The sequence below is a fragment of the Pseudoliparis swirei genome, chromosome 6 (genome assembly GCF_029220125.1).
Source record: "Pseudoliparis swirei isolate HS2019 ecotype Mariana Trench chromosome 6, NWPU_hadal_v1, whole genome shotgun sequence".
NCBI lineage: Eukaryota > Metazoa > Chordata > Actinopteri > Perciformes > Liparidae > Pseudoliparis > Pseudoliparis swirei.
The window spans coordinates 4,573,153-4,695,048 of NC_079393.1; the positions used below are offsets into that span (position 1 = coordinate 4,573,153).

General features: G+C 45.7%; 4 protein-coding genes and 2 non-coding genes across 6 annotated transcripts in view; all 6 read right to left on the reverse strand.

The window, feature by feature from the left end:
• Window positions 1–41,834, reverse strand: part of LOC130195993 (pleckstrin homology domain-containing family A member 7-like) — a 111,300-nt gene extending 69,466 nt beyond the window's left edge. The window contains exons 1-3 of the mRNA XM_056417871.1: window positions 41,733–41,834; window positions 41,514–41,590; window positions 41,254–41,311 (exon numbers count right to left, since the gene is read on the reverse strand). Of these exons, the coding sequence (XP_056273846.1) occupies window positions 41,254–41,311; window positions 41,514–41,590; window positions 41,733–41,815 (218 nt within the window). The 5' untranslated portion in view covers window positions 41,816–41,834. The remainder of the gene's footprint in view (window positions 1–41,253; window positions 41,312–41,513; window positions 41,591–41,732) is intronic.
• Window positions 41,835–60,394: 18,560 nt separating this feature from the next.
• On the reverse strand, window positions 60,395–64,285 carry ppp1r15b (protein phosphatase 1, regulatory subunit 15B). Its single transcript, XM_056417124.1, has 3 exons — window positions 63,546–64,285; window positions 61,645–62,852; window positions 60,395–61,242 (listed from the first exon to the last, which is right to left on the reverse strand). The coding sequence occupies exons 1-3, from the start codon at window positions 63,694–63,696 to the stop codon at window positions 61,033–61,035; spliced, it is 1,569 nt and encodes a 522-aa protein (XP_056273099.1). The 5' UTR covers window positions 63,697–64,285; the 3' UTR covers window positions 60,395–61,032.
• A 96-nt stretch (window positions 64,286–64,381) lies between these two features.
• On the reverse strand, window positions 64,382–68,242 carry rps13 (ribosomal protein S13). The gene is made up of 6 exons (XM_056417125.1): window positions 68,183–68,242; window positions 67,628–67,676; window positions 67,446–67,524; window positions 65,299–65,468; window positions 64,970–65,070; window positions 64,382–64,462 (listed from the first exon to the last, which is right to left on the reverse strand). The coding sequence occupies exons 1-6, from the start codon at window positions 68,203–68,205 to the stop codon at window positions 64,429–64,431; spliced, it is 456 nt and encodes a 151-aa protein (XP_056273100.1). The 5' UTR covers window positions 68,206–68,242; the 3' UTR covers window positions 64,382–64,428.
• Window positions 64,705–64,834, reverse strand: LOC130196027 (small nucleolar RNA SNORA19). The gene has a single exon (XR_008832176.1). It is a non-coding gene; the product is annotated as a small nucleolar RNA SNORA19 (small nucleolar RNA).
• On the reverse strand, window positions 66,195–66,324 carry LOC130196028 (small nucleolar RNA SNORA19). Its single transcript, XR_008832177.1, has one exon. It is a non-coding gene; the product is annotated as a small nucleolar RNA SNORA19 (small nucleolar RNA).
• A 2,397-nt stretch (window positions 68,243–70,639) lies between the features above and the next one.
• pik3c2a (phosphatidylinositol-4-phosphate 3-kinase, catalytic subunit type 2 alpha) lies at window positions 70,640–121,593 on the reverse strand. The gene is given in 33 exon segments (XM_056416166.1): window positions 70,640–72,539; window positions 73,014–73,105; window positions 73,108–73,138; window positions 73,536–73,642; window positions 73,733–73,814; window positions 73,894–74,011; window positions 75,661–75,785; window positions 75,865–76,072; window positions 76,950–77,059; window positions 77,899–78,055; window positions 78,403–78,572; window positions 81,687–81,823; window positions 82,182–82,311; window positions 82,582–82,674; window positions 82,835–82,939; window positions 83,052–83,232; window positions 84,134–84,228; window positions 84,382–84,475; window positions 85,432–85,623; window positions 88,096–88,238; window positions 88,646–88,763; window positions 89,524–89,691; window positions 90,569–90,691; window positions 93,228–93,468; window positions 93,633–93,660; window positions 94,156–94,302; window positions 94,804–94,867; window positions 95,326–95,405; window positions 95,551–95,662; window positions 97,017–97,137; window positions 98,115–98,155; window positions 105,649–105,746; window positions 119,351–121,593. Coding segments are annotated over 33 exon segments (4,965 nt in total). The 5' UTR covers window positions 120,422–121,593; the 3' UTR covers window positions 70,640–72,356.
• Between the last annotated feature and the right edge of the window lie 303 nt (window positions 121,594–121,896).

A 121,896-nucleotide genomic window follows, 5' to 3' on the forward strand; every position in this document is an offset into this window, starting at 1 on the left:
CTCTGAAGACGTGCGCCCTGAGTATTTATAGAGCGCAGCCGCTGGGCCGTGACTGCGGCCCCGTGACCTTCAGTGACCTCCCGTCTGCTCCCGGTCAGACTCTCGGTCCTCACGACCAACTCTTTGTTTTCCTTTGTCTTTTTCTTCCCACCCTAAGTCGTTTTTTAACATTTCTTTATTATCTTTATCCATTTATTTTCGACGCCGTCTTCGCTCAAGCAGCAGGATCCGGGATTCTCCAGCTCGATCGTGGCTGTATTTTGGGGAGGGCGTAATAGAGACGTCCGTCTCGGCCAATCGGAGGCGGCCGACGGAGCGGCGTCCGTCTCCTGTTGCTGCCGCGAGGCAAACCGACGACCACCGGCCCTCGAGAGACTGCTCCGGGACATTTTGTTGCTATGGCAACAACGAGATGGCTTTAAATAAGCCCCTTTCCCCCTCCTCCACACACTTTTGTCCATTGGGATAAATAGAGTGTGTACGTGTGCGTGTGTGTGTGTGTGTGTGTGTGTGTGACAGCCATGGGACTCTGCATTGAGACGGACAGCCTGGCTATCCATGCTAATGGAAGACAAGGCACCGCATTCACATTCAGAACACTTCACGGTGTCCTGACGGGCCCCCGGCTCAGAGAGGGTGTGAGGGTGTGTGTGTTTGTGTGTGTGTGTGTGTCGAAATCAAAGCTCGGCAAGAAAGGAAGAAAGCAAATAATCCAAAAGATATTACGAGCATTACGACCATATTGATGGACATGTTTTTCATTAGAATTAATAGATTGAGATTCCAGCAACTTCTCCCTGTAATTAGTATGAAATCCCATAATTCTTCCGCTGCAGGTTGGTCCCTCTGAGGCGCCATTATGGCAGCGAAAACTACCGAAAATGTGAAATCATAAAGAAATGCTGAAGCGGTGCAGGTGGGCGTGGCAGAGGCTCATCAGCAGAGTGGAAACACCTGAGCTCGTTAGCATCACTGGCAACACCTGGCAGGCCCTCTGGTCTCAGTGGGTGTGTCTCCCTCTCCGTCCTGAGACACACCCGTTTGTTAAAGATTAGGGTTTCTCCCAACATTATGTATATATAATATATACATATATATGTGTATATATTATATTATATATATATACACATATATATATGTGTATATAGAAAAGATTATATTATATGTATATACACATATATAATATATATATATATATTATATATATATATATATAAATATATATATAAATACATATATAAATATAAATATATATATACATATATATATAAATATATAAATATATGTATATATATATATATATATATATAAGCAAAGACAGCACAGCGCTAAGGAGAAATGCAAAAAGGTCAAACAGCTAAAGCTGCAATGGCAAAAGTCCTAGAGAGAGAAAACTGCACAGTCACAAAGAGACACACACACACACACACACACACACAGGCGCTTCCCCTCCAGGCCTTCTGATGAGCATCATATTGATCCAGCCTCGAAATGACACCCAAATTGCTCCCTGATGCGACGCCTGCGGGACCCTGTGATTTATTTAATTTATTATTACGACCGAATCCAACCGCGTTTTAATTATGGTGACACACCGTGACTAATCCGGCTGTTCAAAAGTGTCGAGAAACGCTTCTCTCTCGAGCACAAAGTAATCAAATACACACCTCGGGGCCCCGTGAACGTAATGAGGGCGTTTAGCTCCCGACTCACTGGGGACGAGTTGTAAACAGTCGGTGTAGCACAACCCCGACACGAGAGTGTGAAGGCGGGGGGGAGACAGACAGATGGCTGAAAGATGGACCCTCTGAGTCCAAGTGGATGTTTGAAGGCATCCACCTCTTAAAAATCGAAATCCGTTTGCCAAAATGTGGAGACGTTCCCTGCAGGGCGTCTCTGAGGCCGCCGCCGTGTCAGGTGGATGAACACCTGTCGGGCTCCCCGCTAAAGCAAAGCATCCATTTCCACCCCGAGCCTCCGAGGCGAAGCCCACTGCGCTCGAAGAGTCCTCGAATAATCTCGTGAGAGGAGAGAGAGGAAGACCGAGAAGGAAGCAGCACAATTGGAAATAAAATAATATTAAAAAATATATAAAAACATCACTTCTAGAGGCCGATTCCAACGATTTAGCAACATTTTAAAAAACTATTAAACAGAATCTCCAAAAAGGTAATTTCTGAACTTCATCAGTTATATTTGCATGAACATTCATCACTTCACTCCACTTCAAAGACGCTGACGGACATTTCGGGGAAATGCCGATCTGCAGCTGCAAACAGGGGCTAGAAGAATAATATATTTGAATTTCAAGCTGCACGAAGTTCTTCTCGTTTAAATCGAGCGGACCTCAAGGCCTCCGAGTATATTCTGAGGTGCAACTGCAGCTGAATTATAAAATAAGTGTGGACCTCTGCGGCCAAACTCAGGTCCACAATGGCCGCCTCGCTGCCTCATTAGGAAGCAGGAATCCAGTCTGCCCACTGGCGGCGAGGAGAGCCGGTGCCCACGCTGCCCGCCGGTCCGCCGAGACGCGGCGCCAGACACAGAGTCTGATTCTTGTGTGGAGTTGCCGGAGTGGGAGGTGGAATACATGTAAATGTGTTCGGGTCGTACCATTCGTCCGACGGAAGGGGTTTTTCAACGCAGTTCCTGCAGACATGACGGTGTTATTACTGAGGGAGGGGTTGGTAACGCGTAGATATGCCCAGAACCTTCCCAAAAGTCATCCTCAAACATGCATTATTCAATATGTTTCATGTGAACTGTGACTCCGATGCGGTGAGACACGAGGCGTCACGGCTGATGAACCCCAGATGTGCCGCCTGCCCGGTTCGGGTCCAACATTAACTTGTTTTATCGTTTGTGTTCCTTAATAGCGCCGATTATGCAACAAGACGGACTCATTTGACATTACAAACATATTTATTTGAACCAAAATGCCTTAACCCAGTACTTTTGTAGCTTAAAGTTAAGCTAAATACTGACAGACAACCTAAAAACGCATACTTTATTTTTAAAATCACTTCTTAAAACCCATTTTTATAGAACAGCTTTTAAGTGATCTCGTCCTTTTATGCAGAACTTTGGTTCCCCTAATTTAGTTTGTCTGTTTTTGTTTTTAATTTTTAATTTTTATATATATATATATATTATATAATAATAATATATATTTTATATATATATATATTATATAATACTATTCTATTTGTTTTGCCTTTACTCTCTGTAGAGCACTTTGTAAACTTTGTTTTTAAAGGTGCTATATAAATAAAGTTATTATTATTATTATTATTACTTTTATTTTGAAAAGACACTCTTCTGCATGTAACCAGCGTAGAATGATACGCCAATAAATAATACTGATAACTCTAAACCTGAGGCCGGAGATATCTGGAGCGTGACGGTCGCAGGGGCCACACTTCTTTTTGGCCGAGTCTAAAAAAAATCCCCCCAAAATGTAACTCTTCCCCCCCGAAGGCAGGAGGCGGGGCTACTCTGAAAAGGTTTGTTTCCCATAACAATGGGCATAAACGACGCTGTACATTCGTCTGTATGCATCTATCTGTCTTTGGGTTTTGATGGGAACCATATGGTGTGTCACCTGTATCTGGGCTGTTGTTGTTGTTGTTCATGGACGGCGCCGCCTCTTCATACACGTACAGTGGAGGCTTTGATTACACAAACAAAGCCGTCTCAGAGCAGGCCGAGCCCACACAGGCCGAGCCAGAAGAAGAAGAAGAAGAAGAAGAAGAAGAAGAAGAAGAAGAAGAAACAACACGTTATCATCCTAATATAAATAATTAGTCTTATTTAGATCCTAATGACGTATAGAAATAGGATGAAAGACAACAAAGAAGCCGTCGTTCCCCCAGAATAAACAACTGGATCCAGGTTGGAGCAACGAGCTTCAAACCTGATTGAGAGAAACAAACTTCAGATCCGATGCAGGAGGCTGAGTGGACGAGATGCGTCACATGACCTTATTCTACACGAGGAGAGAGAAGAGGAAACGTCCGATGGCAACTCTACTGGAACCAGCATCCAGAAGCCTCTCTACTCGTGTCTCTACTCGTGTCTCCACTCGTGTCTCCACTCGTGTCTCTACCCGTGTCTCTACTCGTGTCTCTACTCGTGTCTCTACCCGTGTCTCTACTCGTGTCTCTACTCGTGTCTCTACCCGTGTCTCTACTCGTGTCTCTACCCGTGTCTCTACTCGTGTCTCCACTCGTGTCTCCACTCGTGTCTCTACCCGTGTCTCTACCCGTGTCTCTACTCGTGTCTCTACTCGTGTCTCTACTCGTGTCTCTACCCGTGTCTCTACTCGTGTCTCTACCCGTGTCTCTACTCGTGTCTCCACTCGTGTCTCCACTCGTGTCTCCACTCGTGTCTCTACCCGTGTCTCCACTCGTGTCTCCACCCGTGTCTCTACCCGTGTCTCTACTCGTGTCTCCACTCGTGTCTCCACTCGTGTCTCCACCCGTGTCTCCACTCGTGTCTCCACTCGTGTCTCTACCCGTGTCTCTACCCGTGTCTCTACTCGTGTCTCTACTCGTGTCTCTACCCGTGTCTCTACTCGTGTCTCTACTCGTGTCTCTACTTGTCTCTACCCGTGTCTCTACCCGTGTCTCTACCCGTGTCTCTACTCGTGTCTCTACTCGTGTCTCTACTCGTGTCTCTACTTGTCTCTACCCGTGTCTCTACTTGTGTCTCTACTCGTGTCTCTACTCGTGTCTACTCGTGTCTCTAACCGTGTCTCTACTCGTGTCTCTACCCGTGTCTCTACTCGTGTCTCTACCCGTGTCTCTACTCGTGTCTCTCCCCGTGTCTCTACTCGTGTCTCTACCCGTGTCTCTACTCGTGTCTCTACCCGTGTCTCTACTCGTGTCTCTACCCGTGTCTCTACTCGTGTCTCTCCCCGTGTCTCTACTCGTGTCTCTACTCGTGTCTCTACCCGTGTCTCTACTCGTGTCTCTACCCGTGTCTCTACTCGTGTCTCTACTCGTGTCTCTCCCCGTGTCTCTACTCGTGTCTCTACTGGTGTCTCTCCCCGTGTCTCTACTCGTGTCTCTACCCGTGTCTCTACCCGTGTCTCTACTCGTGTCTCTCCCCGTGTCTCTACCCGTGTCTCTACTCGTGTCTCTCCCCGTGTCTCTACTCGTGTCTCTACCCGTGTCTCTACTCGTGTCTCTACTCGTGTCTCTACCCGTGTCTCTACTCGTGTCTCTCCCCGTGTCTCTACCCGTGTCTCTACTCGTGTCTCTCCCCGTGTCTCTACCCGTGTCTCTACCCGTGTCTCTACTCGTGTCTCTACCCGTGTCTCTACTCGTGTCTCTACCCGTGTCTCTACCCGTGTCTCTACTCGTGTCTCTACCCGTGTCTCTACTCGTGTCTCTCCCCGTGTCTCTACCCGTGTCTCTACTCGTGTCTCTACCCGTGTCTCTACTCGTGTCTCTCCCCGTGTCTCTACCCGTGTCTCTACTCGTGTCTCTACCCATGCCTCTACTCGTGTCTCTACTCGGCCCACGCGGTGGCTCTCGACACGCGCTTACTTACATGAAGGCAAAATATTGACTAAGATCCGGAGACGTGAGAAGTAAACAGTGTTCAACACAACACGGTCCTGATGGACGGCTGTTGCCCCTGACAACACAAGTGGCTCTGATTCTCTCCTCCCTTCAGAGATACAGAAACACTCCCCCCCCCCCCCCCCCCGACAAGTGATCAACATCTCGCCTCCTCTCCGCGAGAGGCCCAAAACACACACACACACACACCCTCTCTGAGCCGGGGGCCCGTAAACTAAAGTCAACATCTGATGATATTCTGCTCGTTAGGGATAATTACTTCCTTTCATTATATGTCTGTCTGTCTGTCTGTCTCTGTGTGTGTGTGTGTGTGTGTGTGTCTCTCTCTCTCTCGTCCCAGGAGGAGGCTCCTCATCAGGAGCCGACTCGGCACATTTCCTGAGCCGTTCTCAGCTTTGACGTTGCAGATTTCTGGTTAATTTTAGCATCCGAGATCCGTTCCATCCTTCTTTTCTTTTCTTTCCTCGGGTGCTGGAACCCTGCAGAGCGATTTCTCCGTTTTCCGCGTCCCCAAAATAACCGGCGCTCCGACCCTCGATTGTCTCATTTCCAGTTGACCACGAGAAGCTGTTGGAACACGCAGCTCTGAGCTGTGTGTGTTCAGCTGTTAAGAAGACGCCATATTTCAAGATCGGAAACACAAGAATATCTTCATAAAAAACCTCTCGTCTCCATCGCCTTCTGGGACAAAGACAACGTGGACATATGTTCGTATCCTCTCGCTCGCGGCTCGTCTCCGGGGAGAGGAGCGTTTCCCTCCCGCGTGTCGATTAACTTTTAATATACAGTCACATTAAAACCTCTCAAGCTGTTACGCTGTACAGTCATCACGCTCACACGCTCCTCAGGCTCACTTCCCTTCCACGGTTACGTTTGAACATTATAAATGTCGCCGTCGCTCTTTTTACACACACAAATGCGTTCATCACCTTCACTGATGGCGGCGGCGTCACACACACACACACACACACGCACTTTTAGGCATCTGCATATTTGAGGAAGGGAGAGGATCGATAGAGGGCTGCAGGGAGGAATCCTAAAGCCTGAGAGAGCCCTGAAGGTCAAAGGGTCATTAGTGAGACGCCGGGAATGAGGTTAACGTTGGTAACTATACTTCAGTAAATACCACTTGTTGTTGTTGTTGTTGTTGGAGTACGGCTGTGCCTATGGACAGTATGTTTAGGTGTGTGTGTGTGTGTGTGTGTGTGTGTGTGTGTGTGTGTGTGTGTGTGTGTGTGTGTGTGTGTGTGTGTGTGTGTGGGGTTGAGGAAAAGGCTTTCATACAATCTGCTTTTTTCACCCCCTGCTGGGCCTCCTGCCCAGATCTATTTACATCCCTGAGCTGTTGTAAGACTGACAGCCACACACACACACACACACACACACACACACACACACACACACACACACACACACACACACACACACACACACACACACACACACACAACCACACACACACACACACACACACACACACACACACACACACACACACACACACACACACACACACACACACACACACAACCACACACACACACACACACACAACACACACACACACACACACACACACACACACACACACACACAACCACACACACACACACACACACACACACACACACACACACACACACACACACACACACACACACACACACACACACACACACACACACACACACACACACACACACACACACACACACACAACACACACACACACACACACACACACACACACACACACAACCACACACACACACACACACACACACACACACACACACACACACACACACACACACACAGCCACACACACACACACACACACACACACACACACACACACACACACACACACAACACACACACACACACACACACACACACACACACACACACACACCACACACACACACACACACACACACACACACACACACACACACACACCACACACACACACACACACAACACACACAACCACACACACACACACAACCACACACACACAACCACACACACACACACACAACACACACACACACACACACACACACACACACACACACACAACCACACACACACACACACAACCACACACACACACACATACAGGCACATACAGGCACACAGGCAGTACAGTATATACAAAGTAAAACTCTCACTTGTAGGTTAAGCGCACACAGTTACACACATGCACACACACACACACTCACACACTCACTGGTGTCTGGCCAAATCTGTCAATTGTTCTAAATTATTAATTCTTGCCCTTTGCCCATCAACGCCTTTTATCAACAGGTCAAACAGTAGATACACCCACTCAGAAAACATGACACTCAGTGACCAGCACACACACACACACACACACACACACACACACGCATAATTAACACTCTGGCTTTCACGCTCACCTCAGGCCGAGCGGCGCTGCTTTACGGCGGATTAGAGGGACCAAAACCACGGAGTCCGGCTCCTCGGGGACTTCCTGAAACCCTCCTGGACCTCGTCATCGAAATGCAAACGCGTCGGATTAAGAGTGACATGGGGGGGGCGGAGCCAGGCAGGGTCAACGCCGCGTGCCTGTTGACATGGCGATCATTAACCGGAGCGGCCTCGCCACAAGGATCTCTGAACCTTCGCAGGAGTCCAGGGGACTTCTTTATCGTCTTTCTCTCTATTGTTACGCGTTATTTAGCTTCTTTTGGGGAATACGCGAGCCTCCGTTACGACGGTTCATTAATAAAAAAACGTCTGGAACACTTTATTACTTCATCGGAGTGACAAAAGGCGAAATTGAAGCCTCATCACTTCCTCCTCGGAGGGAAAGAAACAGCATGTCTCAGCTGTCGGTCCCTTTGCACTTCGACTGTGAACACGAAGGCATCCCCACTTTGTTCTCGTCTGTGAGACGTCGGCGTTAACTTCAATATTTTTATACTCGGCAAAGTCCATCTCGTGTGCGGGAGAACAGAGAATCCCCCGCGGGATGGACTGCAGATCCAGAAAGAGGATTTCGAATGATGAGAAGATGGGAACGGAGAATATGCACCGACAGAGAAGAAGATTGTGTTGTTCCTGTGTTTTAATTAGTGTAATGATTCCTTCTGTACACATAGCGTCTATTGTTCTTGGGAGTTTTTCCTGATCCCATGTGAGGTCAAAGGTCAGGGATGTCTATGTGTACAGATTGTAAAGCACTCTGAAACACATTTCTAATTTGTGAAAATGGGCTATACACATAAACTGAATAGAATTGAATAAGTAACCCCCTCAGAGTCCCTCCTCTCGGCCTCCTGCAGCCACCAGGTCTGTTTCTCCTGCTTCCTAAGCACAACCACACGTTGCGCAATGTCCGATGTGACTGGAGTGCCTGAGGTAACAGGTGGAGTATTCATGGTGTGAGTCACAGTACTTCACCGTCAGAGAGCGGAGTGGGAGAGCAGAGCAATGGCTGCTTTGTTTTTTGGAGCTTGGGGCTTTTTCCTGGATTCCTATTCCCTGATTTTCTCCCTCTCTCTCTCTTTGCTCTCTCTCTCTCTCTTTGCCATGAGCCGGCTGACCCTGCCCACTGGTCCGAGGTATGAGTCACTCATTAGCTACCCCCCCCCCCCCCCAGACCACCCCGACACCGCTCAAGCCTCCTGCTGCCGGTGCACCAACACTAGAAATAAACGTTTTTAAAACCTCAAGGTTTTTAGTTTTTTTGGTGACGTTCAGTTCCACCGAATGCTGACCACGACATCATCATGACCTGAAGCCACAGTGTGAAAGGATTTAAGTTGAGATAAATGGAAAAAAACCAGACACCTCCCAGACCGGACAACACAGTGGTAAGTGACCTGTCAATCACCTTGAAGCCCCGCCCCCGAAAGCATAATCCGCTTTATGGTATATTCTACTCTAAATGGAGCATAGTTTACGAAATGAACATCGTCATGAGATTGAGACATAAACTCATGTTGACAATGTTTACTGAGGGAATAAATCAAGTCTTATAGACTTCTATACAATCAGCCGTCTATTTGCAGCCAGGCGTCCCCCTGCTGGCCATTAGAGAGAAGGCAGGTTTAAGGCACTTCCACACTAAAGTACACTTTGCATATATAATGTGTAGCATGTTGTACATTTGTGTTAAACGTGTCCGCGAGATGCTCAACCACACATAAATATCGTGTCATGGTGAATCGGTATTGGGGGGGCTCCGGCAGCCTTTAGAGGTTAGAGACTATTACAGCGTCAGACAGAAAACAGAGGTGAAGGCAGGGGGTCTGTTCTGCCCCCCGGGGAATGAGGATTGATGGTGCTCATTTAAGAGTGGGTCACATGGTGATAAATGTAATGATGTCACGACTGAAGCGAGGTGTGTGTGTGTGGGGGGGGGGTTAACCAGAGACCTAATGGAAGAAGACCGGCGAAATGTTATGCAATCTGTTTCAATCCAGTGTTTTTAAGAGAGCGGACACGAGCTGGTCCCCGATAGATAATCAGCTCAACATCCACTACTTTCTCCCACGATTGTAAGACTGCCTATTCATGAACTTCTATTCGTGTGCAAAGGCAAAACCAGTTTTGTGGTTCCGGTAAAGCTAAAACAATCATTCCTGACAAACCGGTTTGCTCACAGCATTCCGCTTTGAGAGAAAGACTTTAAACGCCTCGGCTTATCTTACAATGAACGCTTTCAAAATCAGACTCACTGAATCAACAGCTGTCGCAGAATGGAAATAACCATTTTCTGGAGAAAGAAGAAAAAACAGTGGGCCAAGCATTGAGCCCTGAGGGACGCCGCAGAATAAACCCATTCGAATCTAAACGGGTAAATATACAGAATTTCCCCCCCCCGGTGCAAAAAATAAATAAAAACGCAATGAAAAGAAGTTGGGTTCGAGGCGCGGGGGGGGGGGTTGTGATAGCGTACCTGCAGGGCGCGTGGTAGAAGGGGTACCCATGGTGAGGTATGTGATTGCAGTGTCCAGATTGATTCCACATGGTGCTTCTCTCAGTCCAACAGGATGACAGTTTGAAAGCGCCGCCTCCGTTCTATTTCTAGTGCAGAGGAACCAGACTTGCTGGCAGAGTCACATTAATCAGCGTCTCGTCTCCCGCCTCTCGAGTGGCTCCATGGGGAGGGGGAACGAGAGGAGATGAGGTGGGGAAACGAGCCGAGGGGCGCTGTGCTCGTCCACGGGAGGGAAGAGGAGATGATGTCAGGTGAGTCAGGTCTGGTGTGGTTTACACACACCTGGAATTGGAAGTTTGCCTTCGCCGCAAACTGCTCAGCGGAGCCTCAGACGACTGCCCCAGGTGCAGTCTGACGTCACGGGGCTGCTCCTGTCATCCGGCCCGGAGCCAGTCATTTCCTCCCAGGTGCGGTCAGGTAGAGCAGGTGTCTTCGGGGTTAACCGCGTCGAGCTGTTAAATCATTGCGTGAGATCATCTCAATTTGCACTTCCAGGGTTTTTGTGCTACCCCCTCCCCCCCCCCCACCCCCGACTTCTCAGACGCCGATCTGTATCCGCCGGCGTCCGGTGGACGATATAGATTTCAGAGACCCCCGTTCCTCCAGCCGTCCCCGACGCCGCGCTGCGTCTGTTTATGTTGTTTCACACGCGCGGCACCATCCTCTCCCAAAGTTCACCGGCGGCACAAATCCATCCAGCAGGTTGAACGTCCACACACACCGCGGCGTCCCTCCGAGGCTGCCGGCTCTCCGGCTCACACGAGCGCTTATCTCCCCAATCACTGGCTCCCCGCCGGCTCTCCACCCTTTTCACGAAACAACGACGCCGAATGACTGAGCACACTCGCAGAGAGAGAGAGAGAGAGCAGGAGAGAGAGGGGGGGGGGGGAGTTTTCAGAGAGAGAGAAGTGAATGGATCAGTAGTGAGAAGGCAGGAAAGCGAGGAAGAGGTAAACAGAGCGGAGCTGCATTCCTTTTCCCGCCTCGTGCTCATCTGGCAGGATACACACCGCTGGGAGGACGAGAGAGAGAGAGAGACAGTGTGTGTGTGAGAGAGAGAGAGAGGGGAGGGAGGTAAAGAGACAATGTGAGGCAAGAGGAAGAGACCGTGACGTGTTTACATGCACACAGTAAATGTGACTCCGGTGTAATTGAGGAGCTGCAGAGCCGCTCCGTCACCTGGTGGAGCCTCGGCGGAGGACGGAAACGACGTGGGACGCTTCTGTCTAATGACCTCAGGATAGGATTATTAAAACTTGCGCCGATATTTTACCTGAGTTTCTGTTCTGATCGTGTTTTTGTTTATTTTCCAACGTCTTACTTTGAAAATCTTTTTTTGTTTGTAAATGTCAAAAATAAAAATCTGTAATATGTTTCTATAAATGTCAGTTGGAGCCGTCCAAGAACTGAAAAATGAAGAAATGTCAAATGATAGGTAAATAAAACGATGAATCATTCGATGCCAGCTTTGAGGTTCTTTGCCTAACTTAAAAAATAACAAAAACTAGAAGTTTGATCTGATGAAATTCAATAATAAAGTTGCAATGAATGAATATAAGTGCTAAGTAAATCTGCCAATCATTGGTTCCACTTAATGAATGAACTGATTTGTCTATAAAAATGTCCAAAATTGGTGAATTGATCGACTTCTCAGTCGGAGATGCAGACACATTTATTTTCCCGTCGTTAAATACATTTGTACCTTTCACAATAAAAGCTCAAACCCACTCAGAGCATTACACTGAAAGTACCTCTTAGCTCTGCATTAACCTGCCTCAGACAGGCGCTGCAGGTGTTCCCGGCGTCTGAGCGACGCCTTTTCAAACCTTTCATTTACCTGGTGAGAATAGTTTTGACGCAAAATAGTATTTTGTGAGTGAACGTGGCCAAGACCAGAGAGATGGTGGTGGACTTCAGGAGGAAGGCGACAGCTCCTACACCTCTGAGTGTCCTGGGAGTGGACGTGGACATGGTGGAGGAGTACAAGTACCTGGGCGTCTCCATCGACAGCCGACTGAACTGGAAGGCCAACATCAACGCTGTGTACAAGAAGGGGATGAGTCGACTCTTTTTCCTGAGGAAGCTTCGATCCTTCAACGTGTGCAGCAAGATGCTGGAGTTATTCTACCAGTCGGTTGTCGCCAGTGTGCTGCACTTTGCCATTGTCTGCTGGGGAGCAGCATCGAGCCGGTGACACCAGCCGTCTTAACAAACTGGTTAGGAAGGCTGGCTCCATCATCGGCTGCCAGCTGGAGCACCTGGAACAGGTGGTGGAGAGGAGGACGTTGAAGAAACTGGTGTCCATATTGGACAACCCGGACCACCCTCTCCACCACCTCCTACAGGGACAGAGGAGTACTTTCTCCAGACGTCTCCTCACGCTCCGCTGCCACAAGGAGAGATACAGGAGAACATTCCTGCCGACGGCTATGAGGCTCTACAACAGTTCACCTCTTGCCAGATCACCCTAACCCTTCTTATATTTGTGTTTTTTATTTTTATTTTTTATTCTTGTGTGTTGCTGCTACTGGCTCGACAAATTTCCCCTTGGGGATTAATAAAGTATATATCTATCTATCTATCTATCTATCTATTTGTTTCCCTCCGGTGGTTAAAGGCCTCACAATTCAGAGTGTTTGCAAGCGTCTCATTATGGAGGCCGTGTGAACACGGGGCCGTCTGGAAGACTTTAAGACTGAACTCAGGCGAGAGAAAAGAAGGAATAAAGAGAAAGGTGGAGAGAGAGAGAGAGAGAGAGAGAGAGAGAGAGCGCCGGTGACACGAGAAGCCAGAGCAGACCCTGCTGCAAGGACGACAACGACAACGCCGACACTTCGTCCAAAGTCCAGGCGTGTGATCCGAGATAACAAAAGAGAGAGAGAGAGCGAGAGAGCGAGAGAGAGGAGGTGTAACTCTCGTGGAGTACATTTGTTTTCACTCGGGCGATACTGTAGAACTTGTTATCAGATGATAACCGGAGAGGAGAACAACGAGCGCCCGGCGGGCTTCATGCACGTTACGGCGCTCTGGCGTCCCTCGAGCCTCGTGACGGACAGAGCTCATGAGGAGGAGGAGGAGGAGGAGGATGATGATGATGATGATAGAAGAATACACGTAGGTTTTTCTAACTTTCTTCAACAACCGTTTCACAGCTCACTGAAAATATGTTTTGACCAGCTTATTGACAACTAATTGTTTTACTTCTTTTGTCTCTCGCTGACGATTTTGCTGCTTTTCTTTGTCGCATAAGACGATAAACATTATCAGAGGCTCTTGGAAATGTCAATTTTTTTATATATATATATCTTTATGATAATGATTCTGAACAAATGTGGTTGCTTCTTAAAGGTCATAACATACACTTTGACACTCGGCTTGCTTTTGCATTATACATCATAACCTGATGGACATTTTATTTTGAAACAAAAGGTTTGATACGATCTAGTCGTTGATGAGCCATGTCTTGTGATTACTTTAGGAATCAAAATGTTTTATTAATTGTTTGTAATATATTTGCTTTGCTGCTCGGAGCTTAATTCTCTCCACAATATCCATTTGAAATGTTCCCCTCTATCGATCAGCCGCGGATCAATATCTTGTAAACAAGCTGAGTGATTATGTTGAATGTCAATAAAAAACAGCTTTCCATTTAGTTTTAGTTTGATTGATTCTCATTATTATCTAAATATCTTCCTCTCTGCCAGTGTTCAGGATTAAGTAAACAACAAATAAAGATTTAAATGATTGTCAAAATTCATTTTAAAAAGCTGTTATCTCCGTTATTCAGCTCCCGGTTGGTCCACAGACCCGTCGGCCAATAGAAAGTCTTTGTGCGCATTTTCCTGATCGCATATTTTTTTCCTGAATCCGAGGGAGTCCCTAATAATCCATCAGTCACACGTCTCACACAGACTCTCCACGTGTCCTCTGGACCTGAGGGAGCGTCAGAGGCGGTGGTGAGAGAGGACGGGAGCAGGAAGAGGGAAGGAAGAAAGGCAGAGGAGCAGAGGAGGAGGAGAGGAGGATGAGGAGGAGAGAGGCATAAAAAACAAGAGCCTGCCATCTCCCGCTGTTTGTTTTTCTTGTGAAATTTAATTCCCAGACAATCTAATCAGGGAGAAGCACAGGGGACCCTGAGCCTCCTTTGCTCCTCCTTTTGCTCCATCCCTTTGCTCCTCCCTTGCCTGTGTCTTTACTCCTCATTTGAGGACGCAGGTGGATAGGCTCCACCTTTGCTCGCCTGTCCACCCCCGCACACACACACACACAGTCACACACACACACACACACACACTCTTCTGCACAGCCTCACTGACACGGATAGTAAAAAAAAAGTACATATGAAAGGATTTTTATGAACACATCCATGCATGTGCACACACACACACACACATAGTGACACACACAGCCACACACACACAGCCACACACACACAGCCACACACACACAGCCACTGTTGTCTTGCAGCTGACGGCTGTATTGAATCCTCTGTCAGTGGGTGAGATGCAGGCTGTGATTCGGCCTGCGGTTTGGCTTATCAGGCGGTTACAGCCTGAGCCTCTCATCGCTGCTCGCTTTTAAATGCACACACACACGCTCGCACACGCACACGCACACAACTTCCTAACACACCTCCGTCTGCTGTCAAGGTCACATCTGAGCCTGTATTTCTGAAAATCCTGAAGAGCACCACCTGCACCCTTCCCTTTATTCCCGCGCTGCAAAATGACAAACAGCCGAACCTCGAGAACTCTTGAGTTCCTCAGAACGGGAAACTTCTGGCTATAAAATCTAATCCGTTCTGTTTATCTCATAAAAACCTCCAGGACATTCACCGCTCACGGGTGGCGCCGTATTTGTTTTCCCCCGCCGGAAATCACAGAAAACGTTTTCTAGACCCACAATGTAGAAATAGAGAAAACTATATCCGGATATAAAGATTATATATATATACACAGTAAACCTCTTCACTACCACTCCCAGCAGCTAAGGATTGGACATGTTGCTTAACTCGGCAAAAATCTGGACTATTACGCTCACTAGCGCCTAAAACAACTTCAATTGTGGCTCTGTTTTGGCACTCACACACACACACACACAAACACACACACACACTATGGTTCTAAAATTAGACACACACACACAATCGCTAGCTTGCTCATTTCCTCCACCTCGCCCGTGTTCAGTCACGCCCTGGCAGGACTCCGTAGTAGTTTTCTAGAGTCGTTGCCAGGACGACGGCAACAAAGATGGCCGCTAACAAAAACAATGCCGCTTGTATTTCCTGGACTCGGGCCATCGCACGTTCATCCACACGTGTGGGGCCCGGCAGCAACCTCCGGTTATAAAATGGGAAGCCGATCTCTCGCCTGACCACCAGGGGGCGACTCCTCTGGTTGCTTGACTGACGCAGTCCCCTGTGTGTGTGTGTGTGAGCCCCAATGTCCCAGGGGATCTTTTGATCCAGATACTTCAATCTTCAGTCACACACACACATGGAGCTCTTTCCTTTCATCCGGCCTCGAGGCCTCTCCGTCTCCAGAGCAAGAAAAATATGACACCACAATTAGGGGAAAACCTCCTTTCATGAGGCGGATCAGAACCAGACCGGAGAGGGAGAGCGTCGCTCCGGGGTCCGACCGAGCGGCACGGCCCCGAGACTCGTCTGTGCGTAATCAAATCAAAAGCTATCAAGAGGAAACGAGACGAAGGCTTCTGGGCCGACTGCCCCTGAACGCCACATGGACCCGGGTGAAGTACGAGTAAATATCTGTATTTATTTGCGTTTTCTTTTTATTCGATTTGGAATAATTTTCTATAATCTGAGCAGCTGCACAGTCGTCCGTTTACGGCAATAATCCGTACTTTAGCTGCTTGAGCTAATGTTAGCTTCACCTCCTGTTACGACCTCAGACACTTAGGAAGTAGGACCCAATTGCACGACCCGGGAGACAGAGATAAAGTATTTGTAAGTACTTTATTTTTCGGTTCTGCAGTGAACAAAATGAAAGCGCTCACGTAGTGAGGGATCAAAAACTTTTCAAGAGCATAACATAACCCGACCTGATCATGGCAAAAGACCAGACGAACTGACAAGGAACACTGGGAGACAGGGGAATTTAAGCACATGGTAACAAGACACAGGTGGGACCAATCAGGGGCGGGGCTGACACTGATGAGCATAGGAGACAGGTGTGATGACAGGTGAAAACAATCAGGAAGCCTGGAATGAGAGAAAGCGAACATAAATGACATGAACCTCTCTAGCATATCTGTCGGTGCACAACAGTACCCCCCCCTCTAGGGCCAACTCCTGATGGCCCAGGCTGATTGTAAAAGTCGTGGATAAGAGTCTTGTCTACGATAAATGAAGCAGCTATCCAGCTTCTAGCCTCAGGACCGTAACCCTTCCAGTCTACCAGGAATTGCTTGCCCCTCCCCCTATTACGGACCTCCAGTAGCTTACGGACCTTGTAAACGTCACCCCCTTCAAAGAACTTGGGCGGTGGAGGGGGCTTGGAGGCGGGAACAAGTGTGCTCTCACACACCGGCTTGATCTTACTAACGTGAAACGTTGGGTGCACTCTCAAGGTCCTAGGGAGTTGCAAGCGTACCGACGCCGGGTTGATGACTCTGGACACTGGAAACGGACCCACAAATCTCGGAGCCAGTTTCTTTGAGGCGACATGGAGTGGTAAGTCTTTGGTAGAGAGCCAAACCTTTGGCCTGGACTGTAGGAGGAGCGACCCTGCGATGAACGTCCGCAAAGCCTTCATCCGAGCTGAACTGGAGAAGAGACTGGCGAGCACCAGCCCAAACTCTGCGACAACGTCTGATCATGGCATGTGCCGATGGAACCCTCACCTCTTCCTCGTTGTTAGGGAAAAGTGGAGGCTGGAAACCATTGACACAATGGAATGGAGAGAGACCTGTGGCCGCCGAGGAAGGGTATTGAGGGCATCCTCGTCCCATGAGGGGGGGTCCCTCCCGGTGGTCTGGTTCGGGAGACGAGACAACGTAGCGTAGTCTCTAGTTCTTGGTTCAGACGCTCCGACTGTCCATTTGACTGAGGGTGATATCCTGATGACAGGCTGACGGTGGCACCTATGAGTCGACAAAACTCTTTCCAGAAGGCGGAAATGAATTGTGGACCCCTGTCAGAAACAATGTCATTAGGGAATCCATGGATCCTGAACACGTGATTCATCATGACCTCTGCGGTGACTTTGGCAGAGGGAAGCTTGGTCAATGGGATGAAGTGAGCCATCTTTGAAAATCGATCAACCACTGTTAGAACCGTAGTCTTGCCTCTGGATGAGGGAAATCCTGTCACAAAATCCATCGAAATGTGTGACCAAGGACGATGGGGAATCGGCAGCGGCTGGAGCAAGCCCATCTTAACTTGAGATGAGGTCTTATTACACGCACACACCGGACAAGCCGCTACATACTCGGCCACATTTTTCTTCATGGATGGCCACCAGAAACGTTGTTGAATCCTGAACATTGTTCTTGCTACTCCCGGATGGCACGAAAGCACAGATGAGTGAGCCCAGTGGATGACCTTGGAGTGAAGAGCCTCAGGAACAAACAGCAGATTGTTGGGACACTCGCTAGGCGCTGGATTCATGACATTTGCCTCTTTAACGTCTGACTCCACTTGCCAGGAAAAGGCTCCGATCACCCGGTTAAGTGGAAGGATGGTCTTGGGCTCTACCGCAAGTGGTTCGGGATCGTAAAGACGAGACAAAGCATCGGGTTTTGATTCTGAGACCGGGACGAAAAGAGAGTGTGAAGTTGAATCTACTAAAGAAAAGTGTCCACCTGGCCTGACGGGAGTTGAGACGCTTAGCCTTTCTTATATATTCTAGATTCTTGTGATCTGTCCAGACTAAACACGGTTGCTCTGCACCCTCTAGCCAGTGTCTCCATTCCTCGAGGGCAGCTTTTACAGCTAACAATTCCTTGTTTCCCACGTCATAATTCCGCTCTGCCGTTGTCAACTTCCGCGACAGGTAAGCACATGGATGCATCTTGTTGTCTTCTGCAGAACGTTGAGACAGTACTCCTCCAATTCCCTCATTGGAAGCATCCACCTCGACCATAAACTGGCGCTGGGGATCTGGAATGGTGAGTATGGGAGCTGATGTGAATCTATCTCTGAGAAGTTTGAAAGCAAGATCCGCCTGGGGTGTCCACTTGAAGGGAACCTTAGGAGAAGTCAGAACATGCAGAGGAGCAGCAACAGAACTGAAATTCCTAATAAACTTCCTATAGAAGTTAGCAAATCCTAGGAACTGCTGAACCTTTTTCCTGGAGTCTGGTGTGGGCCACTGGGATACTGCACTGACTTTCGCAGGATCCATTTGGATATGATTAGGTGAGACTATGTATCCTAAGAAAGACACCTCTTCTGTGTGGAACTCGCACTTCTCTGCCTTGACATATAGCTGATTATCCAGTAGTTTCTGCAAAACTTGGCGGACATGGTTAACGTGAGATTTAGCGTCTGGGGAGAAAATCAGTATGTCATCCAGATACACAAACACTGAAATATTCAAGAATTCCCGCAAAACCTCATTCACAAAAGCTTGAAAACAGCCGGTGCATTGCACAGTCCAAAAGGCATTACCAAGTACTCATAGTGACCATTCTGAGTGTTGAATCCAGTCTTCCACTCATCCCCTTGTTTTATTCTAACCAAGTGATATGCATTTCTTAAATCCAACTTGGTGAATATCTTGGCCGTTGAAGCAGTTCAAAAGCAGATGACATGAGTGGCAGAGGATAGCGGTTCTTCACCGTAATGTCATTTAGTGGACTGTAGTCTATGCAAGGTCTCAGAGACCCGTCTTTCTTTCCACAAAAATCCCGCTCCGGCTGGAGACGATGAAGGACGGATAATCCCTGATTTGAGTGAAGAGGAGATGTATTCATCCATTGCTGTTCTCTCAGGTCTCGAAATCGAGTAAAGTCTCCCTTGGGAATGGGGCTCCGCACGAGATCAATGGGACAGTCAAAATCTCGGTGAGGAGGTAGCGACAAGGCTTTAGACTTGTTAAAAGCTTCTTTAAATCATGGTAACAGGAAGGTACCTTCTGTAGATCAGGATAGTCAGGGTGATCTATAATGATCCTACTAGAGTCTGTTGGTGCATTAACAGGTTGCGAAAGTTTACACCTGCCCTTACAATCCTCTCCCCATTCCTTAACTTTCCTGAAGGCCAGTCTATGTGAGGATTGTGGATCTTCAGCCAAGGAAACCCCAAAATAATCGGGTACTGATTCGACTCAAAAATATGAAATTGCATGCTCTCGGTATGGTCCTTATTTATAGTAATCCGTATGGGCTCAGTGCAATGGGTAACTGTGAACAACAAGCGGCCGTCTAAGGCACTGGCACTAACAGGATGAGATAGCGGGACAGTTTTTATCTTTAGCTGTTTGACTAGGCCCCAGTCTATAAGGCTTTCGTCAGCCCCTGAGTCTATTAACACACCCTGGTCAATGGTCTGATTGTTAATACAAATGTCTACCTGAGTAACAGGTCGAGGAGGGAAGTCTGCGGAAACTTGCTCACCAGCGCCCTCCTTTTGACTGGTGAGCACGATCTTTCCCGGCACGAAGCGAGTTGATGACCCGGCTGGCGCAGTAGAAACAGCAACCTCCCGTGACGGCGCTGCCTCTCCTCCAGAGAAAGCCTGGTTCTTCCAAGCTGCATGGGTTCACCGGAGTCATTCGGAAGTGTAGTCCTCTGATGGTCCGGTAATATGAGCTGGAAATCCTCCGCTGGCGGCGCGACCCTCCGAGGCGAATTCTGGAAGCTGGGAATAACATCTCGGTTGCGTCGACGCTCCCTCTCTCTTTCGAAGACGGTTATCGATCCGGATGGCCACAGCGATGAGGATTCCAGATCCCGGGTGTCTCCAGTGGAGCCAGCTGGTCCTTTATCGGTTCCGAAAGTCCTGTCATGAAGGCGTCACGAAGAGCCGGAACATTCCATCCGCTGTCCGATGCTGCTGTACGAAACTCGATGGCATAATCAACCACCTGACGGTTGAGCTGGCGATTTGAAACAGTCTTCTGCTGGCCTCCGTAGCAGGCGATGAGTGGTCAGAAATGCGCCTCATAGTCTCTATGAAATCGGCCAATGAGTAACATAGTTCGGTGTCTCTAGACCATTCTGCAGTAGCCCAGGCTGCAGCTCTTCCCGTTAAATGAGACACAATAAACGCCACTTTACCATGCTCAGATAAAAAAGCTGCTGGGTTGTGTTGAAAATGCAGATCACACTGTACCAGAAAGGCTCTGCAATTCGAAGAGTCTCCGGAAAATCTCTCCGGAAGAGCCAGCCGTAATGGGGAGGAAACAGCCTGACCTGGGTCGTCAGCTGGAGTATTGACAGGCAAATTCTCAGCTGTGGATGACGTCACCGGAGGAGCAGTCTGTTGATGAGTGAAAAAATTATTTATTTGGGCAACCAGTTGTTGCATCTGTGTAGATAATTCTTCCTGAACCCCGGCCTGGCGTCCTCTCAGCTCTTGTATTTCCCGGCTGACTTTGTCCAGTTTTTCCTCGTGATGAAAAATCGTCACGCCCTGTACCGACAGAGCGGCGTGAAGCGTTCTTGGGTCGGCTGGGTCCATAATGTGGTCAGTTCGTTCTGTTACGACCTCAGACACTTAGGAAGTAGGACCCAATTGCACGACCCGGGAGACAGAGATAAAGTATTTGTAAGTACTTTATTTTTCGGTTCTGCAGTGAACAAAATGAAAGCGCTCACGTAGTGAGGATCAAAACTTTTCAAGAGCATAACATAACCCGACCTGATCATGGCAAAAGACCAGACGAACTGACAAGGAACACTGGGAGACAGGGGAATTTAAGCACATGGTAACAAGACACAGGTGGGACCAATCAGGGGCGGGGCTGACACTGATGAGCATAGGAGACAGGTGTGATGACAGGTGAAAACAATCAGGAAGCCTGGAATGAGAGAAAGCGAACATAAATGACATGAACCTCTCTAGCATATCTGTCGGTGCACAACACCTCCCGAAGGCCCTCCACAGCTTTTAGGTTAAAAGCTGACAAGCCAACAAATATGCTATTAATACTCCGACTATATAATATGTGAATATCAAAAATGAAGGAGGTTATTTGAAAATGACAATAGAATATTATAGTACATTCGATTGAGGGGTAAACAAGACGTGCACCGCCAGATCACACTGGAGACGTTCAAAGGGTGAGTAGTATGTATATATATATGTCATATATATATTATATATATATGTCACATATATATTATATATATATGTGACATATATATAATATATATATGACATATATATATAATATATATATGTCATATATATATAATATATATATGTCACATATATATTATATATATATGTGACATATATATAATATATATATGTCACATATATATAATATATATATGTAACATATATATAATATATATATGTCACATATATATAATATATATGTGACATATATATATATATATATATATGTCATATATATATGTCATATATATATAATATATATATATGTCATATATATAATATATATATTTATAAAACAGAAAACCCACATTCTATATAATGATATTTCAATGATGTACAATATAGCCAGCAGCAAGTCGTAAACTCAATGAGGAAGTATCGTTTACGCAACTCCTCGTCCCCGGCGACGGGGTCAAAGGTCGTCTGACTAAAGTTCTGCGGCGCTCCCGGGAAATTGGGATCTCTTCTTCTTTTTTTGGAACAAAAGTCACCAACCCGTCACCTTAAAGTCAGCTTTCTTTAAATACAGATATTTTTCAGCTGTAGATTAAAAGGAGACGTAGCTGAAGTATTTAACTTGTTGAAGTTTGAAAGTCCGTTTTTTTTTACGACAGGCCACACACACACACACACACACGTCATAATGAACCGGTCCTTCACTCTAACGCAGAGAAAAGAAAGCAGCAGCAGAGTCACGCTCCTCTTCTGTGAATCAAAGCACATCAGCTCCTTTCTCCCTCAGGTTCAACGCCGGGTAGTTTCTACAGCCACACACAAAAATGTGTGATACAAAGAAACTTGAGTAATGCAGAAGGGGGGGGGGGGGTGATGAAAGGAGTTACCAAAGGCTCCTGAAACTATTCTACGTGTTCTTTTTTCTACAACCGACTGGTGAAATGAAGCTCCCTGATCATCTCTCTGTAGGCCCCGCCCCCAAACTCACACACACACACACAAACACAAACCTGGTGTCACCTGACGTTTGACAACAAAGAACTTGATGAAAATTATAACAAACACGCGCTCCATGTTGCAGTTTTCATCCATAAATCTCATCACTTTTATTATGTTATCCTGCTAAGACAAGCGCGTGGGCATAATCAGCCCGCGAACTCTTGGGTTGGGCCTAAAACAAGTCTCGTGAGGTCACAGTCACCTTCGACCCTCACATTCTAGATCAGCCCAAAACGTGAAGACATGTGCACAAGGCGTTCCCGAGCTCTCACATTCACGACAATGAGATGAGCGTGTGGACGCGGCCACGTTGACCTTTGACCTTTTAAACCAATAAAACCTGAATGAGTCCAAAGTGAACGTCTGAGCCAGATTTGGAGAAATCCCCTCAAGGCGCTCCTGAGATATTGCGTTAAAAACAACAACAAAAACAAACGCAACTTATTGAATCCAAAAAGTTTTCCAGACAGGATTTGACAGATTTCACTATTTCATTAAACTGATTTTCGTAATCACTCCGGCTCCAACACTCCACCCGGTGGCTACGAATAACCAGTTTATTCGGGTTGTTTGGCAACGAAAAGAAGAATCTCATCTTTTCACAAACATGCTTTTTGGATGTTTTTAAAAGACGAATAAATTCATCAAAACAGCTGAAAACTCGACACTCTAACGGAGTAGAAACCACGACGAGCGGTTTGATTCTGAGGCTTCGCTCCTGGCAGCTCGGCACAGAGCGAGATGAAAGTTTAGATTTGCAGAGTTCATAAGCCTCGGGTGACAACAGGGGGGTTCGGGGGGGGATCATCAATGAGGATCTGAGGGTACCAGATAACCCCCCCCCCCCCCCCATCGGGGCGTATTCGGCTGCTCTGGACTCGTGGTCCTGCAGTTCCTCTGAAGGCGGAGCAGCAGAATCACTTCCCATCTTCCTGAAATCTCCTCGAGCGCCTCAAGCATCGGCCCCCGCCGCCTGAATTATTTCTCATTCCCCTAATACCTCAAATGTTATCTCATATCCTGAAGGAAGAAGCACACTCATGCACCTATTTCTAAAAATGTTTTTTTTTTTTAACCAACACTTGGCTTGCATCGTCATGATAACCACACTGCCGACATTCAGCTAGTCATATCACTCAGGGTTCTTACACATTTTGACCGATGGATTTCCAAGTCTTTTCCAGGACTTTTAACCAAATTTCCATTAACAAACTGAAATCTCGGTATAAACATGAAAAATATAGAACAATTTGCGTATTAAGAGTGTACGCCGGCTTATATTTTGAGCGTCTTTCTTTAAAAAACATATTAATTATTTCAAACTCTGCATAAATGAACATGTGATTATAACACATTTCCATGACTTTTCCAAAACGTTTATAATTTAAGTTTTTTCCATGACTTTTCCAGGCCTGGAAATGTCCATTTTAAAATTCCATGACTTTTCCAGGTTTTCCATGACCGTACGAACCCTGATCACTTAAATTAAACTGAATCTTGCTCTACGGTCCTATGAGTGCCGGCTAATAACTGGAATATTTAAAAAAACTCAGATTATAGGGAGCAGCCATTTAAAAATCTGTCTATATCGAAATGACTTACTTCACTGCTTCTCGCTCCTCTGACTTAAACCAGTGAACGTTGCCTCTGAAGGGCCATGAAGGGAAGTAAACCAACACAAATCAAGATGCATGAGCTCTCGTTACGCTTATTGACTCCGCGGTGCGTTTCAGGAGAGCGTCTCAAATTGATATGAACTGCATCCATTAGCTTAGCCTCTGGGCTGGTAATAAGCATTGTGTATCGCTCTTCTTTTGGGGCCCTTGAACTACTGGATTCACTCGCATTCTGATTGAAATGGTAATGACCCTCAACCCCCCCCCCCCCAGGTGCCCCCCCCTTTTCCATCGGCCTTCAAAGGCCGCCGACGGAGGAAGAGCTCGCTCGTCGGTGAGCGTCGCCGCGGGGAACCTGGAGGTCGCGCTTTGCTGTTCCCGCCTCGTCGTGAAAGAGGCGTCGCTGGAAAGGTCGCCGACAGACGGGCGAACTCGGGGCGAACGATCGAGATTTTAAAAAAACACGGAGCGCCCGGAGAAACAAATGGATGGAACGGTGGCGTTACAAAATTAAAAAAATTTGTGATATGGTGAATGTTATGTGTCTAGTGTCTGTTGAGTGGTCTGATTGTGTGGAGTGCATGTTATAATCAGATAATTAGCCTCTTTTTGTAATGAGGTATGTTAACCTTGCAGGGAGAGTCACGCCTGAACATGCAGTGAAGGTCAAAAGCTGATTGAACGGGTAAGAAGTTGGTCCCTTGGTTGAAAAAACCGACACAAACACACTTCAGCGCTTTCAGTGGGGAAAAAAAGACAAAAGCGTCTTTTCTTTTTGTGTGCATGTTATAGAGAAGAACAAGAACATGCCTCCTGCCTGTGTGCAGAGACGGTGCTGTTGCAGAACACAGGTGACTTTGCATATATGACGTTTGTATTTTGCATTTTCCTCGTATGTCTGGCTATCCGCCTCCTGTGTGTGTGTGTGGGGGGGGGGGGGGGGGCTGTCACTAACAGACAATGTACCAATCGAGCAAATATCAAGCTGCTCCAATCAATCAGAGGAATAAGACGTTCGCTTCACATCACATTTCTGTGTAACATCAACAAATTAATACGACGCCCCCCCCCAAAAAAACAATAACCTACTGTATTTGTCTTTTTCTCTCTTACTCCAGATAATACATTTTAAGTGCTCCCCTTTGTGCAACAGAAATGTTAATAAGCATTTGTCCCCAAGCGCCTTGCCTCTGTAATCATGTGTCTGCATGTGCAGCAGCATCACGTCTGGACTCCAGCCGTGTGAACGCGGCGCAGTCTTTCAAGAAAAGTAGAGAGAAAACACAACTCACACGACCTCAATAGGAAAAGTGATGACTCAGACGTACAGGTAAACGACCACCTGAGGCCCAACCCAACGATTGATCAATTAATAATTAGTTTGAACGCAAATAATAATAATACTGAAAAATAGATGCGACACTGCACGTCCTGTTCGCTCGTCTCATGGTCGATACAATCTTTTTGAATGTTTTTTTATTTTAATAGATGCCTGAAATCTTTTCTGTGGTTCACACGAGTTTAAGAGAATATTACGACCAGTCAGCCTTCAGCTCAGAGGTCGCGTGAAGTCATGTGATCAGCGGTTTTATTTCTCCCGATTGCGTTTACTCTTCAAAAATCATAAAAAGGAGGGGGGGGGGGGGATGTACAAAAATACATCATCCCTGCAGCACTCTTGCAGTGCTACGATATGCTCAGGAATGTGAAGCACAAAAACTATTCTTCGAAACATCGTGTTCTCGATCTCGCGGTGGTGACAGAAGACAGAGTTAGGAAGGGGAAACAAAGCGGAGCGCTCTGGCTCTCCAGGGACCAACGCACCGCTTTGACTTAGAGTTTCTACTGCTAACCTGATTCAGTCAAACACAAACACACAATTCACCACATGAATACCAAACGGGCCGGCCAACGAGGAGACAGCCCGTCAGGCCGGCCAATGAATAGACAGCCTGTCAGGTTGGCCAATGAGTAGACAACCTTTAGGTCGGCCAATGAATAGACAGCCCGTCAGGCCGGCCAATGAATAGAGAGCCTTTTAGACCGGCCAATGAGTAGACAACCTTTAGGTCGGCCAATAAGTAGAAAGCCTTTTAGACCGGCCAATGAATAGACAGCCTGTCAGGTTGGCCAATGAGTAGACAACCTTTAGGTCGGCCAATGAGTAGACAACCTTTAGGTCGGCCAATGAGTAGACAGCCTTTAGGTCGGCCAATGAGTAGACAGCCTTTAGGTCGGCCAATGAGTAGACAACCTTGAGGTTGGCCAACGAGTAGACAGCCTTTAGGTCGGCCAATGAGTAGACAGCCTGTCAGGTCGGCCAATCAGGGTTTTTCCTGCATAGAGAAAATTTGGGCGCGCGCCTAAGCCGTTTTCCCGAACGCCTATGACAAATCCCGAGCGCCTAAGGCAAAAAAAAGTCTGCGATGAAGAAAAAAAATTAACAAAAAAAAAACTGTGTTCATCACGTGCATGTCAGCGAATATGTTCTCAATAGTATGTTTCAAGTCGGCTCCAGCCGAACCCTCGTTCTGTTTGGATCAATAGTAATCGAGTTCAGTGTTTCCCCTAGGTTTACAGCTTCAGGGGGGCGGGACTAGTGCCGCTAGCCATGTTGGTGCCCTAAACTTAATTTAACACTGAGGTGTGCTCACCTGTGTGTGCACATCACAGCTGAGCGAGGCGCGCGCCGGCATCGGAGCTCTGGCACGCGCGAGTCGAGAAGAGTTGTTGAGGGGGGGTGCTAGTGAGAGTGTGCTCACCCGTGTGCGCGGATGTGTGCGCGCATCACGGCAGAGCTTCGATGCCGGCGCGCGCATCGCTCTGTCACGCGAGCCGAGAACTGTTGACGGGGGGGTAGACGAAAATTACAGGGTGACGGGTGGTCAGATTTCACCCTGTTATAGGAAACACTGGAGTTGATAAGTGTGTTGTTCTTGTCTGATCAATACGCAACTGTGAGGTGCGCGACTTGACAGAGTGACCAGCTGCTGATCACTCACTTAACAGCCCGACGTGCATGAATAGATGGTGCACCGAAGACCCATTTTGACCCAGGAAAAACCCTGCCAATGAGTAGACAGCCTTTAGGTCGGCCAATGAGTAGACAACCTTTAGGTCGGCCAATGAGTAGACAGCCTGTCAGGTCGGCCAATGAGTAGACAACCTTTAGGTCGGCCAATGAGTAGACAGCCTTTAGGTCGGCCAATGAGTAGACAACCTTTAGGTCGGCCAATGAGTAGACAACCTTTAGGTCGGCCAATGAGTAGACAGCCTGTCAGGTCGGCCAATGAGTAGACAATCTTTAGGTCGGCCAATGAGTAGACAGCCTTTAGGTCGGCCAATGAGTAGACAGCCTGTCAGGTTGGCCAATGAGTAGACAGCCTGTCAGGCCGGCCAATGAGTAGACAGCCTTTAGGTCGGCCAATGAGTAGACAGCCTGTCAGGTCGGCCAATGAGTAGACAACCTTTAGGTCGGCCAATGAGTAGACAGCCTTTAGGTCGGCCAATGAGTAGACAGCCTTTAGGTCGGCCAATGAGTAGACAACCTGTCAGGTTGGCCAATGAGTAGACAGCCTGTCAGGCCGGCCAATGAGACAGTAACAAAAGCCCCGCCTCCCTTTGTTTGTCAAGACCACAATCCTATTGAAACCTGCTCTGCAGTTAAATAGGAAACACTTGTAAAGTAATCTCCCGGTAAATTCTCCGGACGTCTTTTGAGCCTCATGTTGCCGTCTCACTAACTTCTGTTCTGAGGGGCTAAATAACTCAGAAATCTCTCAATCCTTCAATAATAACATCTCGGTGTAACAATGGAATCAGATGGAAGCTCTAACAACCACAACAAAGTCGACAGTGATGACTGGAAGACGGGTGTGTTTCCTCTCTCCGAGGACAACTTATTAACTGGGACTTTGGTTAATGTGCGATAAACCGGATCGCTATCGACCCGGGTTCTGACCTCATGAAGTGGATCAGGTATCGGCCGTGACACGAGAAACGTGTCCTTCAAACTGGGTGTAATCTCTGGGTTCTCCTTTATATTAGTGTATCATGCCTAGTTGTGGTGATGGTGTTTTACCTCAATGCCATCCAAGGAATGGTTTCATCCTGTCACCCCTTGGTCACTTTGTTTTGAAAAGGTGCTGAAAAAATTATGCTTATTCTTGGAGTGAATTTTGTGACCTCACATAACGATCTGCACAGTAAAAAGATATTTCAAACGATGGTGTGGGGGGGGGGGGGACATTAGTAGTTAGTATCGGCCGGCCGGACAACCCAAAAACACAAAGCCTCCGGCCGTGGCCATCGCCGGTGCAGATTCAGTTTGAACACAACAGAGCAATTATCAGGACTCCACATTGGCGTCCATTGTGTCCGATTTAGTCCCGTTTCCTCCCAATTGTCTTCTGCATATGAATATATTTACTTGTGAAACACAAAGAGAGAGAAAACGTTGTGGTCGCCTTCAAAATCAGATTATGCAAATAAATCCAGTACGTTCTTCAAAAAGTCTAAAAACTAAATGTACCTTATGAGCAATTAGAGGCTTGAAGTGGACTCAACCATGCGTGAGACAAGACTCCAGCTGGGACTTCTTGTTCTGGGAGAGTGACTGCATAAACAAATCTTGACATCTGGCCAGGTTAAACCCATCAAGTGACGAGCGTCGTGACAACGTCAATATTAATAGCTCGGCTGAGTCGGCAGCTTCACAAAAGGGCACCGATGGGGGGGGGGGCGTGAGCGCGATGGAGAGGCAGGTCCTTCCTGTTCGGATTGGCTTTTTTAATTGCCGGCGTTACGTCAATAATCGACTGCGTCCCCGAACACGGTCCCCCTCCCGCCCCGGTTGACAGACGTTTAAAAGCCGGCAGGATTAAAGACGCCTCCGGAGAGCGGCGGCAGGCGGATGTGCAACGTGTTTATACTCGTGCGCTATCGAGGAATGCTGAACCGGTCTGCGAGGCCAGGCGTGTCAGCTGAGCTGAGCTGTGTTGGGTTTGTTGGGTGTCGATACAGTTTCTCTTTCAACGCCCGGGCGATCCCTCCCGTACGTTTCTTTCTGTAGGGTGCTATGTTTTCATCGGACGTACCGAGGCCGGTAAAACAACACGAGTACTTTATGATCTCGCCTCAGGATGAGAGACCAACATGTGGGACTACAAAACTACACACAAGTTTAGATTTAAAGTGACGTAACCCTCTCGCGGCTGAAGTACATGACGACGGGAGCAACTGGAGGAAGTCAGGAGACGTGATCAGAGAGGAAAAGGTGTCGGACTTTGAATGAATGCAGCCCACGACTGGCTTCATCTCTCTGAGACGCACGTGTGAGGTCCGAGAGTCTCGAAAGGTCGTCAGAAAGCGGGCGATATTTTTCGGGCCGTCCCATCTGCTTATTGGCTGAGGGGTTGCTTTGCTGACGCCCAGAAGAGACCCGATACGGGTCAGAAAGAAACCTCTGTCCGTCGTTTCTTGGGGGCATGGATGGACAGACCTTTTTCTATCCGGTTTCATTTGGACGACTTGTTGAGTGTAGTCTACTTGTTCAGAAAAGAGCTTTGAAAACAGCAGATCCACGACGAACGGGAGCTACAGTTAGTGGCGGCCCAAAGCTTCTTTAGGCAAATCCGTCCTCCACCGTGTCCTGAGCCTTCTCACAGCAGGAGGCCGGAGTCTGACCGGCCGAGCGCGGCTGAGGAAAAGTGCCAGTAAAGCCGTCACACTCTCTCTTGTCGAGCTGAATTGAGGATCCAAGGGTTGTGCTCATAGACCCCCCCCCCCCACAACAGCTCGTTTGTTATCTCTCTCGCGCCCCGCGACAATCCCATAAAAGCTGACACACTTCACCGCACACAACTTGTTTTATGGCGTGCCGGCGGGGGCGACGCACTGTACCGAAGGGAGCCGTGTTTTTTCAGAAGCTAACGGGTCGTGATGCGCTTCACAAAAACCTCCCGCTGCCATAAACTAAGATCCCCGGCGCCGGGAACCGAACCGACGCCACGCCGACGGGGGCTTACCTCGCGTCGCGCCTCAGGTCCCATGTGGAGAATTCGTGATCGCCGACGTAGGTGAGCGCCGTGGGCGCCGAGGGCCAGGAGGCCGTGTGGCGCTTGACGGCGACCGGCTCGTGGCCGGCCCCCCGGGCGGGGTCGCGGCTCCAGCAGGTTCCCATCCTCCCACCACGACGAAGACGAAGGGGCCTTTGAGGCTTTTTATCTCAATCAAAGCTCACTCCATGCTGCTCCTTTCCCACAGACCTCCATCTCTTGAGAGTTTCTACTTACGGTGTCCTCCAACCTTCCACTGCTCTCTCTCTCTCTCTCTCTCTCAGCTGTGTTCTCTTCTTTCTCCCATTTTACTTTTAGAAGTCTTGATTAAAAAAGGACGAGGGCAAAACAGATCGCTGCAGAAATGATAAGGCACTTTCTCTTTCTCAGAGATTTAAGCTTTTTTTTTCATCCTCAACTGTCCCAACAAGTATCACCCCTTCTTCCCTCGTCCTCTCTCTCTCTCTCTCTCTCTCTCTCTCTCTCTCCCTCTCTCTCCCTCTGGCCCTCCTCCTCCTCACACTGACAGAAGTGTCACTGTCTCCCACGGGCAGCCGGACTTTAAGAGCCACAACATTGTCTCGGCCATCTCGTCCGTTCTCTCTCTCTCTCTCTCTCTGTTTAGCATGTGTGTCCTTCAATCCCTCCATTGTGTCCTCCCTCCTTTGCTCGGCGTGGAGCACAGATGGAACGTTCCACTCCCAGAAGCTTTTCCTTCTGGCCGCGAGACGGGTCGGGATGTGTGGGCTCGTCGTCACGTAGAGGAATTACGCCTCTGGTCCACCACTCCAGGCTCCGGATTTTACACTTTTTATGAAGTTAGCTGTGTTTTTAACGGAGGTATGCTCGTGACAAATTAAAACCGCCGCTATGCGAGGTGGAATTTTGCCAGGCTTCTTTAAGCCTGCGCTCTTTGTCGAATTTTGGAATTCCGCTTCTTAATTAATTTGCCATTTCATTTGACCGACGGCCCATTTATCGCCCACGTTGTGGTTCAAAGAACGGACGCCTCTACGCTGGTTCTCGTGTCGTTGACCTCATCGCTCATAGCGTGACGTGTATTCATTCGCGTTCTATTTTTAAGAGCTTGATAAAAAGAGGTGCGTTGAAGAAGAAAAAAAAATCAAAGCAGTGATGAAATTCGGAGGATCCAAGTCAACGTTGTGCACGGGAACAGGTGGCTTCAATCTCTCAGGCCGAGGAGACAAAGGACACTTGACTGGAGGTGGAGTGGAGGGGGGGGGGGGGTGAAATGCATCATGAAATACAGAAAAGCTCAGAGGATGAATTTCATATGCATGAGAAATTGGCAAGTGATGAGACCCTCAAGAAAACCTCCTCATCAACCTTCCAGAGGCCTTTCCCCTTCAAAGACAAAGTGATACTTCCTCCCAAACAGAAAAACACTCTCCTGGCAACAGACACAACACGCGTGTCACGTGTGGAGCAGTAAGCCACAGGTTGAGTGGCAGGCCGAGGGAGAAAGAGAGAGAACGTCAAAACTGTAAGATATTTGGATTCCGAAATTGCCGGGACACACTATTATCTTTTATCTTACTATTATTGGGAATATGAATCCTTATGAGTTATGGTTCAAATGTTCTTTGACCGTTGACCACCAAATTACACTCAGTGGGTCCAAGTGGACATCGGCGGCGGATTTGATTAAATTCTCTCGAGGCGTTGCATTCGCAAGAACTAGACGGATGTGAGGACACCTTGACCTTCAACTTTGACCCCCCTCAAGTCTAATTAGTCTGTCCTCGACAATTGTGTCACATTCGAAGACATTCCCTCGAGGCGAGTGGACAGAGAAAAGATCCAACTTCATCCAAAACTGTACGAACTATGACGCATTATATCGTATTCCTCTTTTGTTGATTGAAGTCGTGTTGCCGCTTCACGGAGCGATGTATTGATCCCAGTGCGTTGATTCAGAGATCGGTATCTGTTAAGACTCCCGTTGAACTTCACTTCCCATCAGCTATTGCCACCATCAGCTCGGGGTGGGGGGGGGAATTAAGAAGATGACTTAATAAAGTTCGTCCTTAAGCGCCCCACGTCGTGTCGAAGGGAACCGAGATTAAAGAAGGAAGAAGAAGAACAGAGCGTATGCTGTTGAGGCAGCTGTAACCATAGCAACCAGACAGGCAGGAGGGCAGGTGTGTAGATATGTGTGTGTGTGTGTGTGTGTGAGGGGGGGGGGGGGGGGGGGGTCAATTTGCAAAAAAGCATTCCTTCACCTCTCCAGATACCTTGTGCTTTGAACACTGACCTGTTGTCCAATGTTTCAATGAAAGAGGGTTCAATGTTCTCCGAGACGCGAGAGAACCGCTGGTGAAGAACGGCGTGTGTGTTTCTTTTTTCACACAATGCGGTTGACATTTTAATAGATGGAGAGTGAGAAACTCTCTGTGTGGGTGTGTGGGTGTGTGTGGGTGGGTGTGTGTGTGGGTGTGTGGGTGTGTGTGTGTGTGCAGCAGTGACATTTACCCAAAGTATAATTTGGCACAGAAATTTGACTTCCTGTAATATTTAAAGTGACCTGTTTGTTTTTCTTCTTTTTAAATGACAGGTAGAGGCCACTCAGCTTTTGAAGTATTGCGCAATAATTCCGACAAAGACAAGAGGGAGAAAGAAGGGAACAAAACGACCGTAACAACGTGATCGACGAAACATCGATGGAGCTAGAAATTCATAAGACGACTAATAACTATTAACGAGTTGTCATTTCCAAACCGTTCACCCGAGTTTCCTTTTTTTGGTCTTCTTTTATTTTGTGATTACCTCTTTGGATGCAAGTGGTTCATCTGGTATCAAACTAATTCCTCCGTCTATTTATTCATAAAAAAATTAACCTGCTTCTTCTCCGCTTCAGATTCCCGCGGAGTATTTTTTGATAAAGCCGACAGATCCGCGTTGAGTCTGTGGATTAATATGCCGCAGCCTCGGGGGCCAGGTAAAATATTCAAGACGTCCATTTTCAGACTTACTTCAAAAAAGGTGGTGCTGAACACACACACAAACACAAACACACACACACACACACACACTTTGTGTGTGATTGTGTTTGATTGTGACAATCACACACAATCAAACACACACTGGTGCTGAAATGACCCCAAAGAGATGATCATCTATTGCATCAGTCAGAGGAAATAAGTGATGAAGTCTTCAGCTACTCAGGGGAGGGGAGGGGGGGCGCTGCTTCGTGTTCATCAGGTTCATCCGAGAGTGACAACGAGCTCCGGGAGGCGGGTCAGCGAACGCCTCGTCGTTTCCACGACCGCGAGCCAAATATGAAACGTTTAAAACGGAAAACATTTCCGACTGACAAAAGAGACGAGACAGAATAACTGAGCGGACTGACTTTAAGTCCCTCGACACTGACAGAGCCGAGCAGCAGCTAATCAGGGGAGAAATCACCTGAGAGTGAAACCGGCAGCCCAACTTCAGGAGGGATGAGGCGTGTGTGAGGCAGAGAAAATGGGAAAATATTAAAAATAATAAATCAGAACGGTTTTAATTCCGTCACACCCTCTGAACCCCAAAGAACTGCCGGGTATTATTATTAATATTAGAACTACCCCATTTATCTTTGCCACAAGGTGTGAAAGCCGTCATTAGCGTCAGATATAAATAATTCCGACGGTCCTTGAACTCTTCATGGGAGGGACGAAAGCTTAAAAGCCTCAAAAAACAATGCTTAAAATTGTGATATTGCATTCAAAACAAATGTATTCTACATATCTCGTCACAAATAAAAGCAAATAATTAAATTAAATAAAAAATTCTGCGCTATTCAGCGCAACCGGGAAGCCACGATCGACTCGCCTGAATCCAACAGCCAACAACAAATAAACACCATTGTTTATTTGAGAAATTCAAGCAGCTGTCATGCAAAACTTTTTATTTTATTTTAATAATACCACTTGAAGAATACCACCAAAAAATATATTTCAAGTTGAGCCAAAAAATCCTTGTCTGACCTGAATTTCAAGATGATTTATTACATTAAGCGCGGGGTTAATAAAAGAGACGTTAACGCGCCTCGGCGTTGCCTCGGATGGAGCCGGGAACAGAGACGCATTTAATGGATCCGAGAGAATAAAAGAACCCCTTTGAAGCTTTTTCTCTTTTATCCGAGTTCGTCCGGTGTCATGAACCAATGAAATAGGAATGTGATAAAGCACACACACACACACACACACACCCACACACACCCACTCTGAGCTATTGATGAATCATTAACCGGTGGGGATGCAGACGGAGACCTGTGGGTATGAATAGAGTGAGTCAGACATAACCGCTGACTCACTTCTCATACCTGAAGGATACCTGCAGCCGCAGCTCACAGATTGAAATTTTTATTTTAGATCAGAATCTGTTTTTCCGAGGACCGTGTCACTGCGAGGGTATTATATAAGGATATTCTACTTTATATGGGCTTCATTATCAGATCGTCTGTAAATGCAGGGGTGTCAAACTCATGTTCACCGTGGGACATCAGCGTCATGGCTGCCCTCTTAAAGGGCCGGTGTAACTGAAACGCTGGGTAAACGACTCCCGAACATATTGTTAAATAACTCTTTGCATTTGATTATTGTTCATTTGAGTGTAGAAATATTATACATAAGAAAATGTCTCTAATATTATAACATAAATCCATTTAACGTGAAACCTTCAAAATTAAAGCACAGGATATTTCTTTTGAAATGTCTTTAAGAAAAGGTGATCACGTGGCTTTTCAAGCCGTCAGGGGCCACGTAAAATGACGCGGCGGGCCTTGTTTTTGACACCTGTGTGTTAATGTATCCTTTTAAAATATTAAATGAGGCTGTGCGTCACTCAAAGTCATTCACTACAACAACAAAAAGTGCTAATCCTCTTTTTTTAAACTTTCACCTGCAGAGGCAAAACAAACAAAAGTAAAACATCAAACATTCTCTCCCAAGTCGAGTGTTTGTCCTCTCGGCTTCACGCGGAGCAGAAACTCTCAAAACCACAGCGAGCTTTCAGAGCATCGGTACACATGCTGGGATTTTATAGATTTGCCAGAAACACCTGAAGACGTTGCAGCCGGTGCCAGAGTGTGTTTGACTAAAGGCGTCGTCTCTGTCACGTTGCTCCAAAAGAAAATCACAGAGCGAACCGTCACCAGTTACTAATTTACTCTCACAAAAGAGAAACAACTCACAGGAAGTCAACGCCGAACACAACGCTGATCGGGAGGAGAAGGAGGAGGAGGAGGAGGAGAAAGCAGCTGATGGAGCGACTCACCAACGACCTCCAGCTCACAGCGAACTTCTAGAGCAGACACCTTCAACCGAGGAGGAGGAGGAAAAGAAAAAGAAGAAGAAGACTAGAAGGAGGAGAACGAAGAGGAGAAGAAGAATGAGGAGGAGGAGATGGAGTAGGAGAAGAAGAAGAAAAAGGAGAACAAGAACAAGGTGAAAAAGAAGGGAAAGGAGGAGTGGGAAAAGAAGAAGAAATAGGAGAAGGAGGGGGGGAAGGAGAAGAAGAAAAAGAAGAAGATGGAGTCGGAGGAGAAGAAGAAGAAAAGGAGAAGGAAAAGAATAAGAAGAAGAAAAAGAAATAGGAGAAGAAGAAGAAATAGGCGAATGAGGGGGGGAAAAGTAGGAGTGGGAAAAGAAGAAAAAGAAGAAGAAGAAATAGGAGAAGGAGGGGGGGGGGGGGAGGAGAAGAATAAAAAGAAGAAGATGGAGTAGGAGAAGAAGAAGAAGAAAAGAAGAAGGAAAAGGAAAAGAAGAAAAAGAAGAAGAAATAGGAGAAGGAGGGGGGGAGAAGAATAAAAAGAAGAAGATGGAGTAGGAGAAGAAGAAGAAGAAAAGAAGAAGGGAAAGGAAAATAAGAAGAAAAAGAAAAAGAAGAAGAAATAGGAGAAGGAGGGGGGGAGGAGAAGAATAAAAAAGAAGAAGATGGAGTAGGAGAAGAAGAAAAGGAGAAGGAAAAGGAAAAGGAGAAGAAGAAAAAGAAGAAGAAATAGGAGAAGGAGGGGGAGGAAATGAGAAGAAGAAAAAGAAGAAGAAGAAGACTAGAACAACAACAACAAGAACAACAACAACCAGAAAAGAGAACGCTGTTGTTTCTCTTCCAGCTTTTGTATTTCTCCTCTGGGGGGAACTGTCGGTTCTTTGGTTTTTTTTCCACCGCGTTACAAAACAAAAGCCTCTTTTTTTTATTCTCTCCATCCGTGGACAAAGATCCGTCAGACGGCACAAACAGCCCAGTGTGCATGAGCAGGTCCCATTGCAGAGAAACAAAACGCTGCTTTTCTTATCTGGGAACCTTTCTGCTACTATTGAATTATGTTTAACAACATTACAGGACAAAGAAAAAGGAAAAAGTTCAGCGGCGGTCTAAACTTATACTCAAACTCATCGAAAAACCTGTGCGTTTACCTCAGCGGACGGCCATCTTTTTTGGGCATGCGCGTGAAGATTATCAGTGAGCTCTCAAATGATTCACTTATTAAGCTCCGAGTCACGGAAACGATGTTCACGAAGCAACGTGAGCTCGTCAACAGCTCCGAGTCACGGAAACGATGTTCACGAGGCAACGTGATCTCGTCAACAGCTCCGAGTCACGGAAACGATGTTCACAAGCTGGTGGATGAAGGTGCAATGAGTCAGTCCACTGCACAGGGTTTAATTTAACCCTTTCTGGGCGTCTAGAAGAGGTCAATAATCCCTCTCTGATTATTGTTGTTCAAGCGGGGCGCGACCATTGCCATCGGTGACATTCACTTTTTAGACAGATGAGTATGTCGAGACCGTAAACCCCCAAAATTACTATAAATACACTACCGGTGAACACTGCCCCATTTTTCCAGTTTTTATTGAAATTTAAGCAGTTCAAGTCCAGTGAATAAACTGAAATGGTACAAAGGTCAGCAGCAAACTGCCAGAGGTTAAACAAAAAAGTTTAGGTGACCAAAAGCTGAAAAATAATGTACAATACAGAGTTATATAAAAAGGCCTTTTTTCAGGGAGTAATGAAGTTGTGAGTTAACGACTTGTAGCTGTTCTGGAAGTAAATGAAGCCTTGAAAGTTGATGCTAACAATTCCTACAGGTGTCTCAACTTTAGTTGATTACTTACAAACTCTCTGTATCAAAGCAGTGTGGGAACCGACTGTTACTACACTCTCTCAAGCATTATTTGGACAGTATTGGACTGCAGGAAATAGTATATTGCTCTTATAATGGCAAGAAAAAGGTAATTAACAAAAGGAAAACAGACCATTATAACCCTTAAAAGTGAAGATCTTTCCTTTTGAGAAATGGAGGTGTTGTCAAACTTTTGACCAGTAGTGTATGTATTTATTTTATATATTTGTTCGTACAGGTGTCTGTTTTAACAGACAATTGGTTTAAGGAGGGTTAGAATACGACGTCATGAAAACAGAAGTGTTCCCGTTTCAGAAGGAGGAATCAAAGCTTCTGTTCTTTGCCAGGAGCTTCGGAAAGACAACGAAAAACATGCTGCTATAGTAATAAAAACATGAAAAACAGAAGAGGCTCCAGAACCGACAGCGGTGGAGCCCCCGGGGCAGGGGGGGTCTCTAGATGAAGAGTCCCCCCCTTCGAAGTGAAAAGGATATTGGATTTCAAGGTTGTTATTACTTCAACATATTATTTCTGGTGGAGAAATACCATTCATAAGTCAATTAAAAGTTCTGGAGAGAGAGATGGTAAATAAACAAGAGGTCCCACTCCAAAGGAAAAAAGAGCGTTTTGTTTGAGTTAAAGTCAGATTCCCCTCTCGTATTTCTTCATTCAGTCTCCTGTCGTTATTATATAATATACTAAAATATACGGAGTATATCATTGTAACCAGCACAGAAGATCACAATTAGCTCCTTTTCAATTAATCTTTCAAGTAACATTTTTTAAGTCATACGACAACCGTTAGCTTGTTTTGCCCTTAAAAATATATATATATTAATAATCACATAAAAATATTATTATTATTATTTTATTTTTTATTCTTTGTTCAAGCTTCCGCATTTGAGAATTTCATTTTTTTTCTTTCTGGTTTTGGTGAGCTGGTCAGATAAAAACAAGCCTTTAGAAGATGTCTTTTATGTCAGTATGTATGACATTTTAGGGACAAAACTATATAGAAATGAATAAAAAGTGAAAATGATCATTATTTGTGGATCAAACCAAAAGAAACGTCATCTACGGAGACATCAAAACTGAAAAGAAAGCAGGAAATCCTGCCATTTTGGGAAGCTCGAGTCTGTAAATGTCGTTTCTCGCAAATAAATTGAATTCTTGCATCACGTACAGTCCTTCCATCTTGAAAACGCCGAAGAGCAAGATTCATACATTTTGGGGGCAACGCTTTATGTCTGAAACATCAAAAGCCGCCTGTTCAGCCAATTAAAATACTGAGTTACGCAATCAGGCTCAACAAGAGAACGTTTGGAATAAGTTAAAAGGTTTTTGATTTTCACCCGGAAATTCTGCTAAGAAAATAAATAAACAAACGCACAGTAATTGCCAGTTTTCTGTATTTTTCATTGACTTCATTCAGGATTTATTTGTTTGAGACAGAAAACACACACACACGCAAATATACTCACACAGTCACACAGCAAACCACGACATCAGGAGCCATTCTAGTAAAAAAATGTCGACAAGATATTTCGTAATAAACCTGAATTCCGACATCATCTCCTCAAACTCTGAAACAGCTTTCACTCTTGTTTGAGCCAAAGTAATTACCAGCAGCGACGGCACCGCCAGTGACCTTTCGCCTCGGCTAGCGGCAACGACACTCAAAGTCGTAAAAACACTTAAATCCCACCCAGGGCATTTTTTTCCTCAAAGGAGATTACGAGACGCTGAAACAACGGATTACAGGTCGACCGACTCGATTAATCTGACATTCAGAGCGTTAACTCGACAGGTTTTTTGTTGTTTTTTTTACAGACGCCGTCTGTGAATATTCAAAAGAAATCAATTATCCACCCGGGAGCCTGAGAAACACAACCCACTCACAGGCAGATAAGCATGAAAGGGCAAGAAGGAGAGAAGGTAATGCAGAGGCGTGGACTTCAAATTAGTGCTTTTTTTTCATAAGAAACGTTTCAGATTCTAGTAGTGAACAGAGATGCCTGTTTAAAAAAGGGAAAAAATCCACCAAAAAAATGGAAAAGAGTAACTGCCCACTTAAAAGTCAAGAGTTTTGACCTAAGAGTCCAAAGTCAAGGTGTAAAACTCAATTCCAAGTTGTAAAACTTGTGTTATATTGGCTGTCAACATGCGACTCGAGTCCACTTTGTAAACCACACAATTGTTTGGTGGTTTATTAAAATATGAATTATTGAAAACGGGGGCTTCGACAACGTGTATTCACAAACGCAGCTACAATGGAGGTGAATCATCATTTCCTCCACTTGATAGGAAACATTAACCATGAAAAACTTCAAGGTCGAAGAGAAAATGATTTTTTTTTAAAGTGCACTGAGGTTTTTTTCTCTTCTTCTTACGTCTAGAAACTTTCATCACTTAGGAGACGGACGCCGGACCAGAATGCAATGCAGCACCCCTATTGATGATGAGTTCAACCTTTTTCGGTTATCTCCTGTATAATAAAATAAACAGCACAGGTCGAGCATCCGTTGCTGGGGTTCGTGAAATAGTTTCACGTTGTTGTTGTCACAGTCAAAACTCTCAAAAATTAATATATAGTACTCCATCAATTTTGCTGGCCAGAAAAAATGACAAATTGGATCAATATTTGTCCAATTTGACCGATTCTAGATGTCCAGCACACTTCCATCATAACATCACTAATGCAATAATTATGCTATAATCTTTTTTGACCTTAACTTTGACTGCTCTCGGCCAAGATATGTGAAAAAATATTAGATTTAGCGCAATTAATCTGGCAGAGAACAATCCTAAACATTTGAAAAGTATAAAGGGTTTTAGACAAATCAACCTCTGGCACATACAACTGTTTTAATGAAGAATAATTGTGGAAGAATAATAAAATGTATTAAAAATACTCGGGTCAAAATGGTTGCTAAGAAACAACAAATTGCCATAAAGACGTACTTGTCTGTTGGGAATCACAAGGAAACAAATCCACCTTTATAAATAATGTACACGAGCAAAAGAAATGTATCGTTATCTGATATGTGTAATTATCTAATATGTAAATTGTTATTATCCTCGTGATGAATATGGATACGGATACTAAACATTTGGGGGGTTCAAAAATAATTGTAAAAAAGTAGTCCCACCTCTTCCAGCCACAACATTAAAGTAATGTGTATCGATTATAATAATAATAAAACATTATAATATAAAAAATATATCTATATCTATATATATTATAAATATTTATATGTATTGATTATATTATATATATCTCTCTATATATATAAATAATATAATAATCCAATAAATATATATACATATATATTATATAAATATATATATTATACATATATAAATAAATAATATAATAATCCAATATATATATATATATATATATTTATTGGATTCTTAGATTATTTATATATATACACTGTGGTATTAATACTTTTACTGGAGTACTTCTTCCACTACATCTCAGTATCACACCTGCTCCCCAGCAGCGGGGTCATGGCCCGGACAGCAGGTATAAGTCCCGGTCCCACCCCGAGGTGAATCCACTCTTGTCCCGGTAATCGCGAGCAGCCGCGCTCGTGCGGTCGGTAACGGAGGCGCGGAGGTACTTACTTTATGAAGTAACTGGCCCCGTCGTTCGTGAAACCTTCCTCCCACCCACGCAGTAGGTCTGGAATTAAAATGTAATTACATTATTATTATTGTATGGACTTCGTTCGTGACACCTGAAAGTTTCCTCCTCCTCCTCCTCCTCTTCCTCCCGTCGGACTGGGCCCGACACGAACACTGAAGTTAAACACAGGTGTAACAGCCCCCGCGCGAGGACGGTTTAGGTGTGTGTGGGGGGGGGGAGACTAGTTAACGCCAGCTACCTGAGCGGATCATGTGTCCGGAGTTAACCGCTTCACCGGAGCGCGGATGGAGCCAGGTGGTGGTCTGCGCCTCATCGCTGCCGCGCGAGCACACACATCGAGAGAAAAGAGAGAGAAAAACACCTGTTACACCAACGGAAAGGAACACCAGCAAACCGCCGCCAACTGCCGGTAAACACCGGGAGAGACGCTGCCGTAAAGCGCTCTGCGCGCGCTCACTTGATGAAGAAGACCCTGCCGTCTCCGCACACGCCGTACGACCAGTGTTCAGGTAGGGCGTCCCGCCCGAGCGGCGCCGCCATGATCCGGTCTGAAGTCCTCTACTTCATCTCACTCGCTCTCCATGGAGGCTCCCGAGAGATCAGTGCTCGCCGCCAGGGCCCGGCGCCGCCTTCAGGCACCTTCTCCGAAGCCCGTAAATATGAGCACCAGCCAGCTAAACCGCTGAAAGAAAAGGAAAAAGAAAGAAAAAACACAGGAGTCTGAGCTGCTGGAGATTGTAGTTGTTTTATTATTATTGCAGACTGCATTGGTGCTTTTTTTTGTGTGAATTATAATGACATAAAAAGGAGTTCCTTTTTCCGCCGGAAACTAAAAACACACTTTTCCGACTATATCTGGATTAAAACACAGATGAGCACTTCAGTGGCACTTAAATGGCTCTTACTTTAGTACTACTCATGCTATTAGTCATGGTATTTGTTGTGTCTTTATGCTCTATGTATAAAGTCACTGTTATAGTCGTATACTATTCGTGGGTTATCTAAATCACTGTTTGATACAAGTGCACGGAGACGAGGATGCAGCACCAGTTAGATCTTTTCCTCGCGGGTTAATCACACACAACTGCCAGGCATGAACAAACTATCACCGAACTCTGTAGTGGTGACAGTCAAATACAATCGAGCACCGAGTGCTCGATCCAATATACCACAGTATTACTTATGGTACTTTTGTAGTTCGACTTTCTTGAAGAAATGTTACTTTCTGTAATCTTGTTGTTCTTAGTTTGTACTCTTGGTTGAATGCACTTATCGTAAGTCGCTTTGGATAAAAGCATCTGCTAAATGACATGTAATGTAATGTAATGAGTTATAATACGATATTTATACAGTGGCGGGCCGTGCGTTTTCTACCTAGGACTTAAGGGGACAACACGAGGAGAGGACTTGTATGACAGGATGTCTCATAGAGCGGCTGAAGCTGCGCTGGTGTAAACTTGCCAATGTCACCACAGATGGATTGTCAAACTTAACTGGAAAAAAACAGCTTTAACTGTCTTAAATGTAGTTGTACGATACGATTGTAATCCTGCAAAAATGGCAGCTTGGCTCGATAGCGCCCTCGACAAAATGTTAACAAACCGTCGACAATATTGCCATAGTTTCCCAGTAGGTGGCGCTATGACTGACTCTTTAATGCATAACAACACCCTTGAACAGGACATTGTTGACGACACAGTACTGCCTCGAGTACCTTATTGCTTGTGTCATACGGCTGCCTGCGACAATATCAATCGTAAGTAAATAGTAAACTGCGTTGTTGGATTTGTCCCTCCTCTTTTGCCGTAGTTCATAATGCAATTGCCTTTTTGTTCTTGGATTTGTCCCTCCTCTCTTGCCGTAGTCAGGCAGTTTCCCCTTTACTGCCTGATAGCCTTTGAAGTGCTAAGTCTGTGAGTATCAGGGCTCTCAAGTCTCACGCATTGAGCGTGAGACTCACGCATTTCGGTCTTATCTCACTCACTCCCGCCACACATCGAATTCCTCACGCTGAAAAAACCTCTCGGCTATTTAATGCTTGAATGCAGGGGTGCTCAATACGCCGATCGATTGTTCCGCTGCAGAGCTCCGACGCTAGTCTGCGCGCATTGGGATGGAGCAACAAAATAGTCACTGTGAGATGGGATGGGGTCAAGAGGTCAGGTGGTCGGAGAGGTAAGAACTTGATTAAGGGACGGGGGGACAGAGGAAAGAGAGGGGGATGAAGAAAGAGTGAATGGACGTGTCGTGATAGAAGATGGATTCGTGAAGGAGGAGCGTATGTCGTCCATCTTGTTTGTAAAGGAGTCGACGAAGTGGCTCGGTAGAAGTGTGGAAGGAGATCCCTTGAAGGAGGACATCTCCTCCTTCCCCACCCTGCAGTGGTGATCTAGGAGGCTGGAAAGGATAAAGAGTGGTTTGTGGTTAGAGGGATTGAATTTTGGTTCTGTTGAACAAGCTTCTGGCTGCAGAGATAGAGCCAGAGAAGGAGAGAAGATCTTTTCTGAGCGTAACAGTTTTTTGTCGATACATGTCGAGAGTCTCCTGATGGTTGTTATTCATCGAGGCCAATCTCAGTTTCTCATTCTCAACAGTGAGCCGATTATTCTCCGAACGTTCAAGGTTCAGAATTATCAAACGTGATTTTGTTGTTATCCATCTTCTCGGTCAGAGCCCTGACCGAGGCCTTCGCCCCGCTAAGGTCTTTCTCGAGGACTACAGAGCAACATCACTCTCTGATGAACTGTCAGAAACAATGGAAACTAGAATGGGCACTCGGTAGAGCGCATACCTTCGCATATCACAAGATGGGGCATTGAATTATGAACATTTTGGCATTAGTTGCATGCCAATTGGATAAAAATTGTCCGCGCTATGGTAAAAAGAAGATTTTGACCTTTTCATGACCTTGACCTTTGACCGATTGATCCCATAATCTATTCAAATGGTCCCCAGATAATAACCAATCATCCCACTAAATTTCATGCGATTCGGTTTAATACTTTTTGAGTTATGCGAGTAACACGCATATAAATAAATTAATTAATACACGGCGATCAAAACATAATCTTCCACATTTTCAATGCGAAGGTAACAATGGGAACAATGGAAACAATGGAAACAATGGATACCCAGGGCCCCGGAAGAATAAGAGCGTGCAAAGACCCCCTAACTTGCCACTCCCCTTTCTTTAAATCCTACAAACGCCCCATGCCAGTATAATGTAAACCTTTAAATAAAAGTAACTTCCCACCTGAATAACACAGCCAGTATTCGTATAATATTCAGCTAAACATAGTTTACACAACATATATATAAATTAACGTTTTGCTAAAAAACAAAAGATCGTTCGGTTTGTGACTTTGTGTTTTTGACGTCAATATTTCTCAAATCTCGGCGCCATAACAGGAATAAAGTGACGATGGAGACGAACTTTCCCAAAACAAAGCATGATGCTTAACCGTCACATAAGAACCCCGACACAAGAGTTCAGTCATTTGTTGATTTGTTTCCATGTTTGTACACAAACTTCAAGCGGAAGAACGAGTTCTTCACGAGTCTCCATGTTGTCATAAAACAAACGTTCAGGCCCCGCCATGCGGCCGCTTCACATGTTTTATGACTTGCGTCATACTTTTAGATCCAGTTACTTCTCAGCTGCATCTGAACATTTTAATAATATTTAATTTGTTTTTATTTTGTGCAGACTATATGAACATAAGGCATGTGTCTACCTCCTCAGGGACTCCACATGCAACACGGTCACTTCTCATTGGCTGTGACCTGTTGCGGCTCATATTTTAGGAGTTAATAATGGCTGATTGTGAGATTACAGACTTCCTTTATGCTTTAAATGACTCCACTCACGTTCATTCGACTTTGGATATTAAAATATTTCACAGGTGGAACAATGACGTTCACTACGGAGATGATGGCGGTCGATGTTGACGCGGTGCGATTGTTTTGGTTTATTTCACTCTCCTCTGCTATCAGAAAAACATAAACTAATACTTTAAAAAGTCAACTTTACTTAATATGTAATCATAACTTTACTTATACCAAAAAACATAGTAAATAAGATTCATAAAAAGAAAAATGTACTTAAAATAAAGTTTAAAAAACGTTTATAAGACTTTGCTTATTGCTTTGAGTTTTTCTTTATAATCTTAATTGTGTCTTTTAGTTCATATATATTAACTTAAGAGCAGTTGTTGATTTCAAGAGGAATATTCATTCGTGATTCATTTATTATCCGTAGCTTTATTTTTCATTTATTAATAATTGTTTAAATTGCCTGCAGACAAATGCTCCATATTCATAATTAAGGATTATCTTACTTTATCTTATTCGCATATCCAGTTGACTGGAGGTAAAAAACAAATTTAATTGGAATTTATTTATTGAGATTTGAGTACATTTCCCCTGTAATTACATCCGAATCCCGTAACTCTGTCCCTCAGGTTGGCCCCTCTGAGCGTCGTCACGGGAGCAGAAACAACCCAAAATTCAGAAATTAAGAAGTAAAGCGTCGCCTAAACATTCACATCCTGCAATTTCCATCCGTCCTCACGCCGATACGAACACGGCCGAGAAGCCGAAAATCAAACGCTGATATTGGCGTGCCGGCATGCGAGTCCGATGTTTACACGCAGCAAACACACCGTCGTTGTTAAATGAGTCCGTCAGCATGTCTGAGCTCATCGAGTTACACACACACACACACACACACACACACACACACACAGGTGTGCTGTTGTTAAGTTCCCAGCCGGCAGGAATGTCCCCGGCAAAATGTCCACCGCCTCCAAAAAAGGGCGGAGCTCCCTGGAGCGTGTTGTTTTAAGGTACAGACGTCATGTTGAACTTCACATGACTTCTTCTGTTCATTTGGGGGGGGGGGGGTCATTGGGCTCAATTAGACTGTTTATCCAACACACTCTTTTCCCAGAGGTGAGCAAACTTTCACCCATCTTGTGACTCCGCCCCCATCGTGTGACTCCGCCTTCTTTTGGTTTCAGTTGGCAGCGCTCGGTTCACCTCCACATCCACACCAGAAACTCCCTGACGAGTCGAGAGGGGGGGGGCAGCTGAAGGGTGAGTAGTGGTTGGCAAACACACACCCACACACACACATGTGTACACACACACACACACACACAAACACATGTACACGCACGGGGATGTTAACTACCATTTGGAGTGAAAGTGTGTGAGAGGATTTAAGTGCTCACACAAAAAGAACAATGGAGACTTTTTCCAGCCAAGTTATGATATCACTGGTAGTTAATCAACACATCCAGTGTGTGTGTGTGTGTATGTGTATGTGTGTGTGTTGCACCGCCATGTTTCTCCAGAAGCCCAGAAGAGACAAACCACCGGCCCGACACACAGAGGCCCTTTTGCATTTCCCCGTTAGTTGAGTCGGTTGCATTCTGACAGCTCACCACTAGATGTCACTACACCACACACACACACACTGGACCGTTAAGTGTGTCTCTTTAAATTGTCTGTGGGTAAATATGCCGACTCATGCACATCGCTGTTGATGAATGAATATTATGCATTTCAACAACATCCGTTCAAACGAGTTTCTCTTTCTCTCCGTCTTCAACCCTTCAGTCACGTCCACTTTCACCCGTCAGCTGCCGACTTTAGTCACACTGACATTTTGTTGTCGTCCTGGCGACACGTCAGCTGTGTGTGTGTCCTCGTCTCCTCGTCTCCTTGTCTCCTCTGACTTTCTCTGAGCCGGGGAAAAGAGCAGCTTGATTTCTTTCCTGTTTCACTGATTAAAAACCACAGCACACGGCACAAACGCCATATTTTTGTGTGTGTGTGTGTGTGTGTGTGTGTGTCACAACAGACAACAAAGAGAAAGCAAACACCCACACACGGGAACACGGAGACGAGGAGGATTCATAACCCCGAGCGTCCTCTTTCTACAGAACTCAGGGACATCATCATGGATCTGTCCTCGGGGCTGTAGGAGAAACTCTGGACCGAGGAGACAGGAGACAGGAGACATGAGAGAGGAGACATGCGAGAGGAGACATGAGAGAGGAGACAGGAGAGAGGAGACAGGAGACATGAGAGAGGAGACATGCGAGAGGAGACATGAGAGAGGAGACAGGAGACATGAGAGAGGAGACATGCGAGAGGAGACATGAGAGAGGAGACAGGAGAGAGGAGACAAGAGAGAGGAGACAAGAGAGAGGAGACAAGAGACAAGAGAGAGGAGACAAGAGAGAGGAGACAGGAGACAGAAGACAGGAGACATGAGAGAGGAGACATGAGAGAGGAGACATGAGAGAGGAGAGAGGAGACAGGAGAGAGGAGACAAGAGAGAGGAGACAAGAGAGAGGAGACAGGAGACAAGAGACAAGAGAGAGGAGACAAGAGACAAGAGAGAGGAGACAAGAGAGAGGAGACAAGAGAGAGGAGACAGGAGAGAGGAGACAAGAGAGAGGAGACAAGAGACAAGAGAGAGGAGACAAGAGACAAGAGAGAGGAGACAAGAGAGAGGAGACAGGAGAGAGGAGACAAGAGAGAGGAGACAAGAGAGAGGAAACAAGAGAAAGGAGACAGGAAACAGAAGACAGGAGACATGAGACAAAAGACAGGAGACATGAGACAGGAAACAGAAGACAGGAGACAGGAAACAGGAGACAGGAGACAGGAAACAGGAGACATGAGAGGAGACAAGAGAATTTTCACAGAAACGAGTAAAGGCCGACGGGAACGGGAGTCTTCTTCATTAGGATGAGGTGGTCTGAGGTCGTCTGAGGTCGTTTGAGGTCGTCTGAGGTCGTCTGAGGTCGTCTGAGGTCGTCTGAGGTCGTTTGAGGTCGTCTGAGGTCGTTTGAGGTCGTCTGAGGTCGTCTCTGTGTTACACCGTGACCTTCTGTGTTCACTGTCTGTTCCTGTTGTCTGTTACTCACCTTGTCTCTCGTTTCAGGCTCCTCCCCCCTGTGTGCTTGCAGGCCCCGCCCCCTCCTTGTTCCCGTGTCTTTGGTCTTCGACCTCGTGTTCTGGGTCAGTTCGCCTCTCGTGTTTTGCCGAGTAAAGACGTTGTTTAATCCTACCGCGTCTCTGCAATCTGAGTCCTCCTCCCCGTGGCGCCCAGCCGGTCCTGAACACACAGGTCAGTCTGAGGTCGCTCAGGTCGTCTGAGGTCGTCTAAGGTCGTCTGAGTCTTGTTTGAGGTCCTTTGAGGTCGTCTCAAGTCGTCTGAGGCATTTTGAGGCTAAACCAGTGCCTGAACAGAAAGGATCCTGCTGCTGGTCTCACTGGTGTTGCAGCCAGTGGTGAACGGTGAGCTCCTCCTCTGGAAAGAGACGGTTCAGATTGAACTTTTTAAAAGTGGGGTTCTGTTGGCAGGGAGGCGTCCGGGGGCCAGAGGTCATCTGGTGAGCGAGGTCCGCCTTTGAAGCAGACTTTTGAAGCCGGAGCACGAGAGGCGGTCGGTCAGTTAATGAAATGAATAGAAAATCAACTTTAATCAACTTCTTTAATGAATGTGATCGCCGGCCTCTGAGTTGACGCACAAGCTGGAAAAGCGAGCGGCCCCAAACAATTTTTGAGCTAATTGTTATTTGTGGTTCTCTGGAGCACAACGAGGTTCATCGTCATGGCGACGCTGGTGAGTTCAACTCTTTTATCCAAAATAATCTCCCATTCTTCTCACAGGGGGGGAAGAATACATTATACATTTTTTAATCGTCACGCAGAACCATTACATCACCGTGAAGAATTATTATTATTTTTAATTATTCAAGGCTAATCCAACCACTGTTTATTTAACAATGAGACATTAGCCTGGTTTTGGCGGGAGAGAGAGATAAAGAGAGAGAGAGAGAGAGAGAATATAAAGGTGACCGTCTGTATAATGACCTTGTGATGTTCGTCAAAAGAAGAGAAGAGTTGAGCGTTCAGTCTTGACCTTCAAGGTTCATTTAAACTCGTTCTGGACCTTTCTGGGATTTTTGTTATCAAGCGGAATAAAAAATGTCCTCCTTTTAAATGTGTCGATGAGACCTCAGGCCTTGGGAAGTGGTCAAACGCTCCAGAAAAGACGTGTGAGTGTTTTACTGGAACAATAACACACAGTTGGTTTAATAATACAGAAAAAAATTGCTTTTTAAACTGTACATTTGTAATTCTCTTTACTTTTGTTTATACGTCTGTTTCTATGTAGTGAAAGATGAGACATGTTCTCCTCTGGCGCCCTCTGGTGGACACCGGGTGTCACTGCATCCTCCAGTTGGCTGATGGTACACTGATTTAATTTGAATATTTTAATAAATAATCCAATGAAACGTCTATAAAACCTAAAAAGGCACAACAAATTGTGTTTTACTACTGATGAAAATATGGAAAATATCTTTTTATAAGAATTTTGTTGCGTCAGATTGAATCCAGCTGTTCACGACTGGACAACAGCGACAACCAACCAGGAAATACATCAAATATTTACCTGAATCATGGAAGAAAAGAAGAACAGGAAGCTGGTCACCACCCGGTCAGCGGACCACTGAGATGATCTGTTTTTATTGAACACTATTAATCAAACGTCAGTGAGTTCCTTTGTCCTCACTGTGGCCACACAGACAATGTCTTCATGACTGGGCAGTGGGTCAAAGGTCACTCGTGAACCTGCTTTCACATGTACTATATACTTTTATACTGTTATACTTTATGTAACGTACGGAGGTCACAGACTGAGGACTCAAGCTGGCAGGACTCCAACGCTGAAGGGCTTTGGACCTGCATTCTCTCTGTCGGCCAGCAGGGGGCGACTCCTCTGGTTCCACGAAGAAGTCTGAGATGAGAAAATGACTTCTCACATGATTCAAAACTAGTTTCAACGAAAAATACTTCAACACAGCACGATGTTAATTTAGTATGGATATAATGTAATAAAGTACAACATCTCCATCTCAGATGTCGTGTAGTACAACATATAAAGTATCTAAATAGTACCCGGAGTACTTGAGTTTCAGTACTTGGTGACTATCTCGCTGGGCTGAGAATCATCATCATCATCATCAATCAGATGCAACACTACAACAACCCCACGGGATAAACTCCTGAACTCACGGCTCTACCAGGTTGTTGTTTTTAAGGCTCAATGGATCATTAGTTTATAAACTTACATATATAAATCTGAGCAAACTGAAGCTCAGTTATATACAATATAATATTGATATTTAGACCTTATTTTAAAAGTTTTCCCTTTCAATAATCTACACAGAGAGGTTTTTTAAAGTTTATTAAATATTAAGTGTCATCATATGCAACAACTTATTCATCCAAATGCATCTCTGTTGCCAGGAAATATCTATCTCAAAAATATTTAATATAATATTTTCGTACTTCTACTTTTATGTCTTAAAGCAGTGATTTTCAACCTTTTTTCAGCCGCCGCACATGTTTTACATTTACAAAATCCTGGGGCACACCACTAACCAAAATGACACAACATGACACTCTAATACAGTACATATACATTACATTACATTACATGTCATTTAGCAGACGCTTTTATCCAAAGCGACTTACAATAAGTGCATTTCAACCTAGAGTACAAACTAAGAACAACAAGAATACAGGAAGTAACATTTCCTCAACATAGTCGAACTACAATAATACATATAGTTAATAATATAGTTACCTTCGCATTGAAAATTCGGAAGGTTATGTTTTGATCGCCATGTATTTATTTATTTATGTATTTATTTGTATGCGTGTTACTCGCATAACAAAAAAAGTTGTAAACGAAATCGCATGAAATTTGGTGGGATGATTGGTTATTATCCGGGGAGCATTTGATTAGATTTTGGGATCAATCGGGTCAAAGGTCAAGGTCATGAAAAGGTCAAAATCTTCTTTTTACCATAGCACGATAAATTTCTATCCAATTAGCATGCAACTAATGCCAAAATGTTCATGATTCAATGCCCAGTCTTGTGATATGCGAAGGTATGCACTCTACCAAGTGCCCGTTCTAGTTTCTAAATGTATTTATACTTAGTGTGAAACTTGGGCCTGTTTCGATGAACACAAAATGGATATCCTGGCAGTAATGGTAGAAAGACACACAAAGCGCTTCCTCACAGCTCTCAGTCTCTCTGTTTTTAGTTTTTATCGCAGTCAAGCTTGAGAAGCTCAGCTCACACAGACATGTGGTTGAAAACGGGAGCAATGTCAAAATAGCTTTGTAATCGATTAATCTGTTGATTTTTTTTCGATTAATCGTATTAAAAAACAAAGTCATGGAAAACCTGGAAAAGTCATGGAGTTTTTAAATGGTTATTTCCAGGCCTAGAAAAGTAATTGAAAAAAATAAAATCCCAAAATGTTTGGAAAAGTAATGCAAATGTGTTATATTCAAATGTTAATTTACACGGTATATATACGGTATGCTTTGGAATTCTCATTGTTAGTTTAAATACTACATCTTCTCACTTGTTCATGGATACACAGAGTTTTCACAAAATGTTTAATCATGTAAATTTGGTTTAAAGTCCTGGAAAGGTCCTGGAGATGCACTGGTCAGCATGTGTGTGAACCAGGGACGTGCGGTCATCATGACAAGTAAAAAAATAAATAATGATAACATCAAATTTTTATTAATATTTGTCCACCGATCTTCATGTATCACTAATTTCGAACATTTGTATCGTCAAAATCGCTGAATTTGCCTATTTCCTGTTCAAATACAGGATGAAACAGCCTCACCTCTGATTGCGCAATCCATCACAAGCTGTGTTGAGACATGCAATTGGCCCGTGCGGGTTGCCGTATCTCTGCATGTCGCCAATATAATGTTTGCAGATATGTTTCTTTGCCCTGATTTTCCAGTCTGGCTCAGGTCTTTGACCATGACGTCACCCGTAGGCGCACACAGCTCCGTGAATGTCTCCGACTACGTAAATGACTTCCGCTTCCAGCGTCACGAGGGCAGCAGCAGCCAATTAGATTCATCACCAGCAGCTCAGCGCTGATTGGCTCTCGTCCTCTCCCTCCGCTCCGCTCTGGTTTCTGTTCGCCGCTCTGCTCTCAACTCAACTTTTTTTTATACTCCACGACTTATTTAGTGCCGTAATAATCGCGCGACACAACGAATCGATGATGAAATTCGTTGCCAACTATTTTAATTATCGATTCGTTGTTGCAACCCTACCGACAATGGTTAATTAGGTGATATTAGATCATTTCCCACGGCACACCTGACGATCTCTCACGGCACACTGGTTGAAGATCACTGTCTTAAAGGGGACACATGTCGGTGTCGGTGTCTCGCCACTAGAGGGCAGCAGAGCGACACGCTTCAGTGTGGAGGTCGGTTTTAGACTTAATTATTCTACAGGAAGTCCATATATGGGCCTCTGGGTGTGGAGGGAAAATCCCAGCGGTTCACATACACACTGTGACAGTAAATGGAGGTATTTCGTTACCATGGCAACCTCATCATAATGCACGGGCTGCATTCATCTCGAAAACCACCTTTATTAATCTTAATAAAACTATATGTAAATTAAAGATGTAACGCAGTCACAAGCAGTATACAGAGTAAGCAACCATTGACATGATGTACACATACAAATAGAATATACATCAATATAAAATGTATATTTTGATCATGATACTAAAACGTAAATCTTTAAATACTTCTACGAACACTGATTTTAATTATATGTCGAGGCTTATGATGGCCTTATGATGGCCTTTAGTTATCAAGCTCCTCTTTTATGGAACCAGCTTCCACCTTCAGTCCGGGAGGCAGACACAGTCACCTCGTTTAAGAGTCGACTTAAGACCTTCCTCTTTGACAGAGCTTATAGTTAGGGCTGAATCAGGTTTGCCCTGGTCCAGCCCCTTGATATGCTGCTATAGGCTTATAGCTGCCGGGGGACGTTTAGGATGCACTGAGTACCTATCTCCTCTTTTCTCTACTTAAGGATGAATTTTCATCTCTCAATCACACGTTACTAACTCTGCTTTCTCCCCGGAGTCCTTTTGACTTCACGTCTCATGGGGTCATCGGACCCTATGAGACGACATAGATCCTATCTGCCTGATGGATCATCGAGGTCTGGGTCGTGGAATTCCTGCTCCTGACTACGCCACTGTCCTGTTGAGACTCCGCCCACTGTTGAGACTCCGCCCACTGTTGAGACTCCGCCCACTCCTCCTCCCCACCGCCATCTGCCTGATGGATCGTGGAATATGCCTACTATGAACTATTCATACACTCTGTCATATTCATTGAATGTATTTTAACTCTAAATCTGTCCTTCTGGTCACATTACATCTATTGCACCTGTCCATCCTGGAGAGGGATCCTCCTCTGTTGCTCTCCTCCAGGTTTCTTCCCTTTTTTTTTCCCTGAAGGGTTATTTGGGAGTTTTTCCTGGTCCGATGTGAGGTTTTGGGGCAGGGATGTCTATGTGTACAGTGTAGTGCCGAGAGACGGGAGTCGGAGGCGGAGTATCCAGCACAAAGCTTTAATGAACACAATACCAAAAGACGTTCATTCGTCAAGTCAAAACCGGACTAAACTGGACGGTCGTTCCGTCCGCTAAACGGGTCCGTGCTAAACACTCCCCCCACCCATAGTTCCGTGGGTGAATTATGTTATCCACCACACAAGCCCCCCCAGAATTCACCCATAGTCAAAGTCCTCGTGACGGAAAGGGGCGACGACCCGACACCGTCTCGAGCGGGTGACAGGGGCCGAGGGAGATGAAGCAGCAGGCACGTCGGCGCCATCCGCTACCCCGGAGGTCCCGGGGGTCAACAAGGTCGCTGGAGTCTCAACGGGCAGCGCGGGGCGCGGCGCAGGCGGACGTCCCCGGCGTGGGGGTTGCGCCACCTCCACCGGTCTGGAAATGTCCACGTTAGCCGGCTTAACCCTATCCCAGGAAACGGTCTCAGGCCTACCCCCGACGTCCACCACCAGGCACTTGTCTCCATGGCTCAAAACCCTGAACGGGCCATCGTAAGGAGGGCGTAGGGGACCACGGTGGGCGTCGTGGCGAATGAAAACATAGTCCACCGTGCTCAGATCGGGGGGCATGCGGAAAGTGGGAGTGCCGTGTTGCGATGTGGGAACAGGCGCGAAAACCCTAGCGGTTTCCAGTAGGGAGGAACGTTGTTTGGCCGCCGACCAGGGGACCGAGGCAGCGGGAATAAAATCGCCTGGCACTCGTAGGGTCTGCCCGTACACCAGCTCCGCCGAAGAGGACCGCAGGTCCTCCTTAGGGGCGCACCTGAGGCCGAGCATCACCCATGGCAGCCTATCCACCCAGTCGCCGTCCCTCAAGCTGGCCCGTAGGGCTGCCTTCATGGAACGGTGGAAACGTTCGCACAAGCCGCTCGCCTGGGGATGATAGGCGGTAGTGCGGTGCAGCTTGACCCTCAACCCCTCAGCCACCGCGTTCCAGAGTTCCGAGGTGAACTGTGAGCCCCGGTCCGAGGAGAGGTCTGAAGGCGTCCCAAAGCGCGACCCAAGTGCCGATGAACGCGTGCCACGTCAGAAGCCGGCGCCGAGGAGAGGGAACAGCTTCAGGCCAGCGGGTCGTCCTGTCGACCATGGTGAAGAGGTAGGTGAACCCGTGAGAGGAGGAAGCGGTCCCACCAGGTCGACGTTGACGTGGTCGAACCTCCTTCGAACGGTAAACTCTCCAAGGGGGCCTTAATATGGCGGTGCACTTTGGATCGTTGACAGTCAACGCAAGAGCTGACCCACGCACCAACGTCCTTTCTCAGTCCCTGCCATACAAACTTCTGGGAAACCAATTTCACAGACGGCTTCCTGCCGGGTGGGAAAGGCCATGCAACGCCTCAAAAACGGGCCGGCGCCAGGACAACGGGACCAGCGGTCGAGGCTGGCCTGTGGAGACGTCGCACCATAGCCTCACGTCCGAGCCGTCAACCGCGACCTCCTCCAGGCGCAATCCTGTGTCCGAATCCCTCAGGGCCTGGACCCCATGGTCGGAGGCCTGGTCCACGCTCATGCGGACGTAATCCAGGCCCAGTTGGACGGCCCCGATGACCGTTCTCGAGAGGCAGTCTGCGACCACGTTAGACTTGCCAGCAATGTGTCGGATGTCCGTGGTGTACTCGGAGATGTACGCCAGCTGACGCTGCTGGCGGGCCGACCACGGCTCCGCCACCTTGGACATGCAGAACGTCAAAGGCTTGTGATCCACGAAAGCCGCAAACTCCCGCCCTTCCAGGAGGAATCGGAAATGGCGGATCGCCAGCCAGAGTCCAAGGAGTTCCCTGTCGAAAGCGCTGTATTTGCGCTCCCTGGGGTCAACTGGCGACTGAAAAGGCGGCGGCTGCCAGGCACCATCGACCCATTGCTCGTGCACGCGCCGACGGCGTAGTCAGACGCGTCGGTGGTGATGGCGATGGGGCATCATGCGACGGATGGGCCAACATGGCGGCCTCGCCCAAGGCGGCTCGTGGCCTCGAACGCCTTCTCCTCTCCGCCGTCCAGTCGACAGCCTGGTTAGGGACTTGTCCTTGAGAGCCCGTACAGTGGGCGATGACGTGAGCCGCCTGGCGGATGAACCGTGGTAAAAAGTCACCATCCCCAGGAATTCCCGGAGCGCCCGAGCGGTGTGTGGGCGGGGGAAAGCCGAAATCGCCTCCACCTTCGACGGAAGAGGCGGCCCTCCTTGTTGATGAGGTGCCCCAGGAAGTGGATGGAGGACAACCCGAACAGGCACTTCGCCGGGTTGACGATCAGCCCGTGCTGGTCGAGCCTCCTGAAGAGGTCGCGTAGGTGACCCTGGTGCTCCTTTTCGGAGGAGCTGGCGACCAGGATGTCGTCCAAATACACGAAACGAAGGGCATCTCCTGAGCGCCGAGTCCATTAACCGCTGAAAGGTCTGAGCCGCGTTCCTGAGCCCGAACGGCATACGCAGGAACTCGAACAACCCGAACGGCGTCACCACCGCTGTCTTTGCGATGTCCGAGGGATGCACCGGCACCTGGTGATAACCGCGCACCAGGTCCACCTTCGAGAAGACCTGCTTGCCCGCCAGGTGTGCTGAGAAGTCCTGGATGTGCGGGATTGGGTAGCGGTCGGGCGTGGTGGCGTCGTTCAGGCGGCGGTAATCCCCACAAGGTCGCCACCGCCGCCTGGCTTGGGAACGATGTGGAGTGGTGAGGCCCAGGGGCTGTCCGGCGGCGGATGATGCCCAGGCGCCCATGTTGGCAAACTCCGACTTAGCGACCTTCAGCCTGTCGGGTTGAGTCGCCGGGCCCTAGCGTGACGGGCGGGCCCTTGGTGTCTATATGATGCTCTACACCATGTTTCGCCGTGACCGCGGAAAAGGTAGGTCGGGTTATACCGGGAACTCCTGAGCAGGCGTTGATATTCGCCCCTCTGAGAGGGAGCTGGAGAGTCCGCCGTAAGCCGCCCGACTGCGGGCACATTCAAACGATGAGAACGTCCGCGCCCACCAGGCGGTTGTTTTCACGTCTACCAGCAGATTGTGCGCACAAAGGAAATCCGCGCCGAGGAGGGAAAGGAGATGTCGGCCGTGACAAAATCCCACCTGAATCGCTGGCCTCCAAAGCACAGGTCTGCGGTCTTTGTGCCATACGTGCGGATGGGTGTGTCGTTAGCGGACCTCAACTGTGGACCATGGACGCCGGGCGGTGTCCTCCACCGTAGCCGGCAGGACGCTCCTCTGAGCCCGGTGTCGCAAAGAAACTCGCGGCCGGAGAGGGTGTCCCTGATGAACAATAGCCGGGTTGACGTGCCTGCACTCACGGCCACTAAAGAGCGCAAGCCTTGGCGTTTCCCGTCGGCTTGAAGTTGCACGGGGACCGGCACCTCTTTGCCTTAGCGCCGAAACGTGCGTGGAAATAGCACATACCATTGCTGGCACTGCCATGGGCGGCTACTGGGGCTCTGTTGGTCAGCCTGTCCCTGTCCGGTGGGTAGGCACTGCGTGTTGGGGCTAGCACTTCGGGTGCAAAACTCTGAGCAGCCAGGAAAAAACGGTCGGCTTCCTCCGCCAACGCGCGTGGCTCAGTAATCTTCGTGCCCGCGAGCGCCGTCCGGACCTGCGGTGGCATGTGTTGGAGGAACAGCTCCATGAAGAGGAAGTTAGGTTCTTCAGCACCCAGCAGGTTAAGCATCATCTCCATATGTTCAGAGGGTTTGCTGTCCCCGAGGCCCCGAATAGCCAACAAGCGTTGGGCCCGCTCTGACTGTGACAGCCCAAAAGTCTTCAATAGGAAGGCTTTGAGGTCCCTGTACTTGCCGTGGTCCGGGGGATTCACTATGAAATTCGCCGCCCGGGTCGCAGTGGATCTTCCCAGCGCCGACACGACGTGGTAGTAGCGTGTGGTGTCGTCCGTGACGTCACGGATGGCGAACTGCGCCTCTGTCTGCGCGAACCACGCCGTCGGTGAAAACTCCCAGAACTCCGGCAACTTAATAAAAGCATTATTCGCCATGTTCGTTTTGGTCTCTGAAGCTTCAGCGAGACCTTCGTCGGGGTCACCAGTGTAGTGCCGAGAGACGGGAGTCGGAGGCGGAGTATCCAGCACAAAGCTTTAATGAACACAATACCAAAAGACGTTCATTCGTCAAGTCAAAACCGGACTAAACTGGACGGTCGTTCCGTCCGCTAAACGGGTCCGTGCTAAACACTCCCCCCACCCATAGTTCCGTGGGTGAATTATGTTATCCACCACAACAGATTGTAAAGCACTCCGAGACAAATTTGTAATTTGTGAAATTGGGCCATACAAATAAACTGAATTGAATTGAATTGAATTATGAGGACCTTCTCAGGCGGTTATTTATACTCATTAACTGTTTAGATTTAAGACAGTGACACATGTCCCTTTTATAAATGATGATTATTGATGCGTCACGTAGGTCACGTACCAGTGTCCCCCCAGTGGCTCGAGGTGGACATTACACCTGATGCACACCGAGCCACGTGCAGAAGCCCCGCGTGCTGCTGGTCATCCTCACGTAAATAAGTGTGTTACTGTGTGTGTGTGTGTGTGTGTGTGTGTGTGTGTGTGCATATAGGGTTCACAAAACATGTTTCAAATGGTCTTAAAGTGAATCATTCCCTATTTGGCCCTTGAATGCCTCACGAGGACCCCTTCAGGTCCACTCGTTGACCCCTGAGCCCGAGCAGGTGAATCTAAGTGAAAGCCCCCCCCAGGATCCTACATGTTGGTAAAAGGTCACAAGGAGACACACAAGGAGACAGACGTGTGTGTTCAGTGTCTTCTGCCTTCCTGTGTGTGTGTGTGTGTGTGTGTGTGTGTGTGTGTGTGTGTGTGTGTGTGTGTGTGAGTGAGACACAATCGCTGCTGCTAGATTGCATCATCAGCTAATTGTGACCCAGGAGATGCCCCCGCTCATGGCAGGCGAGTGTGAGGGGCAACCACAAGTGTGTGTGTGTGTGTGTGTGACTGGAAACCGTCTGCTGCCTCCTCCTCCTCCTCCTCCTCCTCCACCGCCGCTGCTGCTGATGATGATTCTGCTGCTGCAATCACCTGCAATCCTTTCAACGCCTCGCCACTCCCGCCGGTTGCCTGGCGACGGGGTCGCCAAGGCCACAGAGGAGAGGAGGAGGAGGAAGAGGAGGTGGATGGAGGATGGAGACAAAGATGCTTAGGGAGGAGTGGGTTTGAAAAGAAAGAAGAGTGAAAGAGAGGTGGAGGGAGGATGGGAGAGGAGCATCTTGTTGTCGTGCCTTTGAGCAAGGCGTTAAATCCCAGGAACAAAGATAAATTATTTAATTTGCACTCTCATCGATTCCTCGTGGTTGCATCGCGGGAAGCCTGAGTTATTTATGATGGCTGTATACAAAGTGATATGTATTTATATATATATATATATATATATATATATAAAGCTCCAAGAGCATCAGTAGCTCTCAACCAGAGGCCTTGATAAACAACAACAATGAACTGGAGGTTCACTCACAGCTTATAGAGCGTATCGGTATAGCATTAAAACACAAATACTACCATCTGTTTGTTGTTGTTGTGATATTTACAGCTTCACTCCATGTCCTGGACTTTGGGGCCGTTTGATTGGTCGAATGTGAGATTAAAAAGGATTCAGACGTTGGTGAAGGAAAACCTGAAGAGCATCGAAAGGTTTCATGAAGAGACGATTCTCTTCTTAAAAGAACCTCCATTTATTGTCTGTGTGCAGGAGCTCAGTTACACACCGTGTGTGTGTGTGTGTGTGTGTGTAAGAGCAATTGCTCACCTTTGCACCATGCTGTGTGTGTGTGTGTGTGTGTGTGTGTATGTGTTGCCAATTGATTTCATCCCTCTGGAAAGTCGTTTCATCATACTGGGTGTTTTTAACCCTTGTCTTACGACAGCCTTACAGCAGTTAGTCTGCACGGAGACGCACGGCCCTCTGGGAAATTATCAGCTCCTGAGTGTCTCTATCACTCCCTCACACACACACACACAAGGTACATGAAGAGGAAGAGAGGCATGAGGCAGGGCGGTGTTGTTAAAACTAAAGTGTGTGTTTTAATATTTTATACGTGAAGCCGACTTTTAAATAAAAAGAAACACTTTTTAATCTGTTTTGGAAAATAATTATATTTGTGACCATTTTCCCTTTACTGATTTAATCTCTATAATATTTTTTAAAGTATTTCATTTTATAACATTTAATTTGAGAGCGGCAGATACATAAATAATATTTATAATAATGCATTTAATTTATTTAGCGCTTTTCAAGGTACTCAGACTTTAAATCATAATTAAAACATCCTAAAATAAATATATAATATCCTATAGAATAAAAGTAACTAAAACTAGGATTAAGATATTAGTTCTTATTATTAAAGGGAAACCATTTAATAGTAAATCTTAGAGCAACCGATGCTCAGGATGGAGAGAAGTGGAATAATCGTCATGGACACGTCACAAAAAGATCAAAGGTCGTCTCCTCGTTAAATTATTACCCAATTACCAACTCGTGTTGTAGGTGCAGCACGTTGTGTATCATCACCACACACACACACACAGCGAGAGGTCAAACTAGTTTGTTTTTTCCGGTTGTCGCTGGGCAGGATTTAAAAAGTACACACAGACACACAGTTTTGGTAACATCTTAAGATATGACATTTTAATTCATTTTATCTCACCATTCCCTCAGAGGGAGTCCGTACAAAAAACTCAGAGTTGACTCAGTGTGTGTGTGTGTGTGTGTTTACATAGTCCTGGGGCTCGTTGTCCACTTCTCCTATTACACTCGAGGCAGGAAACAGCGTGACTAGAAACAGGAAGTGGCTCTGCGTTTACATTCAGGTTTATGTCCAGTAGAATAAATAACAACAACTCTCTGTCCGACCCGACGACAGAACGACGATACAGCGGAACACATTTTATTGATTCGGCGAAAGCGCCTAGTGACAAAATCTTCGTCAAAATCTTCGTCTTTTAACTTCTAGAGTCGCCACTGGAGTTTTGTTTTTTCGCACATATAAAAACACCAAAAAATAAATGACAAGCTCCGTGGGGCGTAGCGGGTCTACATTGCTAGGTCAGTACATAAGGCGTAACCACGACAACGCTGAGGCGAGAGGACAAAGTGGCGGTCGGTGCAGCGATCGCCCGACAGCAAAATCCTAAGTGGCCGAAAATAAAAAAATAAAAAGTTCTCGTTCAGGAAAAGAAAGAAATGGGGGGGAGGGGAGGGGGGCGACATTCAGTGTTCGGGGGGTGGAGGTTTTTATTTATTTCAAGGCACCGTCCAGATGCGCCCGCATCCTCTCCCTGTGGGGCGCGGCGAGGCAGCGGCCGATGGCGTCCTCGGCGTCACGGACACGCCTCCGGAAGCGGTCCCGGTCCCGCACCATTTCCTCCCAGAGTCCTTTGCGGGACGCCTGGCGGGCGAACGGCCAGGTGCGCATCACGTGGACCTGGACCAGAGGAGAGAACCGGACCTGGAGTCCAAGAAGAGACAAAGATTTAAAACACGTTGGTCACGTGACGCGGAAGTTTCGGGTTGAGACCCGGCAACCGGGGAAAGACGGTTTAAAACTTTAAATGAGTTTTTATCTGGTGGCTCTTATTTCCCAGCTCCTGTTTTGCTCTGAGTTACGAGCCGCTCCTGAACTAACGGCGTGCGACTCGTCTTCACGCGGAAGCTCCGACTCTCTGTTGCCTCACCCGGGAGTCACGTGACGCGGCGCTGCCATGGCGACCGGCGCCGTTGCCAACCGACGGCAAACAGCTCGTCTCTCGTCTCTCTAACCACGAGAGGCCGGCGACGCCGTGATCTAAACGTGCCGACTCAGTCAAAGCCTCTAAGCATCCGTTTCACCGCCATGTTGTTGCGTAATCACCTGTTTGCGGGCGCCGCTCGTCGTCTTCTCCTCCGGCGCCGGTCGCCGGGTTCCTCCCGTTCTCCTCCAGGGCACCAGGGTTCTGTCTGGGTGGGAGTGACACTTCGACTTCCTGTCTGGCGGCGAGGGCGTGGCGGCGTCGGGTTTCCGGGACTCTTGTTCATGTTTCTCCGGTGGGTTTTGTACGCGTCCTCCAGGCGGCGGCGGCGCCGTCGGGGAGCTCTGGAGGCACGCCCGGAAGTTGAGCGGGTGGTACGGGTCGTCGTGCTTTTGGCCGAAAGACGTCCACAGCTGCTCTTCGTCGTCCTCGGACGACGGCGAGCAGCTGCCCTCCTTCTCCTCCTCTTCCTCAGTGTCCAGCTTGCCGGCGGGCGGAGGAAGAGCGGCCCGTGGTTCGGCGGCCCGTGGTTCGGCGGCGCGAGGCGGCTGCGTGCGCGCCGTGAAGCACATGGGGTTGTAGGGGTCGTCGGGGCGGCTGAAGAACTCCAGGAGCCGCTCGCCCTCCTCGTCGAGGTCGGGGCCCGAGCCCTCGGAGCCGGCCCAGCTGCTCCAGCTGCTCTCGCTGTCGGAGTGGCCGCTCCGGACGGCGAGGCCGCGGGGCGGCGGCGCCTCCTCGCCCGCCGCCGCCGCGAGGTCGCCGCCGCTCTCCGCCGCGTCGCTTTTACTCCGGCTCGCCTTCGCGTTGGTGGAAATGCACGCGGAGAAAAAGAACGTGTTGTACGGGTCGCTGGATCTGGACAGCGACTCCCAGAGCGCGTCGCTCTCCTCGCTGTCGAACTCCGGGACGCTCTGGTCTTCTTCGCCGCTCCAGCGGAAACTCCTCTCGTCTTCGGACGCCTCCTGCTTGGAGGCCCGGCGGTCGGCGGTTTTGCGGACGCCGTCGTTGGAGCTGTCGCTGCTCGACAGGAAGATGTTCCAGTCGCCGCCGGGGAAGCCCACCTTCCAGCCGGACTGGTCCACCAGGCCGCAGCAGAGGTCGTCGGCGCGCAGCGTGGACAGCAGCGCCTCGGCGGGGGATTTGCCGGCGAAGGGGTCGCCCAGGTTGGAGAGGGGGTTGGCGCCGCCGACCATCACGCCGCCGTCGCCGTCGAACAGCGAGGAGAACAGGAAGGAGTCGCTGGGGTTGGCCGCCGTGGTCATGTGCTGGATGTGTTGACCCGTCTCGTCCGTGATTCTCACGTGGACCTCGAACCGGAACATCTGGAAAACTAAAACCAGAGAAGAAGAAAAAACAACGTTAGAGTGGATTTAAATATAAATACCAGAATTAAGCCGAAAATGTTTGATTCTTTTCTACCGTTTAATAAAAAAACATTATTTTATATTAAATAATTAATATCTAAACAATTTATGAACGGTTTTAAAATGTAACTGGATACTTTATAAATACTATTAATAAATATATGTTATAAAGGTGTAAAAAAATATTACAGAAAGGTTTTGAAAATGTTAAAATAATTAAACTTATAGAGTGCAGGGAGTGACGGAGTGGTCTTATTAATATATTTAATGTTACATGCTGTTGAATTATGAATTATGAGATCATAATTATGAAAAAAAGAACACTTTGAAACTAAATGCTGTTGGTTGTGTTTAACGGGTTAAATAAATACAATTAAGATTAGTTAAGAGCATGATAACAGGCTTTTTTAAATTCCAATTTAAAAAAGGTAAAGCTATTTGACAGCTTTACGTTTCATTAAAAAAACAATACTGTCACATAAAACTAACTGTACTACCACATGGATTTTACATTTATTAATACTGCATTACATTACACAATAAGTACAATAAAAGAAGTGCAATAGCTCGATTCGGATGTAAAACACACTCCTCCACGGCCCTTTAACCACAGGTAAATAGTTTTTATTTAATGTAAATGACTCCATATCGTGTCTTACCTGACATGAAGGTGTAGTAGATGACCTGAACCAGCAGTCGCAGCTGCTCCCACAGCCCGGTGAGCATCTGTTTAGTCCACGGGAGCAGCGCCTTCCCCCCGCTGCCGAACCTCTCCATCGCCGTCCTCTCGGAGCCGACAACCGCGGCCATTTTTAACCCCTTCTTTTTCAAACGGCTGGGAACCAACGGCTGTTTTTGTCAACTGAAAACAAATTCCTCACGTATTCTGATATTCCTCGTCGAAAATCAACAGATTTCGCGTCTTCGTCTGAGACAGATAAGGATCGATTTGCTGTCGCTTCATCGTCGGCCAAGCGGGCGCCATTTTTTCCGGGGGTGGAGGATTGTTCCTTCCGTCAAATACTCTGGTGTATTTTCTTCTCCATGTTTCTCGGTGTCGTCTTCGTTGTCGTAGTTGGGAGTTGTGACTGGAGGCTGCCACACAGTCCCTTTAAACACAACAGGCGTGACGTAGGGCGAGGCTGTGATTGGCGGACGTGGCTGTCACTCAACAGACGCCCCGCCCCTGGCTTAATGTCACCGCTCCTTCGGGTTACGTAACGCAGGGGAGTGACGCGGAGAAACCGCCAGTACTTTCCCCACAAGATGCCTTAAGTCCCGGTTAACGGCCTCTGCCGTTCATCAAAGGAAAATACGTAACGGGAGTTTTTTTGGGTGCACTTTCATTTTCATTGTCTCAAAATTAGTTTGATTTTCATTCCTATAGTCAGAAAATGTATTTTTATCACGACGATTTCTAAACATTTCTAGATTTAAATGCTACCATATAATTAAGGTCTGTAAAACAATGGACAATTTAAAGAAATACAACAGATCATTTTCCGATTTAAATCTTTTTATTAATCCAAAAAATTGCAGCGTTTATGCCACCAGAGCAGAAGCTGTAGAGGACTCGCTGTAGGCAGAGAGAAAACATACCGTTAGAGGGAGCGCTATATTTTATACATGCAACATGTAGAACTAGTTTACATTGTCAAGAAAAATAGTTTTAATATCAAGTGTCAGTTTAAAATATAGTTTCTGCATAATAAATATAGACATTTGGTTATATTGACCGCGTCCAAAACATGTAGTCCAGGAAGGCAGTTAGCCAAATTTACATTATTAGAAAATAACTGCAAACAAAATCTTTAATTGAATTGTGCGAAGGTGACTGGCAGATATGGCACGAAATAGCCATACCTGTTAATTTTCCTCCAGTTTTTCTAGCACAAAAGAAATATCACTACTCTCAATAGAGTTAAGAGCAGGACAATGATTTGTGCATCTTGTTATAGCCGTTGTGGATGAGTTAGTAGCAAGTCTATGACAGTTTAATTTGAGCCATTTTTCAGAAACATCTAAATGGAATCGGAAAAATTAAAAAACAAGGAAAGCTTCCCAAAGCAGAACCAATACGTACTACTTCCAGTTGGGGGCCAGTACTCTCTTGGTCTTGTAGTAACGGGCCAGCCTGTGGATCCTGCTTTCAGTGAGAATCAGGCGGAACTTGGCATCCCTGTCCTGCAAGTGGAGTAAAAAAAAAACATTTTACGGGCTTGAAGTGTAACAAATGTAGTAGAGAATATGTGTATTCACATATGTATTGACACAATTCACTCTGATAAATATGGGTGGAACTTTACTTCTAAACATCTCAGGGTTATATAGAGACATGAAACGATGACTTTCTAAACCTTCAGATATGTAAAGTACCATCAATGGTCTCAATATTTTGGAGTCTTTGTTTACCTTTCGGTTTCTTTCCAGATGCTTCCTGACTGCGACAGCCTTCTTGATGAGGTGGTAGAGATCCTCAGGCAGATCAGGGGCCAGACCCTTGGTCTTCAGGATCCTCAGGATCTTGTTGCCAGTGACGAAACGAACTTGAGCCACACCATGGGAATCCCTCAGAATCACACCTGGACAAGTAGACAGACTTAAAATCAGGACGGTTTATTTATTCATAAAATAAAAAGGGGGATGGGCCATAAAATATTAAACTAATGGCAGGGTCAAAAGCAAAGTCTATTTACTAGTTCCAATACAACATATGTTAGAATATTTCAAAAGCAAAGGGGATTTCTTAAAGGATCGTCATGATGACGTTAAACTAGATTAGAAACGCATCTTAAACCCAAAGATAAATGTTCAACAAGAATTTCTAAAGTAGGACTTTCCATTCTAGTTGTGCCAGTAAATGTGCCAACAAGTATTCGATAGTAAACGGCAAGAATGTAAATGACATTTTACACCGTTTATACATTATTGCACTACATGTTCTCATCTTGTTGTTTGCGCCGTATGTGCAGTCTGAATGCTTCACTCCCTCTGAATGTTGCATCATTTGTTCTTTCACCAGGGAACAGATACAAAAAAGTGTTCCTCAACATAATGAACTGTATACAGACAAGAGTCACTGTGCCCTCTTGAAATCAATGTCCTAACATAGAAAATAAAACAGCCAAGTAAGCGTTTATTTAAATTGTGGGATTGTGCATTTACACAAAGGAAAAACTGTAATCCTTCTATATATTTTGACATTTGATTAATGACCCTCCCAAAAGAAATGTACTACAGGAAGGCAGTTAGCCCAATTCAGAAGATGAACATTTTTAGAAAATAACTGCTAACAAAATATTTATTTTGATTGTGCGAAGGTGAATGGCAGGTGTGGCACCAAATAGCCATAACTGTTTATTTTCCTCCAGTTTTTCTAGCACAACAAAAATATCACTACTCTCAATAGAGGAAAGAGCAGGATAATGATTTGTGCATCTTTTAATGTATAACGCCATTGTGGAGGAGTTAGTAGCAAGCTTATGACATCATCAAGTTAAACGTTGGAGCCATTTACAATTAACACAATGGAATTGGAAAGAAAAGCATCCCAAAGCCGACCCAACTGGAAGTAGGATGTAAAAACAAACCCAAATAATCGTTTCCTTTAGTGTAAACAACTGTTGAGCATGCATGTTGAACAGTTTCTAAAGTGTGATTTTCCATTCTAGATGTGCCAGTAAAGCTGCCAATAAGGCAACACATTTAATAGTATACGGTAAGAATTCTATATTACATTAACAGTTTTAAATATTGCACTACATGTTCTCATCTGGTTTGTGTATGTGCGGTCTGAATGCTTCACTCCATGAATGTTTCTTTTTGTCTCTGTACTCTCTTGAAATCAATGTCAACATGTCTAGATCTATTCAGAACTGACCTACATGTTCCTGATAAGGTGAAAAAAGGTGCACCGTAAAGTATGTGATGGATGGGAACAAATTGTACGCCGCAAAAGTCATACTATGCTGGATCTATTTAGACAGAGAGCGCATCAAAAACTGAGACATGGTTGATTTTTACATTACATGTCATTTAGCAGACGCTTTTATTCAAAGCGACTTACAATAAGTGCATCAACCTAGAGTACAAACTAAGAACAACAAGAATACAGAAAGTAACATTTCCTCAACATAGTCAAACTACAAAAGTACCATAATAAGAGCTATTTGAGTGCCACTGAAGTGCTAATCTGTGTTTTAATCCAGATAGTCGGAAAAGATGTTCTCAGACATTGAAATAGCCTGCCTCTGGAAACATTTAAACTACAGCTTCTGTGAAACAATGCCCCCATTTGGTCAATGTTTGTAAATGTGCCAGCTGAAGGCAGATATACAGCAATGCACACATTTTGGAAAAACTGTTTAAAGAAACCCGTTTTTAAATCAAGCCAAATATGTCTGAACAATGTTGTTAAAAGAAAAAACACTGTACTGAAATTATGTTGCAAATTTAACTACCGTGTTTAAAAATTAAAAATAAACGTTGTATGAAAGAAAGACACATTAATGTTCTGCAGAAGCACACAACATATTAGTACGTTTCTCAGAAACACTCACCGATCTGAGAGGGGGTCAGGCCTTTTTTGGCCAGCTTGAAGATCTGATCTTTGACATCATCAGATGTGAGCTTCAGCCACTGCAAAAGAGCTCGAAATGATAAACCCACTAATAAAATCAGTTCATAAATATGTTGATATATATATATATATATATATAAACACATTTGATCAGTTACTTACAGTGGGGACACTGCGCCTGTAAGGCAGAGCCGACTGGGACAAGCCCTTACTGTGGGAAAGACACAATGGTTTAGTTTGACACGTGAAAGCAACGTTTTAAAAAAGGCACGTTTAGTTTCTAGCTGGCTTATCGGGAAACCCTCCTCGGAGGCTAATGGAGGCTCCGGTTTGAGTCTAGCTAGTTGCTCGTGTAAGGGCCGCCTGTTGTGTCGATTTAAACATGCAGTTGTTCCGTTAGGCACAGGTTCAACCTGTCAAACGCACAACAAAAATGTATTACTGCTGTGAATGTGTAACGTATTTCGGTCTGAAATGTGAAGACAAAGTGGAGCAGCAGACTCGCGGTGAGCCGTTAGCTCGTGTAAGCTAGCTAGCCCGAGGTGGACGTCGATGCGCGGCTCCGTATTCTCTTGTTATTTTATGGCTTATAAAACCGGATTAACGGTCTCAAAACGTTCCTCAGACGCCCATAACACGTTTACGAGCGATTTCGTCGAGCCGAAAACAGTCTGTGTGCACTACATTCTAACTTTAAATCACGAAAAGAGCGCTCACCCGGGAGCGTGCATGCGACCCATGATGGCGGTGGAGGAAGAGAGGCCGCACACGCGACAGAAAATGCTATTTTGCGCCTGCGCCGGTAGTGACGTAATGACGCAGAGGAACGCGTCATGACGGCGTCCAACGCCTTCACGAGCGTTGTGGACGCTGTCAACTCGGAGCCGGAAAGACACGAAGAAAGGACACAATTCACGCGAATATATTTTAATGTTTTGTCCCACCTTTTTTACGTAAGTCACGCAAATATATTTGAATGTTTTGTCCCACATTTTTTACGTAAGTCACGCAAATATATTTTAATGTTTTGTCCCACATTTTTTACGTAAATCACGCAAATATATTTTAATGTTTCGTTACACGTATTTATCGAAAGTTACGCAAATATATTGTAACGTTTTGTTCCATATTTTTTACGTAAGTCACGCAAATATATTTTAATGGTTTGTTCCACGTTTTTTACGGATGTCACGCAAATATATTTTCATGTTTTGTTCCATATTTGTAATGTTTTGTTATACATTTTTTAACGTAATTCACGCAAATATATTTTCATGTTTTGTTCCATATTTGTAATGTTTTGTTTTACATTAACGTATTTCACACCAATATATTTTCATGTTTTGTTACACCTATTTAACGAGTCACGCTTATATATTGTTATATCTTGTTCCACATTTGTTATGCAAGTCACGCAAATATATTTTAATGTTTAGTTACACCTATTTAACGTATTGTAATGTTTTGTTTAGGGCTGTGAAACGATTACAATTTTTAATCGGGTTAATCACAGGTTTTTGTGGATTAATCATGATTAATCACATAATTACCGATATTCTCGGTATATTTTGTGAGAACATAGAGATTTATGACAAAAGACGGATATATACATTTATACATTATTCTATACAATGGTGCTGCAACTCAGCAGTTATTTAGCAGTTTTCTTCCATATGGAACATTAATACATCTTCATCCTAAACAGAATGTTTAACCCTCCTGTTACCTTTCGGGTCAATTTGACCCCATTCAATGTTTAATGTCGGTGTTCTTGGGGTCAATTTGACCCCAGGCTGTTTTTCACTGTGTCAAACATATAAGAAATATCAACTTTTGTATTATTTAAAGGGCTATTTAGGTAGTCAACAAACAAACATAAAGTACCTCACACTTAAACTTGGGAAGCAATATTAATTCTAATAATTTTCTGAGGTTTTAATTGCTGGGGTCAAATTGACCCCGAGGGTAAAATATGTTAGTAAATGTAAAGGTAACAGGAGGTTAAACAGAACATTTTTCTCTTGTTTGTCAACCATTAACTCCACCATGATACAATCTAAAGGCCTCTAGTCTTCCTCTAGCAGCTGCTGAGGCAAACTGACTGTGTGGTTTTCTTCATGAACTGGGCCGTGATGAAAGGGACGGCGGGGACACCGCTGCAAAGCTGAAACCTCACCGGCCCGGACACGGACAGGTGGACAGATTGACAAGTGACTTTTTTTTAGCTCGGTCCCGATGCGCGCGCACGGTGCTCTGTGGCGCGCGAGACGGAGATCGATAAGTGTTAACGCAACGCGTAGAGACAGAAATGACATGCTGCTGTGGAGATACGATCAACAACAGACGTTTAGTTTAATAAAAGAACAAAGACGTGCTATAGAGAACATGTCAGGGGGCGGGCCAATCTCTTTAATGTCATGCGATCTACCGACACTACGCCGCGATCGACTGGCAGGTCGCGATCGACGTGTTGAGACCCTGATCTACAGGAAGTAAAAGTCGTAACAAGGTTTCCGGAGGTGAACCTGCGGAAGGATCATTACGATGAACAGACCGTCTGCATGAGAGCGGACAGAGTTCAGATTGAAGTGGTGTATTGGAAGCTCATTTTGCAAGTGACTTTTTTTTCGTCCCGACGACCAACATCAGACGGATTGGAAGCTCATTCTGCGCATGCGTTAAATGAGTAAAAAAAAAAAAAACTAGTTAAACCTGTAATTGAATTAACTTGAGTTAACGCGTTATTTTTCACAGCACTAGTTTCGTTACATATATTTAACTTAAATATATTTAAAAAAAGATTCAACTCAATAGTCACCAACATCCCCTTTATATTCCTTCTCAGTCTTTGCTTAATTGTACGTTTATCAGGTTGCTGTGACTCGATTAAACTTTGTAACAAAGTGCTTCTACGGCATTAAATAATTAAACCAATCAATGTATTGCCGATAAAAAAGCTAGAACACTCACTGCAAGGCTGCTCTATAGAATAGTTTTAATGTGTGTCAGCATCATATTAATTCAAATATTACATGTCATGTGAAACAAATATTTTCCTAAAGCCTCAATCAGTTATGCCAACTTGTAAAACTTTAAAATTGTGCTTGGTATCTGTAATGCATTACCCAATATTTGTACACGCGTCCCATCTCAAACAACAGAAACAAAGTCGTATTTGATCCACAAACATTTAATTTGCTTTAGGAAAGAGGGATTACAGGTCACACTGATCCAGTCGGGTTACAGGTCACCAATTAAGAACAAATAACTGGCCATGTTCATACAAACTCTGCTTGCTTTCTCTGTACAGTCACTAATATTCAGTGTGAATGCTCTCAGATCATAACTGTATTGTAGAATCTTCTTTAAAAACAAAACATTCTTTATTAAACATTAATAACAACTTTAGCTGTATAGTGAGCGAGGGGGAGAGGAAAGAAGCGAATGCTGAGAATCTTGTTCCCTTTTTTTTCGTGAAGACGTTTTAAAGTTAAAGTTACCCCCTTTTTTTCTCAGCGCTGATCCGAGTTCAGTTTCTCTCTTTAAATATCATAAAAACTTGTCTGGAGCTGGACTTCACTGGCAGTTTGAAGCTCTTGCTGAATACGTCAGCTGCTCATCGCGGCGTCGCCACGCCACTCGGGTGGTGTTGCTGCCTCACGTCCAGACTCCAGTTTCAACTCCATTCTGAATTATGGTTTTGAAGGACTTGTGATCGGCGTTATCGGTTCATCCGGAGCGTGTTACAAAGCTTATGATTCAAATTCACCTTTAAAAAAAGAAAAGAAAAGAAAAAGGTATGCAGTGTGAAAATAGTCAAGTAATAAACAAGAGAGAGAGAGAGAGAGAGAGAAAGAGAGACCTGGTAGTGTGCATTGAGTGGCGGCACCAGACCAGCGCTGGCAGAACTACTGATTTAGCTTTGAAGAATATAGATGTTTCTATAATAAAGGTCATATCACATTGTTAATATATATATATATATCAATTAGGCCGAGTTGAGCGTTAAAAAGGGATTGTGAGCACAAACAAAAGGCACCCTGTTCAGTGGTTTGATTTGCCGTCCGTCTCATTACTTTTGGCACTTTTTGGGGGAATCATAAAGGTCACTGAGGATCTCCTGGAATCTGGTGTGATGGGACTACGCTACCCAGAAGTGTTGGGAAAACCCTGACGCCTCCCATTTGTTCGTGTAGGAAAATAAACAAGGAAAATGTCAAAATGAACCCCCCCCCCCCCCCATTTTCTATTCCGTAAAAAATAAATGTGTCAATCTATATATACTCTTCTCGTAGTAAGCCGTTTTTGGTCCTCTAATATCAAAATGTACAAAACATTACAGCTCTTTGTTAGAGTTTAGAAAAAAAAGAAAGAGACAAAATAAGTGAAGATTGTTTGTCACAGTAACAATCTTGATTAGTTGAAGAGACAAACAACAGAGGAATGGAGAGCGGGCTCCGCCTCCAGGGTTTGAGAATCGAGAAGAAGTTTTTAAGTCTGCATGAAGTCACACGATCGGTGGCGTTGGACCTCGTCTGAAGCCGCGATGAATACCGTCCTGAAATTCTGTAGAACCGGGTTGTTACTGACCTCAACGCAAATTGTACTTATTGACACCGAGGTGTCCTTCCACGTCTTCAGAATATTCACAACGTCACGATTCATGTCAAAAGAGACGGTCCGTTTGGTTTATTAGATTAAAAATGAAGGAAAAAAACCCCGCTCCATCCATCTCCAGATCTCCTCCCCCCCAAGTTTTAAATAAACAAATAAATGAAAACGATTTCCGGAATAGTATTTGCATGAAATGAAAAAAAAATGCGGTGACCGGTGTTTTTCCAGTATGGCCGCCATATGATTAGAACGCCGCTTCGGTCCGGAGGAGGCGGAGCTAGAAGTAGGGCACAGCCGTGAGTTTGTACCACTTGACCGTCTCCTTGCCGAGGTCAAAGTCTTTGAGCCGGAGCGTGAGGCCGCCCAGGAAGTAGTTCTCGCGCAGCGACTCGGCGCTGAGCACGCTCAGCTGAAGCTCCCGCAGGCCGAGCGTCTCCTTGCTGTAGCCGCTGTACACCAACTGTGGAGGAAGAGGAGGGGGAGGAAGGGGACGAAGCGTCCGTCAGGGTTCATACGCGTGGGGACCGAGGGATTTCCAGGACTTTAAACCAAATTTCCGAGAGCAAATATTTTGTGAAATCTCCGTGTACACGTGACAGTGGATTATCCCGGAGCTGCTGTTGCTATGGCCACCGGACGTTTCAGTTGAGGTGCGTTCACTTGCAGCCCCGAAAATAAGAACAAAAAAGCGCAGCGAGTATTTTAAACTCAGCGTAAATGAATAAAACAACATTTCTATAACTTTTCCACATTTTTTGGAATTCATTTTTTTTTTTTTTAAAGGACTTTTCCAGGCCTGGAAATAACAGTTTTAAAATGCCATGACTTTTCCAGGTTTTCCATGCCCGTACGAACCCTGGTCCATGACGTTGTTATTTGGGTTCACACGGGCCGGGAACTGAAGCCTCCCACGTTATTTTTTAACTGTCCTCACCATCTCATTGAAAGTCGGGTTCCTGGTTTTCCTCGAGATCTTAGTCTTGCGTTTGGAAGTCTTGTGTGGATCTGGAAGCAGGTAGGTCTTACATATGGATTGGGATCCGTTCCTTCTTCAGAAACCTGGAGGAGGAGGAGATGGATTCATAATGTGACAACAGAAAGAGAAACAAAAAGAAAAAAACGCATCATCTCACGTTAGATGTATTTAACCCTCCTGTTACCTTCACAGTTACTAACATATTTTACCCTCGGGGTCAATTTGACCCCAGCAATTAAAACCTCCAGAAAATGATTCTAATTAATATTGCTTTCCAAGTTTAAGTGTGAGGTACTTTATGTTTGTTTGTTGACGACCTAAATAGCCCTTTAAATATATAAAAAAGTTGATATTTCTTATGTTTGACACAGTGAAAAACAGCCTGGGGTCAAATTGACCCCATTGAACACCGACGTTAAACATTGAATGGGGTCAAATTGACCCTAAAGGTAACAGGAGGGTTAAATCATCGCTGCTTACCAGATCCCTGATGTGCATGACCATGATGAAGAGGTTGCTGTTCCTGTAGGAGACGGAGAGCTTCACCTCTCCCTCCACCCGGCCGGAGGTGGGACTCAGTGGCGGCTCTGCAACGAGAACACGATCGGCACCGCTCTCGTCTGATTCAGAGAGGATCTGTGTGTGCGGAGGGAACGCTAAGCGGCGGTTGTGTTTACCCGGAGCTCTGGGCGTGGCGCCGACGCCCTCCGTCTTGTCATCCCGTGCGATCGGATGGAAGAAGGTGTAGACCAGGTCGCACTAGAAACAGAATGGGAGTTCTTTGTTGGCTGCTGCCGCGTAGCGATGGCGAGTGCACCGGGGGTGTTTGCGTGCGTACCTGCGTGACCTCGGTGGAGCTCCTCATCAGGTTGTGGGCGTAGTTGTTGAGCTCCAGCTTCCTCCTGGCGGCCACCTCCTTGATGTGGGTGCGACCGAGCACCATCCTGTTGGGGAAACTAGAGACGAGGAGGGGATGAAAATAACAATTTACTTTCCCCACAGAATCAGATTTCCATGAACGATAAAACCTCACGAGGATAAAGTTCAGTGGGTTTTGATCACAGGGCGATGAATCCAAAACACACCAAGTACCTCACGAGTTACGTCTTAAATGCTGACGTGGCAATAAAACTGAAGTACTGCATCACAGTTTATTAAAAGGATATTTTGGGTTGTATGAGGTCCTCCTCCACAGTCAGTGTGTTATCTACACTAATTAAAACGGCTCAAAAGCAGAGCAATGTACAGCTGTGGAGGGGGCAGCAGATGAATGTATTTTAGACACCAAAAAATATGTATTTTAAGTTAAAGTTGACGCTATATTTAGAATATTTTCCGAAAGGGGAATTAAAGCTGTTCCATCTGCGCCCTCTTTAGAAGGCCACTTGGCTCCATTGACAAAATCTGTGATTACCTTCGCATTGAAAATGCGGAAGGTAATGTTTTGATCGCTGTGTATTTATTTGTATGCGTGTTATTCGCATAACTCAAAAAGTATAAACTCAATCGCATGAAATTTGGTGGGATGATTGGTTATTATCCGGGGACCATTTGATTAGATATTGGGATCGATCGGGTCAACGGTCAAGGTCACGAAAAGGTCAAAATCTTCTTTTTACCATAGCACGGTCAATTTGTATCCAATTGGCATGCAACTAATGCCAAAATGTTCACATGACATCAAGCTCCCCACACTCTCATGCCAAGTACCAAAAAAGTGGCTGCGGCTGAACCATGAAGGCAGCGATAGTCGGGGTCAGAATGAGCAAACGCAAAGAGGTTCGGCCCGCGGGTTTGATACCGGATCCCCTTCGGATCGGCGTTAGACTTTCATTTGTGTTGATTTCGTCGGGCTACTCCGGGGGGAATTTTCAGTTGAGGCCTTCGTCGAACGTCGAAATCCCGCATACGAAAAATCGATTCGACATCTTACTAGAGTCAAAAGGTTAAATTAAAAAAATTAAAAACTCATTAAATCTCGTTGAGCAGAGCCGTGTGTTTTCAACACGCTGTTGGTTCAAAGGGACGTTTCTTCATTTCAGACTCTTTTTGGCGTCACCCCACATTTGCCGACATCCCTGTTCTCATTACAGCGTTCTTACACATTTTGACCGATGGATTTCCAGGACTTTTCCATGACTTTAAACCAAATTTCCATGACCAAACTGAAATCTCGGTATAAACATGAAAAATGTAGAACATTTTGTGTATTGAGAGCGTACGCCGGCTTATATTTTAAGCGTCTTTCTTTATAAAACATATTAATTATTTCAAACTCGGCCTAAATAAACACGTAATAACACATTTCCATGACTTTTCCAAAACTTTTATCATGTAAGTTTTTTCCATGACTTTTCCAGGCCTGGAAATGACCATCTTAAAATTCCATGACTTTTCCAGGTTTTTCATGACCGTACGAACCCTGTTCTCATTAGTTCTTTCTAATCCCCACCGCAGCGAGCTCATCACCACCGCGTACTCTCTTAATGTGCGACCCCGTCGTGGCTTTGAGAAGCACAGATGAACAAATCTGCGTTGGTTTCCGGTCCGAGGGGAGGTAAGCGCCACTGCGGAACGCCGCCGTATCCCGGAGGTGACGTCTTACCTCGGCAGCTTCCAGAGCGGGAAGAGGATGGTGAGTTTGTTGTGGAGCTCTTGAAACTCGTCGAAAGTGCGGAAGACAAAGTGCGGCTCGTTCTGGCCTTCCCTCAGGAGCCTCACCACGTACGTCTGCACGGAGAGGACAGACGGCCGCGTGATCAGGTGCTCGGGCTTCTTTTTAACGGTTTACACGGCCGCGAAAACTCACGTAGTGCTTGTCGGGGTTGTATCTCTTCTGGAAGGAGAAGATGGAGGCGTGGACGATGCGGCCCTCCTGCTTCAGGGTGTACGTCTTTGGGGAGAACGACAGGATGGGCTCGTCGTTGGCCGGCAGGCCGGAGAAGCGGAGCTGGGCGAGGTTGTGGATGAAGAAGTTGAACTTGGTGGCGATGCTGCCCAGACTGGACTCTATCAGCCTGGAGAGGAGGAGGAGGAGGAGGAGGGGGGGGGGGAAGAAGGAAACATGGAGGTTTTTTCAAAAGGCTCAATAAACGGAGTTATAATCTAACCCGACTGGTTTTAACCCTCCTGTTACCTTCAAATTTACTAACATCTTTTACCCTTTTTGACCCCAGCAGTTAAAACCTCCAGAAAATGATTAGAATTAATATTGTTTCCCAAGTTTAAGTGTCAGGTACGTTATGTTTGTTTGTTTGTTGACTACCTAAATAGCCATTTAAAAAAATAAAAAAGTTGATATTTATTATATGTTTTACACAGTGAAAAACAGCCTGGGGTCAACATGACCCCAAAGAACACCAAGTTGTGTTCAGGACAGTGAAAACATATCATCATGTGAATTTTATGTTATCCCAGTTGTCCCCCATAAATTAGGAAAGTCATGAAATATGAAGAAAAAAAATATTATGCTAATCATTTTTTTAGAGACGTCAAACATTGAATGGGGTCAAATTGACCCCAAAGGTAACAGGAGGGTTAAGAGAACAAAGTCGACATGAAAGTGTTTCTTGTGTCTTCTGTAACGTGAGACAGCAGCTATTGTTTTCCTTCCTATGCTTGTATACTGCCACCTGCTGGACGGTCAGTTTGTAGCAACAAAATAAAAAGAGAGAACAAATAAATAACAGAAATGTCCTTGAACTCAACTCAAAATAACAGATGTGCAAATGGGATGATTTAAAATAAGACAAGAAAGAAGAGTTACTTCTCTTTTTCGTCAGATGTTTTCATCCAAGAGTTTGGGAAATTACATTTAACACTTTTTCCACCTGCCAATTTATGTTAAATATAAAATAGAAGTGAATGCATGTCACGCCCCCGCCCCTAAAGTACCTGGTGAAGAAGATCGTTGCCTCAGCGTCCGTGTTGTGAGGCTGCAGAGCGTCGAACATGTACTTCAGGTCCTGAGAGCCGGTGAGCTCGGGGAGGCCGGAGGACGTCATCTAACGACACATTCATTACCCATCATACTGTGTTACGACAATATCAAATAGTCTTTATCATATTAATCATATTTATTGAATTAAGCTAATTAATAGCAATAAACAGCAAGATAATGACAGAACATAACTTTCATCATACTTTGTTTTTGGGCTTACAGAAGACAACGTGAGAATAGTTTCCCTCCTTGACTTCTTCGTGTTGTTTTAATATTATTATTCCGTAATAGAGGATATTCTATAATTGGACAACAGTGAAGAACGGATTCATTATGAAGGCAAAATCCTCCTTGTTTGCATATCTCAGTATTCTGGCTCCTGCAGGTTAAATAATGAGGACGCCTTAATAAAAAGGAGGCCAAAGCTACAACAAAGAAAAGGAGCTGGAGGGAGAAAACCAGTCACGCAATAATCTAGAAGTAGAGCTGCAATGTTTAGCTAAATAATCAATTCGTTGATTGACATCAAAAACAATCGACAGCTATTGTGTCCATCGATTAATCGCGTCAGTAACTCGTAACTCGTGCTCCCTGGTTCTAGCTTCTGTTATGTGAAGATTTGCTGCTTCTCTCTATTTTTTTATATTCTGAAACTGAATATTTGGGGATTTTAAATGCCGCCATCGACTCGGGGAAAGTGAATATTTGTCGTGTTTTTCTGAAACAATTATCCACTTTTTGAGTTAATATTATAATATGCAGATTAGCCTCTCGTGAAAATGTCAATTTAATGCGTGCACCTGCCGCCTGTGACAGACTGCCGTCGGCCATCAACGTGTGTACAACCGATAGGTGTTGGTGTATCTATGCGTGGATAGATGTGTGTGTGTGTGTGTGTCTCACCAGGGACAGCAGGTTGAGGAAGAGCCCGGAGTGCTTGCGGATGAGGTTGTAGGCCTGGCAGCACAAGTCGACGAACAGCTGGAAGCGGCTGGTGGGACGCTCGCCGCCGTTGATGACGTACGCCATGTCGGAGGTCAGGACGAACGGGGCGCGGTCCCTGATGGGGAGGAAGGCGTGAAGCGGGTTACTCAAAGACTAAACCTGGGGACGACAGGGACGACCCGAAACTACAAAGCCTCTACATGTTTCAGTGGAGACGCTCGGAGGCTATAAATAGTAAGATGGCAACGTGCCAACGAAACGCCGGAACACACGCAAGACCGCCATGACAGCCGGAAGCAGCCACGAGGTGTGATGGGTGTGAGATGGAGAGCCGTAGCGATGGTGTGGCCTCGCACCTGGAAGTACCAACTGACCACAGCACATCCTGAACTTTCCACCTCCGATTGCGTGTTTTTAAAAATCTTTCTTGACCGCGCGGCCGGCGTCGCGTCAGACGTTCACCTCTTGAAGCTGCCGAACATCTGGGCGTGGCCCAGGAACTTGCCGAAGTCGATGTGGAACATGTGGCCGGTGGAGCGCAGCATGATGTTGTCGTTGTGCCGGTCGCAGATGCCGAGCACGTAGGTCGCCACGCAGCACCCCGCGCACGAGTAGATGAAGTTCTCCGAGGCCTGAGAGGGAGAGAGGGGGAGAGGGGGAGAGAATGAGAGAGAGAGAGAGAATAAGAGAGAGAGTACAAGAGAGAGGGATGAGAGAGAGAGAGAGAATAAGAGAGAGAAAGAGAGAAAGAACGAGAGAGTACAAGAGAGAGGGATAAGAGAGAATGAGAGAGAGAGAGAGAGAATGAGAATAAGAGAGAGAGAGAAAGAACGAGAGAGAGTACAAGAGAGAGGGATAAGAGAGAGAATGAGAGAGAGAGAGAATGAGAGAGAGAATAAGAGAGAGAGAGAGAAAGAACGAGAGAGTACAAGAGAGAGGGATAAGGGAGAGAATGAGAGAAAGAGAGAAAGAGAGAACAAGAGAGACAGAGAGAATGAGAGAGAGGGATACGAGAGAGAGAATGAGAAAAAGATAGAACAAGAGAGACAGAGAGAACGAGAGAGATAATTAGAGAGAACGAGAGCGAGAACGAGATAGAGAGAATGAGAGATAATTAGAGAGAACGAGAGCAAGAACGAGATAATGAGAGAGAGAAAGAGAGAGAGAGAATGAGAGAGAGAACAATAGAGAGAATGAGAGAGAGAACGAGACAGAGAGAATGAGAGAACGAGAGAGAATGAGAGAGAGAAAGAACGAGAGAGAGTACAAGAGAGAGGGATAATAGAGAGAATGAGAGAGAGAGAATGAGAGAGAGAGAGAATAAGAGAGAGAGAGAAAGAACGAGAGAGAGTACATTCGAGAGGGATAAGAGAGAGAATGAGAGAAAGATAGAACGAGAGAACAAGAGAGAATGAGAGAGAGGGATACGAGAGAGAGAATGAGAAAAAGATAGAACAAGAGAGACAGAGAGAACGAGAGAGATAATTAGAGAGAACGAGAGCGAGAACAAGATAGAGAATGAGAGAACGAGAGATAATTAGAGAGAACGAGATAATGAGAGAGAGAACGAGAGAGAGAGAATGAGAGAGAACGAGATAGAGAGAATGAGAGAACGAGAGAGAATGAGAGAGAGAAAGAACGAGAGAGTACAAGAGAGGGATAATAGAGAGAATGAGAGAGAGAGAATGAGAGAGAGAGAGAGAGAATAAGAGAGAGAGAGAGAAAGAACGAGAGTACAAGAGAGAGGGATAAGAGAGAGAATGAGAGAAAGATAGAACGAGAGAACAAGAGAGACAGAGAGAGAATGAGAGAGAGGGACACGAGAGAATGAGAAAAAGATAGAACAAGAGAGACAGAGAGAACGAGAGCGAGAACAAGATAGAGAATGAGAGAACGAGAGATAATTAGAGAGAACGAGATAATGAGAGAGAGAACGAGAGAGAGAGAATGAGAGAGAGAACGAGATAGAGAGAATGAGAGCGAGAACGAGATCGAGAGAATGAGAGAACGAGAGAGAACGAGATAGAGAGAATGAGAGAGACAAAGAGAGAGGGGAAGAACTCATAAGAACCCTGATGTCGTGGTCCATGGCTACTTGGCGAGTTCCACCAGCTTCTGACCAGACTCCACCCCCGTGTCTGAAGTTCAGGGTCAAACCTGGTCAGAGGTCAGAGGTCGTGTGTGGAGTACGGTTTCACATTCATAGGGGTCACGGGTCACAGCGTTTTACGACTGCTATGAACTTCAAGAGCACATCAACTTTGTTTGAAAATAACTGCGTCCGAACGAAAACGACGGTTTAAATATTTCAGCCATTCCCCTCCCTCTCGTTATAGAGCGGCTCGGCTGGGAGAACCCAGAGCGCCGAGCCGGAGACAAAACCGCTTCACAGACGCTCGGGACGTGAATGTGTGCTCTACGTGTTCTCTTTGTATGCTCTACATGTGCTCTACGTGTTCTCTATGTATGTTCTACGTGTGCTCTACGTGTTCTCTATGTATGTTCTACGTGTGCTCTACATGTGCTCTACGTGTTCTCTATGTATGCTCTACATGTGCTCTACATGTGCTCTACATGTGCTCTACGTGTTCTCTATGTATGCTCTACATGTGCTCTACGTGTGCTCTACGTGTGCTCTACGTGTGCTCTACGTGTGCTCTACGTGTTCTCTACATGTGCTCTACGTGTGCTCTACATGTGCTCTACATGTGCCCACGTGCTCTCATGTGCCTCTACATGTGCTCCACATGTGCTCCACGTGCTGCTCACATGTGCTCCACATGTGCTCCACGTGTTCTCTATGCATGCTCCACATGTGCTCCACATGTGCTCCACGTGTGCTCTACATGTGCTCTCACGTGCTCCACGTGCTCCCACGTGTGCTCTACATGTGCTCTACATGTGCCCCACGTGCTCCACATGCTCTACATGTGCTCCACGTGCTCTACATGTGCTCCACGCATGTGCTCCACATGTGCTCTACGTGTGCTCACATGTGCTCCACATGTGCTCCACGTGTGCTCCACATGTGCTCCACATGTGCCCACGTGTCTCCACATGTGCTCCACGTGCCCTCATGTGCTCCACATGTGCTCCACGTGTGCCCCACGTGTGCTCACGTGCTCCACGTGTGCTCTCACGTGTGCTCACATGTGCTCCACGTGTGCCTCTACATGTGCCCACGTGTGCTCCACATGTGCTCCACGTGTGCTCCACGTGTTCACGGTGCTCCACGTGTGCTCTACATGTGCTCACGTGTGCTCCACATGTGCCCACGTGTGCTCTACATGTGCCTCACATGTGCTCCACATGTGCTCCACATGTGCCCACGTGTGCTCTACATGTGCTCTCACGTGCTCTACATGTGCTCTACGTGTTCTCTACATGTGCTCTACGTGTTCTCTACATGTGCTCTACATGTGCTCTACGTGTTCTCTATGTATGCTCTACATGTGCTCTACATGTGCTCTACATATGCTCTACGTGTTCTCTACATGTGCTCTACGTGTTCTCTATGTATGCTCTACATGTGCTCTACGTGTGCTCTACATGTGCTCTACATGTGCTCTATGTATGCTCTACAAGTTCTCTACATGTGCTCTACGTGTTCTCTATGTATGCTCTACAAGTGCTCTACAAGTGCTCTACATGTGCTCTACAAGTGCTCTCCGTGTTCTCTACAAGTGCTCTACATGTGCTCTACGTGTGCTCTACATGTGCTCTACATGTGCTCTCCGCGCGCTCACCTTATCGTACTCGTCCTCGGCCGGGTTGTACTTGCGGAGCCACTCGGCCAGCGGCTTGTCCTTGAAGGAACCGGTGATGCCGTATTCCACCTGGATCTTTCTCAGGGTTTCGGAGGACGGCACCAGCTCCACCATGCCTGGACCAATCACATCACAGCGCAAGATCAGAGTATGCATCATATGGCGTCGCCGCTGTAAAAATGTCTTCAGTGTTTTAAAAATGTCTTTAGTGTTTTTAAAATGTCTTCAGTGTTTTTAAAATGTCTTCAGTGTTTTTAAAGTGTCTTCAGTGTTTTTAAAATGTCTTTAGTGTTATTTAAAAATGTCTTTAGTGTTTTTAAAGTGTCTTTAGTGTTATTTAAAAATGTCTTTAGTGTTTTTAAAGTGTCTTTAGTGTTATTTAAAAATGTCTTTAGTGTTTTTAAAGTGTATTTAATGTTTTTTAGTGTCTCGCATTCGTGTGTGTGGATGCTAGCGGGCCCCTGTCGGTGTCACCTTTGTCCTTGCCAGTGGAGATGCACTTGAAGTTGACAATGCGGAGGTCCAGCCCCTCTTGCTGCCAGATGCGGTCCATGATGCGGATCATCTGCAGAGCCAGCATGTCCTGCCTCAGGTCTTCTCCCACCTGACACACACAGAGACACACATAGAGACACACAGAGACACACACAGACACATCACACTCCTGTAGTCACCGGTTGTGTTTCACTCCTACGGCCACCAGGGGGCGCAGTGATCAGACGAAAAGCACGTCAACAGCAGTTGGATTAAAACAAGTTTTTGATGTAGCTGTTGCCAACTCCCTGGTTTACTCTGGTGGTGTGTGGGAGTCACACAATAACCCGTTCTCAGGTGAGTTGATGGCTGGTCACATGGTTCATGTTCACCCACGCACCTTAAACATAACGTTGATCTCTTCTCCCAGCGGGTCGGCGTTGACCAGGGCAAGTTTGAGGGGGACGGCGTTGGAGTTGAAGAAGGAGCAGGCCTGCACACGCACACACACACACACAAAATAATCAGTATAAATTCCATGACTTTTCCAGGTTTTCCATGACCGTACGAACCCTGCTAATATGTGTTAATTTGACAACTTCTTATGATTCATCGCCTTACAGTGTATGTGTATGTGTGTGTGTGTGTGTTACCTTAATGTTTAACTCCTTCGCCACCAGACTGGGGCTGAGGGGCAGCCGGCAGCTGTTCCTCTGGAAAAAGTTTTGGACGTTTTCGAGGCCCTCCTGCAGCGCCAGCTGAGCACACAGAAAATACCAAAACACACACAGATGTTAGAACTCACATATGAGATTATATGAGAGTGACCTGTTTCCTATCACACACACACACACACACACACACACTGACCTGCCGCACGGACCCCCCGGCCTGTCGGACCCTCTCGGCCACGGCTCCCAGCAGCGTGACCAGTTGAGTCTGCTTCTCCAGCTCGGCCCTCAGCTTGACCCCACACAGACACAGCAGGGCGCCCAGCACCCGCTCGTAGCGCCGCCCCCAGGCCGGGTCCTGCACGGCGTCCTTCAGCAGCCTGCAGCCATCACACACACACGCACACACACACACTCAAAGTTTAAGGGTGGTTTCTAATTGGTTCCCTACGATCCTCACTTTGACTTTGTAGTACCATTGCGCAACCAAAACATGAGAAGACAGCGCTTTGGCTTCCCAGGGTAGCGGCACACGAGATGAAGAGCGCTCTGGGAGCCGAGGGGGTTGCAAACAGACGGTCGGTTGGCGCCGAGTCATCGACGTCACATGGTTGTTGTGAGTCCGTAATGTTGTTGTGACATTTAGTTTAACTTCTGGCCATCCTGGGAGAGGGATCCCTCTGTCGCTCTCCCGAAGGAAATTAATGAAAATCTTTCTACTTTTAAGTCAGTAAGTAACAGAATATGACTACTGAGTAACACCACCGGGTTACAATACTGTGTTTATGTTCATTCATACAAACCACTTGTGGTAATGTGCATTTGATAAATAAATCTATTTAAATCTATATATAAATAAATAAATCTATAAATAAATACATGTATAAATAAATCTATATATATATCTAAAAAATATATATATATAAATATACATATGAATATATAAATAAATATAGAAAAATATATATACATATGAATATATAAATAAATATATCTATATAAAAATATAAATTAATATATATATAAAGAAATACATGATATATATATATAAATAACTATATATAAAGAAATAAAGACATACATTAATATATAAATGAATACATATATAAATAAATACATATAAATATATAAACGTGAAGTTCTCATGGCATCCCCACTTCTTCTGCATGTTTGTTCACTTCAGCTCGAATCGGACGTTTGTTGTTGTTGCAACATTTCCCAAAGTTTGTTTGAAATCAGTTGTGAAAGCTGGGTTCTGCTTCAGTGCTGCTACGGACTCACCAGTATAGGTAGTGTGCAATGTTGATGTTGCCTCGTGCTCTGGACAGCAGGACCATGACGAGGCCGTTCTTAAGGTGACACTCAAATTTTAGAGCCTGTGCAGAGACGGAAGAGAAGAGTGACTTAAAAAATGGTGGATGGAAGAATTGAGAGTGAACTGAATACATGAAACATTGAGTAAGGAGTGAATGGGTGACATAGGAGAGTTTCATAGTATTTTGTAAGTGCATGAAGTATTTGTGCTGTACCTGAACCAACTGTGGAAGGTAGTCGGTCAGCTCGTCGTCACTGCTCTTCTCAATCCAGCTCACGGCCACATTTCTTACTTCTGTATCTGCAAACCTACACACACACACACACACACACACACACACACACACACACACACACACAGCAATGAGACACAGGACATACAACAAACAAAGATCCTGAAGAGTTAAAAAGAGGAGAAAACCACCAGCAGGCAAACATAAAAACAATTCATCACAAACACTAAAGTCAAAGTTAAACAAAGTTATCATTTTATGTATATATGTTTGTATATTTTATATATTATATATTTTTAGAGAATCAAACTAACAGTATACTGTATTTTTAAATAATGAACGTGTGTGTAAAGCTACTATGAGTAACTGCCAGAGTCGTTTTAAAAAACCTCTCATTTTAGGGATCGGCAGTCGGTCCTGGTCATTACGACATGAAGAATAACTATAGAGAAATAGAAAATATTCTGTAGTCTAATGTATCTGTGTAGGTCATATACACTACCGTTCAAAAGTTTGGGGTCACTTAGAAATGTCTTTATTTTTCAAAGAAAAGCACTGTTTTTTCAATAAAGATAACATGAATCAAAAATACACTCTATCCATTGTTTATGTGGTAAATGACTATTCTAGGTGGAAACGTCTGGTTTCTAATGAAATATCTCCATAGGTGTATAGAGGCCCATTTCCATCAACTATCACTCCAGTGTTCTAATGGTACATTGTGTTTGCTAATCGCCTTAGAAGACTAATGGATGATTAGAAAACCCTTGTGCAATTATGTTAGCACAGCTGAAAACAGTTATGCTGGTGATATAAGCTATACAACTGGCCTTCCTTTGAGCTTGAAGTTTGAAGAACAAAATTAATACTTCAAATATTAATCATTAGTTCTAACCTTGTCAATGTCTTGACTATATGTTCTATAAAATGTTCAATTCATTTGATAAATAAAAGTGAGTTTTCATGGAAGACACGAAATTGTCTGGATGACCTCAAACTTTTTAACGGTAGTGTAGAGGCATCCCGCATTACTTTGATTCGAGCAGCTCCAGCGCGGTGACGGGAGGCAGAGGGGGCCAGTGGTGCAGCAGGGAGTGGATGTGAGCCATGCTGGCCCAGTCCCAGCTGGGCACGCTGGCCAGCACCTTGGGGAGGCTGCTGGGGTGGTCTTTCCGACAGTGGAGCCGATGGTCCCAGAGGAGCTGGTGGTCGGCCCTCTTCAGCCTGCAGACGGAGGGGGAAGATGGATGAGACGGTGTTTACAAAATAATACAATCGAGATTTTTAATAAATTACATCCACACATGTTTGTTTATCTTTTTTTCTGAGATTCCTCAGTCGGATTGTTGTCTTTCAGGGTTTCAAAAACTACTTCTGGGTTTCAACGTTGTAAAAATAAAATATAAAATTACTTCAAATGAGGATTTCACGAGGCAGGGTCAATAATAACGTTTTTAAAAAACGATGACAGAATAAAACGAGAACCTCAGAGCGTCTGAGAAACTCTGCAGAGGGTTAGAGAGTTGTTAATATATATATATATATATATATGGTTCTTTGGAACAAGTTTTTTAAGCAATCATAGGTTAGGGCACTTATAAGCTAGATAGCTTCAACCTTAACCCTTTCGGTCAGCCACATGTATCTTTCTTCTTCTTTTATTTTTTTAAATTACTGGTGGATGTATATTATGCAGATCGAAAAAAATAAAATGAACTCAAATAAACTCAAAGCGATCGCTTCATTAGACTCGAGTCACGCGACAGGAAACAAACTTTTCTTTAACAACATTGTTCAACAAATTGACTCGAGTCCCGTCCTTCGGTGGAAATCACCAAGTCACCTTTTAACCCTTGTGTTGCCTTCGGGTCATTTTGACCCGATTCAATATTTAAAGCAGTCGCTTTAAATTTGGTTAAACTAATTTTAAAAATCCAAACAGGTCGTCCACATGAGTAAAGAAATGTTTTCACAAGAGATGAGAAGAATAAAAAAAAAATCGAACTTCACTCATTAGCTTTAGGGCTCTTTCCACTTGTGCTTTAGGACAAATATGCCTCATTATATAGAGAGATGAGGTTGATCTGCGATATGTGATGTAAAACACATGGGTGTGTGTCGTATGCAAAGTGCCTATAAAAGGTGAATTAAAGCAATTGTGTAAAATCGAGAAAACGACCCCAGAGGGTGACGCAACACTAAATATCTCCTTCGGCTAGCATGTTGCCTCTCTGATGTTGACGGTCGGTACCTCGACCCTGACCTCCCCGTAGCAATACAAATCCTTCACGGATTGGTGGAATATCACAAGCACTGGGGCGGTGAAAGGTCCCAAAGGCCGGAGAGATGAATGGGCCGGACAGACGGCGGGCGGCGGGGGGCCAGTGAGAGAGCGCTCTGTGCTCAGAGAGCCGGGGGAGTCTCACGGATGTTGGCAGCGTGGAGGAGACTCGGCTGGCAGGCCGAGCAGAGCGTCGAGCTGAGCCCGGAGCGGCTGGAAGCCAACAGACGCGCCGCTGGAGCGGTGAACACACGGGCGTTTTATTGGGGAGCCGCGAGCTGGCAAAGTCAGGGGCATCTTTAAAAAGAAAAGAAAAAATCTCTTCATAAATCTGGTAAGTCTAATGGATGTCGGGTGGTCTGAGAGACGGCCAAAGAGCCGCTGGCGAGGGGGGAGGAATCTAACCAGAAAGACTGTTTCTGTGCGTGCTTTTGAAACACTGCAGTACTTTAGGGGGTTCAACAACTCTCAGGCAGCAGTCGATGGACGACAATTCTACTTCAGAATAAAACCACTTTTTAAAAGTGTGCATTCGATTCACCTGAGGTGTATTTTTGCTCTTAAAATATACACTACCGTTAAAAAGTCACTTAGAAGGGAAAAAAACACCTTAGAAATGTCCTTATTTTTTTAAAGTAAAGCACTGTTTTTCTTTGATAAAGATAACATGTAATGACTCATAAATACATAGTAAATGTGGTAAATGACTATTCTCTGGTATTTAATGAAGTCTCTATAGAGGTGTATAGAGGCCCATCTCCAGTGTTCTAATGGTACATTGTGTTATCGCCTTAGAAAGACTGAAGGAGGGTAGAAAAAAACCTTAAACCCTTTTTACATGAGAGCTGCTGAAAAAAGCAGTGCTGAGAGAGAGAGCTATAAAACTGGCCTTCCTTTTGAAGAACAAGTTGAAGAACAACATTAATATATACAATAAAAATCATTATTTCTAACAACTATATTTTCTACTTTATTTTCTATACATTTTGCAAAAAGTGATAAGTAAGTAAAACACAAAAAAAACAAAAACCTCATTCAAACTCTTGAACGCGTGAGTGGCAAAAATAAATTATATAAATGTAAAACAAAAAGACGTCCTTCCACATGGTGGTACGTTGCGATTGTTGTTGTTTTAGGACTTTTAAAATAAAAGATTGAGAATCAATTACACCGTCGAGCTGCTGCTGCTTCCGAGTCTGTTTTGCACATCAACATTAAGCCCACCTCTCCAGAGGAAGGAAATGATGCCTGAGCTTTTATTTTGAAACCACTCCTGCAAATCAAAAATGTCACTGAAGTGATGGAAAACAGCAGAAAGAGCTGCAACATTAATTGTTAGAATTATTGACGAGATCTCCCCTCAGATTCGACTTCCTCCTTTATAGCTGTGAGAACACGGAGGGAGAGGCTTTTACCCAAAATTGGAAGCGCGGCTGCAGATCTTCTCCAGTTTGCGTCTCAGGTCGGGGTCCAGCTCCTCCACGGCGCTGAGCTCCGGGCTGGGCTCGTCCTTCGGTTCCACATATAAAACCTCCAACGGCGAGTCGGGGAAGTCGACCTGACGGCAACAAAAACACTCCTTTAAGAACATGACAGAGCAAAACAACTAACATATTACACAAGAACTGATGTCATACTAATACTACTTCCTGTCTACTCGTACTACTTCTTGACTACTACTACTACTATACTACCTCTGTCTACTACTACTTCTGTTTACTACTACTTCCTGTCTACTACTACTACTACAACCTCTGTTTACTACTACTAACTCTGTCTACTACTACTACTACAACAAAAACTACTACCTCTGTCTACTACTACAATTGTAAGATCACTAAGTTTTACCAGGACTTCGACAGCGATACTCTATCAATGAACTCGAGTCCAATGGCTCCTATTGATGAACCACGACTCCTCTCAGTCCTCAGACCACTAGGAGTACTCGATGCTAGTAGCAGCTACCTGCAGCACTATCCTCTCTGCTGGCATCCTCTTGCGGCCGCCTGCAGAGCCGGAGGCGGCGGCAGCTCCCTGGGCCGACGTCCACAGGCACAACAACCTGCTGCCCTTGGCGAGCACCCTGCATAAACAACAACAACAATCAGGGTAAACTGAGGGCTGTACTCGTTGAGCTACATTATCATGGCTCGGATTACTTAATTTTAATAGTATGTACTACTTACTTTTAATGGTTTTATAATTTTCTTTTAATGGTTTTCATTACTTTATTTTAATGGTTTTTATTACTTACTTTTAATGCGCTGTACTGTAGCTTCTCATTGTGTGTATTGCGTGTTCTTCTTACCACATACACTGTTTTAGTGTCTCATCCTGTACCGTTTGTTATTGTTTTACATTTGCTATTGTATTATGTTTGTTATTGTTTTCTGTTTGTTATTATTTTATGTTTGTTATTGTTTTACATTTGCTTTTGTATTATGTTGGTTCTTGTTTTATGTTTGTTATTGTATTATGTTTGTTATTGTTTTATGTTTGTTATGGTCTCTCAAAGGACTACAGATGCAACTTAGCTAAATAGCTACAATCTGGTGCATCACATGGTGACATTTATGTATTGACTGTACATGTCCTTTAAATAAAGATTATAATATTAATAATAATTAAAACAATCTAATAAACAGATGTCCTAATACTGTGGCAAGGATGTTAACCTTAAAGATCTTTTATTCACTGTGCTTTAAATGACAAGAATGTATAAAAAAACAAGTGTTTTAATCCTGCTGACAATGTGCACGGCTCGTTTCAATCACATCATTCTCAACAACAACAACAACAACAAGTGTGTCATCCGGTCAAAGCGACATGCTCTCTCTGCTCACCGTCTGAAGTCAAAGAGCGGCATGGACACTTTGCCCAGCAGCTCCGGAGCTTTCCTCTGGCGGTTGGAGTCCGGGGAGCCGCCGGCGTTCTGGTTCAGCACCGCGAACAGAGTCAGGCTCAGGATGGACTCCAGAGGGAGGACCGCCACCGCGATGGGGAAGTGGATCCTGGGAGGGACGAGGACAGAGTCAGCAACAGAGGGAGAGGAAGGAAAGGAGAGGAGGAGAGGAGAGCAACATGGAGGAGAGGAATATAAGGGAAAGTGAAGGATAGTGCAAGTAGCATGTTGTTGTTGTGGACATGTCAAAGAGGAGGTGAGGGGAAGAAAGGGAAGGAGAAGAGAAGAAAGGAGAGAGGAGAAGAAAATAAAGAAGAGGAGAGAAGAAAGGGAAGGAGAGGAGAGAAGAAAGGGAAGGAGAGGTGATGAGAAGAAAGGGAAGGAGAGGAGAGAAGAAAGGGAAGGAGAGGTGATGAGAAGAAAGGGAAGGAGAGGAGAGACGAAAGGGAAGGAGAGGTGATGAGAAGAAAGGGAAGGAGAGGAGAGAAGAAAGGGAAGGAGAGGAGAGAAGAAAGGGAAGGAGAGGTGATAAGAAAGGGAAGGAGAGGAGAGACGAAAGGGAAGGAGAGGAGAGAGGGAGGAGAGGTGATGAAAAGAAAGGGAAGGAAAGTAAAAGAAAGGGAAGGAGAGGGAGGTGAGGTGATGAGAAGAAAGGGAAGGAGAGGAAAGAGAGGTGATGATAAGAAAGGGAAGGAGAGGAGAAGAAGAAAGGAAAGGGAAGGTGAGGTGAGGAGAAGAAAAGGAAGGAGGAGAAGAAAGGGAAGGAGAGGAGAAGAAAAGGAAGGAGAGTGCACACCGTATGTTGTTGTTATTATGCATATGCCAGAGAAGCGTGGTGATGAGAGGAAAGGAAATAAGATGAGAAGAAAGGAGGAGAGGAAAAGTAAAGAAAAAGATAGGTGAGGAAAATAAAAAGGAAACCAACGGAGAGTAGAGGTGATAAAAAAGAGGAAAGGAAGCGGAAAGAGGCCAAGAGAATCACTCACAGTTCATCCCATTTGATGTGGAAGAAGAAGCTCTTGTAGGTGCCAACTCTCTTGGACTGGACCGGTTTGAACAGGTTCTTCCCGTTGTGGGTGAGCGAGCACATCAGGAAGTACTTCTCATAACTGAAACACAACACGAGAAGAGCGTCACTAATACTGTGCCCACGCGTCTGTAAGTAAACACCATGTGGCCGATCAGATATATTTACACAATTTAACAACAAAAAACCACGGGAACTCATTTCTTACACCGTAAAGTTGAGGATGCATGTAAGTAACGTCAATGCTCATTAGTTGCTAGGATACAGGCATTGAAAAAGCTGCAGGAGAGAATACCGGTGCTCGTGTGTGTGGAGACGTACAATTCTCATTCAGTGCGCCTTTAAACTCAAAAGACACGATGACGCTGGCTCAAATGTCTGCAAGTATACGTGTAAGTCTCGAGTGCCTTGCTCAAGGGAAACACAGATGAAGAACTGACATGTTGATTGTTTTTGATTGTTGTTGTTTTGTTTGTGTGTCTCTTGTGTACACACGAGCCGCCAAGTCAAATTCTTTGTGTGTCTCACACACATAGCAAATAAATGTTTCTGATTGCTGAGACGAGTCAGGAAGCATCGCTCTCATGTTCCCCGGCCAGATATCCCCCCATCGGTTTGGGACTTGAACCAGCTGGAGGCACCGATTGTAGAGCTCGTGTAATTAGACACCCACACAAGTCGCTCTCAGCTATTCTGATTAGACCTAAACTCTTTTCACATGCATTCATCCAGGGAAGCATCTCTCATCCCACACAGGTGGGATACACACATGTAACACACACCCCTGTCTTCAAGGCCACAGAGTATCACCACCCTCCTCTTCGGTCACACAGGTGGAGTTGCACAGTGGAACCGTATTAAAGTGCTGCCCCGTCAATTTTCTCCAAGCCCGAGTCCCACGGAGGAGTCCCAGTGAGGCAAATCAATGAGTCATCCATCATAAACAACACGCGTTTAAAAAGAGCCATTATTAATTGCACTTGTTTCGATACGTCAACCCCCACCGAGAGCCGACATAAGTGTAACTCCTGTGTGTGTGTGTGTGTGTGTGTGGGCCGTGGCAGCGCGGAGGCGTTAAGAGTAGAACATTAAACAGCTATTTATTATCAGGATTCTTTATGCGTTCAGGATTTGAAAAAAACAAAAAACAAAAACAAAACACAAATAATTGCAGTTTTGGAGAATGTGGCGTGCACAGTTTCGCCGAACGGAGTCGAGGTTTTTTTATATATTCCCATGCAATAAAACTAATCAGCCACATCCAGCTGCAGTGAGTGCGGTCGCTCAACCACACGTCCAAAAAATAACCCCGGGGTTTATTATTTTTTATTTGAGATACTTATGGGAGTGGAGAAGGGGAAAAATCCAAAACACTCTCGCTTCCACTACTTTCGGGCTCGACCCGCTGCTCGCCGCCATCTGGCCACGGCGGCTCAATATGTGGCGTGTGGCGAGGCTCCAGGTGGAGGCCGCGAGCCACAACGACGCCGGGCGCTCGGACCTCATTAGGGGAGCGTTACCGTGACACCGCGACAGATACACGGCGAGCTGCTCCGGCTGGGCCGGGAAAGACTGCGCGGGCCTCGGGGGTTTCGACGGGCTAAATATTGGCGGCGGCGTTGGAATGACTGTCGCCGCAGCAATGTTCGGTGGCGGCTTAAAATAGTCCTGCAGGAAGAGGCCGTGGCGGAGTAAATAGGCCCGTTTATGAAGCAGTTCCTTGCCGGACCAACAGGGAGGAGCACCGGGGAAGGTTTTTTAAAACCGCCTCCATCTTAGTCAGGGGTACAGCGCCTTTCCTCTAAAGATGAGGACGATCCTTTGAGACGAAAATAGGTGAAATTGTCTTTTTTTCCCCTAGTCACGCAGACTTCCTGTGCAAATTCAAAGCAAGAGTAACAAAGTCAATTCACCCACGTCTCTAGAGCCAACACACCTGTGCAGCTGTGGAAGGGCTCGTCTAAAAAAAGAAAAGAAAAAAGAAAAAGGCACCGATCATGGTCCCCGATGCGTGAGAGCCGGAGGGACGGAACATGTCGTCTGGGCTCTCTCAGTGGGGCCGGACGCCGTGCGGGGAACTGGACACCGGCGTGGAAAGAATAAGAGCGTTGGGGGGGGGGCAACACCAGAGCCGTTTGTTTAGGAGAAGAAAAACAGCACGGCCCGCGAGAGTGTGCCGTAATGTGGTCACAAATAACCAACTCCTCTTGGACCACTCCTCTCAACAGTAAAACGTTATCAGACCATCGAAAAGACAAAACCATGTCTTTATCTCTTTCTTTTTTTATACCATCGTGCTGTCGGCTGCTTGCAAATTCAAGCCGCTGTTGCACTAATTGTATGCACTTAGCAATTCATCTTCAACCCTATCTCGCCAAAGCACGATGAAATGAAGTGTGCGTGGCAGTAATGATACAGAAGAAGAGGGAGATCATGGATAACAGGCGTTATCGTCCCACAGCAAAAGAAAGAGCACTCCAACTAATAACCCATTGAATAATCCCAAAAGGCCGTGATGACATATTGTCGTGCCTGTAGCACATCGTCAGCTACAGAGTCTCTAGCGCCCCGAGACGTATTATAAATAATAAAGACGGGTTCATCCTCGGCCTCTTTACCTGCTGACCCAGTTGGCCGGGATGCCGTGCAAGGCGAACAGCGTGAACTGGAGGTGGTCCGCGGTGCCGGACGCCTCCTTGCCGCTCCGGCCCTCGGCTCGCTCTCCGTCCGCGGCCCGGCACGACGCGGGGAAGCTGAAGGAGGAGGACGGCGCGCAGAAGGAGCGCAGGTAGAGCTTGGCCAGGCCATAGACGGCCTGCGTTAGCAGAGCCATGCCCTCCTCCAGGGGACCGGAGTGACCTGTCGGGAGGGGTCACGGGAGGGGTCACGGGAGGGACAGCAAACGCAGTTATTAGAAGACCACTTAGGTTTTAACACAGTTTTTAATGACTTAAGACTTTATTAAAAGAAGTGCGGTCCTGATGAGTCCGTCCATGTCGAGTGTGACCGTGTGCAGAACTTACCATTAGACGGTTGATCCGCCGACCCCATCTGCAAAGCAAAACACGTCGGTGTTAGAGCAACGTCTTTACATGCAAACAATGCCGCGCCGTGAGAGGCGTGTGTGAGGCGTGTGTGAGACGTGTGTGAGGCGTGTGTGAGGCGTGTGTGAGGCGTGTGTGAGGCGTGTGTGAGGCGTGTGTGAGGCGTGTGTGAGGCGTGTGTGAGGCGTGTGTGAGGCGTGTGTGAGGCGTGTGTGAGGCGTGTGTGAGGCGTGTTTGAGGCATGTGAGGCGTGTGTGAGGCGTGTGTGAGGCGTGTGTGAGGCGTGTGTGAGGCGTGTGTGAGACGTGTGTGAGACGTGTGTGAGGCGTGTTTGATGTGTGTGAGGCGTGTTTCAGGCGTGTGAGGCGTGTGTGAGGCGTGTGTGTGAGGCGTGTGTGAGGCGTGTGTGAGGCGTGTGTGTGAGGCGTGTGTGAGGCGTGTGTGTGAGGCGTGTGAGGCGTGTGTGAGGCGTGTGTGAGGCGTGTGCGAGGCGCCTGCCCACCTTGGGTGAGCGGGTCCTGGGTAAGTTGATGACGTGTCGCAGCCGTTTGATGGCCTCTGTGATGGCTTGGGTCTCCACCTCGTCCAGAGCACAGCACAGGTTCTTCAACGTCTGCGACACCCGGTCCACGGTCTTGTACTGGGTACTCTGAACACAGAGAGAGAGAGAGAGAGATCACTCTTCACGTACCAGCTCGTTACCCCATTGTTTAGCACAAGAACACCACATGGGGAGGTTTCTGTGAGACCAACTGTCCATCATGTGTGTGCACCTTTGTGCACATGTCACCCGTGTGCGTGCTCCATCACTAAGCGCACATGCTTTGTTTTTGTCGAGGCACTCTCTAATAAATCTTGACATCATTATCAGGTCGGGTTGAGGGCGGAGCGTTTAGTTTAGTTTGCTCTCCCCACACCGGCTGAAAACCAGATGTGCAGTTTCTAGAAAGCCTGCTGCCATCCAGGAATGTCCTCGTATGCTTCCAGGTGTGTGTGTGTGTGTAGGATTTTTAATCGACACGTTAAGCGATTCCATTATAACATAATCAATACCTTTCAACACAGCGCAGACACTGTGGCTACAAGACACAGACACACACACACACACAGTACTTTTATGTTGAAGGGCTAGACAGGGGACGCCGTGTACCTCATTTTGAAGGCAGATGTTGACTTGATTGTGATAACCTTCTAAATAATCAGCGAGGCCTTGTCTGCAAGACAACACACACACACAGAGAGAGAGAGAGAAGAGAGGGATGAGAAATGACAGAACGTAGAAGGTATTCCACTCATTGTTTGGGATAATCAGAATGTAGAAATGTACTCTAGTTCACTGAAACACAGCCATAAGGAATTTCAAATGTGTTAGTATTATAGAAATTACAAAAAGAATACGCCATTATAAGGCCGCAGTCAAATAGAATACAGAATGTATATTACATATTTCATACTGTATAACAAAAGAGACTACTTCCAGAAGTCTCCTTGTTAAATAAGTTACACTATAACTAGAAAGACTACTTGGAGAAGCCTCCCTTTTAATTTATTCTGCATCAATACAGCAAACTAAACAGAAGCTGCACATCTAACTCCAACCAGGTGACGAGTCTGAAGTCAATCGTGCTTCTTCATCATGAACAGGCATCATCTCAGCAGAGGGCCCTCGTACCTGGTGACGTTCTCCTTGAACGGCCTGTCCACTTGGCCCAGGTGCTTCTCTAAATCCACCGGAGAGTCGTCATCTTCCGCCTGAACAAAAAAACAAAATCACTGAGATCATGGTTTCATTCAAAAAGGAGGAGTATCGTGACGTAGGCAATGAGTCCAACGTGAACTGTATGATGTCACAGTTCAGTAAAAACCCTCCTGTAACGTTGACGGGAGGTGGACTCACGCTGCGGGCCAAGTCTCTCCTCATGGTGGCGTGAGAGAGGAGTTGTAACGAGATCTCGTTCTCCCACTTCCTGCAGTTCTGGACGTACTCATGGCTGCCCAGGCTGTGTTTACTGTGGCAGGGACAGAGGCGCGGGGTTAAGAGCATCCTGCCCCGTACGTCGAGGACAACAATGAGCAATTATGTCATGAAAAAAGGGAAAAACACAGAATAATAAACGCCTTTAGGGAAGTGGAATGCGTTATGTTCTCGTAGATTATCCCTCTTACACCATGGAACTGTCCTATGAAATGTAATAATGGCCTAGTCTATATTTTTGGGGGAACACAACCATTTACATTGTGTCAGTTTTATTGTTGTCACTGAGGTGTTGAAGCTACTTGTTAACAGCATCTTGGCTCTATATACATGTGTGTGTGTATATATATATATATATATACACATGTATATATATACATATATTTAATATATATATATTATATATTATGTATAATATATTAAATATACTATATATGTATATATATATAAATGTAATTCAGACCCACCATCCAGACATAATCAAATGTTTTCTTGATGCTATAATGCAGATATAATACCTATAATAACCAATGTGTCCTAATTTACGACGCATTGTTCTTATATGTCAAAGACTCTTCCTGCCAAGAACATCTCTACACAGTCCAAAGTACGTTGACAATAATCGTAGGAATGTCTTTATCTGCTCTCCCCATTAGTTGCAAGTGTCCTTGAGCAAGGCACTGAACCCCCAGTTGCTTCCCGGGCGCATCACTGCAGCCCACTGCTCCTTAATAACTAAGGATGGGTTAAATGCAGAGAACTAATTTCGTTGCATGTGTACCTGTACTCTGTGCAATGACAATAGATAGATTGAATCCAATTGAATTGAATCCAATAAAGTTTTAAGAGATTGCCGGAGTTTAGATGTGTTGCGTCACCTGTTCAAAGTTGGCTTTAAAAAGGCAGCCAATCAGAAACTTCGGATCATAGTCAAGGAGAAGCTGGCGTCAAATAATCCGTAACCATCCTCATTTACACTTTATACAATGGCGCCCAACGGTTCCTCTCAAAACGGAAATCTCTAACCGTCTCCAAGGTTAAAAAATAACCCTTAAATAAATAAGGGATGAATAATGATTCATGGGTATTTTGGTTCCAGTATATCTTATATAAAGTCCCCACAGATTAATTATGTAACTTTAAAGCACTCGAGTGTGCTGGGCCTTGAAGACCTGGTCTGGGAGTAGCCGTTCCCACGCATCCCAATTTAGAGGGAGGGGAGAATGTAGATGTTGACGAAGGTCAGCTCGGGGCAAGATGGAGGAACATCCCCCAGTGGAAGCCCAGAGAAGGGTGACGGAGTAACAGATGGAGCCGACTGCATAAATAACAAAACTGCCAAGTCGGTCGTTTCTCCCAATTTCCTAAAATGTGAAACCCTTACTCACTTCTGCAGCACCTCCTCCCGGCCACAGACTTTGAGCAGGTAGCTGGAGAAGTCCACCTGGTCCAGGTCATCGTGGATCCAGCAGAGGGTCTGACTGATCAGCAACTCCACCGGAGAGCTCACTGAGGACGGAGGAAAGGAAAGGAGGAAAGGGAGCGGAGAAGAGAAGACGTAAGGAGAATGTGACGCAACTCTTTATGCCTCAAGACGTTTGGCTTTGTGGTGGGTCAGGTAAAAGAAATGAGAATTTGGAGCATCCCATTTCACTCGAGGGGATCAGAGGTTAAGTGAACATTACGTCCGTGATATCATAACATTTTTTTACGAGCCTCGTTCTACATCGACACCCATTCATTTGCCGCTGTGGGAACTGAACTCCCGACCTCGACGTGCATCGGAATTTTCGCTCCAACCTCAAAGCGTTCCTGGCGCGCTTTGACCGGCTCACGTCCATCGAAAGGAATCAAAGCGATACGAAATTAACTGGGAGTCTGGCTCTAGCGGTTTGTGTGTGTTTGGGTATCTGATGCGTCTGGCAGGAGGGAGGCCAGGTGAGAGAGCGTAACCCGACACACGGGAGGTTATCCCGCCGCTTAGCGAGCACATTCTTAACCTTGGACACACACACACACACACACGAGGAGGCAGACCACCCGCGGCTCTTTTAACCGCAGGACGAGGCGGCGGCGTTGCTCGCCAGGGTTTTTGCACGTGTTGCGAAAGAAGCAATTAAGGCGGGCGACGCCTCGTTTTGTGAGCGCTGCGAGGTGGCGAGGGGATTTCCCGGCTGGGCTTTTAAAAAAAAATGATATTCAACACTTATAAAAAGAGAGAATTCATACTTTGCATGGTTGGGGAATGGTGTTGGCAGGAGGGGGCACATCGAGTAATAACTGTTCAATAAGCAGCATGAGTAACATATGGAGCAGGCTTCTGGTCCAATCAGAGCCGTGTGTGTCGGATTCACTTCGGGAGGCGCCGAGTAGCTCAGCAATTGTGAAATCTACAGCACCAATGTATTTGAGATCTAATTCCTACACGACGAAGAGCAAACAAGAGCTCAGAGAACCGTCGTTCAGACAAACGCACGTAAACTCACGGTTCAGGCGGACAGTCGTAGACTTCAGGGACTCCGTGACGCTAAGCGAGGGGGCAGGAACCTTTTTGACGGAGAGCCATAAAAGCCAAATATATTTCATTGAGCCATATATTATTTTTAACGTATAATAAATTAAATATGTCTTGCTTTTAATGAGACTTCTTCATGCGACTTCTTTCTTTGCTCCGTCCCGATGTGCCCACACACGCCGGCATCGGAGATCTGCGGCGTGCGAGACGGAGAGCCGAGAAGTGTTCACGCGACACGTAGAGACAGAATGACATGCTGTTGGTTAGATACGATCAATAACAGACGTTTAGTTTAATAAAAGAACAAAGACGTCCTTAAGAAAAGGATCTTAAATTACTTCTGCTGTAATCTGGCGCGATAGAGAAAATTACAGGGGGGCGGGCGGAGATTTATTTGTTTCCAACTCAAAATCGTCTGGGAGCCATATGCCGTCACCGGAAGAGCCATAGGTTCCCGACCCCTGCGCTAAGCGCTCATCTCACGTATCAAACATCACGGGAACATCTCGAGACGAGCTGCAACGGATGTGTTTATCGGGATAGATTGGTCGTTGTGGCTTTTGAATCAATCGGCCTTTAAACGTACGCTCCGGTGCCACTTTGTTAGGCACAGCGAGTTCTCGCCTTCACGTCTGAAACGAGCGACACGATGGTCTTCCCTCCTCTTCCCTGTACGCCACAGACAGTGGAGATAAACTCCCACCGTTACAACATCCACTTTCCTTCCCTCATTATTTCCTCTCTGCTCAGACTCTCCCTTCCCTCTACGTTTTTCCTCTCTTTTTTAACGCATTTCTATCTTTCTTCTCTCCCACAGCATGTCAGGAATCCCCAGAATCCAAGCAGTTTATGGCCAAGCCCTGGAAGGATCGACATGTTTCTCCTTGTGCCTGCTCTCTAGAAAAGGGTAAAAAGCAAAAGATGCGACGCCAGAATGACACTAGAAGTCACCACAGACTGTATGAACTACGGTCGGAGGCCCATTGGTTTCTGAAGAGCCGTGATGAGGCTCCGAAAGACAGCCCGAGGGAAAAAATGGCCAACGAGGCGTCTGTTGGTGGAGGCGAGGGCCACCAGTCACGCCCTTAATTATGCAGAACTTAAAGCCTCAATATAATTTAAACAGGCGAGTTACATGCAAATGTAACCCCGGCAAATAGAAAATTAACCAGAGAGAACAAAACAGTTTGTTTTCTTCTTCACCAGGCTGTAAACATGTTTGCTTCTACTCTAAATATGGGCGTCATAACATGAAGGTCTATGGGGATTGACTCAAATGGCCATCTGAAGAACTGCAGGTTACCACTTGGTCGTAACAGATGTTTCATCCTCATCTCCTTTTTATTTAGCAGATAAAAGTAGGAAAGAAAAACAGAAATGAGTGCCGAGTAAGGAAGGTTCAAATAATTGAAGATAGAGGCAGAATATAAAGTGTGAGGGAGGAAAAGAAAGAAAAGACGTAGAGGGGAGTGACACATGTTCAGTGTCGAGTGAGGACACGTTCAGGAGACTTCAGGAGAGGCGAGGAAACAATGGTGGAGGAGATTGTCATGCGAGGGAAGGGAGGAGCGGGATATTGAGAGAAAAGATAAACAGGAAAGTAGGAAGTGTCAGAATGGAGAGATGAAACGGAAACAGGGAAGGAGAACAGCGAGAGACAAAACAAAGAATACGAAAGTGCTCTCTTCCTGTCCTCCATCGCTCCCCATCGTTCTATCCACGCTTTGAGGAGAACTGAGGTCTTTTGTTTTCCCCGAGAAAATTCCAGCAATGTCCAACCGGAGGAATCCATACGCCAACAATGCGGGTCAACGCGCTGCTGCCGACAACGTTGGAAGTCAACCAGGAAACGACGAACGAGGCAGCGTCACGCGAGGAAAGAAGGAAAGGCATCGAGGAAGTGGCTTCCAGGAGGTAAACCAGGAGACAACGCACACAGCGAGGGAAGTACATTTAGGAGGAGGGAAGTAGGAAATGCACTTCCTATACGTTGCTGCTGTTGAACTGGGCTATTATTATAATATATATATATATAAATATATATAAAAATATATATTATTTATTTATTTTGTATATGTGAATATATGTTGTATGTGTTTATATAAATCTATACATATATAAATATATAGAAATGTATACATATATAAATATATATAAATACATAAATAAATATATATATACGAATAAATATATATACATCCATAAATAAATATATATATATATACACACATATAAATAAATATAAATATATATACACACACAAATATAAATACACACATATACAAACACACACTTAGTGGCCTAATGCTGATCCTCGGGGAGCCACTTGGAGAACATGGGTCACACAGTTGGGATAATATGCCGAACAACAAAGCCCAGTGGACCGGCTGGCAGCCTCCAGCGGGCTTGGCTTCGGATGGAAAAAGACACGTCAATCACGGCGGTTGTAGTTCTGTGCGAGTAAAACGAGAAGTTAGCCAATAGCGGCTCCCCCAAAATACCCGTGGAAGGACTCCAAAGCGCTTGAAAAAGAAAGAAAAAAGGTCAACATGCCCAACATGGTTACTTCACGGTGAGGGGACAAACCGTTATTTGTGTGGAAAAGGGAACATGGTGTACTTCCCACGACAGAAAAAAAAGAAAAGAAAAAGCGAGGTGGGGGTGAAGAGTTTGGCAGCTGCCGACGTCGTTTCCTCATTCGGAGCTCTCATATCCACAATCTGAGCTGCTCCCTCTTTAAAGAGGCGAAGCGGGCACAAGCGTTTCCCTTCTGTCTGACTTCAAAGTGATGGAGTATCGCCTGTATCGTGAGACTGTACATGACTGTACATGACTGTATGACAATATGGCGCCGCCGTGTGATGGCGTGGTGTTAGCGCGGATTTTGATTTTGTTTTTTTATTTTTATTTATCTTTCTTTTATATTTTTGCAAAACGTTAGCAGCGTTAACAACCGTACGACATGGAGATTGGATCGGCATGATGCGCGGCAGTTGCTCGCCGCAGAGTTTTTTCAACTTACCGACGCCCCCGCAGAAACAGTAGCCAGGAACTCTCCGTTCATTTTAGGCCGCGATTCACGAAACGCGCCGACGGAGAGGGGAAGCTGGGCGGCTGGCTGGTTGGACTGAGCGCCTCGAAATCTCAATTACTACCCACCATTTTACTGGCAAATGTCTTTGTTTTGGACACCAGGCTTGCGGCTTCAACACCAGGCTTTCACCAATTCCACCGGAAACTAAGGACAACTGCCATGGAGACATGGATGTCATGGATGGAGGAAGGAGGTTACCGACTCAGCCATCGAGCCGGCAGGATTTTCGTCCACAGCGCGGACAGAACAAACTCTCTCTGACTCTCTCTGAAAGATCGTGGAGGGGGTATGTCTCATGATAAACAGATCTTGGTGCAACCAAAGTCATGTACATACTCTCAAGTCGTTCTGTTCCCCGGACCTGGAGTACCTAATGCTCATGTGTCGACCATTCTGGCTACTGGAGTTTACAGCAGTCACCGTAACTGCTGTGTACATTCCGCCTGCTAACACGACGACATAAGCGCTGGAAGGAACTCCTGCAGAGGCGCAGGCGAAGCAGGGTCGGCGAGGCCGCTGGGCTGCTTTGGGGGTGGCCGAGGAGCGAAACTGCGAACCTGAAGAGATTCTCCCCAACACATACCAAACACGAGGGGGGGGAAAGCAACCACGACCATCGGGTCTTAGCCACTCTACACTACCTTCTCCGCCCACCGCTCGCCTCCTCCATACCGTTCGGCAAATCAACTACTCGCCCACAGGCAGAGGCTTAAGCAGGCCAAGGCGCTGAAGGAAGTGCAACGCTGGTCACCAATTACAACGCTGGTCCGGACCAATCGAGTCTATGCTGGGACTGTTTTGTCAAGTCTGCGGACAACGATATTCAGGAGTCGCGCCCAGACAACAACGTCATCAAGAAATGCATAGATGACGGTGTTCCTACAAAGTCGGTTCGATTTATCCCAACCAGAAACCGTGGATAAATGGCGATGTTCGCGCTGCACTCGCGTAACCGCCGCTGCGCCGACTCTATGAATATGGCGGAATAAAAAGAGCCCGATACCCGTAAGAGACCATCGGCCTCTGCAGCGGGAGTTCAGGAACAAGGTGGAGGAGAAGCTCAAGAGCCATGACGTGAGAGGTGTGGAAGGGCTACAGACAATCACGGACTCAGGAGGAGAACCAGCGTGTGAGACTCCTCCTACACTCCACTCCAGCGAGCAACATTCTTTGCTCGGTTCGACGTGAGCGGCAGCTCCACAAGGCAGCAGCGTCCCAGCGGAGCATTCTGGAAGGGCTACAGACAATCACGGGACTTCAGAGGAGAAACAGCGGGTGAAGAGAACTCCTCACTCTCCCAGGCGAGAGCTTATTCTTAATCGGGTTTTCGACGAACGGCAGCCTCAGGCCGGCGCAGCGCAGCAGCGCCGCCAGGAGTTGACCTGATCATCTCAGAGGCCGACGTGCGCAGAGCCTCTGCCGGGTGGACATCCGGAAGGCAGCAGGTCCCGACCACATCGGCGCCTACCAGAGCATGTGCAGACCAGTTGGCAGGAGTCTTCGCTTAGACATCTTCAACCTCTCCTGTCCCAGGCTGTTGTTCCTGAGAGGCTTCAAGATGTCCACCATTGTGCCTGTCCCCAAACACCCAAGGTAACCTGCCTGAATGACTGGGAGACCCGTAGCCCACCCTCGTTTGTCAGTAATGCTTAGGAGGTGGTCAAGGACTTCATTTGTTCCATGTTGCCTGCCACGCGACCCCCATGGCATTTGCATATCGTCAAAACAGATCCACCGACGACGCACTGTACATGGCACTTCACACCGCCTCCTTCCCACCTGGAGGGAGGAACTGTTGTGTGCGAATGCTGGTTGTGGAGACTAGCTCAGCGTTCAACTATTCCATTCCAAGCTCGCGACCCAGCTCAGAGGGGTAGGCCTGCACTCTACCACGTGCAGCTGATACTGACTTCCTTCGGCCGCCGCCCCCGTGTGGTGAGGATGGGCGGTACCTCAGGCCAGACCCTCACACTCGGGAGCCAGGGAGGCGTGTTGAGCCTCTCCTCCCTCCCTCCTTCCCACCTGCACCACGGCCATGCCATGCACAGCTCCAACGGCATCATCAAGTTTGCTGACGACACAACAGTGTTGGGGCTGATCACCCACGACGAGACTTGAGACAGCTAGGAGGAGGTTGGATCACTGGCACAGTGGGGCCAGGAGACAGCCTCCCTCCTCAACGCCAAGAAGACCAAGGAGCTGATCGACTCTACAGGAGCGGAGAGGGAGACACCACATCTCTCCATAGACGGAGTTGCAGGTAGAGAGGGTCAAGCTTCAAGTTCCTCGGCGGCATCTCCGAGGACCACATGGACAACGACACACCACACTCACACGGGGTGAAAAAAACCTGTATGTATTTCTTTAGCGACTGAGGAAATTCAACATGGCCCCGCATCCTCAGAACATTCTACACCAGTACCATCGAGAGTGTTCTGACAGGTTGCATCACCGCCTGGTACGGGAACTGCACCGCCTGGAGCGTAGGGGCTACAGAGGGTGTGGTGCGGTCGGCACAGTACATCGGAGGTGAGCTTCCTCCATCCCATCCTGACATATACACTGTTGCGCGCCCCCAAACGGATGCTGAAAGAAGACAACCACCACCCCACAACAAACTGTCCACCTTCTACCAGGCAGGGCGCGACCCTATATCAAGTGTCAAGTGCTGAAACAACAGACAGGACAGCTTCTTTCAGCATCAGGCCAGGGCTGCTGAACTGGACTGGACCCCACACTACACACACACTACAACATATTTCTATAATATATATGTATATGGTTATTTTATACATATTTTATATATATATATTATATATTATAGATATATATATAGATATATATTTATATATATATTATATAGTAAATAAATATATATATTTATATTTATTATATATATATATATATATTATATATTGTTTATTTATATATATTATGTTAATTGTTTTATATTTTTTTTTGTGTGGATATTGTATAGTTTATTCTCATTCATTCTTATTCTTTTTGCTCTCTGCTTATTCTCGTTTTTGCGTAAGAAAGATTGCTTGTTTAAAATTGTATAAAAAAATGAAACTACTTGTAAAAAGGGGTGTGATAATAACACTTGGCAACCCTCACATCAACAGAGGGCACATTCTAGCAAGAAAGTTCTAGAAAGATAGAAAGAATTCTGAAGAAAGAAGAAGAGAGAACATCTGCGCTCGTCTTCTTTCCCCCGTGTGGCGGTGACGGTGTCCGGTGCTACCGTTCATTTCAGGTGAAGGTCACTGCTGAAACCTGGACCAGTCAAAAATCTCTCCTTGGGATGACTGCCTCCCGCCGCCGCCGTCTCTCTGGGACATGACGGGGCTCAGAGACCCCGCGAGGGGAGGATGGAGACAACAAAGTTTACTTTCAATACGCGCAGGCTAGTTTATGCAAATAAAGTTTACTTCATCAATACAATTATTTTGAACAGCATTTTTGATGATTTTGAGTATTTATCTATAAGTTGACATGGAACCTATTTACATTATCTATTTTTATTTACATTACTGCATTATTTATTTTTTACAAAATGCTAATATAATTTAGGAGAAAATACAGATTATGGTAGACTAATGCAATTTATATCTAGATTATTCCAATGTACCTAAACAATTGTTTGAACATGTATTTTTCATTAAAACAAGTGAGTTATCCTAATTGAATCTATGGAATGGAGGGATGAATAACTCCATTCCACTAAAAAACTGATGAATTGTAGTAATGTGTTGTGTTGGTGATGAAAAAAGACTAGTTATTTATTTGTTTTGGGTTTCAACTTTTTTTTGGATGATTTTCACATTAACAAATGTCCATGACCACGGGACATCTGGGAGAAAAAAAACGAAAAGGGTTAGGACACTAAAGTGTGTGTGTGTGTGTGTGTGTGTGTGTGTGTGTGTGTGTGTGTGTGCAGTGTGTGTGTGTGTCATGCATATGTTCTGCGAAAAAAAAAAAAACTCAAAAAAAAATACACAAGGCCCTGGTACAAGCGTTCAAATAAAAAAGTGTGTGGAGGAATATGTCTGTGCTGCATTTTGTGTGTTTTTTAAAAAAAATCTGCTGAAATAAGTCAACAAGGCGTCCCCTGTCTGGCCTTCAATTATAAAAAATATAAGCCCCATTCATTCTTCAAAATAAAAGTACTTCCAGGTCTTAAAGTATGGAAAGTGTGTGTGTGTGTGCAGGAATATGTCTCAGCATGCATTTACACTCGCAAAAAAAGAAGCCTTTTTTATGGATTAGCTGCAATACTTTAGACATTCTGCTGTCGACCTGCAGCGCTGCTACATGAGAGTTTGTGCATACGTCATAATTAATGTCAAAAATCCCCAAGAAAGAAAAGACGGTCAAGAATCCCTCCGACGGGAGAGGAGAGGGGTCTTACGCTGCTACGTCTTCACAGAAGGCGACAACCTCCAGGCTTTGAGCGTCCTGTTCTTCCAGCGCGGCATTCTTCACCAAGCCTTTTCCTTTTCCCTTGTCCTAAAGGACACACACGCACACACACACACACACACACACATATATATGAAGCATCACACACACGTCCAACAGAAGCAGGCCAGATGGAGACGGGCCAGACTCAGTGATGGCTGTGTGTGTCCAACACACATGAACTCATTATATTAGTTTAACTGGACGACAAGGGGCAGTTTTATTAAAAAACCCTCGGAGCTGAGAATCCTCCAGAGCGCGTAAACAAAGAGGTCTCCGGCTCTATTGTGTCTTCAACTCTTAAAGCTGTGAAGTCAATAGTTTAATATTTCATTAAGGTTTAGTTTTCAGTCTCACTTGTGTCAACAATAACAATTATACACTGCAGAAAAACGTGTTGCAATATATCGAGAAAACAATTGTTTATCTCATTCATTTTGATCACACACACACACACCCCTTAGTTCCTCAGAGGTTTCTGGAGACTGGTCTGGTTTTTTTTGTCTTACTGTCAGCGCCTGAGGAATGCACTTCCTGTGACACAGGAAATGAGAAGTGAAAGGCCCCGCCCCTTCCTGCACCAGAATGTCTGCAAAAAGTGCTCCGTCACAGCTCGGAAACCTGTGCCTCTGACATCACTCGGGGACGAAAAGGGGAGCGAGGCTAAAAGGAAATGTTTGGAATGTCATAATAATAGTTTAAAAGTCCTCTGAGAGAGTTTGAGCAGAGTTTCTTTTAAAAAAAAATTCTTCATGAGCTAATTACAGATTATTTTTCATGTGCAGTGACAATGAAAACGGGAAACCACTGCTTCAGATTCTCTCCCTCTCCCTCTCTCCCAGCCTCAGGTCAAACCTATTAACCCTCCTGCCGCCTTCGGGTCAATTTGACCCGATTCAATGTTTAATCCTCCTGTTACCTTTATATTTACTGACATATTTTACCCTTGGGGTCAATATGACCCCAGCTATTAAAATCTCCAGAAAATTATTAGAATTAATATTGTTTTCCAAGTTTAAGTGTGAGGTACTTTATGTTTGTTTGTTGACTACCGAAAGAACACCGACATTAAACATTGAATCGGGTCAAATTGACCCGAAGGCGGCAGGAGGGTTAAACGTACTATCCGTCTCAAACACTCGCCTTGTAGGTAAAGTTTATTTATAATCACACTTTTCCCAGACGAAGGTCACAAAGTTCTGTACAAGAGTAGAACAATTAAAAATAAATACAAATAAAAACGGCCTGCTTTTTATCCGTTTTTATTGTTTTCATTGTGTATTTTACAGTTTGTTAATTTGAGACTTTGTGACCTCTGTCTGTGAAAACTGTGATTATAAATACACTTTATTTACTTAATTAGGAGGAACTAAAAACAAAGAACATTTCTAAACAACGATTTAAACAATTATATAAGTTATATTTTGCTGATTGATTGAATAATCATTTCAGCTAGACACAAAATACAGTCGAATAATCCTACTCCCAAATAACCACGCCTGAGTGGACCTGTTGGCCAAGTGGATTCATCCCCTAGAACTACGAATCCTTTTCTCTCCCCAATGTTTCCTGTTAGCTAAAAGGTGAAATGCCCCCCTGAAATAAATCTTCAAATGAAAATAAAAAGAGCGCCAACCCTAAAGACCAAAACCACAACATCCAGAGATATTATTGAGACCATAACTGTGCAGCCGCAGGAGCTTTGTTCAAAGTGCTGACCTGACATAACTCAGCGCCGGCGTGCGGAGCTCTGAAAGGAGGCCGAGCCTGAAACCGCCCAACCACCTGCATCTCCGAGCGAGAGGAGAGAGGAAAGGAGAGAGGAGGCACTGGGATCCCAGCCTGCACGATGTCGCTCTCAAAACGTCGATATTCTTTTGCAGACGACGCCGTTGGTGGTTCAATACGACAATTATGACCAAGGAAAACAAACACGGGGAAATCAATAAACAGAGGGAGGCGATGTAGAGGGCGACGAGGGAAACAAAACAGAGGGCGAGAGATTCAATAACACAGGGTCAAACTAGAATGGGCACTCGGTAGAGCGCATACCTTCACATATTACAAGATTGGGCATTGAGTTATGAACATTTTGGCATTAGTTGCATGCCAATTGGATAGAAATTGACCGTGCTATGGTAAAAAGATGTTGACCTTTTCATGACCTTGACCTTTGACCCGATTGATCCCAAAATCTAATCAAATGGTCCCCGGATAATAACCAATCATCCCACCAAATTTCATGCGATTCGGTTTAATACTTTTTTAGTTATGCGAGTAACACGCATACAAATAAATAAATAAATACACGGCGATCAAAACATAAGCTTCCGCATTTTCAATGCGAAGGTAAAAAGGAGGAGGAGGGGGGGGGAGAGAGAGAAAGTGAGGATGATAGAGAGACTGAGGGAAAACATGAGAGAGACGAGACGGTGTTTATGTTAACAAACCACGGGCGACGACGAGACCCCGTCTTTGTTTTTTCACTCCATCGATTTTTTTATCGACGGTGACGGAGAGGCTCCCGGAGTCTGAAGTGGTGGGAACTCTAATGCCCCGAGAGAACTCGCCCGTACGAGATCGTGACCCCCCCGATGGTGGCCGCTGATGCGCAGTGAGCGGTGGGATGCGACCGGGAGTCTGAGCCCCTTTCAACATCATCGTGATGGATTCCATTGGTGGATTTTTTTTTTTTTTTTACACCTTCTGCTCCTGATGAGACATAAATCAATTATTGAAACAAGCGACTCCCGCTTCGACATAAAGTCCAAGGCGTAATACTACTCAAGCGTTTTAAACTCTGGTAACTCAACCTCACGGTTCACTGAGGAGAAGCGTTGCGCCACGTTTTAGACTAATTGAATGAGGACGTTTTTGATGATTTGTTTTTTCATACAAATGGATGTTTATGTCAGAAACGGTGTCGCTCTGCTCGCCAAAGCAGCAGGAAAAGGCATAAACATGTTGTTTCTCTCTAACTACTAGTAACACTGTGGAGCAATGTCGCTTGTGGCTTCCTGTTTGGCTCGTTCTGGTGCATGCAAACACGGACGCACACGCACAAAATAATAAATCACAACCCCAGTGGAGAAGGACTTCGCTCCGTGAATGGAAACCCGCGAGGAAGCCTGCAGAGCGGGTTTTTTCTTTCTTCTTCTTCATCATGTGCCAAGTTTAGCAACTTTCATAGGAACGAATGATCTTAGAATATTAAGACCCCCCCCCCCTATAATGCACAGGGTTCTTACACATGTTGACCAGTGGATTTCCAGGACTTTAAACCAAACTTCCATGACCAAACTGAAATCTCGGTATAAACATGAAAACTGTAGAAAATGTTGCGTATTAAGAGCTATCACTGGTTTATATTTTGAGCGTCTTTCTTTAAAAAAATGTATTAATTATTTCAAACGCGGCGTGAATGAACATGTGATTTTAACAAATTTCCATGACTTTTCCAAAACTTTTATGATTTAAGTTTTTTTCCATGACTTTTCCAGGCCTGGAAATGACCATTTTAAAATTCCATGACTTTTCCAGGTTTTCCATGATCGTTCGAACCCTGATGGAGGATGTTGGCATCAACGGCTTGGAGCCCACATCTCTCGCCGCGGAGACACGAGTTGGAAGCTTGTTGGCGTTGAGGAGCTCTGCGGTCCCGTGGGACTCAGACGTGCAGATGCCCGAATACCGTAGCGGAACCGAAAGGCTCAAAACGACCACAGGCGCGCCTGATGGACGGCGGTATCAGGCGTGCCTGTGGTCGTTTTGAGCCTTTCGGTTCCGCTCCGTAAGTATTGAGTTACACGACACCTCCAGACATTAGATACCTCCCCGCCGCTCCGTGCCAGCCTAATGGAAATCACCCCGGACCGTGCAGAGGAAACCTCGAGCACTCGAGTGTCCGCCTCATTGCGAGTATCGGGCCGGAATCTCGAAGCAACCTAATGGGAAGTTAACAGAGACATATTTGAGTTTGACAGGTGCTCAAACTTCCATAAATGTTTTAACAGTAGCTTGAAGTCACGAGCTCGTAGGATGCATTTGGCATTTATCTGACGCGATCTAAAATGACCCAGAAGTCTGAACAAATGTTCTGCGTCCGCCTCAGGCGTAACCGCGTGTGGGAGAAATGCCGAGTGATGCTGTTGTGCCGATTCGGCGCTTGTGATCGATTGTTAATGGGTTGTGAAGATACCCGGCAACCCCTTCACTTTTCAGGTGTTTGTTTTGGGCACTTCCGCTTGAATGCAGCTTCGTCGATTGGCGCCTGTGAGAAGCGCCGGAGGGTTTTCTTTATTACATCAGAGGAACCGGCTGCTTGGAAAGAAAAAAAACACCACTCGACTTCTTCTTTCGATCCGGAAGCGACCGACCGGCTACCTCACACACACACTCACACACTGTCAAATCGGATCCAATTATTTCTCCATTTTGTGATTTGGAGAAGCATTAAAGACGTGTTTTATTATGCACATTAGTGTCCGGTGACTTCCTGCTTCCAACCAGTAAACAACCAGTAAACAACCACGTCACACAAAATCAACTGGGATCCGTGGCACGACCCGGAGCCACGCGGCATCTTCTGAACATGCAATGTGACGGGTGGAACGACGCTTCGCATGCTCGGTGCTTAAGCTGTAATTGAGATGATAATTTTTTTTTCAAAGAAAACGGGCCAACGTCTGGAGTGGGAAGCTGGAAAGGAGAGATCGGAATCCGGTCGGCAAAAAACAGGAATGTGCAGCGCACGCTGGCGTCCTGTAGGGCGGTTCAGTTTCACACACAGCCTGAATGACAGCTTGTGTTCAGATAAAAGGAAATGTGCCAGTTCAGACAGAAAATCTGCCCGCGGGGTCGTTTGGAAGGAACAGCGAAGAGGAGGAACAGACTCAGACCCGCTCGGACCCGCTCACTCGGCCCGCCACGAAACCACAAGAGAAATACCTTCGACAGCGTGGAGTCTTGTTTGAAGCTGCTGGCTAAGGATGAGATAGACAGTCATTGTACACACATACGTAATGACGCCGACGCCGGCCCCGCCGAACTCACTAAAATTAATGGATAATGTGTGTGTTGCTTATGCCAAGTTGTCGTCGGACACCGGACATTTCTGGCCCTCTCCCCTCTCCCCAGACAGCAGACAATGTCGTATAGCGCTTCAACAACCGCTGGCTGCTGTGGTGGTGACAGCTATAATGTGGATAATGTGGGGAAAACTGACAACTTTCTGGAGAAAACTGAATCTGATGAGAGAGAGCATCCACGCACGCTGGATCTAGCGCGCATTTCAGCTGCCAAACTCTGATGAAATATCACCGGACTGACAACCTAACCATCAGATCAGAGACCATCAGGAACTGAGCAGAGTCTTAGTTTAACACCCTTCTTCTGCTCTTCCATTTCACCCTTGACCACCCTGACTTTAGAGACTGTGTGTGTCCCACCACACTTCAATTAAATAAATCAAAAGTAAGCAAAGAAGAGTCAGCAACACAAAAGTATTATACTTAACATTATTATTTTTCAAAATTTGCAACAAAATGCAACAAAATAGGTCTATTAAATGTTCTCTCTCTCTAAAGCTGTGTTGTCATATGATTATGTGTTAATGATCACAGATATATCCATTGATAACATTGAACCTGGTTGAGCCATGAAGAATATATGTCTGCCTGAAAAAATAATCTCCAAGTCATATTAATACTCCTCACATTCGAGAGGCACCGGAGGAGGTGTGGGAGTAGCACCAAAATTGAATCGAGCCTATTAAAATCCTCCTCAAAAAAATTATTACACCTCATTTGAAAGCTTTGTGTCTTTCACTTCCAACCTGGAAAACAAACCTGGAAAACACAATTTCAGAATTTGTTTTAGGTCCATATTCAGAGTTTATCTATTATATTCAGATTATATAATTGAATTTTTTTTATTTATGGATAAAAAAAACTTGTTGTTATTGTTTTTATTATGTGGATGTTGATGTGGATGTTGATGATGTGTGCTGCATTCATCTCCTTGTTGGACTCTTATTGGCTTTGATTTGTGAAACCACTCACAGCACACAGCACAGCCAGACACCACACACTATTTCTTTTGCTGACATTGGAGCATTTGAATCCACAGATTCCCACAGAATCCTCTTCAACCTCACTTTCCCCTCTTAACTTTTGAATATCCTTACCGACTAGTATTCGTCTAAAACAAGTTTCTAACTGATATGTCTGAAGTAGTGAAGCTAGATGTAAAAGCGATTCCTTCTGTATTTGATCTCCACCTGATTTCCTATCTGACAAAGAGGACAGGGACTCCCTCTGTCTATGCCAGAGATGATCATGTTGACAGTGTGTGCCAGGCTCTGAGAATGACACTGACATGATAGCTGACTGCCCTCTAAGAAGAAGAAGAAGAGGAGGTTTGGAGGTAGTATCCACCCAGAAGAAGACCCTCCTAAAAGCAAGAGCACTTACATTAAAAACTACGAATGCTCAACTAAAACTCAAGAGTCTCGCTTCACTAATCATATTGGAGATAGAAGGCCAACTAAAAGCTCCTCCAGCCTAGAAGCAGCCAATAAATAAAAAAAAAAAAAATAAAGCAATGTCTCAACAATTAAAGACAAATAAGGCAGGTAGCAGCACTGCTGAGAGGAGCCAGCATTCCTATAAACCTTAGTGGTAATGAACTTTGGTAACTTTTAATGAAAGATTTTTAGAATTTAGACATTTTAATAATTTCTGCCCATAATCTAGAGCCAAATAATAACTTGCTATTAATTGCAAACCGCTGCTCCACTGCCCTATGGTATGAGTTTTCTATTTCCTACCGTGGTGAATTATTTTCAACGTTTCAACTTGAACAAATCTACCTGTCTCTCAACCTTTTTACATCTCTCTTGACCCCATCCCTTTTTGTGCTTTAATTGCTGCCTTTGCTTTAAGACGCTTTGTGTTTGCTTATTGCTCTAGGCCACACGCCACACATTTCTCCTGTAGTGAAACTCACCCTCCCTGCCTGAAGAAGCTCCATTGGTATTAGACAACTACAGACCCTCCTTCATCTCTCTTCCTCCCCCTCCCTCTCCAAGATCTCAAAGAGATCTCCTTGCCATCATCCACAATTTGAAATTTTGGTTGTATCTCATATTTCAGATCAGGGAAATTAGAATCGAAATTTAGGACCACGAAATAGGTACAAATAAACACCAATCTCACATTAATGGCAGCAGATAACTGGACTTCTGTCCTGGTCTTGTTGCACCTGTACCCTGCTGCTATTAGACCCTCTGACACCTCCACACCATTGACCAGCACACGACATGTTACAGACCTTGGCATCACTTCACTGTTCAGGTCTATTTATCAGATCGATCTCAATTTATTTATCAGTTGTAACATGATTTGTATTTACTGACTAACGTATTATAAAAGGTTCTTTCAACGTTATTGCTTGGACAAATTTTATTTACCTTATTTATGCTTCCTATGATATCCTATTCCTTAAATACAAGTTACTACCTAAGAACTTGACATTTATCGATAAAATCAGAGGAGAGCACAGAACTCTGTAAAATTCAAGCATGTCTTAAAGACATAAAGACAACAAATAAAAAATGACATAAAACGATGTTAAAAAAACTCAACTTTAACCTCTTAAAGATTAAAACAGATCAAATACATCAATTATCTGGTGATGTGGTCTGTATAGAGGCATCCATTGTCATCTGGTGATTCACTGTACGGCATCCAACACCATCTCTGTCCTTTGTAAGACATCTAAAGAAAACTTCTCCTCGTCCCTGTCTGCATTCTCCAAAATATTTCAAAATCAGTGTTATTTTCTCCAAACTTCAAAGAGAAAAAAAATGCGCGTCAGAATGCAGCAACTTGATGACTTGAGACTCCCTACTTATTGTTTCTTCACTGCTCTCTCCCTTAGATCCCTCCTGCTCGTGCTCAGAGAATGCAGCAGGTCCCTCCAGCTTAATCCAAAAGCTGAAAGTCATCACCACTACTATCCCTTCACTGCCTTCTCCCAGACTGCTGGCTATCAATTCTGCACTTACTCCCAGTAAAATCAAGAATCACTTTCAAATTATCTCTCTTATTTCTTCCAGCATATGATCTTAATTATTGAGCTTCTGCACTATCTAGCTCGCCTTGCTTTCTAATAGACTACTTAGTTTGCAAATGCAGACTAAAAAAGTGAGCTTGTAGCCTAAAGTTATCTTACCAGCTCTGGGAGCCAGAGCCTTAGTTATCAGTTCAGACCCGAATTTAAGTCCAGTCATAGTTTTAGACTTAAGACCTTCCTCTTTGACAGAGCTTATAGTTAGGGCTGAATCAGGTTTGCCCTCCAGCCCCTTGATATGTGCTGCTAGGCTTATAGCTGCCGGGGACGTTTTTTAGGATGCACTGACCTACCTCCTCTTTTTCTCTTCTCTCATATGAATTTCACTCTCATCACAATACTAACTCTGCTCCCTCCCCGGAAGTCGACTTTTGTTTCCACGGGGTCCCATGGGATCGGACCATGAGACGCGATCTCATCCCATCTGATCGATGGTGGGCCTGGGTCGGATGCTGCCTGACCACGCCACTGTCCCTGTTGAGACTCCCACCTCCTCCTCCCCCCCCCCGCCATCTGCCTGATCGGTGAGGTGAGGTCATGAATGGAATATATCATTATTATTTCATATATATATTCATTATATTCATTTGTATTTAATGTTAATCTGTACTTCTGTCACACATTACATCTATTGCATCTGTCCATCCTAGGAGAGGGATTCTCCTCCCTCTCCTCTCTTCCCTTTCCTTTTTTTTTTTTAGGTTTTTCCGTTTTTTTTTTTTCCTGGTTTGTGTGTTTTGGGGTGGGGATGTGTGTGTGTTACAGATTAAAGCATTTCCAGAAATTTGTAATTTGTGAAATTGGGCTATACAAATAAACTGAATTGAATTGAATTGAATTGAATCCAGCCGAGGCTCATTACATATTCATAACTAGAGCGGGCACTCGGTAGAGCGCATACCTTCGCATATCACAAGATTGGGCATTGGATTATGAACATTTTGGCATTAGGTGCATGACAATTGGATAAAAATTGACCGTGCTATGGTAAAAAGATGTTGACCTTTTCATGACCTTGACCTTTGACCCGATCGATCCCAAAATCGAATCAAATGGTCCCCGGATAATAACCAATCATCCCACCAAATTTCATGCGATTCGGTTTAATACTTTTTGAGTTATGCGAGTAACACGCATACAAATAAATAAATAAATAAATGGCGATCAAAACATAACCTTCCGCATTTTCAATGCGAAGGTAATCTCCATTAACCAGTCATCAGTTGGTCGAAACTACAACATGTACGTCCTCCTCCACCTCCGATCTCTTTCGCATCGCTTTGGGGCGACTGTGGGTCAGCGGTCTGTCTTTCAACCAGGGGGTTGGCGGTTCAATCCCCGCCCTGGTCGCTGTGTCCTTGAGCAACACACTTACCCCTGCATTGCTCCCTGTAGCCGTGTCTACGGTGTGTGTGAATGTCACACGGTTGTAAATCGCTTTGGATGAAAGCGTCAGCTAAATGACGTGTAATTAAAATGTCTTACCATTTCTTCTCTGGATTTCAAGACCAACTGCACAAACTCCCCCCCCAAAAGAAGTGGTGATAACAATGGTGAAGATAAGTATTATGAACCCAGACGCATTAACTCCCCAGTCCTGAGCGGCTGGCCGTCGGTGCCGCGAGGCGTGACTTCAGATAGAGATGTTTGCTCGACTGCTGATTATCGCGAACCGACAAGCTTCATATCCAAAACGGGGCAAAAGCGAGGGATGAATGGCAGGAGGGAGACATGGAGGGGAGAGGAATAGCAGACAGAGGTGAAGAAACTAACAAAAGGAAGAGATGGGAAATACAGAAAGAGGAGTGAGACGGAGTCGGAGCGAATCAGAGACAAATGGACATTAAAGAGAGAGACAGTGGAGTTGGTGTGACTACGGTAGATGACTGAAATCTCTAAATTCAACCTCGTTGGTTCCATCTCTCTGGCCACACCAGCACCTCCCACGCGGCAGTCTTACCAACTAAATCAAGGCGTCTTACTGCCATCTTGGTAAATAATGGTATTTTGGGGGAAGGGAAAAAAACCTCAAATGTCTTCGGATAAATAATTGCAAGAAATTACAATCGTTCCTCGGACCACGCCGGACGGATTGTGAATATTTCATGAGGCGATTCCTCATCTGCTTCCGTCAGGTCACGTAAGTGGTTGTTTACTAGGAGTCACTGACACTGATCGATAAGAAGTTCAATAAAAATAGTGCAATAAAGCAATTACTCGCTAATAAGCTGATAGAATATTCAGATATAATAGTAAGAAACAAAACTAATTTTTTTTTAATTTCCCATCCACCAGTCAGCTTCACATTAATATTAATAACGTGTCCAAACACAATGCTCTCAGGTCACTCACTGTCTGAACGGATCTTATGTAACCGTCCAACAGGATTGTGTATTTATGCACCGCGGGTTCACATCACGCACAACAAAGGTTCCCACACAATGGTAAAAATAACATTTAACCAACGAGTTCAAGCAAGTTTCTATTTCACACCGTGAAACGAACCCAAAACCAGAGACGCTCTGAAATGGTCGGGAATAAAAACACACAACAATCCAACAGAAATGCACGCTTTGAAATTGTTTTCTTGCGGCAATGTAAAAACGCAAGAGAGCAGAAACTATTTTAGGGGACTGCAATATCTACGTCCTTGTTGGAGAGCAAGGCCAGACCTCGATGAAGCCGCGTCGTCGCTGTAATCCGGCCGGCTCAACGAGTGCCGGTCTCCGCAGTCAAATAAGAGAAAGCAGGATTACAAATAAATAAATAAAAAGTGCGAGTAGCTTCTGTTTTTACAGTGTGTGTGGTTCCACTGCCGTGGCCCGGTTCTCACGGCCCTCTGGTCAGCCTCGGCGTGTTCTGGTTGTTCTCCGTAGACGTGTCAACGGAGCTACAGCTCCTGCAAAATCAACATTTAAAAGAAAAAAGAAGAAGCTTTCTCCACACAAACTACTAGAAATCACATATTGTGAGGCCAATGCTGTCGTCTCATCACAGGATCTCATCACCAAGCCTGCCGCAGGTAATCCTACTTTATTTTGAAAAAAACAAGTCGTCTTTTATCCCATCGTACGGGGTGATCTCCGGAGGTGACTCTGGTGCAGGCGTGTACGGGCTCGTTCGTGTTTACAACAACATGGGCGCCGACTGCGGAGCGAGCAGACGGAACGACGGGCGCAGACGCACACGCCGTCTCGACCTCGCGGGTTGCAGACATGATGGATGCAGGTTCAAAGTGTTTCGGGATATATGCGGAAAAATGGCGAGCTAAAAAAAAAAGGCCTTAACTTACACAACATGTTGGTCTGGACGTGACATATAGGCAGGTGTAAACAAATGCCGTTTCATCCTTCCAAAAAGGGGAGGAGACATTCCTGAACCCCACAGGACGACACAGCTGTTTGTATAGACTGGACGAGAGGCTAATTATAGGTCTGTGAAGTCTCCCACACACACACACTTCTATTGGAACAGCTCATTGAAACTGCCGTCGACTGGTCCCGTTTTCCTCAACTGTGTGGAATTTGGGAAATAAGGGGCCTTTTACAGTGCTGTCAGGTTAATCATCACCCTGGTGTGTGTGAAACACGCCACAGACAAATTGTTTGGGCGTGACGACACGGAGAAACTCAATGAGCAGGAAGTTAAAAAAAGAAAAGCTTGTCCAGATCTAAAAGTATTCTGTTAAGTTTTGAACCACCAAGTATATATATATATATATATGCATCTAAAAAAATAAAATATATATAACATATATATATATACAATTATTTAAATAATATATATATATACTGTATATATATGAATCTAAGAAATATATATAAAATATAATATATAAAACATATATATATAAAATTATTTAAATAATAATAATATATAAATATATCCTAATGACCTAGTATGGGGAGAGACATGCATGCAATTGACCAATGCTGGGTCCCGCCCCTTTTTGCTCAGTGCTCCAATAAAGGGTGAGCAGCCAGCAGAACCTATTTTTAAGATGTTAAGACTAACACAACATGGTTTAATGTGCATAAACACAACATCTAACGTCCCAACAGGAAGCTCGTCTGACCTAGCGACATTACCTAAAGGGGGCGGGACTTAGAGAGGGTCAACTGCGAGGTGACGTAACGTCAGTCTGAAGAGGACGTAACATCCTTTCCTCATTGATTTCCCGACAGAAGATGTACAACTCCCAGTTAATCTGACTCTTAAATACTGAAGAAAGAGTTAGACACATGGTGACAACGTCATGTTGGGCTGCGGACGGTTTTTACTGCTGACTAAGATGTTCATCTCGTCTCAACAAAAACCTCCAAGCCCAATGACAGATGGTTGTTTAGTTTAGGGGGAGGGGGGCTCATTAGAGGATACAACATCCCATGCCACTTGCCCACAGCACTGTGCCAAACGAACGCTCTGAATATTCATCACAAGAAATGAGATCGCTCGCTTGGCAAAAATTAATCAAAATGCGGCTGAGAGGAAATAGAGGGGCGCTGATCGCCGTGACGAAAACTAAATCACAGGAGGAAGATGAACAGAGGATGTTTTTGCTTGTGCTGGTAAATGGATGAGGAGTATAGTTGCAGTTGGGTGAGAGAGAAGCTCCATCACCATCATCTGTTCTGAATAAACTTCACTCCCCACTCGCTCATGTTGCTAGAACGGTGTAGTTTTTGACTTTTCAGGGTGGTGCTGGACTCAAATGAGAAGTTTTTCACTCTACGTTATCACATAATCCCCAAAAATCTGCAACGGTTCGAAAAAACTAAAACGTAAAGTAGGTTTTCTGTTGTTTTTTTTGTGAAAATAATTTTCCTGTTATGACATGAAATTTCACCGAAATCTTTTTTCTTTGGTTTGTTTGATAAGGGACCGTCCACATTAATGAAAACATTTCTGCGAATGTGCCAAGAGGCTATTATTCATGTGTAGTCCCGAGAGGCAGATGTCATAAAACAAACCTAAAAACATTAGATTACATGTACAATGTTTATACAATATGTACACTTTCCAAATGGCTGCACAAAAAAGTAATAGTGAGAATAGTGATTATACTCTTAGATGTTGTCAAGTACCAACAAGACGTGGAACAAGAATACTCAAGAATTAAAAACCCACAAAGCAAATGAAACTAGAACGGGCACTCGGTAGAGCGCGTACCTTCGCATATCACAAGATTGGGCATTGAATTATGAACATTTTGGCATTAGTTGCATGCCAATTGGATACAAATTGACCGCGCTATGGTAAAAAGAAGATGTTAACCTTTTCATGACCTTGACCTTTGAGCCGATCGATCCCAAAATCTAATCAAATGGTCCCCGGATTATATCAAATCCCACCAAATTTCATGCGATTCGGTTTAATACTTTTTGCGTTATGCGAATAACATGCATACAAATAAATAAATAAATACACGGCGATCAAAACATAACCTTCCGCATTTTCAATGCGAAGGTAAAAAGGGAAGAAAGGATTTCCCCCAAATGATCGACATTCGACTGCCGTCCTACCTGATGGTTTGGTTTGATGTTGAGCGAGTGACTCCTGGTGACGGCGGCGCCCGTCGACGCTCTCCTGTGCTGCGAGCGAGCCGTCGCCTCCTCCGGCGTAGGCGGGGGGCTGCTGCTGCTGCTGATGATCCCTTCGGTCTCCAGCACCGCATCCCAAGGATCCCCCGCGACTTCGGGCGCCGCCGGCGCGGCGATGGCGGCGCCCGACGCCAGCGACGCGTCCTCGTTCTCGGCTTTGTGCTTAGTGAGCGGGTCCAGATCCAGCCAGTCGAAGCGGCTGACGCTCGCGGGTTCCGCCGCCGCCGGCGGGTTGGGTGCCAGGGAAACCGCGCCCGCTTGAGAGGAATCCAAGTAGTCGGCGGCGCCGGCCGATTTGCCGTTCTTCAGGTACTCCGAGGTGCTGGCGATCTTGTCGAACAGCTTGGCCATCTCCGGGTCCACGGACGGCTGCGGGAAGACCATGGCGGCGGCGGCGGCGGGCCGGATGGGAGCGAAGGACATGAAGGACGGCTGCGTCGCCGCCAGGGCCATGAAGGGCGGCATGAGCGGCGGGAAGCCGTTCTGGAACGTGCCCGGTGCCGAGGGGAAGAGCGGGCCGGGCCGAGTGTTCGACGGCGTGGACAGAGCCGGCGTCCACTGGCCGGCGTGAAAAGGGGAGGAGCCTCCGGGGTAAGAGGCACTGAGGTTGAACCCCAGGAGGGACGAGGGCCGGGACACTTTGATGTTCACCCCGAAGTTTTCATCCAGTAGGAGCTTTTCAAGCTCCTCATTGGTCAGCTTGTCCACGTCGATATCGCTGAACTTGTCCGGCTCCGGCTGCTTCCTGGTCTCGGGGAAGACGATGAGGTCCCTCTCGGGTCTGTCGGTCGCGGCGAGCGGCTGAGGAGCGGTGGCTTTAGATGGTTTTAAAGAGGAAGACGAGGATGTCGGCGCGGACAGAGTGGGTCTTTTACCCCTTTGCAGCTTCGCTAGAGCCTCTTCCTCCATGCGGAGGGCTTCCTCTTTACCCACAACCCCCTTTGGCTGCGGCACGACCGCCTTAAAGCCATTACCGCTCGATATCTGGGCCATTGTGTCAACTGGGAGGTGCCATGAGTGTGACGGCGTGGAAGTCCGGGTGGCGTTAACGGGTGGCGTGGCAGATCTTTAAACACCTAAAAAAAAGAAAAGAAGGGGAAAAACATTTGGATTAACTAGAACGGGCACTCGGTAGAGCGCATACCTTCGCATATCACAAGATTGGGCATTGAATTATGAACATTTTGGCATTAGTTGCATGCCAATTGGATACAAATTGACCGCGCTAGGGTAAAAATAAGATTGACCTTTTCATGACCTTGACCTTTGACCCGATCGATCCCAAAATCTAATCAAATGGTCTCCGGATAATAACCAATCATCTCACCAAATTACATGCGATTCGGTTTAATACTTTTTGAGTTATGCGAGTAACACGCATACAAATAAACAAATAAATACACGGCGATCAAAACATTTGGATTAATAGTGATAATCACGCGGTGGTCCAAGAGATTCAAAACAATGGTCATGTACTGCGTGAGACGCATTTTAGCTTCAGTTGGCAGTTCTTCATCTGAAGGTTTCTCTTCGGCTTGTTGCTGCAACGCGGAATCGATCGATTATTGATCGTCGTTCGTCACACACGCACAGCCGATAGTGACGTGTGGTTGTTTTGGCGTGAAGGGCATCGCTCGGGTCACACCGACTACCGGACGCGTTCGCTCACAACGAGCCCTGGCCTCCTCGGGAGCCTCTTTGTTCTTCACCTTGACGTTGTTTGACCGAGCAGCCGGGCGGACCACGTACCAACACGGTGCTTTTTCTTTTTTTAACTTAATCAAACAACAGTGCGGTGAGTGAGTGATTCATAACAAGGCGGTGACATGTGACGTACACATCTGTGTGCTTCTCCTCAGGACCAAACATGAACGACCACTTACGGATTACACTTTTCAAAAACCCCAAAGTTGCAACTCCCGTTATTCTTAATAATACAAACGATTTCTGGTCGTCCCACAACGGGCCGGAGCCGAGAGCGTCCCGCGGCTACGTCGCCGCAGAGAGTCGTCTCGTGGTACTAAAAAAAATAGAAATGACACGCCGCCGTCTCAAAGCGGCCATTCATTGGCCGATCAGAGCCCCGTTGGGTTGAGTGAGTTCCTTCCCTCCCCAGGCGTCACCGGCCTCTCCTGAGCGTCGCCTCCCTTTGTGGTGGAGAGGGACGGCTGGGAGCACTGCTGTGCAGCTGAGGAATTTGGCATGCTAATCAGCCCAATGGGGGGGGGGGGGCTCTCTCACTCTCTTTCACTCACTCTTTGGACACCTCCTCTCTTTGGAAGAGGACTCCTCTCTTAGGACTCCGTCTCTTTGAAGAGCACCACGGCCCAGGATTGTCTGGTCAACTGTGCTCTTTGGAAGAGGACTCCGGCTTTGGAAGAGGACTCCGTTCATTGGAAGACCGTCTCTTTGGAAGAACTCCGCTTTGGAAGAGGACTAAATGCTTTGGAAGAGGACTCCGTCTCTTT

Coding starts and splice junctions, on each gene's coding strand:
- ppp1r15b (XM_056417124.1), bottom strand. CDS start 63,696: ATGGCCGCGGTTGTCGGCTCCGAGAGGACGGCGATGGAGAGGTTCGGC. Junction 62,853..63,545: donor CTACTACACCTTCATGTCAG/GTAAGACACGAT, acceptor CTCTGGTTTTAG/TTTTCCAGATGTTCCGGTTC. Junction 61,243..61,644: donor CGAGCGGCGCCCGCAAACAG/GTGATTACGCAA, acceptor CTTGGACTCCAG/GTCCGGTTCTCTCCTCTGGT.
- rps13 (XM_056417125.1), bottom strand. CDS start 68,205: ATGGGTCGCATGCACGCTCCCGG. Junction 67,525..67,627: donor ACAGGCGCAGTGTCCCCACT/GTAAGTAACTGA, acceptor GCTCTTTTGCAG/TGGCTGAAGCTCACATCTGA. Junction 65,469..67,445: donor CCTGACCCCCTCTCAGATCG/GTGAGTGTTTCT, acceptor CTACTTGTCCAG/GTGTGATTCTGAGGGATTCC.